Source organism: Prunus mume, linkage group LG4, assembly GCF_029339155.1.
Source record: "Prunus mume cultivar Tortuosa linkage group LG4, ASM2933915v1, whole genome shotgun sequence".
NCBI lineage: Eukaryota > Viridiplantae > Streptophyta > Magnoliopsida > Rosales > Rosaceae > Prunus > Prunus mume.
The window spans coordinates 25,063,316-25,201,219 of record NC_142701.1 but is presented as its reverse complement, the minus strand read 5'-3'; the positions used below and the strand labels follow the sequence as shown (position 1 = coordinate 25,201,219).

At 36.5% G+C, this 137,904-nt stretch overlaps 18 protein-coding genes and 2 long non-coding RNA genes across 36 annotated transcripts; 8 read left to right on the top strand and 12 right to left on the bottom strand.

Moving 5' to 3' along the window:
* Positions 1 to 12,443: 12,443 nt before the first annotated feature.
* On the bottom strand, positions 12,444 to 13,889 carry LOC148918277 (uncharacterized). The gene has a single exon (XM_089050529.1). It carries the CDS (start codon positions 13,887 to 13,889, stop codon positions 12,444 to 12,446), a length of 1,446 nt encoding a protein of 481 aa, XP_088906655.1.
* Positions 13,890 to 15,371: 1,482 nt separating this feature from the next.
* On the top strand, positions 15,372 to 16,230 carry LOC148918276 (uncharacterized). The gene is made up of 3 exons (XR_016126154.1): positions 15,372 to 15,459; positions 15,967 to 16,068; positions 16,182 to 16,230. It is a non-coding gene; the product is annotated as an uncharacterized LOC148918276 (long non-coding RNA).
* Positions 16,231 to 31,911: 15,681 nt separating this feature from the next.
* On the bottom strand, positions 31,912 to 37,893 carry LOC148918275 (disease resistance RPP13-like protein 4). 2 transcript variants are annotated; one of them, XR_016126153.1, is made up of 3 exons: positions 36,002 to 37,893; positions 35,670 to 35,777; positions 31,912 to 32,526 (listed from the first exon to the last, which is right to left on the bottom strand). XR_016126153.1 is itself a non-coding variant. In XM_089050614.1 (2 exons), exons 1-2 carry the CDS (start codon positions 37,891 to 37,893, stop codon positions 35,771 to 35,773), a joined length of 1,899 nt encoding a protein of 632 aa, XP_088906740.1. In that variant the 3' UTR covers positions 35,634 to 35,770. The 2 variants fall into 2 exon arrangements, 1 of the variants encoding a protein (XP_088906740.1); XM_089050614.1 differs by lacking the exon at positions 31,912 to 32,526 and having other exon boundaries at positions 35,634 to 35,777.
* Positions 37,894 to 38,432: 539 nt separating this feature from the next.
* LOC103329045 (uncharacterized) lies at positions 38,433 to 46,550 on the top strand. Of its 10 annotated transcripts, none has more exons than XR_016126149.1 (12): positions 38,433 to 39,682; positions 39,794 to 39,944; positions 40,105 to 40,248; positions 40,370 to 40,513; positions 41,051 to 41,127; positions 41,490 to 41,589; positions 42,296 to 42,344; positions 42,983 to 43,031; positions 44,439 to 44,515; positions 45,178 to 45,266; positions 45,451 to 45,855; positions 45,969 to 46,041. XR_016126149.1 is itself a non-coding variant. In XM_089050610.1 (12 exons), exons 1-12 carry the CDS (start codon positions 38,433 to 38,435, stop codon positions 46,185 to 46,187), a joined length of 2,376 nt encoding a protein of 791 aa, XP_088906736.1. In that variant the 3' UTR covers positions 46,188 to 46,550. The 10 variants fall into 10 exon arrangements, 6 of the variants coding, with proteins under 6 accessions (XP_088906736.1, XP_088906734.1, XP_088906737.1 ...); XM_089050610.1 differs by having other exon boundaries at positions 45,228 to 45,266; positions 45,779 to 45,855; positions 45,969 to 46,550; XM_089050608.1 differs by having other exon boundaries at positions 45,779 to 45,855; positions 45,969 to 46,550.
* A 246-nt stretch (positions 46,551 to 46,796) lies between these two features.
* On the bottom strand, positions 46,797 to 49,171 carry LOC103328918 (GDSL esterase/lipase At4g10955-like). Its single transcript, XM_089050615.1, has 2 exons — positions 48,826 to 49,171; positions 46,797 to 47,933 (listed from the first exon to the last, which is right to left on the bottom strand). Exons 1-2 carry the CDS (start codon positions 49,041 to 49,043, stop codon positions 46,913 to 46,915), a joined length of 1,239 nt encoding a protein of 412 aa, XP_088906741.1. The 5' UTR covers positions 49,044 to 49,171; the 3' UTR covers positions 46,797 to 46,912.
* Positions 49,172 to 50,863: 1,692 nt separating this feature from the next.
* Positions 50,864 to 52,081, top strand: LOC103328919 (myosin-G heavy chain-like protein). Its single transcript, XM_008231340.3, has 3 exons — positions 50,864 to 51,151; positions 51,569 to 51,643; positions 51,742 to 52,081. Exons 1-3 carry the CDS (start codon positions 50,950 to 50,952, stop codon positions 52,035 to 52,037), a joined length of 573 nt encoding a protein of 190 aa, XP_008229562.2. The 5' UTR covers positions 50,864 to 50,949; the 3' UTR covers positions 52,038 to 52,081.
* A 637-nt stretch (positions 52,082 to 52,718) lies between these two features.
* On the bottom strand, positions 52,719 to 55,215 carry LOC103328921 (cytochrome b561 domain-containing protein At2g30890). Of its 3 annotated transcripts, none has more exons than XM_008231342.3 (4): positions 54,493 to 55,181; positions 54,253 to 54,414; positions 53,541 to 53,689; positions 52,719 to 53,264 (listed from the first exon to the last, which is right to left on the bottom strand). In XM_008231342.3, exons 1-4 carry the CDS (start codon positions 54,625 to 54,627, stop codon positions 52,952 to 52,954), a joined length of 759 nt encoding a protein of 252 aa, XP_008229564.2. In that variant the 5' UTR covers positions 54,628 to 55,181; the 3' UTR covers positions 52,719 to 52,951. The 3 variants fall into 3 exon arrangements, with proteins under 3 accessions (XP_008229564.2, XP_008229563.2, XP_088907230.1); XM_008231341.2 differs by having other exon boundaries at positions 54,253 to 54,417; positions 54,493 to 55,170; XM_089051104.1 differs by having other exon boundaries at positions 52,911 to 53,346; positions 54,253 to 54,417; positions 54,493 to 55,215.
* A 2,317-nt stretch (positions 55,216 to 57,532) lies between these two features.
* VCL1 (vacuoleless1 (VCL1)) lies at positions 57,533 to 63,973 on the top strand. Of its 2 annotated transcripts, XM_089050605.1 has the most exons (15): positions 57,540 to 58,446; positions 58,685 to 58,975; positions 59,192 to 59,331; positions 60,085 to 60,190; positions 60,281 to 60,373; positions 60,692 to 60,781; positions 60,883 to 60,996; positions 61,164 to 61,271; positions 61,377 to 61,450; positions 61,583 to 61,637; positions 62,229 to 62,410; positions 62,727 to 62,856; positions 63,069 to 63,171; positions 63,343 to 63,440; positions 63,531 to 63,973. In XM_089050605.1, exons 1-15 carry the CDS (start codon positions 57,661 to 57,663, stop codon positions 63,693 to 63,695), a joined length of 2,535 nt encoding a protein of 844 aa, XP_088906731.1. In that variant the 5' UTR covers positions 57,540 to 57,660; the 3' UTR covers positions 63,696 to 63,973. The 2 variants fall into 2 exon arrangements, with proteins under 2 accessions (XP_088906732.1, XP_088906731.1); XM_089050606.1 differs by lacking the exons at positions 63,343 to 63,440; positions 63,531 to 63,973 and having other exon boundaries at positions 57,533 to 58,446; positions 63,032 to 63,171.
* A 269-nt stretch (positions 63,974 to 64,242) lies between these two features.
* LOC103328923 (ATP-dependent caseinolytic (Clp) protease/crotonase family protein) lies at positions 64,243 to 67,824 on the bottom strand. 2 transcript variants are annotated; one of them, XM_008231344.3, is made up of 16 exons: positions 67,681 to 67,824; positions 67,396 to 67,464; positions 67,206 to 67,289; positions 67,047 to 67,115; positions 66,838 to 66,901; positions 66,684 to 66,757; positions 66,472 to 66,555; positions 66,265 to 66,349; positions 66,102 to 66,187; positions 65,772 to 65,893; positions 65,603 to 65,663; positions 65,387 to 65,485; positions 65,068 to 65,169; positions 64,908 to 64,949; positions 64,658 to 64,764; positions 64,243 to 64,568 (listed from the first exon to the last, which is right to left on the bottom strand). In XM_008231344.3, the coding sequence occupies exons 2-16, from the start codon at positions 67,423 to 67,425 to the stop codon at positions 64,514 to 64,516; spliced, it is 1,164 nt and encodes a 387-aa protein (XP_008229566.2). In that variant the 5' UTR covers positions 67,426 to 67,464; positions 67,681 to 67,824; the 3' UTR covers positions 64,243 to 64,513. The 2 variants fall into 2 exon arrangements, with proteins under 2 accessions (XP_008229566.2, XP_088906733.1); XM_089050607.1 differs by having other exon boundaries at positions 67,564 to 67,697.
* Positions 67,825 to 72,695: 4,871 nt separating this feature from the next.
* On the bottom strand, positions 72,696 to 74,728 carry LOC103329046 (large ribosomal subunit protein eL20y). Its single transcript, XM_008231482.3, has 4 exons — positions 74,594 to 74,728; positions 74,267 to 74,382; positions 73,759 to 73,822; positions 72,696 to 73,238 (listed from the first exon to the last, which is right to left on the bottom strand). The coding sequence occupies exons 1-4, from the start codon at positions 74,606 to 74,608 to the stop codon at positions 72,897 to 72,899; spliced, it is 537 nt and encodes a 178-aa protein (XP_008229704.2). The 5' UTR covers positions 74,609 to 74,728; the 3' UTR covers positions 72,696 to 72,896.
* Positions 74,729 to 77,810: 3,082 nt separating this feature from the next.
* LOC148918274 (aspartyl protease family protein 2-like) lies at positions 77,811 to 80,566 on the bottom strand. The gene is made up of 2 exons (XM_089050191.1): positions 80,422 to 80,566; positions 77,811 to 79,795 (listed from the first exon to the last, which is right to left on the bottom strand). Exons 1-2 carry the CDS (start codon positions 80,466 to 80,468, stop codon positions 78,067 to 78,069), a joined length of 1,776 nt encoding a protein of 591 aa, XP_088906317.1. The 5' UTR covers positions 80,469 to 80,566; the 3' UTR covers positions 77,811 to 78,066.
* A 4,844-nt stretch (positions 80,567 to 85,410) lies between these two features.
* LOC103328924 (persulfide dioxygenase ETHE1 homolog, mitochondrial-like) lies at positions 85,411 to 88,815 on the bottom strand. The gene is given in 10 exon segments (XM_008231345.3): positions 85,411 to 85,830; positions 85,960 to 85,984; positions 86,456 to 86,509; positions 86,591 to 86,650; positions 86,756 to 86,797; positions 86,998 to 87,132; positions 87,938 to 88,045; positions 88,228 to 88,356; positions 88,438 to 88,533; positions 88,535 to 88,815. Coding segments are annotated over 10 exon segments (903 nt in total). The 5' UTR covers positions 88,682 to 88,815; the 3' UTR covers positions 85,411 to 85,723.
* Positions 88,816 to 95,590: 6,775 nt separating this feature from the next.
* Positions 95,591 to 100,566, top strand: LOC103328925 (NOL1/NOP2/sun family protein). Of its 3 annotated transcripts, XM_089050286.1 has the most exons (13): positions 95,591 to 95,865; positions 95,984 to 96,242; positions 96,336 to 96,483; positions 96,801 to 96,938; positions 97,398 to 97,460; positions 97,773 to 97,894; positions 98,185 to 98,425; positions 99,020 to 99,231; positions 99,422 to 99,522; positions 99,621 to 99,702; positions 99,830 to 99,891; positions 99,962 to 100,026; positions 100,168 to 100,307. In XM_089050286.1, exons 1-12 carry the CDS (start codon positions 95,678 to 95,680, stop codon positions 100,005 to 100,007), a joined length of 1,662 nt encoding a protein of 553 aa, XP_088906412.1. In that variant the 5' UTR covers positions 95,591 to 95,677; the 3' UTR covers positions 100,008 to 100,026; positions 100,168 to 100,307. The 3 variants fall into 3 exon arrangements, with proteins under 3 accessions (XP_088906412.1, XP_088906411.1, XP_008229568.2); XM_089050285.1 differs by lacking the exon at positions 99,962 to 100,026 and having other exon boundaries at positions 95,592 to 95,865; positions 98,185 to 98,429; positions 99,072 to 99,231; positions 100,168 to 100,566; XM_008231346.3 differs by lacking the exon at positions 99,962 to 100,026 and having other exon boundaries at positions 95,593 to 95,865; positions 100,168 to 100,566.
* Positions 100,567 to 101,328: 762 nt separating this feature from the next.
* Positions 101,329 to 102,024, bottom strand: LOC103328926 (uncharacterized). Its single transcript, XM_008231347.2, has one exon. The coding sequence runs from the start codon at positions 101,934 to 101,936 to the stop codon at positions 101,511 to 101,513; it is 426 nt and encodes a 141-aa protein (XP_008229569.2). The 5' UTR covers positions 101,937 to 102,024; the 3' UTR covers positions 101,329 to 101,510.
* A 6,520-nt stretch (positions 102,025 to 108,544) lies between these two features.
* Positions 108,545 to 110,455, top strand: LOC103328927 (GDSL-like Lipase/Acylhydrolase superfamily protein). The gene is made up of 3 exons (XM_008231348.3): positions 108,545 to 109,207; positions 109,330 to 109,819; positions 110,200 to 110,455. Exons 1-3 carry the CDS (start codon positions 108,842 to 108,844, stop codon positions 110,391 to 110,393), a joined length of 1,050 nt encoding a protein of 349 aa, XP_008229570.2. The 5' UTR covers positions 108,545 to 108,841; the 3' UTR covers positions 110,394 to 110,455.
* Positions 110,456 to 111,206: 751 nt separating this feature from the next.
* Positions 111,207 to 113,365, bottom strand: PDS1 (4-hydroxyphenylpyruvate dioxygenase). Its single transcript, XM_008231349.3, has 2 exons — positions 111,855 to 113,365; positions 111,207 to 111,675 (listed from the first exon to the last, which is right to left on the bottom strand). The coding sequence occupies exons 1-2, from the start codon at positions 113,195 to 113,197 to the stop codon at positions 111,489 to 111,491; spliced, it is 1,530 nt and encodes a 509-aa protein (XP_008229571.2). The 5' UTR covers positions 113,198 to 113,365; the 3' UTR covers positions 111,207 to 111,488.
* Positions 113,366 to 114,044: 679 nt separating this feature from the next.
* Positions 114,045 to 115,969, top strand: LOC148918273 (uncharacterized). The gene is made up of 2 exons (XR_016126066.1): positions 114,045 to 114,174; positions 114,879 to 115,969. It is a non-coding gene; the product is annotated as an uncharacterized LOC148918273 (long non-coding RNA).
* Positions 115,970 to 116,473: 504 nt separating this feature from the next.
* Positions 116,474 to 124,520, bottom strand: LOC103328929 (anaphase-promoting complex subunit). Its single transcript, XM_008231350.2, has 20 exons — positions 124,106 to 124,520; positions 123,859 to 124,018; positions 123,644 to 123,765; positions 123,223 to 123,472; positions 122,479 to 122,656; positions 122,306 to 122,384; positions 122,121 to 122,206; positions 121,592 to 121,721; positions 121,444 to 121,476; positions 120,993 to 121,241; positions 120,696 to 120,773; positions 120,322 to 120,581; positions 119,543 to 119,602; positions 119,350 to 119,417; positions 118,406 to 118,511; positions 118,178 to 118,319; positions 117,974 to 118,072; positions 117,265 to 117,529; positions 116,993 to 117,060; positions 116,474 to 116,856 (listed from the first exon to the last, which is right to left on the bottom strand). The coding sequence occupies exons 1-20, from the start codon at positions 124,274 to 124,276 to the stop codon at positions 116,695 to 116,697; spliced, it is 2,766 nt and encodes a 921-aa protein (XP_008229572.2). The 5' UTR covers positions 124,277 to 124,520; the 3' UTR covers positions 116,474 to 116,694.
* Positions 124,521 to 128,049: 3,529 nt separating this feature from the next.
* On the top strand, positions 128,050 to 132,188 carry SWAP70 (Pleckstrin homology (PH) domain-containing protein). Its single transcript, XM_008231351.2, has 10 exons — positions 128,050 to 128,334; positions 128,430 to 128,534; positions 128,902 to 128,963; positions 129,043 to 129,126; positions 129,232 to 129,263; positions 129,392 to 129,473; positions 130,214 to 130,442; positions 130,784 to 131,011; positions 131,185 to 131,477; positions 131,592 to 132,188. The coding sequence occupies exons 1-10, from the start codon at positions 128,311 to 128,313 to the stop codon at positions 131,938 to 131,940; spliced, it is 1,488 nt and encodes a 495-aa protein (XP_008229573.1). The 5' UTR covers positions 128,050 to 128,310; the 3' UTR covers positions 131,941 to 132,188.
* Positions 132,189 to 134,855: 2,667 nt separating this feature from the next.
* LOC103328932 (transcription factor JUNGBRUNNEN 1) lies at positions 134,856 to 137,447 on the bottom strand. The gene is given in 4 exon segments (XM_008231352.3): positions 134,856 to 135,429; positions 136,160 to 136,425; positions 136,428 to 136,466; positions 137,196 to 137,447. Coding segments are annotated over 4 exon segments (915 nt in total). The 5' UTR covers positions 137,404 to 137,447; the 3' UTR covers positions 134,856 to 135,027.
* Positions 137,448 to 137,904: the final 457 nt, after the last annotated feature.

Below are 137,904 nucleotides of genomic sequence, written 5' to 3'. Positions count from 1 at the left end.
ATGAAAGATCCTAAGAGAGTAAGGGGAGCAAAGGAAAAGGCAATGAAGCGAGGGATTAGACACTGTCGGGAGTGTGGACACATTGGTCATGATAGAAGACAATGCCCAAGAAATTTGAACACATCGTAAGATGTTAAAACTATTTATAATAACACCTAAAATTTGAATAGGTAAATTTTTTATGTGCTTGTGTTTGATGTTTATGTAGGACATCACTGTCGAACAATGACGAATCAACTCCAATAGATCTTATTGACCTATTATTTGACGAATTTAACAGGATGCACGGACCAATTGAATGATTTATATTTCTATTATACGAAGCCCGGTTGTTATGAAGACTAATGATCAGGTGAAGTTTTCTAGATGCAGTTTTATTATTATTATTTTTTTGTTCATGTGCAACGATGAGCTCTTATTATGTCCACTGATAATTGAAATAAAAATTTGCTTGGTTTCATTCTTGCATGAAATTTGGACACACGTTAATTTTACATCTTCTCTCTATTTAGAAATTTTCATAGACATTTGATAAAGTATCAAATTTTGAGTTATGTGAAGAAGCAATGACTTTTACCATGTAAATTGGGTAGTTTATGGTGAATTATGTTTTAACAGAGATTCATTGAGTATATCACAGGCTAATGCAGCATTTTCAGCAGCCAGATGTTGTTTCCATTACCAATAATGATTTCCAGTAGCACTCATCATTTCCAGCAGCACCCATTTTTTCCGAATGTTATGTTCTAGTGTTTTACTGGTTAATAAGATCTAAGCTCGACTGGTTATTAGGAGCACGATTTTGTAAACATTCATAACTGAATGATACTTGAAGCACTTTGTTGGAACAGAAGGATTAGAAAGCAACGTGTAATCCAAGAAAGAAATCAAGCAGATGTTGAGGCCCAAAAAAGTCCATGGTTGGGCCCAAATAAGTTTTCGGTCCAATATGATACTGTATCAAGAAAAGTCACATGTCCGAGTACACGAAGGCTCGTCATATACAAGTCATAGTCCACGTGCCATGCTAAATAAATAATTTGCCATGCCAAGGATTGAGATAATATTATAAAATACAAGCCCATGCTAAACTAAGCACCGTGTCCCTCTTCAAGGACGATAAAATTGAAGCACGCCAAGCGACATGCCGTGCCAAGCAATGAATTATTATTCCACACCCGATCAGGCCACAAGCTGAAGTGAGCCCCAAGCCACTTAAATACCCGGGGCTTACTTAAGTGGGTTGTGGTATGGATGGTAATAAATCAACTTGAGGCCCAATATCCCAATTAAAATAGCATATTGACTCAACCAAAAAGCCCAACGTTTAATAAAAATAGCTCATTTACTTAATGAACCACCTTGGCCCATGCAATTGACACAAATGAGCCACAAAGGCCCCAGCACCTAGCTGGAAGAACAAAAGCCATGAAGAGGAGGTCCGAAGGTTCATTGAACAAAACTGCTGGGAGATTCCAGCACATGGGGGGAGCAAGTTTCAAAGCAAAAAACATTCGAGGAACCAAGGGATATTAGCACGTAAGCTGCTAGGAGGAGGAGCACCCTTCAAACCAGCATGTACACACATTTGCTTTCCTTCATTAGATTTGGCCAGGGAATGAGGAAGGAAAGAAGAAGAAAAATAGCTAAGAATGGAGTCTCCCACTGAACAACTGCGGGAAATGGGGCCTTGAGCTCCCAAAATTCCTGATTTTGTGCAAATAGATAGAGGAAATTTCACCAAGATAGAAAAAGTCAGGGGAGGAGAGGAGAGAGGAATGAAAGCTTGGCTAAGTTGGGAAGAAACCATTAGGGTTTCTTGGGAAGAGATGGTTTCCAGTGGCTATAAAATGAGGCCTCTTCTACCCAACAGGACCAACCCACATCCAGAGAGCAAGCTTCCTCTCTAACTTGGAAAACCCAGCAATTTCATGCACTATTCACCCTTCTTTCTTATTTTTCCTCTTCTGGCAGACCATTTTCACATCTGACAAAATTTCTGTCAAGCTGCCGAAAGAACATTGTTCTTTCTTTTTCTCTTCTCAACCAAATCTTCTTGCAAACCTTTTCTTTCTTACCTTAACACTCCCCTTTTTCCCCAAGAAATCATAATTTCCTCTTCAGTGCTAAACTCATGTTGATTTTGCTTCCATGCCACAAGCCTCTCATGCCAAGCTAGAAAATTTATCTGTAAGCATTAAGAAATCATCTGTAAGTTGTTGTTGTTTCAGTTGGTGAAGATAACCAAGATGCTTTCTAAGGCTCTACTGCCTTTTCGAAGCATTTTTGGGGCTTGATTTTCAAACTCAGGCACAAGGGACAATTTCATCAATATACCCTTTACGGCCCCCATTTACACCACCAAGAAAAAGTCCCTATAGCAGATTATGGCAGAAAAAATCGAAGCAGAAGATCCGGATTCTAGTTATTAAACCTCGAGGCACGATTGCAAACAAGAAAAATGAATGAAAGCATGTTCAAGAATAGATAGTGTCTACATAACATAAAATATAGCACAAGGCTCAAGATTTTCCATGAAGTCAGTACTGTATCTATTGCAATGATGTTGCTCATCGCTTAGCTAAAGTTTCTCTTTCTGTTGATGGTTTGGTTGACTGGAATGAGTGGCCCCATGCTATCATCAGGATGCCCTCTTAAATTATTGTAATTTGCTGCAATTTCTTTAATGAATTTCGTTCTTTTCAAAAAAACTAAAATAAAAAATACCTTCACTTTATGAAAAAAGACCATGACAATTCGGTAACACAACACAGAACCAACTATTATTCAATACAAGTCCCCAGAGCACACGAGGATCGGAGGTTTTCAACTTGAAATCTCTGGAAATGCCAACTTGATCGGATATTATATTAAGGAAAATGCTAGTAACTTTCTCTCGAAAAAGAATGGTGATTAAAGAATTATTATTTTTTAATAACTACATCACATTACCACGGCTAGGGGCGGAGCCACAGAGGCGCAAGGAGGTGCAGGTGCACCTCCTCTCGTAGGAAAATGCGTCGGAGATGCAGGAATTTGCCCCTTTGCTTGTGCCCTCCAAGTGTTCGATTAAAAGCCTCAAAGATGCTGTTTTGTTGCTGCTGTGTGAGACCCTGAATATTTACCTTAGATTGTTGAGCTTGATCTCACGATCACATAGGAGAAAACGGTTCATCAATTGGACCTCCACAACCAAAGTTATAGATTTTAGAAGATTTTGAAAATTTTTCACTTAAGTTGCAGACACAACCAGCCGAAGAAGAAGATGACTTGTGTTTGTAGTTAGAATCCTGTGCTTCTCAACTTGCATTCCTTTTTAATGTGGTCCACTATCAGGGCGCCATGTGTCAAATTTTAATTAGACCAAATTTAGAAATTCATTAAAAATTCATATGTTCTCCAAAAAATTCACCGAAAAATACCCCAAACTCATAATCACATCTACTTTTATCTTGTGACCTCCAAATCACATGTACTTTGGGTTAGATTAATTGGTATTGATTTTGGTTAGATTAATGGATGATTTCATATGAATTTTGATAGACTAATTGTGTAATTGACATGCATTTTGTTCATATTTGATATTAATTTTGGTAAATAATTGTGTAACATGAATTTTGTGCATTTAATTTATATAGAAAATAGATTATAGTCAATTAGGCTTAGACGTAAAAGTCTTATTTATTTTAATTATGGATAATATTAGTGTTGTTTAAATTGTAAGGCTATTTGGTTATTATTATTATTTTTTCGGATGTTTTAGCCTTTTAACATTGCCCCTTCCCTGAAAAATTCATAGATCCGCCACTGACCACGGCACTAATTGTGATTAGAGAATTAATTCGTCACTATTAAACAAGAACCGAACAAACGAATACAAAGTATTTGAAGCCAGCTGAATGTGTGTTTCTTGGTCCCCAGCAAGGCACAGTTGGATTGCTTTTATTGTGATGCCAAATCATTGCACCTTGACTAAGCCCTGCTACATTTATCAGCAGCTGTAAAGAGAGGGGGATTAGTAAAACTTTTGCTTAAATTTCACAATGAAAATAAAATCCGCATATAAATTTAATTATTTAAGAAAAGGAGTGGGGTTGGAAAACTCCTCTGTTCTTGCATATTGCAGAGGGATTGATGTATGCATACAATAACAATAGGGCAAGGGCTTTGGATTGTAACCAATGTCTTAAATATCGATAGTTTCGGAAATATCGGTGGTTCAAAAACACGGAAATATCGATGGAAATATCGGAAAAATATCGATATCGATAAAAATTGGATAAAAACCACGGAAATTGTGATAAATACATAGAAATTTTTAAAGAAACTTTAGAAGAAGTTTATTTAGTCAATCATCTATTATTTTGACACAAAAAATTGGAAGAAAATGCATTGCATAGTGGGTTTGAGTGATTTCAGTTGATTTGAAATGATCTGAGATCTAAGATGCAGAGTGAGAACAACTCTGCTATCTTCTCTGTTTCAAAGGTAGTTTCCTTTTATATTCTACACCAACCAATCAAAATCAAAATTAATCCTTTATATATAAAATTCCAAGGGTCAGTTTCCAAATATTCAAATTCTGAACTTCTGATAATGTTTTCGAGCAACAATTCAACACATTTAGAATTTCTTAAAAGCAGAGAAACCTCCTCTGCCACTAAATCCTGTAAAAAAAAGGAAATTCTCTAAAGAGCAGTGTTTTTTAACATATTGGCCATTCAAAGTAATCCAAGAACAGAAGACAGTGGGAGCTTACAAAAATCATAAAAGAAATTAAATGTGTACTGACCAACTAGAGTTTTTACTTGAGATGAAACTTATCAATCATCATGGACGAGTAGTTGCACTAGTATAGGGGTGTTTGGTATCCTATTTAAATAGGGAACTCAAAAACTTTGATTTTTCTTAAAAACAATGAGTTCTTAAATCTATTTTTAAGATTCAAAAACTTGTTTGGTATGCAACTTGAACACTATTTTCAAATTTTAAAACTTTGAAAACTTGTGGGTTGTTAGAAAAAAAACTGAAAAAGCGAATATTTTTTGTTTGGGCTAATCGTTTTATTAGTCCCTGAATTTAGACTCGATTTGCATTTGAGTACCTCAATTTTCAAAATAGTTCCTGTAGTTCTTTAACTTTAGTTTCATTAGGACAAATGGTCATGCCGTCAATTTTGTTAACTTTTCTGTTAAGTGCAGAGGCAAAATGATATTTTTGTATCAAACTTGATTAAAATATGAATAAAAATTTAAAAATATTGAACTCTCTCTCTCCGCCTTTATCTTATTTCTACTACCCCAAAACTTGATTTTTTTTTTTTTGGTTTTTTATTTGATTTTCTTTTATTGTTATTTTAATGATATCATTTTTTATTCATTTTTTTGGTTTTAATATAAAAGTACCATTTTGCCCTAGCATTTAACAGAAAAAGTTATCAAAATTGAAGGAATGACCATTTGTCCAAACGAAACTAAAGTTAAAGGACTGCGGGAACCATTTTGGAAATTGAGGTACTCAAATGCAAATCGGGTCAAAGTTCAGGGACTAATAAAACGATTAACCCTTTTTGTTTTTAATAATTGGTTTTTGTTTTTTTTGTTTTTTTTGTTCAGAATTACATATTATCCTCCACCAAAACATCATACACAACAACAGGGGGATCCTAAAACCAAGATGATGTTTCTAGTAAGGTGATAGCCAAACGAGCTAAGCGATGTGCTACCCGATTAGTCTCTCTAAAGACAAAATTAATGGAAGTATCTTCTAGCTGGGAAAGTAAAAATCTACAATATGAGAACAAGAAACTTAGAGGGGATCTGTCCTCCTGCTCAGCTTGGACAGTCTGCATCACACCTTTGGATTACTCATCCTCCAATGACTAATGACTAAGAAAGTGTATCAAAATGTGTGGGTTTATTTGTGTCCCATGATCTTAACCCATATAAGTATGGGCAACTGAAAATTTTTGTGGAGCTGGGAAGGATATATAAGGATTTCAGCTGCTTGCTAATGAGCTTACTGCTATGTGCTTAAATCATAATCAATCGAGCACATTCGATACGAATTTACCCTTGGGGTAGGGGTATTTTGGTCATTTTCTTATCTAGAAAGATTTTGGGGTAGTGACTGGTATTTTTGGGTAGGTGGTACTGAGACGAGTTCGTAGACACGCGGTAGGCTTGAATCGGAGTTGTAACGAAGATTTGGCGACCAAAAGTAATTCAATGGCGCTACCGTAAATATTTCAAAAGAGTTAGAGTAAAAATTTGATTTTCACTTTCTATCTCTCTCTCTCTCCTCATGCGGGCACACAACTCTCACTCTCTCTCCTCTATTTCTCTCTCCCGACCCGATCACTTTCTCTCTCGATTCTCCCAAAGACCAGCCACGGTGTAAGTGAGACCGGTCTCGATCGACTCTCTCGAAGCCCCGAACTTGAACCACCAATATTCCCAATGGAAACTTCGAATCCCGCGGCAATATTATGGTTTGAACCAGTTTTCGTCCGTCGTTGCGCCGCCGCCCGATTCTCGTGAAAAGGTGAGGGTTATTCTCCTTTTACATTCTAGCCGGGTCGCTGCATAGGATTGGAACAATTTTGAAGTTTTGGAAGTTAATTTTCGACCTCGTTTTGGCGGATTTCAAAGTGAAATTCTAGCCGGTTTCCGTATCCTTGCCTCGAGAAGTATACGGGATAGGAAGGGTGAGCGGTGGTGTGGAGTTTTTCCGCTGCAGAAATTACTCGCACACCCATGCCGGCGCTTGTGGCGCCTCGTGGGCAAGGCGGTGAGGTCATATTCCTATCCGATTGTAATCCTTGTGTTGTCACGAGTGCGTAGGTGTGCTCGGATTACGATTCGGATGTTGTTTGACTATCTATCGGATTTCGCATATTATGCGTTATCCGGGTTCGATAGGTTCTGACCATTGGATCGTTTCCAAATTAGAATAGATTGATCAAGGCACTCTTAGAATAATGTAGGAATTCGCGGATCGTGAATCGGAGCCCCGGATGTTCCGATTCAATAATGCAAAGTTTGTGCATTAGCGATAACCGTCCAATGGTTAGTGATAACCGTTCCTTTCGGATCACACTTGCAAGACGTATTTCCTAGATCTATGGTCATACCTTAGGATATCTCATTCTACTTACTCGCACCGGGAACTTGGGGATTTAAGTATTTAATTTGTGATTTCCGATTCGAAGTGATTCTATATTAATTAATGGTTTGTATCTCGAAATAGGTCCTCCGATCGATCGTACTCAGCAGGTAGGACCTTCTTAGGGTTGAGCAGCTTGGGATTATCTATGAGTGGACTTTGTTTTGAATCATACGCATGGTTTTATTGATGAAAGATTTATGCATTTGTTTTAAATGGTTTATGGGATATATATATATATATATTCAGTTATTGAACTTGATGATTCTTATTAGGTTTGGCAATATATTTTGGGTTTTGATATGGTTGAGTATTTTGAGTATGTTTATATGGATTTTGGGAAATTCTAGCTATATTGTCTATATGTGGGGTACTTGGATTGTTGAGGTGAGATTGTGGAAGTTTTTGAGTATGAGGGGTTGTTGAGAGATGTATGATTACACTATGTAAGTACCATCCCCAATTACTAGGCTTCCCACACGTGGCGTTGGAATTTCCGGCGTGTGGGAAGAACATGTTATTATTAGTCTCACACATGGCGTTGGAATTTCCAGCGTGTGAGACACTTCCCATACGTGGCGTTGGAATTTCTGGCGTATGAGAAGAGTATGTATATTGCTTGGGATCATCACACATGGCGTTGGAATTTCCTGTGTTATGATATAGTATGCACGCGTAGGACTTAGTATTGGAGCTACACATGGCGTTGGATGTTCTGGTGTGTGAGCTATGGAGTTTCGTCCCCCGGTTGGACCGCTCATCCCTAGACACAGGATAACACTTGGAAATCCTGCGGACTAGCCAAACAATCTCCCGGTTGGATTGCTTCCTCGGTACCTAGGTAGTGTGAGAAGTATATGGTCTAGTTATATTTATATATTTATATAGGCGTGAGTGTAAAGTAATTAGAGTATATGTAGCAGGTTGGTAAGAGCAGTATAATTGTTGGGGATAAAGTTTATGGTTTGAGTGACTTTTGGGTTCTATGGGTTTTAGAGAATAATGTTTTTGAGCATTTGATTATGAAGTATGAAGCTGCATGTCTTGAGCATTATTTTTACACGGTGGAGTTATTATGTTGTTTTGACAGCAAACTTTATTTTTGTCCACTCACATGTTTTTTGTTTTGTGCCCCCCCAGACAGTAGTCGTTCCAAGAAGGTTGCAAGCGGTGTTCGAGGGCCGAACCGTGCATCCGTAGATTAGGATTTGAGTAATTTCTTTCTACTCAACTGTTGTTGTAAACTAAATTTGTTATATGCTCTGTTATTGCCCGTATTAGGTTTTACTTAAGGCCGGAGGGCATTTAGTATGTTTTGTTGTATGTTGAAAGCATGTTGCTAGTTGGGATTATATTGTATATTATGCAGGTTGATTCTTGTTGGGTTTGCTCAATCTACAGGGGAGATTCTGCCAAAATTTTGGTAGAATGTCTCGGGTTTTTAGTAAGTGGGCCTAGTATCGGGGTGATGTCGGTAACAAGACTGGATCCGTCCCGGTTTCCGAGGAATTCGGGTGAGTCTTTTCAAGTGCAGTGGTGCATAAACAGCACACCGACTACAAGGAAAAAAACTTTCAGGCAATCCTTAAAACACTGATTTGCCGAAGCTCCTTATTATAGAACTTAAAGCTTTGGACACGTGTCACTATCGTAGTGATTTGCACAAAGTCTCATATCGAAACTTTGTGCAAACTCCCACTTTCAATTCTGTATAAAAGAGGAATAGTGCCCAAGTGAAAAGAGTAACTACTTCTCACCTTTACTACGGTAGGTACAACACTTGCTTACTTAAGCGTCAGAGAGCTTTTAGTAGGTAACATACTGGTACTTGAAGCTTGACGATTCCTTCTTCCATCTTTCTTCTATCGGATTGCTCTGTGGCCAAAAGCCCCTCCTTATCGAAGGTGCACAACCCCTTGTCCTGCTTAAGACTCCACATTTCTTCTATCTAAGTTTATACTCGATTTTGGGCATCAACACTATGAATAGCCAGTTGAAGTTCCAAATCATCATACCATCATTGCTTTAACCCCGTGAGGTTCCAAAAACTTCTGGTTTCCCTTTGACATCACAAATAGCTTTGTTGCCACTTGACCAAAGAAAATAACAGTGATACCTATCCTGTTCTTATACTGAGCATGATGGAACATAAGGAAACAATGCTGACTAGGAGAATTGGATACTTTGATATTTTTCCATCAATTTAACTTAACCTAACACTATTATGGCATGTTTATTTACAAATAATAGGAATAAAAAAGGGGAATGAAGTAAACAAAAAATCTGGTGTCATGGGGTCCAGATTAATTTTTTTCTTAAATATATATTTGGGCCAACTGAAATTTTTTGTTGGCCCTTAAATTTTGGGTCCTGTGCTATTGTGATATGCCTGCATCGGGCCAGAGCTAGCCTTGTTTTAGGAATTAAACTTGGAGGCACAATTGCAAACAAGAAAAATCAAAACATCTTCAAAAAACCGAATCAAGCAAAGTGATACCATTTAAAAAAAAACAAAGAAAAAAAAGAAAAAAAAAAGGAAAGAAGAAGCTTAATTCATCATAGAATCAAGCAAAGTGACATGACTTTCTTACAAAATAAGGTCCCACGAGGCGCGGTTAGAATATTGCTTTTATTGCAATGCCAAATCATTGCAGCTTGAGACGACTAAAGAATAGAGATAGTTCTTTCTTACTTTTTCCACTTTACGTATACTTGGCATACGTGGGTTAGACTAATTGGAAAAGGTAGTAAGCTCGCTTCCTTGTACCTAAGTTCAAATCATCTTCTTCATAGATTAGATTGATTTAATGTAGATTATCGCTTGTATAAAAACAAAAAACAAAAAGAAACATTTTTCAGCAGATTCCTAATCAAAGTCATTCACCCATATTTTCATTTTCTTCTTCAATATACCTTAGATTTAGTGAGATATTAAATCAAATCCAATACTAGTCACCAAACATGGCCGTAAAGCATGTTCAAGAGTGTACTAACACAAGGCTCAAGCTTTTCCATGAAGTCAATAGTCAATCTACTGATAATTAATCATTTGAAGGTAATATTTTCCATATTACTTTGGCATAACTTGAGTCTTCAACCTTATAATAAAAAGCATAAAGCAGTTAAGCTTTACTTCATTTTGTTTAATCAATTATCAGATTTTGAAAGAGTATCCATGTTCACATTTCCCAACACAAACCAACTAATTCAATATAGGAGGAGCCCCAAGAGCATACTTGGATTGGGGGTTTCCAATCTAGCCGACAATTAGATTCTGATGCCGTATTAATAAAAAAGCTTCACTTTGTAATAGAATCAAGCAAAGTGACATGTTACAAAATAAGGTCCCGCAAGGCACAATTGGATTGCTTTAATTGTGATGCCAAACCATTGCACTTTGAGAGACAACTGAAGAATATAATAAATAAAGCTTGAGAAGGACCCACGTGGGCATGAATTGCCAAATAATTATAAAATAATATGATCATATGATCACATAATATATCTTGTACATGTGTTATAATATAAATGGACAATATAGTTTATCTTATATATGTGTTATAATATAGGTGGACAACATAACTATACTACCATACTCTTCTATAATCATTTCTGCTTTTGTAAACATGACGAGAATGAAAAGTATACATAAAATGATAAGCACCATTTTAACTTGATGAGATATATCGAATAAAACGATTAACCCTATTTATTTTCACTAAAAACTAGGGAAATACCCACCAACCACCGTAGACGTTTCTGCAAATTGCAAAAGCCAGGCATTCTCTTCCATCTTGCTAAATTCAACACAAAATTCATAAAACCCATAAATCATGAAATCCCATCAGGGAATTTTGAGAAGAAAAAACCAGAAGCAAAGTAAATCTGAGAAAAAACAACGATGACAACATCAGTTTCGCTTCATATTGTATTTATTCACCAATGCACTTTGTATTGATCTATGAGTAGGGAGGCTAGGTTTTGCAAGATGCACTGCCCAATATTTTGTGGTTTATATTTACTTATTTATTTGGTAAAAAAAAAAAATTACCAGAGTTAAGTTTATGTTATGTGGGTGGACACGTGTTAGACAAATATGAGATGCTCTTGAAAAACTAAGTTTAACAGTTTTAAGTTTCTTGTGATTCAATCAGGGCTATTTTTTTCTTTTAAAATGATGAGGAAATTGTTTTATGATTTAAAGACGATACGTCAACTTAAAGTCCATTAAATTAAATTTTAATGGAATGGCATATTCAAGAAAGAAATCAAGCTGATTTTGGCAGATAAAATCCAAACAGAGGATCTGGATTCTACCTGGAGGCACGATTGCAAAAAAGAAAAATGAATGAAAGCATGTTCAACTTTCAAGAATAGATAGTATCTACAGAACATAAAATATAGCACAAGGCTCAAGATTTCCCATGAAGTCAGTACTGTATCTACTGCAATGACGTTGCTCATCGCTTTGCTAAAGTTTCTCTTTCTGTTGATGGTTTGGTTGACTGGAATGAGTGGCCCCATGCAATCATCAGGATTCCCTCTTAAATGATTGTAATTTGCTCTAGTTTCTTTAATGAATTTCGTTCTTTTAAAATAAAAATAAAAATAAAAAATACCTTCACTTTATGAAAAAAGACCATGACAATTCGGTAACACAACACAAAACCAACTATTATTCAATACAAGACAAGTCCCCAAAGCACACGAGGATCAGAGGTTTTCAACTTGAAATCTCTGAAAATGACAAGTTGATCGGATGGATACTATATTAAGTAGAATGCTAGCAACTTTCTCTCGAAAAAGAATGATGATTAGAGAATTATTATTTTTAATTACTACATCACATTACCACGACACTAATTGTTGTTAGAGAATTAATTCTTCACTATTAAACAAGAACCGAACAAACGAATACAATTAACGTATTTGAAGCCAGCTGAATGTGTGTTTCTTGGTCCCCGGCAAGGCACAGTTGGATTGCTTTTATTGTGATGCCAAATCATTGCACCTTGACTAAGCTCTGCTATATTTATCAGCAGCTGTAAAAAGAGGGGGATTAGTAAAACTTTTGTTTGCTTAAATTTCACAATAAAAATAAAATTCGCATATAAATTTAATTATTTAAGAAAAGGAGTGGGGTTGGAAAACTCCCCTGTTCTTGCATATTGCAGAGGGATTGATGTATGCATACAGTAACAATAGGGCATGCAGTTAATTATAACACGCTGCAGACATGAACTAGATACAGAGGCGTTAACTCTGGAGAAACCACTGCCTCATTCCTTTAAAGTTTCAAACTCGTTGGCATGCATTACGGCCTCATTCCCTATGTATATACTTAGCCGCCTTAGTTTCTTCAACTTGGCAAGGTCACCGAGTCTTGAGGGAGTATTTATCAAATTGGCTATGAGAAAACCTTTAAGTACTTGGAGGGAAGAGAGTTTGCCAATCCCTTTCGGCGTGCCTCCTAGGAAGTAACACTCTGATATATCCAAATGAGTGAGCTTCCTCAACGATGAGATATCTGAAGGCAATGTCTCTAAATTGTGGCATGCTCTCAGATCCAGAATTTCAAGGCTGATGATGTTAAAGATACAAGAAGGAATCCCTGTTATTCCTGATATTCCTCGGAGACTAAGATACTTGAAGCTCAAGTAGTGCTGGGCCCCAATACCTTTCAAAAATAATCCTTCATCATCCACTTCAATGTGATGCGTGGGTGAGCTCTGCCACCGTCCCAGCTGAAGAACAACAACTTTCTTCAACTTGCTAAGCCATTCACGTTTGAAGCTAAGATAGTTGCTGTTCACATTGACTACTGTAAATAAATCTTCCTCACCCGGAGAAGTTGGGTTCTGATCAAAAACTAAGCACGCGCGCCTGCACAATGATACTTGACATGATGGCATCCAAGGCCTGTCTGAATCAAAGTGGAAGAGCAGAGCGTCCCTGGCCAAGTCTATCAGCATACAACGAATCCAAGGGTGCAGCGTGCAACGAGTGGATAAATTAACATTTCCATGTGGTTGAATCAAGCGCTGTTTCATGAGTTTGCCAAAGATTTCTTCTCCTACCTCTTCGGCTGTCTTATCTTGGGTGGCCGTGATGAAGCCCTCCCCAATCCACCAGTAAATTAGAGGCCTTTTCATTATCACCGACTCCTCAGGAAAGATTGAGAAAGAGAGGAAGCAGAGCCTCCACTCGGTGCCCCCAAGATGTTCGTAACTCCTCCTCAGATTAGCCATGGCACGGCTTTCGTAAATTCCTTTCTCCAAGCCCATTTGTGACAACTTTTTTGATAGCTTCTTAGCTGCTGTTAGACCCCACTCGGGCTGAGACCGATGCGTAAACTCTAAACTGCGTTCAGGGTAACTCGGTAACTCCACTAAAGAGATTGAGGCTTTTATTTGGTCTGTGATTGCCTCCAGGCTGTTGAAAGGATTGCTCTCATCATCTCCCAAGAACAACTTGTAAACTAGACGTTCTAAGACAGTGAATTGGCTGAACAGAGTGTGCTCCCAGAGCGTAACTCTAGGTAGCAACTTTAAGTCTTCCATTTGTTGAAGCTCATCTTCAATCTTTTTGAAGCGACTCAGAACCACCTCCTGATCATCACCTGGCTTTATGCGTGCAATGGCCTTGGCTTTGGCTTTTCCCAGACGATCCAATAACTTGGGCAGGAACTTCTCTGCATTTCTTGAGGTTGAGGTGACATTTCTCATTTCAGATGCAATTGCACTGAAAAGGGGGTAGCCTGTTGCAGATAGATTGAGGGTAGCTGTGGAACTCAAGAGATTGATGCAATCAGACCTATCATGTCTGCCTCTATTATTCAAGTGATATCTGTTTACCTCAACAACAACAATAAGTATATCACATGAATTTATTATACAAACTCATTCTCTATTTGTTGCAGATTAGTGAGTCCTCTAGAACTAATAAGATAATAGAATTAACCGGTTAAAGCATTTAAAACAACAATGACTCTCAGCTAAAAATCAGAGCTCAAAAAAGTAACACTAAATAAAATAAGAAAAAGAGAAAGGAAAAGAAGCTCATTATACTCTTTAGTAGTCCTAGAAGCAAAGAACAATGGCAAAAAAAATAATATATTATTCCACACTTAATCTTTTGTTTGGAGGAGGAACTCCTCCTCGGTTTTAAGGAGGCAAGCCTCTTCCAACGTAGTGTTGATTCGTAATCTGGTGAAACAACATGGTAAACCCAAACCTGCAAATTTTGGTAAATGATCGTGTAGCTTCAGAAATTGCTACCTATATTGGAATTTCCAAAATTAATTAATAAAAAGAAACAAATTTTTTTTACTATTACTCTTGGAGATGCTCTTAGTTGACAATCACAGTTCAAAAGGCAAATAAAAGAAATAAAAAAAAAGAAAAGGTCAAAAGAAAAAGCTCATTATACTCCTTGGTAGTCCTGGAAGCAAAGAACAACGTAACCTCAGTTGCAATAGTAAAGGTGTTGAATCATCTTGGTCAGTGGGAAATGCTTCACATTCCTGAAAGGTACATAATGATCGTGGAATTTACACTCAACTTCTTTTATTGCTCCCTTATAGATGATATCATTTTTCTGTTGTGTGTTTTTATTTCTTTGTAAGTTTTCATAAAAACTTGATTCTGTCAGTGTCAAATGCACCAAAAGGGCAATCCTCTCTGTACATCAGGAATTTATGTTGTTATCAAGTCATCACTTCTTATAATAATAATAATTTTTTTTTTATATAAACGAAGCGACAATGTGAAGGTGCCATAAAAATTTGAACATGAGACCTCCACTAGTATGCAAGTTAAACTTCTTTTTTTTTTTTGGTTTCCTTAGTACAAGTGACATTGATGTTTTTCATATTTCTAGCAGAAAAAAGAAGAAGAGATAATGATCATCACTTTTGATTTTAGGTTTGATTATTTTTTTTAGTACAACCTATTGGGGAGGAGATTTACATGTATTCGTTGGGTGCTTGAGAGTTTTGAACTTCTACCCATATGAGTAGAAATGAAAGAGCAAAACCACCTGAGTTATACCCTTCATTGGCTATGTTTTGATTACTTTGCATTTAAGCATACATATATATATATATATATATATATATATATATACACACACACACCATTCAGACACACATGCACGCGCGTAGACTTACGCGTACTCTAATTTTATGTCTCCTTGGTATACATGTACAAAATCTATTCAATTTGTTGTCTTAACTTGCCTATCTTTGATCCAAGAAATGATCGTTGGGTGCCAAAAAATACGATGGAAGATGGAAAAGTGAGGTTCCTTTTTCTTCGTTTACACATGTTTTTGTTTTTGTGAGATATGCATGCATTGGTTAATGTTTCTGCGATTGGCATTTGCAATTAGGTTTAATGTTATTTGCACCATATTTATTCACCAGATCACCTCTTTAATAGTGATCCAGACCATTTATATTAATTTTCTATGTTAGGATCAGCTTTGATTTTCCTTTACAATGTTTTTTCAAATCAGTGGACGTGGATCCCTGTAATAGAGGTGACTCCACCAGTGTATGTTGGACCTATCATATTAGAGAAGTTGTCAGCAATGTGATCAATAAATATGGTCCAAATAACAAGATTCTTCATTTGTACCACCACATTGCTGATCATCTCTTTAAAAGAGGATCCACCACCGGATGTGTGATCCATCCATATTACAGAGGTAGTGAGTAATAATGTTGTCTAAATAGCAACACCCAATACATATATACCCATTAATTACTTCAAATTTTCTATGTTAAAATTGAGTTAATTACAGACGCCCACGAACCTATCTTTCATAGACGATGGACGCCTCGAAGTTATCGGTTCCACATATGGATTTTGGGACCGGAGCAGAGGCTGGACTCTCCTTGATCAGGTCATACATCATCTTGAATTGATATTTGTTCAGATTCCAGCATCCATTTCAAAGAGAGGATTGCTAAACTTATATCTACTTTTTTTTTTCACTTACCGCTATTTTTAATTAAGGTACGAGGAATTCGCTTCGAGTTTAAAGAAGGTGCAACAGAGGTTGTGCACTTAGGAATTGATGAAGTAATGTCGATTCCTATCCGTACTGATGAATTGGTTTTTTTTTTTTTTTTTTTGGGTCTGAATAAGATCTTCATTAACAAAACGCCAAAATAGCGCCAACAAAACACAACAAACAAGACAGAGGCTAAACTAAGCTCCAAACAGAGAGCCGAGACAAATAGCCTAAGTCACAAAAGAGCAAAATTAAAGCAACAATAATTTATGAAAACCTCCCCGGAGGACAAATTGAAATCTCTTACCACGGTCAAGTCAACATTCTTGCCCTTCCCGATTGCGCAGCAAAAAGTATCCATCTCTCCACACAATCCAGTGTTTCCCAGGCTAACGCTAAGAAATTTAATGCAACAGCAGCACGTCTAGGCTTGAGTTTGCTTGATTGATTGATGCTCGCTGCTTTAACTCATCAGTTTGAGATTATTCAGTTTTCAGCGCACACTTTGAAAATCCCCTGTAATTGTAAATATTACACTGAAGCAAGCACTCCCTATCATACAACTAGCTCCTACATATCTTTCTTTATATTTTAGTTTCTCCAACTCTCCTTGAAGTTGTGGATGTGAAGAAACAGACTAGTGCAGTATTTACGTTGTGTTGTAACTTTGGCATATATGATATATCCTGCCAACCTTAGCCAAGTAGAGCACAACATGAATATATTGTATTCATTTATTTTACACCTCATTCATGCTCATGTCACATTGTGATGGAAAAATTGCGCAGCAAAAAGTATCCATCATTCCAAATTGAGATGGAAATAGGCCAATTTAGAGGACTGGAACAAATGAAACAAATGTTACAGTGAAACTTTATTGATATTTTTCAACGACTGGTGTATTTTTTATTTATTTATTGTTTTTGTTTTTGTTTTTGTTTTGTTTTTGTGTGTGTGTGGTGTGGTCTGAATTTCAACAACAGATGTTGTCTTCGCATGCCAACCTTTGTTTTACCTTCATTTTTATCCTTGCAAAATACATGGATCATGTTTCTGTTCCGTGATTGTAATATATGCAATATTATACACCCTTCGATTAAAGTTTTCTTTGTTGAAATCGACTTACAGACAACCCTGGCACCATCTTTCATAGATGATGGACGCCATGAAATTATTGGCTTCAAACATGTTTTTCTTCAGAGTGAACGTTGCAGTCGCCTTGATCAGGTCATATCTCTTCAACATATGTTTAAACTGCCCTTTGCTTCTTCAGACTCATTACATGAATGTTGTTAAGTGCCCTCCAAATGTTCTACCAAGGAATAATTTTTACATCTTCTCTTACATTTGTATCAAAAGATGATTAATTTTGCTTTTTCCCCTTGAATTTAAGTTGTGGATGTGAAGAAACAGACTAGTGAAGTATTTCACCAAAGTTACCTGCAGTGACCAGTGACCGTGAATTTGAACTGACTATAATGGAACTATCCTTCCATAAGTAATCCATATCATCATAGAATAATAACCTTCCATATCGAAGACTAGTAGAATGGAATGAGATCAGCCCCCCAAAATTTATAAATCTTAGAAGGGAAGTCCCACCAAAATGCAGCAAATCCTAGTTGAAATGATCTGAGATTTAAGATGCAGAGTGAGAAAAACTCTGCTATCTTCTCTGTTTCAAAGGTAGCTTCCTTTTATATTCTACACCAAACAATCAAAATCAAAATTAATCCTTTATATATAAAACTTCCAAGGTATTCAAATTTGTAATAAAAACCATTCTGAATTTCTGATAATGTTTTCGAGCAACAATTCAACATATTTTGCAGAATTTCTTGAAGGCAGAGAAACCTCCTCTGCCACTAAATACTGTAAACAAAGTAAATTCTCTAAAGAGCAATGTTTTTTAACATATTGGCCATTCACAAAAATCATAAAAGAAATGAAATGTGTACTTGAGATGAAACTTATCAATCATTATGGACGAGTAGTTGCACTAGCATAGGGGCGTTTGGTATTCTATTCAAATAGGGAACTCAAAAACTTTGATTTTTCTTAAAAACAAGGAGTTTTTAAATCTATTTTTAAGATTCAAAAACTTGTTTGGTATGCAACTTGAACACTGTTTTCAAATCTTAAAATTTTGAGAACTTGTGGGTTGTTAGAAAAAAAACTGAAAAAGCGAATATTTTTTGTTTGGGTTAATCTTTTTATTAGACATTGAATTTAAAAATCGAGGGTTAGATTAGAGGGTGACATAATGTACGGCACCACCACGATACAGTAAATCTGCAAAAACTGTTGGGTTTGAAAGAAGTGGAACACCAGTAATGAAATTATAAAACAATTGGGTTTAAACACGCATTAACATAGCAAGACTTTTCTAGAAATTATAAAACTAGTAATGAAATTTTCAAAATTAATCTCAACAATTAATCTCAACCTCCCCCTTAATTTTGAAAATCATGAGCCGCTGTGCTTTTCTTTCTTGCTGAAATTACTTGCCACAAATTCATCTTATCACGAGCTTGAGCAAAATTTTATGAGGAGACAGCCTTTGTGAACATGTCACCAAGTTGTTCATTGGTGTTGATAAGCTCCTTTGCCACAATTGCATGGATTTGATTAAAGTTTGTTGTAAATATAATATTGTATTGTTTTCCTTTATTTTCTAGGTTTTTGGTGTACTACTGGAAGAAGCAGAGACATATAATAATTCTGAGATGGTGCTAAAGGATGTTCGAAAGAATATGAGAATTATAGTTAGTAAAATGTTAAATTAATATGTATTGTCTACAATTTTTTAAATATCTTTTTTAAATTTGACATTATATATATTTCTTCTATTGGGCCCATTCAATTCCAGTAAACGACACAAGGGCTTAGTTTAAATACTAAGCCCATTTCTCGTTATCTATTTCCCCTATGCTAGTGCCGAAATAGATAGAAGCGCGAAACCAGGAAACGCTCTGTTTAACTCAAAGAAGAGACATTGGGGGAACTTCCAAACATGCCATCACCCAAACATAAGCGCGTAGACTCAAACAAAGGACCAGATGGCAACTTCGGCAACTCGAAAACTTAAGATGATCAAGCAACCGCATTAAATGTGATTTGGACTGCAAAGCCGCCCAACAGCCACCATAAAGCCGTCCCCGAGTAACCCAAGGATTGAAGCACTCGAGGCCCTATTTTCTTCCCTTGCATTTCATTAACCAGCAGGTCCTTATCAAAACTCATTTGATCCCGTGCCGGTTAGAAGACCCAAGAAGCCTATAAATAGAAGGAGAAATCATCAGTTGCAGAACTCTCTCTCCAAATTCAGATGCAACATCTCTAAAATACTTGAATGACCTTCGAGATTTTAAAAAGCCTTCTTGCCTCCAAGATAACCAGTTGACAAATCTTGCGATTATCTTTTATTGCTCTGTCATTGTCTTGGTATGATTTTGTTAAAACTTAGGCTAGCTCCCTGTCAAATAGTTAAAACAATTGTAACAAACTGGATAGAGAAATCTCGAGACTTCTTTGTTATTTCGATATGTTCATTAACGGCTAAATTTAGAAATCTTTAGTCATTTTGTTTAAATATTCGTATCATATCCAGTTTAGATAGAGAAATCTCTAGTCTTGAGAGTTTTATTTTAATGTCATTTACATTTCAATACTCTACTTTATTTGCAATTTACTTTACAAGTATTATAACTGTTTATTGCTGGATAGGCTCGAATAGGGTTTTTAGGTCCGATCTAGGGCATTTTGGCCCCAAAAACAGGGTGTTTACTTGGGCCCGATTGGGTTCCTAAAGGCCCGAATCATAATCTTAGGCCTGATTTCATTAAATATGAACCCACTCTATCTTGGGCCTAATTTAGGTTTTTGAGCCCAATCAAGGGAGTGCTACTAACCATAACATTGGTTTTTCTAGTTTGGCTAAGGTACCATTCGTATCTTCCAAGCCACAAATGCACGATTGAAAGAATAGTAAAGTTCTCTTAACTGAGGCATATAAAAGAACCTATCTGACCTAGTACACTCCTCGAAGCACAATGGCTTGATAAGAAGTCAAGAGCCGTGCAAAGCCATACCACAAGGTATTCTACACCACATACATCAATTCAATTGGGCTAGTCTCAATTCCAATAATGGCACACCTACACAAACAACCAGTTGGGTTAAGTAATCTCACGGGAGTCAATCCTCTTTCGTCTGTCAACCAAGCCCAACTCAACTTTCAATTGAACCCACAGTTGAACAGTTCCCTCGTCGCCAGAGATCGAGCAGTGCCATCATCACACATCCCAGGCATTGGTGTTGAACAGTTTTCGCTTTCGCTTCCTGTGCCACAACCAATAAAAACGTAGAGTTCTAACAAAATAAGGTCCCGCAAGGCGCATTTGGATTGCTCTTATGGTGATGCCAAGATCACATCCCTTTAAATAATTGCAGCTTTAAAGCTTGAGAAAGACCCGACGCATATACAATTATATACAATTATATCATTAGATTTTGAGGAGATAATATTAAAAAATAGAGCTCTCCCATTCCTGCAAGATGAACAATTATTTGCATGTCGAATAAAGCAAGGAAAACACAAAAGTAGAAGCAAAAGTTCTTTTTTTGGTCATAAAAAAGAAAAAGAAGAAAGACAGTTCTTACTTTTTCCTCTTTACACTTCTTAAAGAAACATATAGTTTACACTTTTTTTTTAAAGTTAAACACTATCTATTTTCTAAACAAATAAAAAATATTTTGACAAAAACAAAAACAAAAAACTTTAGAATTTATCTTCAAGAACAGAGCACTAAGGAGATAGTATCCTATTGGGAATTGTGGACTTGAAAATCAGCATGCGAGACTATACAATATAGCATAATTAAGGCTAAAGCTTTTCCATGCATATCAAGTGACAGTTAGAGAATTCAAACTCACGATCTCCGGAACCATAACTCTCCTACTAATACTATGTTAGGTAATATTGCTACATGCAGGATATGTACGATGGTATATTTTTATGTCATATAATATGTTTTGTCTTAGCAGAATATGAAAAACATTGCCTCTCGGTTTGTTCAAGATTTCATTGATGCCAATGTTATAGTTCCTCCACTTGGGGAATAATTCTTCATGCTTTCTTTCAATCATCAACAAGGCATATATACTCAACCCTAATGGTATAATTACACGAAGATAAATAAGGCAAGCTAGAATGTGTCCTAATTTTCTACTAATTACATAATTATCGCAACAATCCCCCTCAAATTGGTGCATAGATGTCACATATGCCTAAATTGTCAATAAATTTGGAAAACATAACTCATATATTCTCCCCCATTATCCCCACGAAGGACTTAAACATGTGCTTTGCATTGAGTAAGAATCATTGCATGTAATTTATGAAATAGAAAGTTCACTTCTCCTTTGGAATTCATCAAGCATACCCAAGTCATCCTGGTACAGTCATCAATAAATGTAACAAACCAACGTGCTCCATCCAATGTAGGAACTAGAGAGGGATCCGAAACAGCAAAATGAATGATCATAAAAGGAACTGAACTTTTTCCGACACTTGATGGAAAAGAAGTACAATGACTTTCAATGAGTTCACAAACCTCACAACGAAAACTGGGAATATCAATTCTGGAAAACAATGAAAGAAATGGTTTTCTGCAGGTAGTCAAAGGAAGTATGCCCCTAACGTCGATGTGTTTGTCTGTCGCGAATCTCACGGCCTGGTGCTCCGGTCGAGGATGCGCCAACACGTGACGTCCTTCTTTTGGATGCGTATGCAGTTGTGCGGCGGCCACGGTCTCACCGGCGTCGAGATGATGATGAGGTTCGGTAGAAGATGGTTTAAATGTTGCGCCTGTTTTGCGTTCGACTTCTAATCAAACGATTGTGGTAGAGATGAACTGATCTCGGCCGTCAGGTTCACGGCCTGAGCTACAAGGTCGTTTAGTGGTGGTGTTGGTGGCGGGTTTTAGGCGGTACTCCGCGTTGCTCAGAGAGTGACGGTCGTATGATATATGGGGTGAGTGAGGCGATAACAAGGATGGTGCTCCGGCACCTTGAAAATCAAGGGTCGTATGATATATTGATGAATGAATTTTCCTTACAATCTACCACTACTCCTAAGACAACAAAGAAAGGTATTGAAAGTGCATTACAGGAAAATATAATTTGCTATGTGGGAGGCTTTTGGTTTGATGTTTGAACCATTTGAATGTAGTCCTGAGCTTAGTATTTATAAGAGTCCTAGAGGGACATTCGAGGCTAACAAGACCTGCGTGGTGGAGTCTGACCGGGGCAAGTGGGTAGTCAAATCGGCATTTGGGATCGTGAAGTATGGCGGTTTGGGGTTGAGAAGCATGGTGGTGTGACCTCCATAAATCTCAGTAAATATCGCCACCGCCCTGATCGTGGGTTCGCCCCCTTGGCCGTGGGAACACATTTAATGCCCTGGTCTAGTGGTTGGTGATCCGACCCTAAGTCGTAAGATTACTTGTGAGAATGTCTGCGTCTAACCATCCTGATTTCCATCACCAAATCTTGACTTTAGTCACTTCCCTTGTGCATTTAATGCTTCTTGTGACTAGTGGGTTTGCTGCGAAGTCAGAGGCATTACTTCATTAAATGAAGCGTGGGGCCTTGAGGCCACGTGGTGATTCAACCACAGCCTTTTTAAGCCGTGTCTTTTACGGCCTTCAATAGTGGCCGCGAGGCCGAAAGGATTCTGCCTTTGCAGCTCTTCTTTTGTTTTTAGGAAGGCAAAATGCTTGACGAAACGGTAGGCGCCAGGGCCGAAAGGAAGTCCCTTCAATTAGTTCATGACCGTGATTTATTAAGCACAAACACGATGCCATAGCTATATATCATACTTCCTCTTCTCCCCCCCTTAGAACCGTACACAGTCAAAACCTGATGCAACTTATTTGAACTCTTTGACACCAAATATACAACTTCCTTTGCCTAACACCACAACCAATCATTTGTCCCATTTGGATGTCCTTAAACACATAAAAGTTTGGTCAAAAAATCACAATAGAGTATAAATCAGTAGTTATTTGAGCAACTGATAAGAGATTAAAATTCAAAGATGGGAGAACCAATACAAAATCTAATTTCAAATCAATAAGAGACATAGATCCCTGTCCAACAACTGGGGCTGAAGTACCATTGGGTAGTGGCGGATCTAGGATTCTCGGGCCAAGGGGTCACACGTAAAAGTTTCGAAATTTTTTTAGAAGAAAATAACACTAGAAAAACAGAAAAATAGTACTTTCCATCCAAACTTCAATTGTCCATGACGAATTTTTTTTTAAAAACATTGCATTGTAGCTTCATAAATCATTTATTTTTTTAATAATTTTAGGCACTTTTGTTAATGTCTCATCTAAAAGAGAATATCATTTTTTTATAAAGAATAAAATTATAATGTATAGAGACTACACTTATCTTTATAAAAAAAAAATGAAACAAGCCCAACCCCCTACTTTGAAAAAGAAAATTAAAAAACAAAAAACAAAAAACAATACCTCCCAATTTCTTTTTCACAGTTTCACTCTCTGCAACATCCACCACAATCCTCTCTTCCGTACCTTCTCAACTTTTATAAAATAAAAAAATACTACATATAATATAACATGTTTGCTGTTGTTGGCGTGCCTACATTCCTCTTCCCATTCCCTGCCACTTAAGCTTTTGTTACTTTTAATACTTCTAATATTATATTTTTACGTTGTTTTCAACTACTCATTTAATGCAACATAATTTCCTCCAAAAGCCAAACCAAAACCAGAACTTGCTTCCCCATTTACTACATGGGTCCCACATGGAAATTTTACCAATCTCAGCAGTTTACAACACAAATTCCCTTTGATCTGCTCTGTCTTGCCTTTCCTTTTCTCTATCTCTGTCCAAAATTAAAACTCACCCACCCATTACCATAGCTGTAACCCACCCATTACCATCTGCTCTGTCTTGCATTTTCTTTTCTCTATCTCTGTACAAAATTAAAACTCACCCACCCATTATCATCGCTGTAGCCCACCCATTACCTTTCCTTTTCTCAATCTTTGTCCAAAATTAAAACTCACCCACCCATTACCATCGATGTAACCCACCCACGACCTTTCCTTTTCTCTATCTCTATCCAAAATTAAAATTCACCCACCTATGACCATCGTTGTAACCCACCAACCAACCTCGCTCTCTCTCTCTCTCTCTCTCTCTCTCTTTGGGGACTTTCATCAAGCACATTCAGTGCACCTAAGGGGTCAACAAGTTGTTGGTCCAAGGGCTCGCCTGAGACCTCGACACCAAATGCCGGCATCCCAGGGGTCAATTGACCCCTTCTGTCCCTTGGTGCGTCCACCCCTGCCATTGGGAGTGTGTTGTATTGATGACGGCATAAAATTAATTCACTAACTATCTAATTAAAAATATTCGCAAGTGTACGAATCTATTGGAGTATGGGTTTGTAAATACGAAATCATTCCCTCGAGGACTTGATAGTTTATATGCAAATCTAGTTTGAATATGTTAAGAGCACTTAATTTAACACAATCTTAATGATATTATATAAACTGGACAAGGAATGAAAGAAGAAAAATGAAAAGAAATGACAAGGCGGGGGGAAAGCGACCGTCTTTTATAACTAGGCGACCGGTTTTTTTTCACAGTGAGCTTAAGTCTCGGAAGAAAACCAAAGTGACCGGTTGTTTCTAACCAGGCCACCGGTCGTTTTATAAACGAAAGAATTCAAAATTTAAATTCTTGAAATTAAATTACAAGGAAATAATGCATTTACCTCAAAGGGTAAAATCGACACAACAGAAAAAGTAATAAATGTCAAAGGACTTACATCTAAAACAAAAAACGCGTGGACTAAACCCAATGACAACTAATCATTTTGGACATAGATCTAAGAAGCCCAATTTTTTATTATTTATATTTTGTGAGAGGTCCCCTCACACATGAAATCCTGGCTCCACCACTGCAACACAGCAATTCCAAACTGGTTCTTAAGCTTATTAGGATTATAGCATGAATGAACATGATACTATATTAGGTAAGATAATCACTAAACCTAAAAACACTTAAGCTTATTATGTTAGGTATATGATGCTAATGACAGGAGTTTCTCACATAATAAGGTTCCTCAAGAAAGTGGATTGCTTTCATTTTGATGCAAAGATCACTACCTTCCATGTTTCAATTGATTGCAGCTTAACACAACTAAAGATTAATGAAACATGATAAAGCTTGATAAAAGACCGGATAAAAAGTAAAGTAGGCATGACCTTTAAAACTTCTGTATACTTGCCACAAGAAAAGGCATAAATTCAAGCACCACTTTAAATTTATTTATCAGACTTTACTTTCAAGTGGGGTATAACGATAGACAAGAAAATCAATTGTGGACGACAGGACATGAGAGGAAAATAGACAAATTGCAAGAAGAATCAAGAAATGGGACCAACCTGCAACATCAATCTTTCAATTTTCCCAACATCCACTGATAAAAGCTCCACCAGTCCTGCCCTGCATGCTCATCAACAATGTGCTTCTCGTGGTCTCAACTCAAGTGGTAGCAGGGGATCGGAAAAATGGAACAATTATTGAGGCAAATGGCCCATCATGCTTATTTGCACGTCAAATACAACAAGGGAATCTTATTTCAGTTCTTTCTGTAATTTTCTACTTTGCACTTTTCAATTATAAAGAAAAATGTGTATCTATCTATTTTTATTATTATTGTTATTTTTTTTAGTACAAGTTATAGTCTAAATTATGGGGGAGAGTCGACCAAAAAAAAAACTATAGGGGAGAGGGTTTCTCACACACACAAAACTAAGATGCCATGGTGTTCGAACATGAGACCTCTTATCTGCAAATCAAGGTCATTTTTCACGGCTAGACTCCATTAACATCTATTCTTATTATTTAAGAGAATCCTAATTGTCAACTAAAGAAGATAAAACGTCCTTTATATGTCCCTTTTAAAGCAAAATAACTCAAAATATTATATTTAAGATGAAAGGATAATATGGTAACTAAATTTTTCTTTTACTAAAGTTTTTCTCTCTTTCTTTTCTATGAGCAACTTCCCTTACTTATGCATGTGCGGTTGTTTCTAGTTTGTATGAAAATAATGTATAATACGCACTTTTTTCAAAAGTAAATTTGGAGTTTCCCCTTAAAATTATATTTCTCTTATATACAATCCATCACTTGTTATAAAACTAGAGGGAGAAAATATAGAGAGAAGTGATATGCTAAAGATAAAGTTTCACCATGTTTATTCCTCATCTTAATCTTTGGTAGAACCATCTATTTATAGGCTTACAAGATAGGAGATTGAATACCATCATTTACAATATACCTATAGGTTACAAGCACTAATTACAAATACTTAGTGCATATGTTACATAAAATCTAACAGTGGAATACTAAGAGGTATGGTGGTCATCCACCAACTCACGCATTTACAACACTCCCCCTTGGATGTCCACCATACAATGACATAGTTCCCTCATTAAAAACCTTGCTTGGAAAACCCAGTGGGACAAAACCAAAGCGAAGGAAAAAAGACTGAAACTTTCTTTTGGATCATTGATATGGTGTTGGATACGCTTATGTTGCCTCGTTAAAACCTTACTAGGAAAAACCCAATGGGACAAAAACCTAGTCGAAGGGAAAAATAGTACAACGCGCATATGTCCTGTATGTAGTAGAATTGGGATGCTCCCCCTGATTGATATCTCCCCCTGATTAATATCTCCCCTTCTCTTATTTGAGCAATACAAGCAACATTGTCTTCATACATGATCGTCTATCACACTATTCGACCTGCTTTTCACTTTTCAAATGATTGAAATCTTTAGGAGCATCAACAACTAATTTAATAGTTAGAATATGTTACAACAATATCAAATTTGAATTCAAAATACTCAAACTCTTAGTGTTAACTCTTAATTAAGGATATTGTGGAACTTTATATCCTTCAAAGGGTCACTTCATCCGATATATCTCAAATATTTCATAAGCTTTAAGGATTTCCATGTACCATACAGTCTTAATAAATATGCATTTAACACATGCTATAAGTTTAGCGTTAAAATAACAACTACACTTATAGAAATGTGGATGCATCTATGATGAGATGGGAGACTAAAACCATGTCTCTACCAGGAAACCTTATGTCATATTAGTGATCTTATTTCACTTCACAAACACCAATTTGTAACCTTCATACTTAACATTTGTAATTCGGTGTTTGAGCTATAGGTTCAATATCCCACACTTCATATTTAGTGATAAATGGAATTGCCTATTTCCATTTTGGCCAATCACTTAACTTGTTGACATTCATAAGGCGATTTAATATAATCATAGCCCTTGATGATTGTAGTAGCTACTAATAAACCAAATGTATCATCAATTCGTGATCCCACAATTCTCATGTGCATGCGCATGCATAATTTGTAAGCATCTCATTGCTTTGGGGTACCATGCCTCTTCAGGGGATGATGTTGTCACTTATGGGATAAACATCTCTTTTACGATGAATTAATTAGAGTATGTGGATCATAACCTCATATAGAGCGTTATTTTTTATAGGGCTTGAATTTTTCAAATAATCTCCACTTCTAGGGAGTTAAGTTTTTAGAACCTATATTTTTATCATACTCATAGTCACTTATGGTCATGTTAATGGATTGTGATACATGAATATCAATCCATGCTTGCATATGCATTATCTTGATGAGACAAAAGCGGACCGATTCAACACTATTTCAATCGTTCTTCAGGAACTGTCATTTCTCCCCCTAACGAGGGGAAAATTGTCTCAAAATGTAGGAAAATAAACTCACCATCATTATCAATTCAAATTGACTGGATTGGATAATGTGGGAGTTGTGCTCGTAAGCATCTTGACAAGAGACAAATATGTGACCATTTTAGTAAGCCTATTCAATAAAACTGGTGAAGTGATCTATAATTAAATGTTGTATAAGCTCACAAATATCCCCTTGAATTATTTCAGGAAAGAGGGCTCAAAGTCAATTTTTGACTGAAATGATCTTATGACAGCTTTTATTTGTGATCATTCTTTGTAATGATATTTGTTGGACAAGACAATATTTTGAGTCTTTAAACGATGTCCTTACAAATTTATAAAAATCTTATGTATCATTGTGGAACATGGATTGCCAAGATAGTCATGCCACAACATACAAGTTATCCGGTCAATGAACTTCTGATTCATGATATTATAATCTTCAACTAATTTAATAGTTATGTAATATTGAGGCATCATGAACTTTTGGTTCATGACATCATAAATTTCAACTACTTTAATAGTTGTGTAATATTGGGGCCTCATGAACTTTTGGTTCATGACATTGGAAACTTCCTACCCACAAAAGAAAGTAGGAAGTTTCTCCAATAAACGCCTCTAGCTGTCAATATTTGGGCGGTAATACAAAACATTACCATTGTAAAACGAAATTAACTAATAACCCAACATAAATAAAATAAAATAAAATAAAATGAGTAAAGTGGTATAAATAAGGAATAAAATAAATAAATTAAAACTATGAAATTCCAAAATAATCCAATATTAATGTGGATTCAATATGTAGATAAAACTACAAATTGGATTTCCAACCAATTCAGGTTCATATAGGCACAAATAAGTAATGAACTTCAGGTTCATATATGGTATTAATATCCATGAAAAACTATGAACTTCAGGTTCATATCAATATATATTCGAAACTTCAGGTTTGAATACGTAGATCTAAATAATTGAATTAATAGTTGTGCTTTGAACTTAATACTCAAATCGATGTATATGCACTCAAAACTTCTGGTTCGGGTTCTTGACATATGTAGGTCTCATGGAATTCTGATTGATTTTGATTAATACAAAATCGAGGAGTTTCATGTCCTTATGTGCTCTTTAAATTCGCGGAACTTCACTCCCTCAATTATTTGGAATAAAAAAACTTTAGGTTTTGATTCAATCAAAAAACTCTAGGTCCTAATCTAGTTATATGATGAGGATCGAGGAACTTCGGGCCCTGATCTTTTGTATAGTACAAACTCATCATAATAATTAAGATCATACTTAAAATTAAATAAACAAACAAATAAAAACAAAAACATGGCATTATATTCATGTGTAATAAGAATAAGAATTTTTTTTTCTTAAACAAGCATGATGAAGTCTGATGGTGAGTACAAAGAAACTCTATATCATGTGATGACTCTAGCTCATATAAGAAGAATGAAAATTCAGAGAAAGAAAACATATCAAGAGCAATGTCGTGTTGATAACGTGTTATAAAACTAGAGGGAGAAAATATAGAGAGAAGTGATATGCTAAAGATAAAGTTTCACCATGTTTATTCCTCATCTTAATCTTTGGTAGAACCACCTATTTATAGGCTTACAAGATAAGAGATTGAATACCATCATTTACAATATACCTATAGGTTACAAGCACTAATTACAAATACTTAGTGCATAGGTTACATAAAATCTAACAGTGGAATACTAAGAGGTATGGTGGTCATCTACCAACTCACGCATTTACAACATCACTTTATTTTTCTATGAGTAAAATTCAATTTTTATAAGTAAAATTCAACGATTAGCATCCAACTGAGCAACTTACCTAATCAAACTTAAAATATTATTTAATATAAATTTAGATTCCAAAAGTACCCCTAATCAACCCTTTAGAAGTGGTAAAGGCTCAATTGATTTTCTTTCAACTTTCCTTATATTGTCTATTTTTATTTATTTTTTTTTTTAAAAGGATTTTTTTTTTTTTTTGGTGGCTGAAGAGAAAAGGATTCTTTTTTGTTGGTGAAATAAGAAAAAGGATTCTTTTTAGCTGAAGACAAGAACATTACAACAAAAGACTCCCCTTCCCCTAAACTTTTGCTCATTACAAAAGGTCCTCATATAAAACGTGTTGGATGAGCACAGAGGTTCCTGCACCCATGAAGTCATATTACTAAAGATATAGCTAGGCTAGCCAACCTATGTTGTCGGGTTTCAAACCTCAATTGAAGAGATAATGTACCTATTATTTTTAATGATCTTCACTTTTGATTTTACGTTTGATTATTTTTTTAAGTTCAACCTATTGGGGAGGAGATTTACACGTGTTCATTGGGTGGCTAAGAGTTTTGAACTTCTATCCATATGAGTAGAAATGAAAGAGCAAAACCACCTGAGTTATACCCTTCACTGGCTATGTTTAGATTACTTTATATTTAAGCATATATATATATATATACACCATTCACACACACATGCACGCCGCAGACTTACGCGTACTCTAATTTTATGTCTCCTTGGTATACATGTACATAATCAATTCAATTTATTGTCTTAACTTGCCTATCTTTGGTCGAAGAATTGATCGTTGGACGGCAAAAAATATGATGGAAGATGGAAAAGTAAGGTTCCTTTTTCTTCGTTTACACATGTTTTTGTTTTCATGAGATATGCATGCATTGATTAATGTTTCTGCGATTGGTATTTGCAATCAGGTTTAATATTATTTGTACCATATTTATTCACCAGATCACCTCTTTAATAGGGATTCGGACCCTCATATTAATTTTCTCTATTAGATCAGCTTTGAGAGGTCCCAATTTTTTATTATTTATATTTTGTGAGAGGTCCCCTCACACATGAAATCTGGCTCCACCACTGCAACACAGCAATGTCAAGCTGGCCTTTAAGCTTATTAAGATTATAAAATTAACGAACACGATACTATGTTAGGTAAGATAATCACTAAACCTAAAAAAAACTTAAGCTTATCATAAAATGAACCAACACGAGGTATATGATTCTAATGACAGGAGTTTCTCACATAATAAGGTTCCTCAAGAAAGTGGATTGCTTTCATTTTGATGCAAAGATCACTACCTTCCATGTTTCAATTGATTGCAGCTTGACACAACTAAAGATTAAAGAAGGTAAAAAGTCATTTTAGGTCCATGTGGTTTACCACTTACCACTAAGGTCCTTGTGGTTTCAATTTCGTCACTTTTGTCCTTGTGGTTTCAATTTGAACCAATTTAAGGACAATTCCCAATTTCTGATACTTATTGAGGGACATTTCGGTCCAAACTTGCAGCACCTCCTCAACCACCCTACAGCCACCCAGCAGCCCCTCCAAAAACTTATCTCTGTTGTAAACCAGCAACAAAAAATGCTCCATTTGAATTTTTGTTGATAAAAATTATGGCCATCTATACATAAACATCAACTAACAAAATCATAATCAAGCGGGTCTTGGGATTACACAAGGAAGATACATTTCTTTATTTTTTTCTGAACCCAAAGAAAAACTCACAATTATAATCATAATCCATCTCATTTCTTCATAAGGGATGAAGGTAATCTCCAAAAAAAGAAAAACACGGTAGCCAGAGCAAGTCTACTTCGGTCTTTTGTAAGCTTTATAAAAATAGCCTAGGATTACAGCAGCATCATCATCAATTGCACCTCTTACTACACTTTGTGCCAGTGTCACAAGCTTTAATAGTTTCTTATTATGTAATTCAACATAATCTCTAAAAAAAACTATTAATGAATGTTGTATAATGGTACCTCGCTTTGTACATCTCCAAGGAGCATTGTTTGTTGTTGGTTTAGACAGTGAGATTGTCAATGTCTACAACAGGGAGGAGTTTTGGAGGTCTAGTGCCGATGGAGGTGGTTAGGGAGGGGCTGCAAGTTTGGACTGAAATGCCCCTCAATAAGTATCATAAATTTGAAATTGTCCTTAAATTGCATCAAATTGAAACCACATGGACAAAAGTGACGAAATTGAAACCACAGGAACCTTAGTGGTAAAAGTGGTAAACCACAGGAATCAAAAGTGACATTTTCCCATTAAAGAAACATGATAAAGCTTGAGTATGACCTTTAAAACTTTTTTTTTTTTTTTTTATGTGTGATAATGACCTTTAAAACTTCTGTATACTTGCCACAAGAAAAAGCATAAATTCAAGCACCACTTTAACTTTATTTATCGGACTTTACTTTCAAGTGGGGTATAACGGTAGACAAGAAAATCAATTGTGGACGACAGGACATGAGAGGAAAATAGACAAATTGCAAGAAGAACCAAGAAATGGGACCAACCTGCAACATCAATCTTTCAATTTTCCAACATCCACTGATAAAAGCTCCACCAGTCCTGCCCCTGCATGATCATCAACAATGTGCTTCTCGTGGTCTCAACTCAAGTGGTAGCAGGGGATCGGAAAAATGGAACAATTATTGAGGCAAATGGCCCATCATGCTTATCTGCACGTCAAATACAGCAAGGGAATCTTATTTCAGTTCTTTCTGTAATTTTCTACTTTGCACTTTTCAATTATAAAGAAAAATGTGTATCTATCTATTTTTATTATTATTGTTATTTTTTTTAGTACAAGCTATAGTCTAAATTATGGGGGAGAGTCGTCCAAAAAAAAATATAGGGGGAGGGTTTCTCACACACACACAAAACTAAGATGCTATGGTGTTCGAACATGAGACCTCTTATCTGCAAATCAAGGCCATTTTTCATGGCTAGACTCATTAACATCTATTCTTATTATTTAAGAGAACCCTAATTGTCAACTAAAGAAGATAAAACGTCCTTTAAATGTCCCGCAAAATAACTCAAAATATTATATTTAAGATGAAAGGAAAATATGGTAACTAAAATTTTCTTTTACTTAAGTTTTTCTCTCCCACAACCTATTTTTTCTCTCTTTCTTTTCTATGAACAACTTCCCTTACTTATGCATGTGCGGTGGTTTCTAGTTTGTATGGAGTTTCCCCTTAAAATTATATTTCTCTTATATACAATCCATCACTTTATTTTTTTATGAGTAAAATTCAATTTTTATAAGTAAAATTCAACGATTAGGATTCAACTGAGCAACTTACCTAATCAAACTTAAAATATTATTTATTATAGATTTAGATTCCAAAAGTACCCCTAATCAACCCTTTAGAAGTGGTAAAGGCTCAATTGATTTTCTTTCAACTTTCCTTATATTGTTGATTTTTTATTTTTTATTTTTGAAAAAAGGAAAATATATATATTTTTTTGGCTGAAGAGAAAATGATTCTTTTTTGTTGATGAAATAAGAAAAAGGATTCTTTTTTGCTGAAGACAAGAACATTACAACAAAAGACTCCCCTTCCCCCAAACTTTTGCTCATTAAAAAGAAAAATAAAAAAAAAGAGCACATTACAAAAGGTCCTTATATAAAACGTGTTGGATGAGCACAGAGGTTCCTGCACCCATGAAGTCATATTAGCTAAAGATATAGCTAGGCTAGCCAACCTATGTTGTCGGGTTTCAAACCTCCATTGGAGAGATAATGTACCTATTATTTTTAATAGATAATGTTCCTATCTTTCTAATAAATAATGTTCCTTTTTTTTCATATATAAATGATGTACCTATTTTTATATATATAAATAATGTACCTACTTCGGATCTAATTAGACTATTGTGAATATAATTTACCTATGTCCCGTATAAAAAGGGATAGGTAAATTATTTTCATTTGAGATGAAAATATTTCGTAGAAATACTACAGAAATTTTTTTAGATGAAAAGTACAGGAGCATTTTTGTTCACTATTTTAATTCAAGGTGTATGCTCATTACTCTTCTCAACACTTGATACATGTCTATAAGCATAACTATGATTACATAAATCAAAGTAAAAAGTTAACCATAGTTATGCCTATAAACATAGGTCAAGTATTAAGAAAGGTGGTGAGCATATACCTTGAGTTAAAATGGTAAGCAAAAATATTTTCAAAAGTACCACCCCATGTATATTTCCCTATAAATGCATTAATGTATATATATGGATTGAGATTGTAGATGTGGCAATGAAAAAGAGTTATATACATTAAAACTCCTTCAGGTTTTTTGTGTTTTTACAGAACTCCATCGGGTCTCAAAAATTACATGAACACCCATTGATATTTCAGTTTGTTTTCACAAAACTCCTTTTCGTTGATTGTTCTTCCAAATTCCGATGATTTCATTGGAAAAAAAATTATGCAAATGACAAAATTAACGTCAATGAATGTATATGCAATCTAATTTTAATGGCAAACTTTGTCATTTGTAGAATTTTTTTTGTATAAAATCATCAATCTTTGGACGAAAAAATCAATGAACAAGGGTTTTGTGAAAATAATTTAAAACCTCATTGAGTGTATGTGTAATTTCTGAAACTTTAAGATATTTTGTGAAAAAGTCAAAAACTTCAGGGGATGTTAGTGTAAATAACCCCACTGAAATTTTAGACACAGTTGACTCAAATACACGGTTTGACAAATTTTGAATGCTAAAGGAAATATGAGGAATATTCCAGCAAAGGAAAAAAAAACTGAAACCATATTAAATGCCCAGAAAATGAGGTTGTAAATTAATGATAATAGATGGATAACAGTAAATTAATGAAAAGTTGGTGGGTTATTGTGTAGAGTTTCAATTATAAAAAGAGAAACTGGTCGTTCGAAATTATGGTTTTCTCACCGATTGAGAAAGCTCAAAGGAACCTGAAAAGAAAGGCCAGAACCGAAGAGGGTAAACTAATACCACACTCGCAAGACCAGCATAACAGAAGGTGAACTCTTTGGTGTGACAGTCTAACCACGTAATGTTATTAATCAAAGTTTTATAATATGATTAAATTACATGACTGATATAACTTAAGGATATAGAAAATACTTACATGTGATGGTCACATCGAAGAATTTCTTTTACATGTGATGGAAATAAAATCCTTAGGCCAAAAGAAAATCGTGAAATGGATGGTTATCACTAGAACAATCTGCATAACTAATAATTCGACTTAACGAAGCAGCACCACTTTAATCTATGAATTATCAGATTCTGAAAGAGCATCCATGTTCACATTCCCAAGCCTAAGACAATTTGGGGGAGTTAAAAAAAACCAAATTATTAAATAAAGGACAACTCCCCGGAGCACATGAGGATCGGAGGTTTCGAACTTAAAATCTCTGAAAATTACAACTTTGATACCATTAAACAAGAAACGAATAAAAAGCTTAATTTCTGTCTTAGAATCAACCAAACCAATACAATATGCATTATCTATCTATATATATAAAGCAAAAGGCAGATAATGGTAAAACATTCAAAATACTAGAAAATGCACTTGGTTAATGCAAACATTAATTGAAATTATTAACTAAATGAGGATAATATGGTAAATTCACACTTTTCACATTAAAAAAAATTAAAATTAAAAGAAAAATCAGATAATGGATCCTATTTTTATGAAACACAACTACCCATTATCTTTTTTAATTCTAAAATAAATATTTTTTTTTATTTTTAAAAAAACCTCTTACAGACAAGGCGGTAGAGGCTAGCGTATATGAAGCAAAATGACATGAGTTTCTTACAAAATAAGGTCCCCCAAGGCAATGTTGGATTGCTTTTATTGTGATGCCAAATCACTGCAGCTTGACACTGCTAAAGAAAATGATAAGCCCTGCTACACTTATCAACAGCTGTAAAAAGAGGAGGATTAGTAAAACTTTTGTTTGTTTAAATTTCACAATAGAAATTTAATTATTTAAGAAAAGAAGTGGGGTTGGAAAACTTCTCTCTGTTCTTGCATATTGCAGAGGGATTGATGCGTGCATACAATTACAATAGGGCATGCAGTTAATTATAACATGCTGCAGACACGAACTAGATACAGAGGACTAACTTTATCGGGGCGTTAACTTACTTGCTTAATTTCTGACCTTGAGATTTGCTCCAAAATATGCCTTCCTCATTTATGTCCTTTTTAATCTCCAAGTACAACAGATGAGGAAACTGATCCTCGACCTTTAGAAGTTCTATTTTCATATTACTCAAGTACTTGAGACGCAAGATTTCCACCCTCCACTTACACTCAGTGACGGTCTCCTCCCCTGCATGGTCCAGGCTACAAAGTTCCCCGCCTCTTATATAGAGCTTCTTTAAATTTTTCAGTTGCCTCGGGTTCAGCCATGATGGTACTTCTTTCAGAGGGATGCCTTGAAGATCCAATTTTTCTAAATCCGGTGGGAATGAGAAATCCCGGGACTGGAGGGAAATCTTTTCTTTCAACTCTGAAGAAACCACTGCCCATGATATTTTGAGGCGGCGAAGAGATGAAATTTCCTTCAAAGTTTCAAACTCGTTGTCATGCATTACGGCCTCATTCCCTATGTATATACTTAGCCGCCTTAGTTTCTTCAACTTGGCAAGGTCACCGAGTCTTGAGGGAGTATTTATCAAATTGGCTATGAGAAAACCTTTAAGTACTTGGAGGGAAGAGAGTTTGCTGATCCCTTTCGGCATGCCTTCGAGAAAGTAACACTCTGATATATCCAAATGAGTGAGCTTCCTCAACGATGAGATATCCGAAGGCAATGTCTCTAAATTGTGGCATGCTCTCAGATCCAGAATTTCAAGGCTGATGATGTTAAAGATACAAGAAGGAATCCCTGTTATTCCTGATATTCCTCGGAGACTAAGATACCTGAAGCTCAAGTAGTGCTGAGCCCCAATACCTTTCAAAAATAATCCTTCATCATCCACTTCAATGTGATGCGTGGGTGAGCTCTGCCACCGTCCCAGCTGAAGAACAACAACTTTCTTCAACTTGCTAAGCCATTCACGTTTGAAGCTAAGATAGTTGCTGTTCACATTGAATACTGTAAACAGATCTTCCTCACCCGGAGTAGTCGGGTTCTGATCAAAAACTAAGCACGCGCGCCTGCAAATTGACGCTTTAGAAGAGGGCATCCACAGCCAGTCTGAATCAAAGTTGAAGAGTTGGGCGTCTCTGGCCAAGCCTATCAGCATACAACGAATCCAAGGGTGCAGCGTGCAACTAGTGGATAAATTAACATTTCCATGTGGTTGAATCAAGCCCTGTTTCATGAGTTTGCCAAAGATTTCTTCTCCTACCTCTTCAGCTGTCTTATCTTGGGTGGCCGTGATGAAGCCCTCCCCAATCCACCAGTAAATTAGAGGCCTTTTCTTTATCACCGACTCCTCAGGGAAGATTGAGAAAGAGAGGAAGCAGAGCCTCAACTCGGTGCTCTCAAGATGTTCGTAACTCCTCCTCAGATTAGCCATGGCACGGCTTTCGTAAATTCCTTTCTCGAAGCCCATTTGTGACAACTCTTTTGATAACTTCTTAGCTGCTGTTAGACCCGACTCTGGCTGAGACCGATGCGTAACCTCTAAACTGGGCGCAGGGTAACTCGGCATTAACTCCACTACAGGAATTGAGGCTTTTATTTGGTCGACATTTTTAATCATGCTAGTCAGGAAGCTGGTGATTGCCTCTAGGCCGATGAAAGCATTGCTCTCATCATCTCCCAAGAAAAACTTGTCAACTCGACGTTCTAAGACAGTGAATTGGTTGAACAGAGTGTGCTCCCAGAGCGTAACTCTAGGTAGCAATTGTAATTTTTCCATTTGTCGAAGCCCATCTTCAATCTCTTGAAAGCGAGTCAGAACCACTTCCTGATCATGACCTGGATTTATGTTGGCAATGACCTTGGCTTTGGCTTTTCCCAGACGATCCAATAACTTGGGCAGGAACTTCTCTGCATTTCTTGAGGTTGAGGTGACATTTCTCATTTCAGATGCAATTACACTGAAAAGGAGGTAGCCTGTTGCAGATAGATTGAGGCAACCACGTGTCTGCCTCTTTATTATTCAAGTTTACCTCAACAACAACACGTGAACTAACTTACCATTCAATTTTCTTTTAAAAAAACAAATAAGATAATAGAATTAACCGTAAGATCATCTTTTTTAAAGAAATACAATAATGACTCTTGGCACAATTCGCGCTTCTACTAGAGACACAAACTTTTTGTACCAACTAATATAAGTCTGATAATACACAAGCTTCGTCATCTTCGTATAATTATAATACTAGTTGTAGCTTCACAAAGTGCTACTAGAGACACAAACTTTTTATACCAACTAATATAAGTCTGCTAAAAATATGAAAATGATCGAACTAGAGACATAACCTTTTCTTCCAATAACAGATCCAGGTCCTTTGATCAAAGCGCAAAGGCCAAGGTGTGGTTACGTGCTCTTCATATTACTCCCCCCAGTTTCTGATTAAAATTGCAGTAGATACATAAATATAGTGTTGAAGGGGAAGAATGGCAGGGGATGTTGCTCAATTTCTCCGGAATAAGTTCCTGGCAGCTCTTAGCGAGACAGAGTCTGAATTATCAGGTGCTGTTCTCATTTCTGATTTGGGAGCAATCAAAGATATTGTAATAGCTATAGATACTCGAAGACTTACGGGAGATTACTACTGTCGCTTTATCTCTGTGCTCCTGGACCTCACCGACGCTTTGACCAAGTGCCAGGTCTTCTCACATGAGTGGAAGAAGCGTAGTCATCACAATACTCATTTTGTAGTCTTCAACCATTTGAGTTTGAGGAAGATTTGTTTCGTGCGGAAGATGAAGAAGCGGCTGGCTGCAATAAAACGCAAGGCTGAGTTTATGAAAAAGGAAGAAAGAATTTATAACTTGAGGGAATCATCAAGTCGTCCTGATCCTGAAGAGAATTCAGAGATCGAACTACCTGTAGTGGAGGCTGAAGTCGTGGGATTTCATGAGCAATTACAGAAGATTGGGAACTTTCTTTTAAAATCATGGCCGTCATCAGGTGCTGGATTTGCGGCAGTTGGGATAGTGGGCATGGCAGGCGTGGGTAAGACCACTCTGGTGCGCGAGGTTTTGAGTTGGTGGATGGTGCTAGGTAAATTTTCTCCTATAATTTGGTTATGCTTGTCGAATATAATCAAAGAAAATAAACAAGTAGAAGAAGAAATTGAGGTCAGCATTGTGAAATGTATGCTTAGTAAGTTGGACCATGATGCCGTTGCCGATGGAGATGGCATCATCCAGGAGGAGGAGAAGATAAGTAGTAATAATTCTGGTCATCTCCTTGCTGCGCTCTTGGAAAGGCTCAACCAACATTTATCAGGTAAAAGTTATTTGATTGTGTTGGATGATGTGTGGCACATGAACGATTTCTACTCGGATTTAGGACAAGTACTTGAGGTTCAGGAAGGTGATAAGAAAGTTGGGGATCGCTTGTCGCACGGATTGCCTAAGGGTAGTGGTGGTACCGTCATCGTCACTAGTAGGATACCGGAAGTGGTTGAAGCTATGGTGGTACCGGCGAAGTGGTCAGATAAACATTATAAGAGCTTGATTATTTCTCTTGAGCCTTTGGACAGAGAAAGCTGCTGGAATATATATAAGGCCACCACTGCTTTTGGTTATCAACAACATTTGGAAAAGGTTGAGAATGAAATTAAGGATCTATGTTATGGTCTACCATTGGCCGCTAGGACACTCGCAGAAATCATGTCCCAAAACTCCCAAAATTTTGAGTATTATTCTCAACTTATTAATTATACATACAGTACTTTACTTACTCCCTTATTTTGTTATCGTCTGTCTTTCGAATTATTTACGCACCAATATGAATGTCCCACATGCAGGAGGACTTCTCCGCCCTACCACAAATCTGAGGACTTACCTGATTCCTTCCATATAAAAAAATCCCCAGTGTTGGTGTTTATTGATATGTACGATAGACAACAAGGAGAAGAACTCATTGGGAAATTTTGCGACCTCCTTACTAAAGAGCAGGTATTTTTCTCATTGAACAACACATGCACTTTGATCATATATTATGTGAAATGAAATTTTAACATAGTTTATGTATAATTCAAGCTCTAATTAACATGCATGGATTTGATTAAAGTTTGTTGTAAATATAATATTGTATTTTTTTTCCTTTATTTTCTAGGTTTTTGGTGTACTACTAGGAGAAACAAAGGCATATGATAATCCTGAGACAGTGCTAAAGGATGTTTATGGTACTCTAGAAAAGCTTAAGCAAAAAGGCTGTTATGGTTTTGCTTCTGAAATTCAAAGGAAGATGAGAATTATAGTGAGTAACATGTTAAATTAATACGGTTTGCTAAAGCGTAGTCTACACTTTTCTAAATAACATTTGTAATATGTTTTTTTAAATTGACATTATGTGTATATATATATTTCTTCTATCTCAGGTTGTTGGCCGGGATGCTATTGTAAACTTGATTTTGGGAGTCATCTGTGATCTTAAATTGCCAGAGTCACCCTCCATTGCTCCGGTACCACGACCGATTTTAGAAAGCGTAGACCAACACAAAATCGCTGCTTCGTTTGGATGGGTGGGACGTTTAGCATTTATATTTAATTTTTTTAATTGGCAACTATTTAATATTGAAAAGTTTTGTTAAAAATAAATCAATGAATACATAAATAACAATGTAACACAAACCATACACGAATAAAAATATTAAACAATGATAATATATACCTAAAACAATATTGATTAGGCAATTGTATATTGGAAAATTATGGTGTTACATGCAAAATATAATTTACCTACATATCTAATACAAGATAGGCAAATAGATAAATACATACTTCTGTTTAAAAAATAGGTTACAATAATTTACCTACATAATAGATAGATAATTCGAAGAATTTATAAATTTGTATTGGGTACATTATTCTATTATTTCATAATAGGTACAATTTTCATAAATTTATAAAAAAAAAAAAAAAGAAGGATGATAATTAGATAATAAATAAATAAATTTATTTAAGGCACATAGGAATTTTTGTATGGTGTACTCGTAATATATAGGCACTAACGTTTAATACTTTATTTCATTTATGCATGTTGCCTTGACTACTTCCAGAAGGACATTTCAAATATATCATCGCTGCGATTGTTCCTTGTTGACGTAGCACTGGCAAAATCGATGAAAACTGATAGGTATTCGATCAAGATGTTGTATGGCTAACTCTTATCTATATGTATTTTGTTTTAAATATAAGCAATAATATAAAAAAAATTTATAGAAAAAAAAAGGTTTCTCTTACACGCATTACTAATTATGTACCATGAGAGTTTGAACCTAAGACCATTTATATGAAAATGAATGTCATTTTTCCACTAGACCTCATTGACAATTATATATATGTACTTAATTATATATGTTCATATTATTTCTTTTTAGTTTACATTGAAGTTAACTTTTAATAGTAAGATAACAAGAATTAATGGGTAAATTAATCTGCATTAATTTAATGTAGTTGTAAATTGTAATCTTATTTATTCTTTTATTGGATTTTCAGCTGGCATTGTCTGATTAGGATGAAACAACAAAAACCATTTCTTTCTTTTATGGACGGATTACCACATTCTTTGCATGAGGTTGGAGATGTGGGAAAAGCGGTAAGAATTGCTCCTTTTTTTCTTTTTTCTTTTTGTTTTATAATCTCCAAACTCCATTTTCAATGGACCTATCACTTCACTTTTATGATACGAGAAGAATAAGTGTAACATGTACATCACGTGATGGTGTTGCTTGGATAAAAGTTAATCGTATGCAATACCAGTTAACCCATGATTTCAACACGCGTGAGATTCTAGATTGGGTAGTCAAACTCCCACTCAAACTATTTGATTGACTTGTAAATTGTGCCGACTAGAAAATCTGTGTGATTCATGTAAGCAAATGAAGTGTCGTAGCATTTTTTTCTCTCTGTCTTCCTTTTTGTCATCATTTCTAATCAAAAGCTCCACAGTGTATGAATGAGGATTGATATAAGGTCCTCCATGTCAAAAAATTTGGCTAAGAAGAGTTGCCAAATTTGTTTGTGCAGAGAATTCAAAATGTCAACTTCAGAAGTTAAAACATACAAACAAGGATTTGTTTTGTAGTCTAAATTCTGGCAGGCAGCCTTTCTCATTCATTAGGAAGAAGAGGGTGCCGTGCAGGTTGATGCGCACATAATTGAAAATGGATTGCTCCTCAGACTTATATAACTAGAGTCCACTTCTTGCAATTAGTGCATTCATTCATTCTCATCTCTCCTTCCTTATTACCACTTCTTATCTTAAGATAATATTAATTCCTCAATTCTTATACATTTCTTAGGATAATCCAACATTTTACGGACGATTTTGGTTCTACTTCATGTTTAGAGGTAAAGAATTTCATCCTTGTTTAATTTCTTTTCTTCGTTACGTGCCCAAAATCAATTGAATTTTTTTTTATACGTCATTTCATTTCCATATTTTTCATGTATTAATTAATGAGCCAGGATCAAATGGACACATTTTTTAAACACTTTTCAACACAACACAATAGAATGTTGGATTTTAGCACTTTGGATGGCTCAAATTTCATCTCACTCACATCTAGTTTTATAAACATGACTCAAAGTTTCATTCCAAGTTTCATAATTCTCTAACAATTTCTATTGTTTTTATTCATATTTTTGTCGGAATTTCTACATTTGGGGACTACTAATATTTCCGAAATGGCCAATATTTAAGTCCAAGATTGGAATTCAAGGTATTTATTAGCAGAGCTTCATGATTATTCATCATGTTGTTATAAATAACCCTGTATGCATATGAAATTACTAATTATTGGTATCCAATCCTGGTAATTTGATATTAAATTATATAGGTTTATTTTCACAAAAGGTCTTTGAGGTTCACGAAATTATCATCTTTGGTCTTTTATGTTTTTTGTGACATGGTTAGTCCTTAAGGTTACTCGCATACATAGAGAAGAAAATAACAATCCTCCTGTAATACAAGAATTTTGTTGTTACAGAAGTTCCTTATGCGATGGAGATCCTACTTTTTAGGGATTTCTGGAACTGGTATGTTATTTTTCCTTATTAGCAAAATAACAATACAAATTTATAAATAAACTCAATCCTAGACATATATTTATAAAAAAACCCAAACACTATTTAAACATAGAAACACACCCAAAATCAACTCAAAAGTCAACTTTTTGGGTGTGTTTATAAATGGGTTTTGAGTGTGTGTAATGATGGGTTTTTGGTGTGTTTATAAAGTGTTTTCGGTGTTGGGTTTTTTTATAATTTCAACTTCCATTTTGGGTGTTTTAGTGAAACTCCCAAATAACAATGTGTATCTGACCCACCAGCTGTTTTATATTTAGTTAATTTTAGCTAGATTGATTGCGAAAAAAAAAAAACCAAAAACCCTCTACTTTTAAAAGGTATGTTTTTGTTTTGCGATAAAAAGAAGAAAACGTGCCTAGAATTGATGACCTTTTTCACCAGCAGATGAAAAAGTGGAAATCCTCTGCTTTTATGAATTGACAACAAAATTAGATTGCCATGTATTGTTTGTTTGTACTAATCGAAATCCTAATCTTGTAGAACACAAAAACAGAAATACAAGAAAATACGAGGAGAGAGAGTTCTAGTTAAATGCTTGAATTAATAATTAAAGGGTATTTTAGAAATAATGGTGGGTGGAATGTATACCACATTCTCATACCACCTTATGTGACAGATGAGGTGGACAACCACATCAATTAAAATTAATTTAACATTTTCTTTTCTTTTATGATTTATTGACACTTTTTAATTGATGTGATTGTCCACTTCATATGCAAGATAAAGTGGTATGAGAATGTGGTATACAAACCATAAAATTATTAAATTCTGAAACAGAGGATCAAGAACTATAGAAAGCAAAAACACATTCTTTCCCTTTGAACAAATTAATTTCAAACCATAAAATTATTAAATTCTGAAATTTTGATGTAAATAGAAGGAATTATCTTACCATTATCAATTCGAAATTTAAAACAATAAATGATCAAGTACTCATATTTGAAAACATTCCAACAAGTACTAACGAGTATATCTCAAAACATGTCATTAAGTTTTTTTTTTTTTAAAGGAAAAAAAAAGGCAGACTCATAAATGATTAAAAAATTTAAAAACTGACAAAAAAAATCCCAAATCTATGTTTTATTGAATTTTTATTTTTTAAATATTTTCAAAATATTTTTTATTTAGATCCACATGGCATGCTATTATTAGACACATGGCTCCACATACATGCCATATAATCAATTTAACAAAAATTTTATGGAATCTCACAATAGGGACCAATTTTATATACGCGCGGTAATTTAGTGAAGTATCAAATGTGATAATTTCGTAAACCTCATAGAACATTTGTGAAAATATAAGGTAACTACATATTCTTCTTCTAGTACTTTATACTTTTGTTTTCCCTAACAGCGACAACCTAACCTCAGTTGCAAAAGTAAAGGTGTTGAATCATCTTGGTCAGTGGGAAATGCTTCACATTCCTGAAAAGGTACATAATTATCGTGGAATTTACACTCAACTTCTTTTATTGCTCCCTTATAGATGATATCATTTTTCTGTTGTGAGTTTTTATTTCTTTATAATTTTTCATAAAAACTTGATTCTGTCAGTGTCAAATGCACCAAAAGGGTAATCCTCTCTGTACATCGGGAATTTATGTTGTTATCAAGTCATCACTTCTTATAATAATTTATATATATATATATATATATATATATATGCGAAGCGACAATGTGAAGGTGCCATAAAAATTTGAACATGAGACCTCCACTAGTATGCAAGTTAAACTTCTTCTTTTTTGTTTACTTAGTTCAAGTGACATTGATGTTTTTCATATTTCTAGCAGAAAAAAGAAGAAGAGATAATGATCATCACTTTTGATTTTAGGTTTGATTATTTTTTTTAGTACAACCTATTGGGGAGGAGATTTACATGTATTTATTGGGTGCCTGAGAGTTTTGAACTTCTATCCATATGAGTAGAAATGAAAGAGCAAAACCACCTGAGTTATACCCTTCACTGGCTATGTTTTGATTGCTTTACATTTAAGCATATATATATATATATATATACACCATTCACACACAAATGCATGTGCGTGCAGACTTAAGCGTACTCTAATTTTATGTCTCCTTGGTATACATGTACAGAATGGATTCAATTTGTTGTCTTAACTTGCCTATCTTTGGTCCAAAAATAGATCGTTGGGTGGCAAAAAATACGATGGAAGATGGAAAAGTGAGGTTCCTTTTTCTTTGTTTACACATGTTTTTGTTTTCATGAGATGTGCATGCATTGGTTAATGTTTCTGCGATTGGCATTTGCAATCAGGTTTAATATTATTTGTACCATATTTATTCACCTGATCACCTCTTTAAAGGGGATTCGGATCCTTTATATTAATTTTCTGTATTATGATCAGGGTTTAGGGTTTTCTTTACAAATGTTTTTCAAATCAGTGGATGCTGATCCTTGTAATAGAAGTGACCCCACCAATGTATGTGGGACCTATCATATTAGAGAGGTTGTCAGCAATGTGATCAATAAATGTGGTCCATATAACAAGACCTTGCATTTGTACGATCACATTAATGATCATCTCTTTAAAAGAGGATTTACCATATTACAGAGGTAGTGAGTAATAATGTTGTCTAAATAGCAACACCGATACATATATACCCATTAATTACTTCAAATTTTCTATGTTAAAATTGAGTTAATTACAGACGCCACGAACCTATCTTTCATAGACGATGGACGCCTCGAAGTTATCGGTTGCAGATATGGATTTTGGTACGCGAGCAGAGACTGGACTCTCCTTGATCAGGTCATACATCATCTTGAATTGATATTTGTTCAGATTGCAGCATCCATTTCAAAGAGAGGATTGCTAAACTTATATCTACTTTTTTTTTTCACTTACCGCTATTTTTAATTAAGGTACGAGGAATTCGCTTCGAGTTTAAAGAAGGTGCAAAAGAGGTTGTGCACTTCAGAATTGATGAAGGATTGTCGTTTCGTATCCCTACTGATGAATTGGTTGAGATTGAAATCTCTTACCACCGTCAAGTCAACATTCTTGCCCTTCCCGATTGCGCAGCAAAAAGTATCCATCTCTCCACACAATCCAGTGTTTCCCAAGCTAACTCTAAGGATTAGTCTGAAAGACGTAAGAAATTTAATGCAACAGCAGCAAGTCTAGGCTTGAGTTTGCTTGATTGATTGATGCTCGCTGCTTTAACTCATCAGTTTGAGATTATTCAGTTTTTAGCGCACACTTTGAAAATCCCCTGTGATTGTAAATATTACACTGAAGCAAGCACTCCCTATCATACAACTAGCTCCTGCATATATTTCTTTATATTTTAGTTTCCCCAACTCTCCTTGAAGTTGTGGATGTGAAGAAACAGACTAGTGAAGTATTTAAGTTGTGTTGTGACTTTGGCATATTTGATTTATCCTGCCAAGCTTAGCCAAGCAGAGCATAACATGAATATATTTTTTTATTTATTTTACACCTCATTCATGCTCATGTCACATATATGATGCAATTGTGCCCGAACACTATTAAGATGAACACAGCATGAGCAGGACTTTGTCATATCCTGCCAAGCAGAGCACAACATGATTTATTCTACACCTACTCATGCTTATTTCACATTGAGGTACTGTAGGAGGAAAAATTGTAAAGCTTTTTCAGATATCTTAGGAAAATTTAGAGAACTTGAACAAATGAAAATGACAATAAACACAGGTGACAAACAACGATGAGCAAAGGCAATAGCCATTATGAACAGATGGACAAAGTATAAAAACATGACAGTATGGAATGCCCGAGTCGAAAACGAGTTATTTAAGAAAGAAAGAAAACAAGAGGGCCTTTGTTATCTAGCAAGTGTTTGTTGTGGAGCTGGAAGGCTATACAAGGATTTCAGCTGCCTGCTAATGAGCTTACTGTTATGCATAGCCAGTTGAAGTTCCAAATCATCAGACCACCATTGCTCTAAACCGTGAGCCTCCGAAAACTTCTGGTTTCCCTTTGACATCACAAACAGCTTTGCTGCTACTTGACCATTTGTTGGACGCACATTCTCCTTGTTAGCATTGTTTACTTCTGCTCCATCATGCTCAGTATAAGAACAGCAGATGTAGTCACTGTTATTTACATACAAATGTGGAACCCATTTTCCCAAACCCATACCAGGATTCTTCAAACCCGAAAAATTTGGCATCCAATTCTTCAATCCAAAACCAGAAGTCCTATCCCCTTCTTCACTGCTGACCTGAGCTCCACTTCTCAAAGGGAGCATTGACTTAAATCTCTTCCAAGCAAATCCTGCTTTCTCTCCGATATTTCTGAAGCTCATTGCTAGCGAAACAGAAGGCGGATTGAACAAATGAGTTTCCACATACATCCCTTCTTTGGCTAATGCCTTTCCCACTTGGAGAGCAAATCCAGCCCCCAATGAGTGTCCCGCAATACAAACATTACTACTTCCATACCTTTCAGCAACTGATTTCAAAGCCTCCATAGCTGCTTTGAACCTAACAGAACCCTTTAAGCTCTCCCAAGCAAGAAAACGAAGGTCGTCTTCAATATCCCTTCGCATAGTTGGGCCTTTGAGCAATGTTCCTCTAAGCGCTAAAACCGCCTTTGGTGCACCACTTGGTCTGATAAGTACAAAGTCAGCAAGTGCTGCAGACCGATCCCATTCCAAAATTGCCCCAAATATGGATCCATCTCTTTCATCGATTAAGGTTTGCGATAGTTTATACTTAAAAGGTATCCACCACTTAGGAGCTAGAGCATTTGTTTCATCTCTATTCTCTTGTCTATCGAGTTCAAGCAAATATATTGCTTGTATGAAGCATGCAATCACAGTTCGTTTATAATTCCCGTCCTTCCTGCATGAAAAGAAAGAATTTACTAATATTAGTGGGATATGTTTTTTCATCCCCTATATTCCATGAAAGTTGTGCCATTGTCATATTGGGGAGACAAACATGAAACAAGCATAAGAAGCTTAACCCAGAACCAGTTCTGCCTAAATTTGAAACAAAGCTAGCATTTGATTCAATGATTCTAAATCCAGATCACTAAATTTACAATGTCAAAAGCATTCTTTGTATAATTCTAGATAGAATGGTATGCCAAAACAACCAAGCAAACACAATAAGATACAAATTAGAGACTTATATGACCCAAAAAATAATAATAATAGAGGCTTAACTATAATTGGAATTTGAGCTTACTAAAATGGAACTAACTTTTCATAAGTAATCCATATCATCATAGAATAATAACCTTCCATATCAAAGACTAGTAGAATGGAATGAGATCACCCCCCAAAATTCATAAATCTAGGAGCCCATAATTTAAGGAAAGTCCCACAAAAATGCAGCGAAATTTGATACCAAGTTTCTCGGCTGATCCTAGTTGAAATGATCTGAGATCTAAGATGCATTTCCCTAATTTATTAACTCTTTAATAAAAGCTCAAAACATAGACTGACAAAAACTCTCAGACAAAAAATAAAAATAAAAATCCAAGCATGGCTTTCCAAATTTTCAAATATTTAATATGAAACCCATTCTGATAATGTTTTTTAAGCAACAATTAAACACATTTCACAGAATTTCTTAAAGACAGAGAAACCTCCTCTGCCACTAGGCCCTTCAAAAATGTGAAACTCTCTAAAGGGCAGAGCTTTGTAACATATTGGCCATTCACTGTAATCCAAGAACGAAGACAATTAAACGTTACAAAAATTATAAAAGAAATGAAATGGGTACTGACCAACTAGAGTTTATAAGGTCCCTCCAATTCGGAGCAGTCAAATTTCGAGGTCCAGATACATGAAAAGCGTACGGATGAGGAGCGTCCTCTGCTGCCACAATCTCCTTGGCTATCTCCTCTGCACCACCTTGGGCCATTAATAATGCACCGACACCACCAGCACCGCCACCGCCTCTTTCTTCAGTTTCTTCCTCCCTTTGTTTTGGGTTTCTTTCCATGAGAGAGAGAGAGAGAGAGGGCTGAGTGGGGTTATGGAAAAGGAAAGGTTTTGGGTTTTCAACTTGTGAAGTCTTCTGCTTTGGTATCTGATTCGCTCAAGTCCTTGAGATATCTCTCCTTCTCCTTTTAATTTAATTTAATTTAATGCTTCGAAACGCCTGGTTTTTTGTAGGGCTCCAACGGTCATATTACTGGCCATGTTGACGGGCTCAGTCTGAAATGACCATAACACCCCTGCTCAAATTATTTTTTGCTAACATTTGTTTTCAATTTCAAAGAAAAAGTTCAAACTATTGCTGATGACATTTCTCAAATGGAGAACGAAACAAACATACATCATGGCCATTATTTTAATTTTAAGAACTTTATATAATTTAGATACAAGTAAAACACCAAATTAATTATTGGCGTGAATCTAAAAAAGCATTTCTTAGAGGGCAATGAATCCTGAGGTTATTTTGGTAATTTAGTGAGATTTAGCATCAGAATGCAAATTGGATTATGTTATGTTGGTGGGGACCGTGGGATTAACGAAAGTCAGAGGTTATACAGTAGGATATCCTTAGTTAGGATCATTCTTTAACGGTGATCCTTTGTTAGATAATGGGGCCCATGTACTGTTTGTGGGGGCCACGGAGATATTATTGGTTTGCTTAATCTGGAAGTTCAAACTTCAAATATTCAGGATGTAACAACAAACATTGACCTGAGTTTGGTTTAATTGGAAATTCAAATAATCAGTAGAATCCAAATTTATGTGATTCAATTAAATTTATAGAAATTGATTTAATTTAATCTCCTTTTCAATTAGTTAGGGGTGGGAAAAAATAATTGAAAAAGCAATTCAAATTCGGTAGTCACAATTTACGATTAAAATTTGTTGGGTTTTTTTACACTAAAAAAGGTATAATCTTATACCGAACTAACGAAATTGCAATTTACGGTCCAGCCTCCGCTAATTGGTTTAGTCTCTTTACATAAACTAAGAGCATCTAGCCGACTTGCTATACCCAGCTCCTTATCCATTTTGGCGACAAGAAGGGAAAATCGCAACTACAGTAAGTTCACTAGTTGGCTTTTCGTTGAAAAAACACACTTTTAGGAAATAGAGAACATTGTAAGAGGAACAATTTTTAAGTAGTTTGATGTAATAGCTTTTTTGCTTTTTTAGCTCAAATTTGGCTAAATTTTAGAGACAATCTTGGAAATACTCTCAAGTTTGTTTTTGTTTTTGTTTTTTTTATCAAAGGTAGTCGTTGTTTGTTATTATATATATATCATCCCACACCTATAACATCCCTTTAATACAACAAACTAAAATTCATTACTCACTCTAATTCAAGGATGCAGTCTTTCTCTACTTGTCTCCTTTTCTAGCATTAAGTTCCCCAAACTATTTTGTGATTTGCATCATATAAATCCCTTTGATAGCCATGGGAGTTTCACTAAAACACCCAAAATGGGAGTTGAAATTATAAAAAAACCCAAGCACTATTTAAACATATAAACACACCCAAAACCCATCATTACACACACTCAAAACCCATTTATAAACACACCCAAAAAGTTGACTTTGGGGTTGATTTTGGGTGTGTTTATATGTTTAAATAGTGCTTGGGTTTTTTTATAAATACATGTTTAGGATTGAGGTTTATTTATAAATTTGTATTTTATTTTTCAATATGTAAAAGCATGTTTTTTTCCCCTTAGGAGAAAAAGAAAAAGCAAAAAAACAGAGGCATGTTTAAGTGCAATATATGTGGAGGAGCTTTTTCCCGCATTTCTTTTGGCCCACATAAGTTGAGGTCGGCGTAATGCAACAGAAATTCGAAGGCCAACTGAATTATAGCCTCAAAGAAAGGCCATGGAAAAGGAACCTTCTAAACTCACAAATTTCATAAAAATATGGCCCTGAATGTAACTGCTGCTTCTCTCTACCCGAACCCTTCTCCATTTCCTTCTCCTTCTTCAATTCCTCCTCCTCCTCCATTTCTAAACCCAAAACGCAAACCCCACATCAGGTCCAATACTACTTCTAGAACTTCTGCTCAGTCAGACAGAGTTGAGAGTTGGGTTAAAGACGAAGAACCTCCTGCTTCTCTCTCCGGTCAGTATAGTATGAATGTTCTTTTACCCTTTTGTTATAATCAGTAGACCTGATTGAGTGTCCAATTTAATCAGTTTAGTTAGCTTAAAGGGATAAGATTAACTACCTCTGAGGCCCTTCTAAACAATCTAATCTAAGCTTTTTCACTGTCTGCTATATAACGATGCGATTCGACATTAGCAAGCAATTAGAGGAAAAGCAAGGACTTTAGAGTGACACTAAGACTCTTTGCAGTGCTTTTTATGTCACGGTCTTAACCATCTTTCGTAGTTCTGGTTTCCATGACCTTTTGTTCTGTTCCCTTTTGAAAAGCAGTAGATTTTATTTTGGATTTGGTTTGATGCAAGAAGCTCAGCTTAAATATAAGAGTATATTGGCTTCACTTTAAACACTTGTCATATGCATTTTTCTTTACAGGATCTTCGTCATCTGCTCGCACACAGCTGAATCTTCTGGAGCAACTTACCTCTACAAGCTCATCAGTTGATGGTGGTATGTGATTTCTGTCCACATTTTGAAACAGACATATCGTATGTTGCTCACAGAAAATGAAGAAAGAGAATGCTAAGAATTACATGTTTGATTGCTAGGTTATGAGAGTGATGGTAGCTCCCGGAAACTTACAATCCGTGACCAGCTAGCGCAGTTGGTTGGGGACAGAGACGGTGATTTCAGCATTCCACTTGGCAAAAAATTTAAAAAGGTGTTTGCCAAAGAATTAACCGTCTCGCAGAAGAGAAACATCAAAAGACAGGCTTACTTAAACGAAGTATCTAAGAGGAATGATTCAGTTTTCTTTGCCACCATTGGAGCATTTGTACTTGTTCCACCTCTTGTAATATTAGGAATTGCTATATTAACAGGTTATGTACAGCTTTTCCCTTGACATTTATAATACTAAAATAGAACACAGAAATTAAGTTATATGAATTTGGAGATGCAGTGCTTCAAATACTTCATTTTTTTCTTTTTGTTTAATTTTCATAAATTTTGTGAAGATTAAGTATTTTCTGCATCAGTCTGCCAATCTCATGCTTTTTACTTGATATTAAGGTGTCTTGACCCCTTGATATAATTGGAAATATCCGTAATGCATCCTTTTTTTTATACAAGCTATATTGGGGGAGGGGAAATCGAACCTAGGATCTCAGGTGCAAGGGTAAATATTCTTAGCCACTTGAGCTACAAACCTCTTGTAGTAAGGCATCCTTTTTAAGAGCTCAGAATGTCATCTGCTATAGTCATTGCATCTACAGATTGTACTTCAGCAACTGCCCCTGAAAACGAAACCCATTTTGACATTCAAACAGGCTTGAGGCAGACTTTATACTTGGGTTGGGTGTGAAAGCTATTTAGAGATTTCTTAATTAAGGCTTAAGTTTCTTAATGAATAGGTAAACAATTGTCCTGCAGTTTAAGAAATGACACCAACTTCTTGAAATTGCATTCTTCACTCACTTTGTAAACATATACAATCTGCTTAATTGTTACTCATACAATCTGCTTAATTGTAAACACTTACAAACTTCAAACGACAATTTGTGTTTCAAAATAACTTAGAAATATATTACCAAAAACCATCACTATTTTATTAGAAGAAATCCACATCCCAACATTCAATGCTTCACCAGCTATAAACACCAACTGTTCCTAGTGAAAAAGTTTAAGAAGAAAAAGCTTAAAACCAAAGCTTTTGGTGATTTTCCATATAGTAAAGGAGAAAAAGAAAAAAAAGAACAAAGAAAAGAGGAATTCCATGTTAGTTAAAACTTAAAACCAGCCATTTGGTGATTTGCCTTCTTAACAAGAATCTGTCACTAATTCCTTTTGCTTTTCTGGTGGCAAAACCACTTGATCTATTGTGGGCCTTACTGGCTCACTACCCAAAATCACTCCTTGCTTTCGTATATACACCCATTTGTCTTGGAATAGGTAGAAGAAGGCAATGAAACAGAACTCAGCAGTGAAAATTATGGTCCAAAGCCTTATGCCTTTTGATGTCTTCTCATGGTAGGCTTGTAAACCTGTATATACGTTGAGGATCCCAAGCAGGGAAACTGCAGTTCCAAGTATCCAATGCACAGAAAACCATATGCTTCTTCCCTTGGATCCCCTGCAGAGCATTAAAAAAAGATGTAGTCTGCTCATAATTGAAATCATTTTCACCTTTTCTTCTCCACCCTAAACCCTCTACCCTACAAAAGTTCAATAAAAAGAAACATATTGAAAGAGAAAACAATACAAGTATTGAACCATTCTATATAATATCTTAACTTAGGCTTCATTTACAGTAAAATATTCTGTACTTTTGCTCTTTTAAACAACCACCAGTTCATACTGAAAAAAAAAACAAAAAACATTGATTTGGTGAAGACTTTTAGTAGTTTACCTCTGTGGCCTCACAAACCCAATCAGGGCTTGCAACCATATTAGACCATACAGGCCTACCCCAACCCTTTGGTGTTTATTGTTGAAGGAGTTGTTGAAGTTTCTGAAGGACATTACTGCTCCTGCTGTTGCAAGAAGTACGGAGAGCAGCTGTTGAACATAATAAACTAATCAGACATGAAACTCATGTGGTAATTAATTGAATCAAAATCCAGTACATATATTTAGTTTGTGTTGTGTGTATGATGTGATTTGAGATTAGGTAAATGCAGCACCTAACACTATAATTATGTTCCACACACACACATGTGCCAAGTCTCAAATAAAATAATCAGAAAGCTATGAATCTCCATGGACCAGAAATCTATGATCATACTCATCTCTTGCCCTCTAAGCATTAATGATAATCTTCTTTAAAAGAAAAGGAAAATTTTGATTGGTTATCAGGAAACTGTGTGCTACTTAAACAATTTGCCAATCAGAAATCATTTTGCTTTAATTTCCCTTCACCATCTTTGGAAGTAAGAGTGGGGCATCTGATCCTTATAAACAAACTTTATAACATAAACAATGTTTTTTTTTTAATAAACACTGTAGTTAGTCTTTTTTCCAGTGATGGAAATTCAAAACCATGAAGAAAAAAAATACATCTCTCTTTGTTAATCTAGATTATGGAAGAGCATGATAATATAACAGAACATAGAAGAACTTGCCTCTGATAAGCCATGAACATAGAAGAGAATTCTGAGCCTTCTTCCACATTCCACTCTGTGTGACATTCTAATGGCAAGTATTCCTAGAGGCATCAAGAACCCCATTGAAGCCCAAAGAAGAAACCCATGGAGTGTGATTTCAAACAATAGTTTGTGGCTTATCTGCTGTAAAATCATGCACCAAAATCTAGTTAGCACTTAGCATCATCAATATAATACAGAAAGTTTTGAACGAAATACCTCATGAATATTGTTGTCCTTGTGACTGCTTACACCTTTTGTGTGTTCTTGAGATGAGCTGACGAGTGGTGAAACAAGAAGAAGAAGAACACTTGCATGAATGCAGAAGAAACCCAATTTCTGAAGAAAATGCATCTTGCTTTCTTTATGAAAATGAAGCACAAACCAACTTAATGAGATGTTGAAAAGCTTTGTATGCTGGTGAAGCCTCAGTTGCAGACAATAAGGTTTAGTGCATCACAGCACTTGATTGCCTTGCCACCCTCTCCTCCCCACACACACTACAGAATTGGCAGCTTATGCACTCTCTCTCTCTCTGCCACAGACAAATTACCCCACTTCAAAAAAAAAAAACCTGATATGTGAAGATGGAAGGGAGCAAGTTGAAGAAAGAAGCTTAAAAGCTGTAAGATAAATTCCTCCCTTCTGTTTCTTTCGGTTTAAAGAAGGCAAAGTGGGATTCTTTAATGTATTAAGGATGGGAATTGCATGGATGTTGATGGTCTCAGTGAGAAAACATGAGTAAGAAAAGAAAGTGGAGGATAATTGGCATGAAGTGATATTTCAACCTTGTGGGGTTCACTTTGACAGGCTTTTTGGTTGATGGAAAAGAAGAATGTGGAATTTCAGAGCAAAAAGAATGTCAGGTTTTCAATGTTCAAAGAAAATTGCATTGTGGGTTTACTACTTAAACATTATCTTCTGCTTCCCACTAACCATTGTGCAGTATTGTATGCTTGAACAGAAAATATTGCACCAACCCATTGTAGAAAAACCCACAATCTTACAAATAAAACATTAAAAAGTTTGAATTTCTGTTGTTTTAGGATTAATATAACCTTGATTTACAATAGAAATCTCAAGGAAGAGAGAGAGTCTTGGAACAAGAGAGAATTTTATTTTGACCATCCTCTTTGTGGGGTTTTTTTTCCTGTAATATCACCACTCCAGACCAATCCAAGCTGTTAAAATTATACATGGCACAATGGGTCATATCTCATCTCAGTATAGCTGGTGGACCAAAGACAGAGTAGCTCATGCAACCTTTTTGTTGTTGTGGGAAATCTAATCTTGATTGCATAAAAAAAGCTGAATGTGGTCCTCTCCTTTTCAAATACTGCACTTGATTGATTCCTTTGAATTCATCATTAACATTTGTAACTTATACTTGTTGTTGCATGTTTGACAAAGAGAGCTTATCTTTTCTTCTTTTTTTTTTTTTTTTTTTTAACCACTAATTTTCGGTGCAAAAAGAGAAAGAACCTTAATCTGTTCTGCTTGTGATCCACACACCTAATTAGAATCACTCTAAACCAGAAAAGAGTTTCTGCTTTATGTTTCCGTGGGCTGGAAACTACAGTATAATATAAATTATATTATTATTTATCTTTTTAGAACTCCTATACAGTTCTGGATGAAGCTGATGATAGCATGACAATAGTAGAAACTTGTCTTATGATATTAGGCTCTCCTAGTGGTCAAATATGCTAGTAATAGCAACTAAAACTATCTGTAATTATAAGAAACTTTGGGCTTTATCAAGCCAAGAGCTTTGTTTATGAATGACTTTTGGATAAAAGAATTTCTAGTTGGATGATTCATCATATGATTATTATGTACACCCCCAATGAGTAAATCAATGAAGAGACTAGAAGAGGTTAAGTTCTATATTATAAAATTAGCTCATGCGATGGCTAGTTGTAAGAAGTGAAGTAGCGACCGTCCTTTAAGAAATTTGTGGATTTAAGATATTGAGACTAAATATGATATTACCCGTTGTCGAATTTAGTCTGATAATAAAGTTAACAATAGCGCTACAGGCACCAACTACAATTCATAGGCTCTGGATTAAGGTTGTCATGCGATAGACTTCTTAATGAGTTGAACTCTGTCAAATTACCATCTATAAATGACAGGTCCCATTGAAAGACCTTGAGTAAAGTCGTCTAGAGTAGAACATCTAACCCGTGACTTTCTTGGTTAGTTATTTTGTTTACGTATGTATAGCATCTTAAGAGTATGTATGTTTCTTCACGGTTCAGTTTACACATCACACTCTAGAATTTATTGCATAACTGGATCTTTTATTGCTAGGATGTCAAAACCCTTAAACAGGCTTATCGGTAAGAAGCACCATGATGAGAAATATGCTGTTCTATTATTACCCACATACTGAAAGAAGTCTTATGTCTTCTGGATTCATCACAATGTCACATGAACCACTCATAAAAGTTCCATATGTTGTTGACATGTCACATTTGATTTTAACAACCTTGTCATCTTACAATCATGTCATGACCTTGAAAGAGAGAATGCTAATTAATGTTTTAAGCAATAATTAATAGCTTATTTAGTTAAAAAGTAGCATCAAAGATGAGACCCCCTTGGAATCTATATGAGGAATGTGCCAAAGATCATTAATGAAATGGATATACCAATCCATTCTCAGCTAAGCATTGTGTTTGAAGCATAATCGAGTAGTCTCTTAAGAAGCTACCCAAAAAATAATAATAATAATAAAATAGTCGCTTAGGAAGATTCCTTGATTGGAGCTCTTAACAACCTCCAACTTAGTAAATTTTGAACGTGATCGTAGCACTGTTGTATGGCATTACTAATTTATATGATATAATATGGACCGATGACATATTATTTTAATATTAAATTGATAAAAGATATGTTATAATATAAGTAGATTTCTAACATCACGTGATAGTGTTATGATCATACCGAAATACCACCAATTTTCAGTTTTTATTTTTATTTTTTTGGTGAATAAAAGTTTAGGAGGAAATTGACTACTGTCATCATCAGGGCCAGGGTAGACCCACAACCTCGAGCCGGAAGACGGAACTCGAACACTCAATGCAAAGACCTTACCAACTGAACCAACCCTTGTAATCACCAATTTTCGGTTTTTGAATCATGAGTTCGTGTTTTTTGGGCTGTGGAGATACGGCCCATTAGAGTAACTAACTTGTTACCTCCAAATTCATTGGGCTTTTCAGTGTTTTTGTCGGTCGAATTTTTTTAATTTATCATATTTCGCTCAATTTCCAGTCCCGCTTGTCAATTTCACAGATTGAGTTCGGGAACTCATCTCAGACGAGAATCTAGTGATTATATGCTCATAAGTGAGCAAAGATTGTAACTTTTGATTAATCAGAAATGGCCAACGTCTCGGTTGCCGCGGAGTGGCAGCTCCTCTACAACCGGTACTACCGGAAGCCCGAAATCTACCGAATGAGCTGGAAGCACGTGGAGCTCAACCGCAACAAGGTCGCCTGCGCTCCCTTCGGCGGCCCCATCGCCGTCATCCGAGACGATTCAAAGATCGTCCAACTCGGCGGTGAATCGGCGCAACGCAAGCTCCGAATCTTCAGTTCCTCGGGCCATCTCCTCGGCGAGACCATCTGGAAACACCCGGGCGGCCGATTAATCGGCATGGCCTGGACCGACGACCAAACCTTAGTCTGCCTCGTCCAGGACGGCACCGTTTTCCGCTACACCATCCACGCCGAGCTCCTCGAGCCGAGCATCTCCATGGGCCAAGAGTGCTTCGAGCGAAACGTCGTGGACTGCGTCTTCTGGGGAAACGGCCTCGTTTGCATCACCGAAACGAATCAGCTGTTTTGCATTTCCGATTTCAAGAACCCGAACCCGGTTAAATTGGCCGACCCGGAGATCGAGGACCCTCCGCTTTGTATGGCGGTGATCGAGCCTCAGTACACGATGTCCGGGAATGTGGAGGTTCTGCTTGGGATTGGAGACGCTTGCGTCTTGGCTGTGGAAGAAGATGGCGTTCAGCAGCTAGGGCTTGAGGTGTTGCGTGGACCAATTCAAAAGATGGCGGTTTCGAGAGATGGACAGTGGCTTGCTTCGTTCACGCACGATGGTCGATTGTTGGTCATGACTTCGAATTTGAACGAAATCCTAATTGAGCAGGAATGTGAGGTCAGATTATTCAGTTTTCAATTAGCTTCTATGTGTGATTTTAATTGGTTGTATGTCTTATTCAATTTGAATTTCACGGCATGAATTTGATGTGTGTCATTAAGAATGAACAACTCGCATTTTGAAGCACCCTTATAGTTTATGTATGTTTCTCAATAAAGATTGCTTATTTATTTTTATGTCCGTTATGGCACTACATCATATTGTAATGTGCATATTTGTATTGTGTGTGTCACAGTCAGCTCTTCCTCCGGAACAGTTAGCGTGGTGTGGAATGGACACAGTGTTGCTCTATTGGGATGATATTCTTTTGATGATGGGTCCTAGAGGAGATCCCGTTCGCTACTTTTATGATGAACCGATAATTCTTATTCCTGAGTGCGACGGAGTAAGGATACTATCTAACTCAAGCATGGAGTTTCTACAACGGGTGCCTGATTCCACTGAATCCATCTTCAAGATTGGAAGTACGTCACCTGCGGCATTGTTGTATGATGCTTTGGATCATTTTGACAGACAAAGTGCCAAGGTAGGTTACTCTTTTTTTGTTTCTTAATCAAACAGAAATAGATAACCTCCACTAGATTATCGAAACGAAGTGCAAACTTGAATTACCTATGGGCATCTGTAGTAATCCCTGCGACATAACAAAAGAAAGTCAAGAAGAAATTATTGAAACACCCCAGCTTTTTATACCTGCAAAACTCATGAGTTAAACGACAAAGTTAATTTCATGTTTCACCAGGCAGATGAGAATTTGCGACTAATACGCCCATCCTTGCCGGAGGCTGTTGAAGCATGTATTGATGCTGCTGGCCATGAATTTGATGTTCTACGTCAACGGACGCTCCTAAGAGCTGCAAGCTATGGCCAAGCCTTTTGCAGGTTTGTCTGGCTTAATATTGCTGTAGAATTTGAACTCACCAGTGTTAAGTTGTTAGCATTTTTCGTTATCAATTCTTTAACCTCTTTAACCTTCCTTTATCTGCCCCCGCCAGGAGTGGTTTGGGGAAAGTAGGGTTTCCAAGTTTGAGTCAGGCGACGGTGCTGATATTTTAGTTAGCATTCCATGCCTGAATAATGTTGAGCTCTTGCTGATAATTGCTTTGTTGTGGATATTGTGCTTCCTTGTTATCTGGTTGTATTAAAACCTGAAACCTAGTTACAATAACTGAAAGGGACTTTTGCTACCGTTTTGTATCCTGGTGCATATGAAAATGCATACAATTGGGGAGATCGAACTTTTATGTGAATATGAGTGGAGAAACATATATAAGTTATTCCTACATTTTCCCTTTTGTATTCCAGAGTATTACAAGTAGTTTGGATTTATGGCTTTGTTGAGTTTGTGTTTGTTAAATATGAAGCCCATTTGGCACAAGAAGATTTCTATAATCTTCTTTTCCCCATACTTCAATCTCATTTGATGTCCCCAGAGGATAAGAGTTGTTAACCATTTCGAACATTTCATCGACTGGACTTTGATATATATTTTTGTTGCAGTATCTTTAATTCCTATTAATTGTCCAAATTCTTGTTCATTGCATACTAACTACATAGTTCTTAGTTTCCATGGTCTTGAAAGAACATTCTTTCTGATTTCTGCTCTCGGTAATGATATCCAGTTGGCTTTGGCAGCAATTTTCAACGGGATCATATTCAAGAGATGTGTAAAACTTTGCGAGTTTTGAATGCTGTGCGGCATCCTGACGTTGGAATGCCTCTTAGTATTCAACAATACAAGGTTTTTGAAGCTGACTTTTCTCATTTTCCAACTTGCTAAATATGCATGCTATTTTCGTTACATAATATTGAATAAGGTTATTGCTTTCAGTTGCTTACGCCATCTGTTCTGATTGGTCGTTTGATCAATTCCTACAAGCACTTTCTTGCACTACGGGTATCAGAGTACCTTGGAATGAATCAAGTAAGTCTATTTATTGCTAGTGTTTACATCATTGGTGATTGTTTTGCTCCTTTTTCACTGGGTTCTTGCTACTGTGCCTTTGATCCACAAATCAGACTACCTTAACTGAATTTGATAGGAGGATGCCGTTAAGGCGGGAAGCGGGAAAAATTATTTTTTTTTTAAAGTGATACTATTTGTACTATGCATGCTAGTTCTTAGACTAAATACTAGCTTACTTAAGAAGATCTATATACTTTCTGCTTTCCATTTTGAATGTAGAATTAATCCACTTATATGATATCTGAACTTATCTCTTCTCTTATTGGCTTTGTGTAGGAGATGGTGATTATGCACTGGGCATGTTCGAAGATTTCAGCTTCCTTAGCAATTTCTGATGCCACTCTTCTTGAGATCTTACTTGATAAGGTTGATTGGTTATCTTCATTTGTTACTGTGTTGTGTTTTCTCATTCTATTTCGTGCAACCAACCCATCTTTTAGGATTTTTCTTTTTTTATATATTTTCAGTTGAAACTATGCAAAGGAATATCCTATGCAGCAGTTGCTGCACATGCAGATAAGAATGGCCGCCGGAAGTTAGCTGCTATGCTTGTTGAACATGAACCACGCTCCTCCAAACAGGTTCTTTTTTATAAAATTGTAAAATAAAGAAGAATACAAAGATATTATTAGCTTTTTTCCTTATCTTTTAGCCACACAAAAAAAAAAAATAAATAGATAAAAATGACGTCACATTATGAAAAAGCAAAATAAGTCCATTATATTTCATACTGATTCTTTTACTTCAGGTTCCTCTCTTGTTGAGCATAGGAGAAGAAGATACAGCTTTAATGAAGGCAATTGAAAGTGGTGATACAGACCTTGTTTATCTTGTTCTCTTTCATATCTGGCAAAAGGTAATACATCTAGAAAACTCAACATGTATTCCAGTGTGTCTGTTACAAGTTTCCTTATAGCTATAATATTCATCTTTAACAATCAAAAATCTCCATTTGATGCAGAGACAACCATTGGAGTTCTTTGGAATGATACAAGCTAGAGCACTGGCACGTGATTTGTTTATAATTTATGCACGGTAGGCATAGACACACTAATCTGAAATATTTTCATCTTTTCATTTCATGAGGTGGGCATCCTGAGGAAAGTAAGCCACAGGAAAGTGATCTATATATTGCATGCATAACAAGCAGTTTGGTGTCTGTTTCAGGTGCTATAAGCATGAATTCTTGAAGGACTTTTTCCTATCAACTGGACAACTTCAAGTAGGTTTCAGTTGGCTTTTGGTTGTACATGTATACATATGATATAGACAATAGACATGCATTTTTCTAGAGGAAGACAAAAGACATACATAATGCACATTAGATACATACTTACTTTGAAACTTACATAGTGTGCTTTATAAAGAAAGAAACCATAAGTTGGTCACATACATTCCATTATCTAGACGTAGAAAATTTTAGTCTTCATAAGTAAAGCTTTAAGTATCAGATTTGCGCCAGTCATCCCATGATAAAATTTTAAAGTATGGAGAGGAGTGTAAGGTCAAGTCAAGTCTTTTGGTCCTTGGAGCAACCATTCCCTTGTGCTTCCTCTCTTATGTCATGACTTTTGTTTCACACTAGTGTTGAGCTAATAGAAATGCCTGTTCTTTTAAATCTTCCAGAAATTTGGAGGGACAAGTAATTTGGTATTCAAATTCTTTTACTATCAAGGTGTAATCCCATGTTCGAGTTGCTACCCTTTGAACAAAATGTGTTGTAACCAATTGTCCAATGTCTGATGTAACACTTCATGAATATTAACATCTCTTATGGAGCATTCACTATAAATATAAAATTTGTATTTTGTAGGAGGTGGCTTTCCTTTTGTGGAAAGAATCTTGGGAGCTTGGAAAAAATCCAATGGCAAGCAGAGGATCTCCCCTTCATGGTCCACGCATAAAAATAATTGAGAAGGCCCAAAATCTTTTCTTAGAAACGAAGGAATATACCTTTGAGGCGAAGGCTGCTGAAGAGCATGCGAAGTTGTTGAGGTTGGATTTGAGTTTATCTGCGGTATTAGTGAACTATTGAATTTCTAGTGCATGCCATTCATTGCATTAACTAGGCTGCAAGGGATAGCATGTTATTGTAGTTTACACAAGTATATTGTAATAATTAACTCCAAGTTACAACTACCTATTAATGGTAGATTAGTGTTTGACGCTATTGTATATGCAAGACTAGATGTTTTCTTTTTTCTTTAGTCATTGATTTGTGTGTATAAGATGTAAAATCTCATAACTTGATTTTTGTTTTATTTTGTTTTTTAAAATGTACTGTTTTTCTGATTACATTGTGTTTCGACAGAATGCAGCATGACTTAGAAGTGTCAACAAAGCAGGCCATTTTTGTTGATTCCAGTATCAGTGATACAATTCGAACATGTATTGTTCTGGGAAATCATCGAGCTGCAATGAAAGTGAAAACAGAATTCAAGGTTTGTGAGACTGAAGCTTGTGCCGCCTTCCAAGTCTTTTTCCTCGTCCCTCATTCCTTTTCTGATTTTATCGAAGTAAAAGCTTTGAGTTATTTTTCATGTTTGATGCAAAATAAAACAGTTGGCATGTTCTTTGATTGTTTACAAGCTCTTATTTTTTTCGCATTGACTGCAGTATAGACCTTGACTGCTTCATTGTGAAATCGTCTCAGGTTTCTGAGAAGAGATGGTATTGGCTAAAAGTTTTTGCTTTGGCTACAATCAGAGATTGGGATGTCTTGGAGAAGTTCTCAAAGGAAAAGAGACCACCAATTGGTAAGGCGTTCATTTAATTAAAGCAATCACATTTTTGTTGCTGAGAGAAGGGAGGAGGGATAATAAGCAACATTCAAAATCTACTTTTGCCTTATTTTCCTCCCTTTTTGGGGACATTCCATAGAAGGCTGCCAGCCATGCTAAGTTACCCTTTTATCTTTCGTATGATAGGTTACAGACCATTTGTGGAGGCATGTGTCGAAGCAGATGAAAAAGGAGAAGCGTTGAAATATATCCCAAAACTCACAGATCCTCGAGAAAGAGCAGAGGTAATGTAAAACCTTAGCCCTGCAATTTAGCGTTCGCTTTCATACTGTGCTACATCTCTTTGATTAAGCCCATCTTTAATATTTGGACAGTCCTACGCTCGGATTGGCATGGCCAAGGAAGCTGCTGATGCTGCCTCCCAGGCAAAGGATGGTGAATTGCTTGGTCGACTAAAATTGACTTTTTCACAAAATGCTGCGGCTTCATCAATTTTTGATACTCTTAGGGACCGGTTATCTTTTCAAGGCGTTTCATAGTTTTCCTGCCTCCATCCTATCCTTTTTTCCTTTAAATCTTTTTTTTCAACTGTGCGTATCATGTTCATTTTTCTTTACATTGTACATGGCAGGATGAATGTAAAGGCAGATGAGTTTTTTTTTTTCATATTTGATGTATTGTGAGCATTGTTGAAGTTCATGTATGCATGAGCATAGTTTAGTTTGCTGCTGTGTAAATCATTCTGCAAAACGAAGGTATCTTGGTGGTTGCTGCGTAAATTATTCTGAAAAATAAGAATAATGCTTGTGATTTTGTACTTGTTTGGGCAAAAGCACCATGCCACTGCTCATCTGAAATTTTTTTTTTTTTGTGGGTGTGTATGTGGGTCTTTTTGGTCGTTTCTGCCGATATTTCCCCCACTATTTGTGGTCTCTCAGGACACACATAATTTGTGACCAAATTGAATGAAATTCAAACAGTTAGCTAACCATTGTGAGTACTTTCAATTAGCAAATAGTTAAGCTTTTGTACGTTTAGGCTCCACTTAGATGGAAGGAAGTGAAATAAAGGATTTAGATGGAACCATTAAGCTAAATTTGGTACAAAACTAGAAAACAATAACCCACTAGTTTGTTACACCAGTATGTTTTCACAATGACACATGAACATGATCTTAAAAAACAAGGCAGTACTCTGCAAATAATTGCATACAATGAGAACCGAAACTCTGATTTAAGTTACAAGCTTATTCATCGAACCGAATAACTAACGAATATCGGCTTGGAGAGATACAGCATAGGAGAACAATACTTTACTTCAAGGAACAAGCCCACAGCTGACCAGAAATGCATCTTGTTTAGTCAGTCACCTTGAAAGATGCATAAGGTGAATTCTCATATTTGCCATCCCACCTGCAATTTTGATTAAACAAAAAGCATGTCCATGATTCTATCGTGAGCCATAACATTGCCCAGATTATAAATTATGAAGCCACACTTACCTGTGTTCTTCCTTTTCAGGAATCTGGAGCTCCAAATCTTCTTCAAACAGCTGAAACACTTGGTCTATCTTCTCATCACCCACATGGTCAAGAGATGGTGGGTTCCACTACAATCAACAACAGGTGTTCCTTAGATTTGCTTATCTTTAGAGATGACTGTAATCTTTAGAGATATGTACTGAAACTAATTTGATCGTAAATCGTAAGACGTAGAATTGGAAACATTTTAATAGAAAGAGGAGATTGGTACCTTAGGGGCGTTATCCTTGTCAATAGTGAGAGCTCTAATACCCTTTATATCAAAATAGAAGATTAGTACACCTCAAAAGCAGGGAGCAAGAGGGAGTTTCCAACATGGGATTGTTTATTCTTATATGTTCTCGTTAGTAATATTGGTATACAACAATTACCTCATATACATCCTCAGATATTATGGCTCTTAGTATATTGATTGTGAGTCTAAATTCCTTCTTCAGACTTTCAGGCAATGTTTGCTTTCTGCCTTCGCGAATCTGGAGAATACAAGGTCAGAGGCAGTTAAGCACGAAAAGGGCAGAAGGAATTATCTACGGGTTGCATTTCCATAGATGTTCAAATCAGAGAGACACAGACCAAAAAAGATGATGGCATATTTACTAACAAGCAATACCATGGCTACTGTCTTTTGAAAAGGTATTCAATAGGACTTAAAACCTAATGTGCAACTGATCAAACTGCGAGAAACCATACCGATCTTAGTGTTATTCTCAATCCTGTAGGGGATGATCTTTTTAAGCCCTTAAGAACTGGACTTATCCAGCCATTCCCTTCTTTGGTTGCCTCTACTTCCTGAAAATCAAACACACATTTGTAGAATTTATGCCTGAGCAAATACCTGAATCTCCATTTTTACGAAGAAATTGTTCATTATTCTGTTACATCAGAAATGAGCAAAAGGTAACTTACAAATGATTTTATAATCTCAGCCACTGTATCTTTGGAGAAGCACTCATCAATTATTGACTGCCTGAAAGGTAAGGAAAGATTATTGAGATCGAGATATGGAGCTTTGCATGTTAATGTTAAGGATTGAAGTGGAATTAACAATTAAACACCAGCAACTAAGATTTATTACTTGTTTAAAACACTTTCTTCATCAGGCTGGACTTCCACTGCAAATTCTTCAATCACAGCTTTGACTGCATTCTCATCTCCAGAGTTTAAGCTTATCAAATGCTTCTCTAGATCAGATAATTTCTGATGAACAAAAACAGTTCAATAGCAAATTTTAGTTTGACATAGTAACTATGAAGAAGAATTATATCAAAGAATCCAATAATGATGGATGTGTATAATGCAGTCTCTTAGCTTTTCAGATCACTTAGAGGGGCAAATCTTGTGAGCTAATACTTCCGAGACTTGGTTTCAGAGGAAGAAAATTATAGTGAAGGAATGAGAAAATCACCTCAAGAGGGACAAAATGGGTTGCCAATCCAGCTGCAACCAATTCCTTACCATTCAGTCTTGTTCCTGTTAAGGCAAAGAACTCCCCTGCGTTCCCCACACGATAACAATCAATTTCAGTAAAATCCAGGAAAAACTATTTTCCTCTATATTTGCATGCTTACCGAGATGCCCAGGAAGATGGGATAGTATATATGAGAAACCACAATCAGTATGAAAGCCAATACTAGCTTCCGGAGTGGCAAATACCTATCATGAAATATGCCACAGAAAATTTTGATGTCACTACACAGAAATAGATATCAAGCCAGTAAACACTAAAGATAGACATGTTTCTATAAACATCTCACTAGGATCATATTCATACTCACAGTTTTTTCTGTGACTACCGAGAACTTCATTGGGACCATTAAAGATGCGCCTCCACCCATTGAAATTCCATGGACCAGAGCCACCTATTGATAACATGAATTCTTCAGTGATACCCTTAAATAGTGGCATAAACTTGGAATCATACAGTCTACAGGGAACCCATTTTCGAATGGAAACGCAGGCGATAGGATTACTTTATTTCAAGCATTACCTGGGTTTTCTTATAAGTATGAATGTGATAGCCGAGCCAATACATTCTGTAAGCCACTTCAAGGCAGGAATCCTCTGCCAAAGAAGGTTCATGAGCAACTTCACTTTCTGTATATATTAGGAACTTAAATATTTTCACAAGAGAAAGCATTTACTTGAGTTCCTGCCATCATAGAACATCTTCAAGTCCCCACCGGCTGAAAAAGCTCGACCCGATCCCTATACAAGAACACCAAAGCATATCAAGTGGCTAATATCTAAATGGCTCTATATGGAATTGAAAACATCATCAAAGTTGTGCATAGATCTATTAAACCACGACCACCAATGCTAGTTCAAGATTTCAGGAAAAATTGGAAGTAACCTTGATAATTACAAGCTCAGCTTTATCATCTTTTTCCCACTTTTCCAAGTATTCTGCTAGCAAAGAAACCTGATTGCAGTGAAAAAAAAATGAATTACGAACCCCCAAAAAAAAAAAAACCAAGAACTTAAACAAAACTTGTTGACTTTGTGAGCATACCACTTTTGATGAGATGACATTCAAATGACGAGGCCTGTTCAAGGTGATCAACCTCACATGGTCTATTTCTTCTCCAAGAACAACCTAAAAGATTACATAAACACCCATATGGACTATTTGCAAGAAGAAAACTAAAAATAGAACCATCAAAAGAAAGGTTGGTGCAATTATAAATGCACAAGGAGATTACCTCATCTGAATTTACAACTTCTTGTGCCATTTAAATGATCAATTAACTAGTGGATTAGAAGCCAACACGCTGCACAAACAAATTAACAACAAGGGGCAATGAGGAAAACATGAATTTTTTTAGCAGTGAACTAATCCCAGATAATTAGTTCCAGAATTAGGGGCCAACCGTCAAGAAATTTGCTCATTTCATTCCAATCTTTCAAAATAGAATTACAAGCATTGCAGTTCAAGTTTTTTGAGCTGACTCGACAGCAAATCGATCAAATAAGCAATGAGAACTTACATGAACCGCGGAGCTTGTACAAAAAATGCAGCGAGCAAAGTGAGTTGGTGAAGAGGGTGATGATGGTGCAGTATTTAACGTTGGCTATTGACTGTTTGATAGTACTTAAGTAGGCCAGCTACTTCTCTAAGTCTTGCAGTGTATGTCTAACTACCAACCATCTCCAACTACACCCTGGGTTTGATCCATTGAGGTTAGCGACGGGATCCGCTGTCCCCATTTTCCATGTCCCTCCGTGTCCCTTGTATAATTTTTTGACATGTGTCCAACAACTTAACCTAACATAACACTGTTAACTAATAAATTAGAAAAATAAAAACTAAACATTAAAAGAATAAATATAGCCAAACAGCCACCAGTTTGAGCGCCGACCGCCTCACCCGCCACTACCCCTTGTCCTCCTCACTGCAGACGAGCCCTCTTCCCTTAGCCTTCACACCAACAAAAGCTTGCCATACCTGCAATGGAAAGATTTAGAAAACATTGCACTTCCTGTCGAACAAGTTATTTTGGTAAAACCAATCAAGTTGAGGGTAAGGGCTTTACCTCTCCCCTCAGATCCGTTGGCACTCCCCCATGAACTAGAGACTCCAGTTCTAGTTTCCAAGGAAAGAAAGGCTCTGGAGGGACCCCATTAGCCACAGCTTCCTCTGTCCCAATACTTTGCACACTGTTAGGGACACCACCATCCATAGCCTCTACTTCCCCAGCAACTTTCACACTGTCAGAGAACCTATCACTTACAGAATTTTCTGCAGTGAAGGCATCCGGACTGTCGTTCAAAGCATCGCAGTGAGGTTGCCATAGATAGGAGATTGAGAGAGACTAAGGGGAGAGGGCTCGTCTGCAGTGAGGAGGACAAGGGGTTGTGGCGGGTGAGGTGGTCGGCGCTCAAACTGGTGGCTGTTTGGTTACATTTGTTCTTTTTTAATGTTTAGTTTTTATTTTTCTAATTTATTAATTAACAATGTTATGTTAGGGTTAAGTTGTTGGACACATGTCAAAAAATTATACAAGGGACACGAAGGGACATGGAAAATGGGGACAATGCGGATCCCATCCCACCGCACGTTGTGAGAATGGAGAAATTATAGAATTGCAGTATCACCACGTATACTTCCATTTAAAATTTGCCACGTGTATTTTTTAAAAGAAAATTTATACTTTTTTTTCAACTAGACATTAGATTCCAATTTTACCCTTCACAAAAATTAAAAGAGAAAAAAACTGCCTCTGTCCAGTTCGCAGCCCCCTTCGTCGCGTCACCCCTCCCACCTCCGTCCAGTTCAGTCTCCCTCTGCAGCGCCCTCCCTCCCTGTTTGTATTCCTTTCCCCAATCCGTCAATCTCCTCATCTAGGTTGCCTTCATCTCCCTTAAAAACTCCAAATTCAAGTTCTCTTTATCCAACTTTGCTCTCAATCTCACATGGCCTTGACAAGAGATGATCCAATAAACGCCAACTATTATATATATATATATATATATATATAGAGAGAGAGAGAGAGAGAGAGAGAGAGAGAGAGATGAAGGAAAAGAAGGGGAGGGGCAAAGGGGTATAGGATCGCAGATCGTCTGGTTTTTTTAGTTTAGTTCTAAAAGGTAAAACTGATACTTAATGTCTAGCTGGAAAATAATTTAATTAGTAGAGGGTTAAAAAGACACATGTCAATATATGAGGGAAGTATCACCACGTGCACTATTCTATAATTTTTCGTGAGAATGTGAGTTGGAAAACCTTGCAAGGCCTTATAAGAGCACCTCCACCGCAGCACCGGGCAAAAGGCCCCCGGATGGCCCAAAACGCCACTTCCGGCCGGACAAGCTGGTCCCACCAGCAAGCCCAAGGGCAGTTTCCACTGGGCTTTAGCCCGAGTTCAATGACGCTGTGACATCATCGTGTTGTAATGTGCCACGTGTCGCAACCCGACTCTCCGATCCTTTTTTCCAAAGAATCACGGTCCTCGCTTTTTGGCTAAAAATTGCAAAAAAATTGAAAAATTCTGATTTTTTTTAAAAAAAATACCAAAAATTTCTGTATTTTTTCCCTATAAATACATAACCATTTTATTTTTTCCCTCACATTTTTCTACTACTTTCCATTTGTATTTTTAAAAAAAAAAAAACAAATGGCATAAAAAATTGCAAAAAAATTCAAATTTTTAAAAAAAAAAATACCAAAAAATTCTGGATTTTTTCCCTATAAATACCTAACAATTTTATTTACTTTCCCCACCAAATCTTCATACAAACTCATCTCCTTCCAATATTTTTCACTTTTCACACCAAATTTTATATTACAAAATTTCATTTGTGCAAAAATACAAATGTCATCTTTCATTGAAGTCGAAGGGTCGTGGACAAATGTTCAAAGATGTCAAAATTTTATAATAAATATGGACATGTGGCAACCGAAAATTTTATCTGAAAATTTTATTTGAAAATCTTATCCGAAAAATGTTATCTTAAATTTTAAGTGAAAATTTTATAATAAATAGTGACACGCGACATCCGAAAATATAATCTAAAAAGCTTATCAAAATTAATGGTTTAAAGTATTTTTTTTTAAAAGGAAATAAAGTACAATGAATAGTAATTGCCTTAGACTTGCCCTAGACTTTGCCCTCATGGGTGGAACCACAAATACAAAGGTGATACTATTGTGGCAGCCCTTGCCTTAGACTTAACCCTTGTGGATGGAAGTGCTCTAAGGAGTTAAGCTACTTCCCCATTGCCAATTAGTTTTGGAGTGGAACCTCAACTTCCTTTATGGTATCAGAGCAAGTTAGCTCACGTGTGAAAGCTCAACGACCACATGTGCTTCATATCACCTGTTGAGACCCAAAAAATCCATGGTTAGGCCCGAATAAATTATCGGCCCAAAACGACACTTTATTAAGAAAATACGCAAAGTGGAGTACACGAAGACCTGCCACATGTGAGTTGTAGTTCACATGCCATACTAAATAAATAATTTGTCATGCCATAAATTAAGATAAAATATATCAGCTCTACAAGCCCATATTGAAATTAAACATCGCAGCCCTTCCCAAGGACGATAAAAATAAAACATGTCAAGCGACATGCCATGCCAAGTACGAAATCGTTATTTCGCAACCAAACACGCTACGAGCCTAAGTGGGCCCAAGTCACTCAAATGCCAGGGCTTGCTTGAGTGAGTTGTTGTATGGATGGTAATAAATCGATATAAAGCCTATTGATGGGCCAAGAAATGGAAGTCTCGGGTTGCTTGGGAGTCTCGGGACTCAAGCCTATTTCTTATGCCCAAATATATGGTTGAGCACAATAGGGAAAATAACCCAACCAAAATAACTCAACCAAAAAACCCAACATTTAATATAAAATAGCTCACTTACTTAAAGAACCACCTTGGCCCATACAATTACCATAATAAGCTACAAAGGTCCAAACACCTAGCTGAAAGAACAAAAGCCACGAAGGGCAGGTTTGAAGGTTCATTGAACAAAGCTGCTGGGAGATTCCAGCACATGGGTAGAGTAAGTTCCAAGCAAAAACATTCAAGGAACCAAAGGATATTATCACTCAAGCTGCTAGAAGCACCATTTGAACCAGGATGTATATCCATTGTTTTCCTTCATCAGATCTAGCCATGAAAGGAGGAAAGAAAGAAAAAGAAAAATAGATGAGAATGGAAGTTTCCCAAAAACATGGGGAAAAGGGCCTTGAGCTCCCCAAAATTCCTGATTTTATGCAAGTAGGCAGAGAAAATTTCACCAAAATAGGAAAAGCCAATGGAGGAGATGAGAAAGGAAGGGAAAAGCTTGGCCAAAATTGGGTAGAAACCATTAGGGTTTCTTAGGAAGAGATGGTTTCCAGCGGCTATAAAATGAGGCCTTTTCTACCCAACAAAACCAACCCACATTTCAGAGAGCAAGCTTCATCTCTCACCTGCAAAACTCAGCAATCTCGTGCACTATTTACCCTTCTTCTCCATTTTCCTCTTCTGGCTGACCACTCTCATAGCTTGACAAAAATCTCTGTCAAGCTAAGAACATTGTTCTTTCTTCCTCTTTTCCCAGCCAAATCCTCTTGCAAAACCTTTCCTCTCTGACCTCAACACTCCCTCTTTTCCTAAGAAATCATAATTTTCTCTTCAGTGCTAAACTCATGTTGATTTTGCTTCCATGCCACAAGCTTCTCATGCAAAGCTAGATAATTTATCTGTAAGCATTACAAAATCATTTGTAAGTTGCTGTTGTTTTAGTTGGTGAAGGTAACCAAGATGCTTCCTAAGGCTCTATCGCCCTTTCGAAGCATTTTTGGGGCTTGATTTTCGAACTCAGACACAAGGGGACAAAACCATCAATCGCCCTTTACTGGCACCCATTTACACTACGGAGGAAAAAGCCCTACATCACCCAATATGTGTTGTCCATGTGCTAGGCTCGAAAATTCGTCACATGTGCAGGGGCGTGTGAGAATGTGAAGGTAAAGAGTTCCACATTATAATATTATATCATTGAAATATTATCAAAGATATTTTTAAAAATATACCAATTTATCTGAAGAAAAATAATAATAATTTCGTGCCAAACTTGTATATTTAGATTTTCTTCAAAAATATAGGCAAAGAAAGATTCAAGTATCCATGCTACACATGACAAATTTTGAATGAAAGTATACTACCAGCTGATATGGTGATACCGTACTATTCTATAATTTCTCTATTAATTGGTATTATACATTAATGGCATAATACATTAATTGCTGTTTTTTTTAATTGGCATGTGAGTCCCATAATTAGCCTATTGTGATTCAATAGAAGGTTCATCACAATTGCACCCTCTACTGCAATAGTTGCCACTTCTCTCACCAGATACAAAATATAGATTTTTATAACCTGTAGAAAGTCACTTCATTAATTTAATTCCTCCACCGTTGCCTGAAAGCCCTGCAGTAGTTCTCTGTTAAAACTTGACTCCCACAGATGGAATGGAGGACACAATCTTCATAATCAAAAGGTTTAGGAAAAGCATAAAACAAAGTACCAAGCTCATTATAGACTTATAAGGCCACAATCTTCAAAACTGAAACACTCTGGATAGCAGAAAAAGGATGTTCATACTCGAAAGAAACCAAAATTCAGTAAAACTTTCATCACCATTCCTAGGTTCAACTAGTTTAGCTAATTAAAGTGCAAAGCTTTCAGATGAAAGGAAACCGCGAGGCAACAAAATTACACAAAGATGTTGGGCCTGGTTGCCTTGTATGTCGTCTTGAGCTTCCTAGTTGGGGGCCTAACCTTTTTGAACACCAATGGGAATTTGATCTTGGAGTTATGGAACTGCTTGGTGCTCTCCCTCTTGCAAAGTTTTGCAGGGATAGTGGCTGTCTTAATGATTTGGATGCATGGAGACCTCACCCTGTGACGAGATGCCATCTCAGTGTACATGTCTTCAACAGCACCATTAAGAGTAGTGTCCCGGTATTCCTTGTACATGTTGTGATAACCGGTTCGGCTCTGATATCGCAGCCAAATTCCGTAGTTCTTGATCGTTGTTGGACTTTTCTCAAATATCTGCAATAAGAAAATATCATATTCTTCTTCTCAACCCAAAAACTGTGAATTCTATAGTCAGAAAAAAAACACTAGCAAACAACTCTTGCCAGTAAGACTGGAAAGAGAAAAAGAAAAAAGTTTTTGTCAGTGACTATGTGTTCACCTGATACTGTATAAACTACAATGGAAAATTCACATAATCTAATCTATACATAAAAATCTAAAATCATACATGAAAGAGAACCTTAAATCTAAAATGTAAAATCTACCCCAGAAGCTGCTTCCACCTATAAGTGCCAATCTTTCAGGAACAGAAAACCTCAAACATTTATCATAAGAATATAAGTAAACATTATTACAAAGTGGGTAAACATTCAATTTAGCTCTTGGTTAAGCATGAACAATCAAACTAGACCTTGTTTTAATTTGAATCAGGGACAGCTTAAGAAGCCAATCCACAATTGGTAAAAGAACACATTAGCAGCTCATGTTGGTTCATAGTGGAAGAGAGACGTTAACAGACGAGTAAGATGCCTACCTCATTAATGGCCAAAACTTGTCCATTGCTTTTCTTCACTTTCTTCAACTTCCTCAAAAAGTACCTAATTTAAAATAATAATAAAAAGAAGTTCAAATGAATGGAGGAAAACATCTGAACGAGACCCCGAAAACAGAACAAATGAATGGACAAAAACATCTGAACGAAGAACCCGAAAACATAACAACAGAAATTTAAGAATTCTTAACCAATGAAAACCATTAAAGGTCCATAAAAATCAAACAAAAGTTAATTTCTTTCTTTCGTGGAACCTAAACTCTATACTTGTTTAACTTTTATTGGCACCATCCGAAAATCAAAGAAGATTCTAAGCATATGAATTTGTTACATTGGTACGCACAGTCAAGTGTGGGCTTATTTTATCTGAGGTCCTAACTCCTAAATGACCAAGAATCTAAGATTAAAAATTCATTCTTTTCGTATCCCCTATATTTTTCAGGAACCAAATAAAAGAAATATAGCAAATAGTACATGGAAAAGTGCTCACCAGAACTTGGATTTGGCACGGACCTCATTGGTGGCCCAGAGCTTCATACGGTAGATCTTGGGATGCTCATCTTTTTCAGATGGGAGGGCTCTTCCCACCACCTGGTACTGATGAAACTGTTTACACAAAGTAAAACCCATCATTCTATGTTCCCTAAATCCATGTTCGCAGAAAACATGAAGCTAAACACTGATTGAAAACAAAATAAAATCACAAAACATGCATAGAGAAACGAAATGAAAGCATACAAAAGTTTCCCATGGAAACAAAAACCAACAACCGATAATGGGTTGTGGTAGCTAGATCAAGAGTATCACGGAGACTCACCCTGAAGGTAACCATTTGGGATGTGGGAGAGAGGCCGCTGCTGACTGCTGGCTGCTCTGTCTCCAAAAACAGGTTCTCTTCCAATGCTCTAACAAGTGAAGGTTAAAAACCCTACTTCTTCTACTTTCTGTATGGGCCCTCAAAAGTCCAACTAAAGCCCAAAATTTTATGGGCCAAAATAATACAACTCAAAAACAAATTTGGATTTTTTAATTTTTATATTTTATATATATATATTTTTTAAGTTTTAAAGAAGTCCAAAATAAAAACGAAATAAGGGCGATAGATACGAATTCTGGAAGCTGCTGATAATTATATCATGGATTTGATTTCTTTTTCAATTTTCAGAAGGTGGTCTGGGCTAGAATTTGTTCAACTTATATGCCATTCAAGCAGCCCAATAAAACTCAAACAGCAACAGAGCATAGTGTTTGGCCCATGAATAACTTTTTAAGGCTTTAAGCTGGTGGGCACAGTCCAATTTGATTCGGTTTAGAGCTAAACTGCACAATCCAATGTTACAGAGAGGCTACAGTGAGAGGTTATAATGAGGGCATTGTAACCCCACAACATAGCCCATTATATAAACATCTTAATTTGAATTTGTTTGGTTTAAGCTTCAAATGTGTAACGCCGTTGCCAACGGAGTCTAATCTAGTGAAAGAGGTATTGACTTGCAGACTTCGAACCTCATGGCATATTGATAACGTGTGTGAGAGAAATCTCCTCCTTATAATTTAGACTATCGTTTAAAATAAAAATAATAAAAAACCATTTCATTTTGTGACCAGTTTCCCTTCATAAGTTATCTTCCTAGTTCCCTTTCTTGACTTCTCATCGGATGGGAAAAAACGTTCCTACAAGAAACCCAACTTGACCACGTGGGTCGTGACCATAAGCACACAAGCAGGTCTAACTTGTGATTTTGTGCACACAAAAACCTTGACTGCAGGTCAACACATTGAAATAGTTAGAAGAAATTAGAATGGTGACGAAAAAAAATTGTATTTCCATTCCGGTAGTCTTCCACTGAACCACGGTTCTCTCGGACGCAGATAGGTATTTGTCTGCTTGGCAAATTGCAATTAATAGTGAGAAAATTCAAGTCCTACCTATTATGAGAGAGAGACATGCGAACCTCCTATCATGTAATCAACTTTAACCAGATTCATTAGAAAGACTTGATAGTTCATTTGGTTCATGGGAAATGAGACTTGGGGATGGAAATTTAATTGTTTTCCCATGTTTGGTAAGTACAAGCATGAGAAATCGTTGTCTGGCTCATGGAAAAGTAGAGAAGAAAGTGAAGCCATCCTCCCAACTTGGGTTTTGTTTTCCCTCATCATAGGAAAGTTTGGAAAAATGAGTCAATATTAAATAAATATTTTTCATGACCATTTTGTCTCCATTAACAATTTAGACAATTAAGTAAATTTAGGTTTTAGCCCAAAAAAAATTTTCACTTTTGGAAAAAGCCAAAGCTTTTTAGAAAAAGACATTAAATCAAATATATGCAAATGTAAAGGATTCTTTTACAATATATCATTAAATGCATTCTTTTTTTATTTGATTTAATATGGGTATAATTGAAAATTTGTACAAACTTTGTTTTCCATTTCTACTCAAAATAATCATGGGAAAGGAAATAAAGTGATATCTCCTGGTTACTTTCCTAGCATTACCAAATGTAGAAAAGGAATTTTCAATTTCCCATCCCTTGGGAAATGACATGAAAATGATTTCCTCTCAAATTCGTTCACCAAACGGGGCCTAAGAGACATCTAAATCAGCTCATTTACTGGAGTTTATTGCTAGACATTGAAGTTTGTTCATCCATATTTATCACCCCTTGAAGCAAAACATTTTTCCTAATATAAAGACTTGTCGAACTTTATGATCGGTTAAGTTCGAGATACTATCGGTGCAACTTACGGGAAGACACTTAGAGCTACTTCTTGGAAGCACCGAAAAAATGCCACGACTCGCAAGTTGTGCATTAAATGGGGTGGATGAATGAATGAGAATAATTGAATTGGGAACAGATGAGTCTTGGTTTCAGATATTCTGCAATAAGCCACCTTGCAAGGCAGGATGTTGGAAATTTCTTTCTACAAAGTTGGCTCTTATGGTGAGAGCCATCTATGGCGCCTCTAGATGTGGAATCTGGTCATTTCTTCCATCATGTAGAAGAAATTTCAAAGCATCAAGACTATGGTTGTCTCGAGATTTTATGCTGTTCATTTCTGTCAGAAATATAATTCATGACCACAACAAAACATATCCACTTTAAATGCTTTGTCCCAAACTCCAAATTAACCATATACATATATACATTCATTGTGTATAAATGTTTACATTACACAGAAACGAAATTACTCAAACTTATCCAAATTAACCATAAACTTATATATGCAGCTTGTGAAGCAGAGTTGAGATATGAAATAGCTTAGAGTATCTCTAAGGCTAATGACCAACGGGGTCAGTCAAGTGGAAAATGACATTGACATGCAGACTAGATATTTTAAGTTCAAACCTTCATGGCATTTTAGTTGTGTGTGTATGTGAAAATCATCATCGTTTGTACTAAAAAAAATATATAAAAAGTGAAGGCTAATGATTTTAACAAATTTGTTTTGTTACATCCAGAGCAAGCATATTCTTAGGGGGCTAATCTGGGGCCACCTTTGAATTGAGTAACCTTATCATCAACTGTATATCTAGAGAATGAAATAAAAAGTAGCTGTGGCAGCCCAAAGGGTTGACTTGTTCTTTGTTTATATACACACACTATATGTTTAAGTTTCTTGCACCTAAAAATTGACCAGTCTTTTTGTTTTATAATCTATATTCAATATCAGGAACCACCGACCTGCATACAAAATAACATTTATAGTCCAAAGAGTGATAAGGAATTAGGATAAACAAAAACAAATGGAGAAAAGAGGGCAACAAAGATTTATAAATTCATGTGCAAACTCACACACAGTTGGGCCTTCCAAAATGAAGAATCTGTGAGCAATAAACAAAGGTCTCAAGACTCTGAAACCAGCCGTTTGGGTAAACTCTCAAGTCTTAAACAATGAAATTAGATTAGGTCATAGAATATCAGCCTCCCTCCAAATCCCCTATTTGCATAAAGACAATCATAAAGTGATCATGAATGAATGATTCACTCAATTAAACTAACAGATCAGAAGGCAACAAGAACACCAGGAAATATAAAATTTGAAAAAATGCATTGATAAGATTGCTTGTTTGATCAGTACAGATTATGACCCGGTCTAGCTATCAATATGTAAACACTTGAACTTCAGAAAAATATAAAATGAAAAAACAATGAATCTAATTTCTGTGCGTTACCTCAGATCCTTGTCGAGAGGAAAAAACTAAAAAATAAAAAAAACAAAAAAAAGAGAGAAAAAAAAAATTGTTTACAGTTTTTCACCTCCCCCTGATCTTCCAACAAAATATTGTTAAACATCAGCACATTTCATTGGTACATATCCTAGCCTAGACTTCTTTGTGTCATAGAGGATGTGAAAATTCTGCTGCTGATAGTTACCAATGATTGAGAGACCAGATTTTGGAGTTCCTAGCACTGCCAAGCAAACAACCTCTTGCGGATCGATCTGGATGAAGTAATTCTCAACTGGGAAATCCCAAACTGCTCCATCAGCAAACAGAATTGTAAATTCTGGAAGCTCTATCTTCTCAACACCAGACACATTGTAACAAGGATCTAAAAATGGGAAGTCTTTTACAACTGGATAGCCTTTAACCTTCTTCGAAAATGCCTCCTTGATAATCTGGTATGCAGGATCTGCAAAATAACTCAGTGTGGTGCCAGAATCAATGATTGTGCCTCCAGCACCTTCTGGTGTCAAATTCCAAGTCTCCTCTGGTATGTCAACCACTTCCCCTCCAACCATGATGGATTTTATCTGGACATAGTAAAATGTATCAGCAGGGTTTTCTTTGCCTCCAACCAATGAGGTGTAGCTCAACTTTGGGTGGCTCAAGAGCTCCTTGTCCTCCCCAAAAATTAACTTGCTGCTAACATTGGTGTCACTATTTCTATCTACCAGACAGTATGAGAATGAATGGCCATAAAGTGATTGAAGCTGAGAGGCAAAGGAGAGAGGCCCTCTCCCAAGTCCTAACAATCCTGCAGCCCCATGAAACAGGCCTCTATTCCAATGGCCACATCCAAACATCACATTCTCCACTCTTTTAAAGTCTGCCTTCCCAGTATCTGATGTGAGATTAACAGTAAAGGTTTCAAGGGAAAAATCCCCAGTTGTATTGGAACTGTCCCCATACCAGTAGAAATAGGGACATGTTTGGTTCTCAGCCTTGCAAGGCTGAGGAGGATCCGGGGACGAAACCAATCGACACCGCGGATCCTGGCAACTTATGTCCCGAAAAGAGGTGGAATCTTTAGGATCATAATGTGGTCCATCTTGCTCAAAACAAGCATAGCAAGGTGCACATTGAACCCAATTAAGATCACTACCAGTATCAAGTATCAAAGAGAAGTGTTTAGGAGGTGTACCAATAAAAACATCCATGAAGTACTCTCCAGAACCGAGACTGACCCCGGACTTCAAAGTCGCCTGAAGCTGACCGGAAAGCTCGCTTGTATAAGACTCCGGCGAGGCTGCCGGAGCAACAACTGGCTTGAATTCGTGGACCTTCTTGTCTTTCTGTAGCCTTGAAATGGTATTTTGATTCTTTTTCTCAACAATCCTTGTGTGGAGGGTCTGAATTCTGACCAAGTCTCTGACTGTGGACTCAATCACAGAACTCTTACGCTCGGATTCTCTGTTCAGTGACCTGTGCCTCAGGTGGAGCTTCACAGATTGTTTATGGGGTCTTATTTTTGTCATAGAATCATCAACTACTTCATCATCCTCGTCGTCAGATTCTTCATTATCGGACACTGCTTTTTCCATGGTTGAATCTGATTGCTTGGTTTTCTTTGAGCTGCTGAGGCTACATCCAGTGTGGGATGAGGAGGAGACAGCATTGAAGCTCATATGCTCTGGCAATTCCATGCCAGCGAGAGTGGAGCCATTAGGAGTTTGATTGTTGTGGTCGTGAATTCCAACAATCGCTACTAGAGTGTAGGAGAAGATTACAAGGAGAACCAGTATGAGAGAAGCCTTAACAACCATTATGATCGTCTCTTCTTGTTTGAAAATCCTACATGAAGAAAACTTCAGAAGAAGAAAAAACTGGAAACAAACCCAGAAAGCTTGAAACTTTACTGAAATTTCAAGGCTTTATGTGAAAAAAAATAAGAACTCAGAATTCCCAAGTGGTTGTGACAAGAAAAACCCAGAAACAGAACAATTAGAAAGGACTTGAATTCCAACCACAAGGAAAACAAATTGGAAAATAAATGAAAACGAAAGCAGGGGGGTTTATAAGCACAGGAGACAAAAACCCAGAACCCAGAAACAGAAACTTCAATTAAAGCTTAAAAAAACAGAGACAGCTTCTAGGAAACGGAAAGAAATTGAAAGACTAGAGAGTTATGCAGGTGAAAATGTGTATATTGGGGAGATGGGAACATATTTATTGAAGAGAGAAGACTCGGTTAAAGCAAAGAAAGGAAGAGGCAAGTGTTGGGTTGTGCGGAGAGTCTCTGTGTCTTTCTCAGCTTAGAATAAATGTCAAAGAGTTTGAATCTGTTTTTTGTTTTGAAAAGGGCTGGAGTTGAAAACGCGGTTTGGATATAAAAGAAAGAACAGAGAGGCTGTGAATTGCGTTTTAATATAAAATTATATTAAAATGTTGTGTGTATGGTCTGTTCTGTAAGTGCTTACCGAGTCTTCATCTTGTTCTGCTTCTTCCTCTCTCTTTCCTGCTTCATTGGCTTACGGCACCGTGACTGCCATATATACCGTTATACTTTTACACTAAGCGGCTTACATGAACATCAGCCTGCCTCTCTCTCTCTCTCTCTCTCTCTCTCTCTCTCTCTCTCTAAAACTACTCTTTGGTCTTGGTTTGGACTTTGGTTTACTTTTCTTATAGTTTAGGAAATAACTGGTTTACAATATTGTTTTATATTACCAAATCATTATTTTAGTAAAAGCCATATAAATTATGGGAAGTTTGGAAAAGTAAATACCGAATACGAAGTATTTTATTTGTCAACTTTAAAGAAATAACGACATATTTTTTTGTTTGCAAGAAAAATAATGGCATGTTTACTTGCAATGAATGTGAGAATTCATGAATCGAAAAACTTAATAATAAAGGAAAGTAAACGCATGGAAAGTAAGGAATTGAAATCATTCCAATACCCATGTGTTAGTAAGAGACACAACAAGAGAAGAAGAAATTGGAATAATTTTTTATACCTATGCCCTATCACATTAACATAGATTTTTTTAATTATCAAAAATTAACTTAGACTAATTTTATATAAGCAATATTTAGGAATGAGGAATGCAACACAATACACCGAGTAAAGGTTTATTGGATGATTTTCGTGTTCGCCCCAATCATTCCGATACCCAAGTGTAAAGATTTATGTTAGGTGACCTTTATATTTTTTTTGGTTATAGTTTCATATTTCATTAGGAACAAAAGACAAAGAGAGAATCATTTTATTATGCGTGAAGTTCTTCAAAGTCAATGCACACTTTAGATGGCGGAAAACTTTTCCTATTGTTATTTTAAATTCACTCATCCTTGTCAGATGTATAGTGAAGTCAAAACTTGTTTTCTTTTTCTTCTGCTCGGCTTACCCTAAAATATTGTTCAGAAGGCACGTATACGTAGCAGGCATCACCATTTCGATCAGATATGGTCATGCAATGCTCAAGACCCTTTTTCAAGCAGCCTAAGTAATCAATTAATACTGTTTGGGACATTTTGGAAAAAGCAAAAGGAGAGAGAAAAATTTTAAAAGAAGCAAAAATGGACAAAAATACCCTTATTTATTTTTAGATTTCCTAAGGAATCCAATACATTTGCATGTCTTTGATTTGAAAGTTGAGTGGTTTTTTTGTCTTTTTGAATTTGGCTTTTTCCAAAAGTGAAAAAAAATTTATGTCTAAAACCTAAAAAACCTTTATTTTTTCTAATTAAGCACGCTTAACTTTGATCTGACTGACTAAAGGTATATGAATATTTATTTATTTTTTTCTTTTGCCATTTGGATTTTGGCCCGGTGACCATAGCAAGGACATGGTAAAAGCTGTTGAAGAATGTAATATCCCATATTGGATACTTCACTAAATATATGACAACATATAGGTGGTTAAATTGAGGACAAATTCGGTGTTAGTGGAGTGAACTTTTTCTCTGTTTGACCGTTTTATTTAGTTTATTTTGTCAAATTTGAACATTTTCTTGATTAAATCCTTTTAATTTGGTCATATGCTGACGAGTTGCTTTGGGTCTTTTAGAAAAGAAGTCACCAAGCAAGAGGGGGCATAAACAGGGGTATGAATCAATTAGATTATGATGTAGGTATCTAAACAAATATATTAGACAGGAAATGAAAGCCTTGACCTATTACCTAACCAGCTCTTAGCCAAATAGTTCATGTCAAAGAGTAAAAGCAGGTTTCTAGGATAATACCATTTACGTGGTTGGAGTCTTGTGGTTTATGTTATGGTCTTCCAATTTGCACAAGGCAAATTAATTTAACGATAACTTAATCTGAAAGTGATTCAAGATGAATTAGTTGTAGTATGTGACGGTGTTTTGATACCGTTGAATATTCTTTTCTCATGAAAGTTGCTTCAAATTATTCGTACTACTATTGCTCGGATAGAAAATACATATGTATAGAGTGTGACATTTATATGGGGATTTTTTTATTTTTTATTTTTAATACAAAGGAGGAAAATAGATAGGGTCTGTATTCAAAGTTCAAACAAATTTGTCAAAAATGGATGTATATAATGTTTCTTTTCTTTTTTCTTTTAAAAAAAAATCTGGCATGAATATTCATACTATCCATGCTATCTCGAGTTACAAATCCCCACTTTGATGTTTACATACCAAGAATGGAGGAAGCCATGAATCGAAAAATTTAGATAAGGGAATCAAGGTATTGGAATCAGATCATCTACTCCCCCTAGTCGATTCCATTCCCATTTTTTAGGGTATTCGATTAAGGATTTTAAAGTGAAATTCACATAATTTTTTATTTTTTATATGTTAGTAAATACGGGGAAGTCTTCTAAAAAACGCGGGGAGGTCATGAATTTGAATCATTCCAATACCCATGTATTAGTAAACACATGAGAAGCAGGAATTAGAATCATTCAAATACTTATTTCTTATGAGTAAACATGCATGTGTATTACTCTAATTCTTTTCCATATATGACTCCCATTTTGTAATAGTTCTCGTTTCTTTTATTTACAAAAAATAAATAAAAATATTGACAAAACTTTGAAGCTTGGTTAATGATAAAAGAGAATTAAGCAAGTAGCTAAGCTAGCTTAATTTCCGCACCATGTCTACCATTAATTTCTACATGGAATGTTCAACAAGACACCGCCCCACCATGACCACCTTGAAATATGAACACGCAGAAACACAAAACAGAGAAAAACGGGGGTAGCTGGTAGAATTTGGAGCAGACAAACATGCCGTATTGCCGCCATATATATTAAATATATTTTGATAAGAAAATAGCATTTGGACCCTTTGGATTTTGAAGTATTATTGTTGACTCCAAAAAATAACATTATTAAATTCAGGGGCTTTCAAAGTGGAAAATTGGTGTGCGATGTCGTGTTCCTGTATAATTCGTCTGTGCTCCCACGTGGTGCTGACTTTGAAATACGTAATTTATATATAAAACATAACTAGGAGTCTAGGACACATTTCAATTCCTTATCTGGCAAAACATATTTACCTTTTCTTTGCAATATTATTTATGTTCTTGGTCTTGAGTCTTGATTGATAAGTCATGTATTCTTCCGTTCATTATTTTGGTGCTAATCGATTTCATCTTAGTTTGATCAAACATATGAATTAGAGTGCAAGTACAGATGTTTCGTAACGTTTACTAGACCGATTTTGTGCGATGTAAACGCCCTTTTTTTTAAAACACCTAGAATAGAGACAAGAAAAATGAAATTTAAGTATATATATATATATATATATATATTCAAGTAAGCAGTCATGACCCATGCACTAAACGGTTTCCACAAAGTGGGAGAGAGTCTTTGTCAGGAAATTATGGCGTTATATTCTTCTTCTTGTCTCGTGGAAACAAGATTTTCTAAGTCCGCTATATATATGGAATTAGTTAGGTGAAGTGAAGGCAGGTCAAACTCAAGCTTGCAATAATATAGGGGAATGTTGTAGTTTCAACAATCAACAATCACTGCCATACTCGAATCAAAGCTCATCGTCTAAAATGTGTTCAACACAAGAAAAACGTTTACTGATTGGACAATATAGTTGTGCATATATATACTGCAGAGCCATGCTCATGAAGCCATGTTACTAATTAAATATTCCATGTGTTCATCTTCATGACAATACAACAATACAAAAGTACAATCCTCGCGATTATTGAAAATTGGCAACATCATGTCTAAATGTGGAGAAGAACTTGCATGTTGAGATAACACTGTTGATTGATTCTGTAATGTGAATAAGTTATTATGCGTGACCGAACGTGATTGGTTATTAAAAATACCACAACGGACAAATGATATACAAGTTTATTTTTTTATTTTCATTCCCCTAGAAATAGTGGTCATGTATCTGTTTTTTGATGAGCGATAGTGGTCATGTATCTTAAACTAAGGAAAAGGTGGAATGTGGAGAAGAGTTTTGGTTTGACACACAAAAGTAGGTGGTGTTAGGTTTTCCTCAAGATCAAGAGAGTTTATCAACAAAAAATAACCAAAGTTGAGAAGGCAAGCCAGTAACAAGTGCTTGTTTCTTGGAGGAAGCAAAAGATCTTGAAGGTTGGGAAATTTAATGAGAATTTCCACTACAAAATCTGTCTCTAGCATTTGGATGTGAATTAAAAAAAAAAATGCCACCACATTCGTTCTAAAATTCTATTCTCCAATTCTCCGCATGTGAAACTTTACTTGGACTTTTAATTGTTTTTTTCGTCCTCTTTTCCTTGGAGGTATTCCTTAGACTCATTCTTATTTTGAACTATTTTATCCCTATCTGAAAAGGTGAGTTACGTAATTGAGTAAGTCTTTTAATCCCTCAAGAATCCGTCCTCATTAGGGTCCAAGTCGAAAACTTTGAAGAGACTTGCATGTCACTAAATAAACCCTATCTTCAACTTTAGTCTTCTAACTTAATTCACATTAGAATGCTACGTTTACCTGAAAGCATCAAGCAGCTTACATGATCAACTAATCTCTTTTTTTTTTTTTTTAAATTATTATTATTATTTATTATATTTATAATTTTTATAAATAGATTAGGTCAAAGAGATCATTTTGATGATATAAGCTTAATTAGTTTTATTATTGGGGGTTAGTTGGATTGGCCGAGGATTCAAGCTATTCATGTGTCTGAATTTTCCCCCTCTTCTTTTTTTAACTTTGGCGAAAAAAAGAATTTATCATTTGGCTAAAATATTTGGAGGGATGGAAATGGGCCGTGCGATCAAAAGCCCAAATGAGGCCCAAATGAGAGAAAATGGAAGGAGGTTTCTTTCTCAAATTCTCAGAGATCAAATGTTCCGTTTCTGTTGAGCCAAAAAAGTTATGTTTCTAAGAAAGAACATGGCAAGGAAATCCAGAAAGCCAGAACTTCTACAAGAATTTTACACAAGTGTGGACAGTGCAGAAGATGGTGCACGATGCTTTCAATCTGGAAAATAGTAAATTGGAGGTTTTATTTTATGTAGTCAATTCTAATACAATAGCCACAGCCAGCTCAGTCATCCAGAGATTTATTTATTTATTTTTATTTACTGTACAACAAAAGAGCTAATACAAGTCATCTCTTGAAATGAAGAGGAGAGAGATGTCATAGGATATAGAGCTGCTTTCGTGGCATTATCAGTATACTTTCAAGGTCTTAGTACAGTCAAATTGTAGCCAATTGATTCATGTGGTTAAGCCGGCTCCCTTTCGATGTTCTCGTCTGAAATGCAAATCGTAGCAGCAAATATGTCTAGTTTGACACAGACTCAACAGGCCTTTCAGACAAATCTTGCAATCCACAAACCATATTCGCAGGTACAGCTATGTCAATCATTTTCGGATATGAGAGTTTTAGATCTGTCAAGAAACATCATTTTTCTTAACTCAAACCTAAAATGGTTGGATATATCATATAATCAATGAAATGACAGTTAAAACTGGACATGGTTACTTCTAAAAAATTGGATGCTAGATAGTTTTACTTACTTTCCATGATATTTTGAAATGTTTCCTGTCCAAAAGAGTTCAAAATCAAACTAGTTAGATACATATTGGGAAGAAGTGTTAAAATACCCATATGATAAATGAAAAATAAAACTGCATCTATGCAGTGCATGTGGTCAAGACTCTTTACAGTGACTGCTAATTTATTCAGCCAGTTATCCCACATAAAAGAAAAATCCATTTCTGACTACTTTCCCTTAAAATTCAACATTCTTTTACAACATCTGTGCAACACCAGTATTAACTATTCTTGGTAAATTAGGTGAGTGCTTTTTAGGCAGAGGCTCCTTCACATTAATATCGCCCCAGGTCAAAATAACATTTGTTGACCCAAGATATGTAGATATACAAAATCTTGACAAGAAAAGGAAAATCATCATCCAATCGTCAACCAGATAGTGTCAGTGTCATCTTTCTGAAAAACATTACATTTAGCAACTACAGTTGGTTAACACTTTTGGAACAACGAAATATATACCTCATCTTTTGTGAGTCGAGGATTATAAAGCATCTCCTCCCCAACGGTGCTAACCTGCATCTCAAGCAAATGTGGCATAAGAAGCTGCCTAGGTATACAGGGTGCAGAAGAAATAGACAATAGTGAGTTCCATACACTGAATCCCTTGTAATCATGAGCAGGATAGATCAACGTATTCTTTGGCAATGTGAAAATCTGGATTTGTAAGCACAAAACAATAAGTGGGCTTTTAACAAAGTCATGTTTGAACTCATTTCTTTCCTATGGTATCAAAGGTATGCTAGCTCAGTATGTTCTTACCTGTGAATGAACTGACTTGTACAGTTGATGTGAACTGCCACCCTGCAAACAGATTAGATAAATCAAACACAGGAACTTGGTAAATCCCCTTAACAGTCGTGTTTTAAGAACAAGCCAACTCTTCTAATGGCAAACTGTTGCTAGTTTTTCAATTTTTGCTTTCCTTGTCTTTTGATTGAAGCAGCAGAATTTGTCACAAAAAGGTAAATTATAAAGAGTTTCAAAAGTTGAAGGTACTATACCTGAAAATCAGTTCTCCCACAACCCCGTATGAGTAAAGCATCTCCAGTGAAAGCCATCCTTGGTTGTGGCTGATTAGGCCCATCTCCTGTAACATAGGTAACACAACCTAATGTATGCCCTGGAGTAGCTCGAACCTGCAACACAAATGCACACAGGAGATACATATATACAAAGGCACATACATACACACACCCGACACAGAGAACCACAGCTCTAACTAGTCCAAAACCAGTAAGATACATACATAACTTCTTTCAGTATGTTGTTTCTTTAGGCCAATTTGTCACAACATATGCACATAAGATACATGTAGAAAACGTACATGAACACATACAAACACACACACACACAGCACACCCCTTTGTGTACACACATAAAACTACCTAGTTGAAAATCAGCAAGGACCAGACAAGTTTTGTTACAGTAAATTATTTCTTTTGGTCACTTTTATATATTTCACAGGAAGAGGAACTCGGTAGATCACAGCCTATACCAGTTAAGCTTTGTATTCATTCTACTTTATCGGCCCAAAAGCAATTAATTCAACAAAAGCCGACTCCTTAGTATTCAAAACCTCAATCTGAGCTTTAACACTATTGGCAGATTTGGGCTAAACACTCCAGTTTAATCAACCCAGTAAGTTTTATACCTTCACCTAGGAGAAAAAATTACCACAAAGTCTGGTATATGAAATATCTGTGATGATCACTGGGAAGCACATAACACATTTCCAAGGCTGGCCTAACAAGCATTACAATGATTCTCCCACTTACACCTCAAATCATACTCGATTTCTTCAATAATTTTAAAAGAGGGAATATAAAGGTAAGCTTGTGTACACATTTAGTCCTCTAGAAGCCACTAAAACCTTCAAATTTCCATGCAACACAGTGCAACAAGCTTAAACATATAAAACAAAAACCTCAGTGCTAACCAAACCTCCAAAAACAGATCGCCGAAATGTATTTTTTCACCGGCTTCAATCAGACGGTCTGCTTTTGAGTTGCTCGCCTTCGAAATGATAGATTTGACACCAGGAAGCTTAGTCTGCCACAAAAGAAAAAAATGTATACTCATCAAATAACTCAGTTGTTGTTACAAAGCACACAACTTTTTTCCCAAATAGCATGAATGCAGAGGCATTGATCACTCATGAATAATCCAAAAGCACCAACATTATCAAAAGAAGTCAAGAAAAAGATGAGAGGAAGAAGGTGGAAAGCCCAAACCTTGATGAGGCCAGTGCCAGTGATATGATCAGCATGAACATGAGTGTTCATGGCATAAATTAGCTTCAAACCCAACTCTTTGACAAGGGAGATATCCCTATCCACCATCTTGTCCACCGGGTCAATCAACTGCAAATTAAAATTCATCAAAATCCTAATCCTAATTATAAAGTTATAATTTTTATTCAAAATATTTAAAGGCTAGCTAACCAGCGCGGGTTTGTCGGGGTGAGCGACGTCGGCGAGCAAGTAAGTGTACGTGGAGGACTCCTTCTCGAAGAGCTGGCGGAAGAGGAGCTTCGCAGGAGGAGGCGGAGTCAGACGATGTCGTGTAAGCAGAGGTGGCCATGTTTTGGGAATGGGAATGAGGAGAAATGGGATTGAAGAAAAGGGAAGAAGAAGAAGAGGAGCGAGAAGGAAGAGAGAGAAATCTGAGGAGACTGATTCGAAGCATTTGCCCTGTCTGTAATGTTGTTGGTGGACACAGCGATGAAATCGATCAGCCGATTTGGTTTTGGTGGGAGAAGATGCTTATTATGTTCTGTTCTGTATTATTTTATTATTTATCATTATTTAAGGTGGTGGTGGTGGTGGTGTTGTCCATTATTATTGTTGTTGTGCTTTTCGAGTTGTGTTGTGTAGTGTGACATCGGCAACAAGAAGGATTGCGATTGGTTTGCAGGCGCCAAATCCGATGAGGGAATGAAGAGAGCGACAGCCAACGAGTCTTGGCCGAGTTATGTTGTGTCCTAAGCGGATTAAGAATAAAGGGTCACATTATTTGAGAATTGCACGCATTCAATTCAATGACACAACATATGATGTAACATTCACCCCCTACGAATCAAGGATGGTGAGTAGCCTTATTCTCATTCATATTCTGCTCGTATTCAACTTTAATCCGGTGGAAGGGAGTGCTAGTTGAGTTATGTTGTTATTTAGTTATCGTCATTTTGAATCTACGCTTAGAGGTAATTGACTTTGATTTTATCTATATATAAAGCTGTTGACTTTTGTATATAATTAGGTTTCTTCGTTATAGGCGTAAAAGCTGTATTTAGTTATTCCTCCTTTAAATGGGATTGGTTTTCTTGTAGGGATTGTACTCTTTGTATAAATATCCTCTAAGGGCCTTTCCATCCATGAGCCTAACCCAAGGCTAGGGGGAAAAAAAAAAATTGTGTTCAGTGAGCGGCCAGGCCCGGGAGGTGTGGGACCCACCAACTCGGTGGCGGCGGCTTCGGCCAGGGTCCAAAACTCGACGGCGCTGATACATATCGCTACTGATCTTATTCTGATTTGATTTTTTCCTGTTGCCACGTGGCGTCATCTGGGCTCTCCGATCGATTTTTCCTCCAATCCAACGGCCAATTTTTGCAATAAAATCTGGAAAAATTGAAATTTTTTAAAAAATCCAAAAATTAATGAATTTTTTTCTATAAATACCAGCCAATTTTTTTTTAATTTATTTGAAATTTGAAATTGAAAATTTTATCCAATTATGAGATATGAATAGTATTGACATGTAGGAACCCTAAAATCTAATCCTAAAATATTATCCAAATTAATTATTGAGGTGAAAAAAATTATGAATAAAACAAAAAAATGAATAGTAACTGCCCTTAGCAAGGGCAACGGGTGGAAACACAAAATTTTGATTTGTAAGGGCAACCACTATTCACGTGAATAGTAGCTGCCCTACCTCCCCCCTTTGCCATGGCTAAGGGCAAATGGGTGGAGTTGCTCTAAAGAGAAGAATAATATAGTTTTCCAGTTCTCTCTATTTCAACTTGGCATCAGAGCCACGTTAAACCAGGAAGAAAAATAAGCCACATAGCCTCCTTGTGCTATCGGCCTCGACCGAACTCGATCACGAACTAGGCAGCGCCGCTTGCCTTGATATATGCACCTACTCTCAACTATCACAGATAACGTGCAGCAAGATCTTGATATCCCTCACTGTTTTTTTCCTATTTCCACCATGGGCGATCAAACGAAGGAAGATAAACCTACACCAGTTGTTGTTCAATCCGACAACTCTAATTTTAATATTGGAGTGTTGTTGGATGAGACAAACTATGATTTATGGGCACTTCTGATTGAGATGCATATTGCAGGACGTCGAAAGATGGGATATCTTCGAGGTTCGACTAAGGCACCTTCTGAAGATGATCCCAAATATGAATATTGGGAAGCGATGACCGAGGGTCAAGAGTCGGCTTCCTCTATGAAGCCGGACACTGATGAGACGATATATCCGCTGACGACGGCATCGCAATCGGAAGGCTTTAAAACGGCTTTCCTTGATAAGCGAATGAAGTCTGTGTGTATACTTTGAGCCGAAGGCGTCTCGCCTTCGTCAAAATGGGAGGCCAGTATCCACCTACTTTCGTGAACTCTCTGAAATTTTTCAGGAGTTGGATCACTACAATAAGGTGGCTATGCATTGTGATAAAGATATCAAAGTCTATCAGGAGTCGCTTGAATGACAACGCGTTTATCTTTTCTTGGGAGGCCTTGATGATGAGTTCGAGCAAGTTCGAGGAGAAGTTCTGCGCAAAGAACCACCTCTCGGGCTCCAGGGATCATATGCTTATGTTCGTAGAGAATCTGATCGGAAGGAGGCTATGAAGCAAGAAGGCGAGTAGGTAGAGGCCATGGTGGTCCGCAACAGGTCCTCCCACAACCGATCTAGTCCATCAGGTTCAACTAGCCGGCCTTCCACTGTGAACTCTTCCTCGCACCGGCCTAATGCCGGATCCACTCATGCTCGGCTTGAGATTAATCGCTCCAAATTGGTGTGTACTCACTGTGGACTTGGGGGTCATTCGAAAGCTAGGTGTTTTGAATTGATTGGGTATCCTAAAGGATGAGATAAGACTCGTGATCCCTGTTACAACAAACAATGAGCTACCATAGCTGGCACAAAAGATAAACCCGACCTTGTTGCTAATCAGGCCTCTGCATTAGTTACTACTACCGGTAATGAGGGTAAGGTTTTGCAAATTTCTAATTTTGTTAAGAATACTACTTGCATAATTGACTCTGGTGCTACGGCACATATGACATTTGATTCTAAATTGGTCCACACTGTTAACCCCTCCATTCAGTCTTGTGTCACCACTACGGATGGCAGTGCCGCTCCTATTATTGGGGAGGGCCTTGTCGCTCTCACTGATACTTTGAACCTTGATACTGTACTTGTTGTTCCATCCCTTGATTACAACCTACTTTCTGTTGCTCAACTAACCATTGCTTTGAATTGTGTTGTTGTTTTTTGGCCTCACTATTGTGTGTTTAAGGACATCCAGACTCGGCGGATGATTGGTTATGGCATTAGGAAGGGGAAGTTGTACTACATGGATTTGACATTAGACAATACTTCTTGCATGACTTAAGCTCTGTCGGTGGACACCTCACATGGGGAGCCGAAAGCTAGAGCTGATATTTGGTTTTGGCATCGTCGCTTAGGACATGCTTCATTTGGTTATTTATAGAAACTTTTTCCATGTTTGTTTGTTAAGTGTGATGTTTCGAGTTTCAAATGTGATGTTTATGAACTGGCTCATAGCCATCGTGTCTCTTTTCCACCTAGTTTACATAAAAGTTCAGTGCCTTTTATGATTGTTCATTCTGATATTTGGGGTCCATCTAAAATTGTAACTTTGGGTGGTGCCCGGTGGTTTGTTACTTTTCTTGATGACTGTACTCGAATGACATGGGTAGTTTTGTTGAAAAATAAAAGTGATGTATGTTCTGCCTTTTAGAAGTTTCATAGAATGGTTCTCACACATTATAACAAACAGATACAGGTACTTCGGAGTGATAATGGCAAAGAATATGTGAATGTTGATTTGCAAACCTTTTTAACTGCCCATGGTATTATTCATCAGACAACGTGTCCGTATACTCCACAACAGAATGGTGTTGCCGAAAGGAAGAACCGGCATCTCCTGAATGTGGTTCGTGCTTTGTTACTTGAAGCACATACCCCTCTCTCTTATTGGGGTGAAACTCTTGTGTCCGCTGCTTATCTGATTAATAGAGTACCTTCTCGTACTGTGGAGTTCCAGACACCGCACCACCTCCTGACCTCATTGATTTCTGCCCCATCTTCTCCAAATCTCCTACCCCATGTTTTCGGTTGTGTGGCTTATGTACATCTTCATAAGCATTAACGGAGTAAGTTGGCACCTCGAGCTATGCAATGTGTCTTTGTTGGATATGCGTCACAACAGAAAGGCTATCGGTGTTATCATCCCTCGACATAGAAGATGATTGTCACTATGGATGTGACGTTTCATGAGTTGACCATGTATTATTCCTCACCTGAGTCTTCACTTCAGGGGAGAGAAGACAAGAAGTGCAGACTCTGGATTATACGGTCATACCATATCATGTTGTTGTGGATAATTTGGATGAAAGTGGTGACAATTCCTTGGATGAAAGTGGTGAAAATCCACTAATGACCGAACCGGACACAGCATCAGTGCCGGTGTTGCAGGCATGCACCAACTGAACAGATGACACTTGAACTAGATGTACAACACCAATCCGATTCGATAACTGAACCGAATGAACCTATGTTGCTCGAGCCTAATGCCACCAGTGATAACCAATCTCCACCAATGACGGATGTCCATCCAACACGTCTTCCACCAAGAAGTAATCGAGGTATTCCAAAACCCACCTATGAACATGATCCTACAAGTAAAGTAAAATATCTCATGAGTAATTATGTGACCACTACTCATCTATCAGAATTAAATAAGTCATTTGTGTGTCAATTATCTTCTATACGTATTCCTAACAGTATGCAGGAAACCTTATCAGATCAGAATCGGCAAGCCGCAATGGAGGAGGAGTTGAGGTCATTAAAGAAGAACGACACATGGAAAATAGTTGATTTACCGGTTAGGAAGAAACCTGTGGGGTGCAGATGGATTTTTACAGTGAAGTATCTGGCATACGGAACAATTGATCCCACAAGGCTAGATTAGTTGCAAAAGGGTACTCACAAAAATATGGGATTGATTATACAAAGACATTCGCACCAGTAGCAAAGATAAATACAGTTCGTGTCTTATTGTCCCTGGCGGCGAACTTAGATTGGCCTTTGCATTAGTTTGACGTAAAGAATGCATTTCTGCATGGAGAACTGACAGAATAAGTTTATATGGACCTTCCACCTGGATATAGTGTTTCGGGTTCTAGTAGGAAGCAAGTGTGCCGATTGCAGAAGTCCTTATATGGTCTCAAGCAGTCACCCAGAGCTTGGTTTGAGAGATTTACACAGGCTATGAGACGATTTGGTTATAAGCAGAGTAATTCAGATAATACTTTGTTTATAAAGCAAACAGATGGTAAAATTACAGCACTTATAGTTTATGTTGATGATATGATGGTTACAGGAGATGATGAGAAAGAGCGCTTAGCACTTCAGAAATATTTGTCAGCAGAATTTGAGATGAAAGATCTAGGTGATTTGAAGTATTTTTTGGGAATTGAAGTATCTCGCTGCAAATCAGGGAGCTTCCGGTCTCAAATGAAGTATACCTTGGATTTGTTGCAGGAAACAGGTATGTCGGCCTGCCAACCTGTTGAGACGCCATTAGAAGAAGGCTTGAAGCTTGGGATTGATTTGAATCAAGTTCCAGCAGATAAGGGACGATATCAGAGATTAGTTGGCCGACTGATGTACTTGGCACACACCCGGCTGACTTAGCCCACGTCTTGGGAGTAGTTAGTCAGTTTATGCATAGTCCTGGAGAGCAGCACATGAATGCTGTAATAAGAATATTGCGGTATTTGAAAGGAAATCCAGGTAAAGGCATATTGTTCAAGAAGAACAATCATCTTAGAGTTGAAGGGTATACATGTGCAGATTGGGCAGGATCGATTAATGATAGACGTTCTAGATCAGGTTATTTCGCATTTGTGGGAGGTAACTTGGTTACCTGGAGAAGCAAGAAGCAGAATGTAGTTGCACGGTCTAGTGCAGAAGCAGAATATCGCGGCATGGCATTGGGAATATGTGAGATACTTTGGATTCAGAATCTATTGAAGGACTTAGGCCACCTAAGTCCTTCACCTATGAAGTTGTTTTGTGATAATCAAGCCGCACGTGATATTGCACATAATCCAGTACAACACGACAGAACCAAACATGTTGAGGTGGATCCGTTCTTTATTAAAGAAAAAATAGAAGGGAAGATTATTGAGGTACCACCAATCCGGACAGAAGATTAGCTAGCAGATATACTAACAAAGGCTATTGCAAGTCACGTGTTTTCTAGGTTCCTGTCCAAGTTGGGCATGTGTGACATCTATGCACCAACGTGAGGGGGAGTGTTGACTTTTGTATATAATTAGGTTTCTTAGTTATAGGCGTAAAAGCTGTATTTAGTTATTCCTCCTTTAACCGGGATTGGTTTCCTTGTAGGGATTGTACTCTTTGTGTAAATATCCTCTAAAGAGAAGAATAATATAGTTTTCCAGTTCTCTCTATTTCAACTAAAGCAAAAAGTAGAAAATAATAAAACATTCAAAATACCATAAAATACATTTGGTTAATACAAACATTAAGAATTGAAATTATTAATTAAATGAGGATAATATGGTAAATTCACAAGTTTTCATATTAAAAAAATTAAAATTAAAAGAAAAATCAGATAATGGATCATATTTTTATGGAACACAACTACCCACTATCTTTTTTAATTCTAAAATAAATTTAAATCTTTTTTAAAAAAAGTCCCTCGCAGGCACGGAAACGCTTGCGAAGAGGCTAGTTACAATGAATGTTAAATGAGTTATTTGTCGTAAACCGTTCACGTGATTTCAAATTTAATATTTTATTGTTTAATAAGATAGAATGCTAATGACAATAGTACACACATGTGCAAGTCACTAAACCAATGACTGAAACCATTAACCGTACCAGGTTTAGAATAAACTGTTTGTAGTAAAATATATTAAATTAATTGTGTCAACAGATTGCAACTTCCTCACCAAAACAAAAGAAACAAAAAATTTGTAACTTTGTGCTCTTTGCCTCTACAAATGCAAAAAAATTAAAAATAAATAAATAAATTGTGTAATGAGGATAATACTGTTTTTCTATTTCCGACCAATAACACAATGATATTTAAAAAAATTAGCTTACATATCATAGTGTTATTGATCGGAATAACAAAAAATGCTATTGTAAAAGAGTGTTTCTTCTACAAATGGTGCCTTTGCGTATACAAATTGTGTCATCCTCACAAACCTTCCTTTTGTCGCCAAATAGGCCCCCCAAACAACTCGAAGCCCAAAACTTGCACTTAGCAAAAGGTTTATCCCGGCCCAGTTTGCCACCAAAAACCCCAAGCCCGATTGCCCGAATCTCTGGAGCTGCTGCAAGCAAGCAAGCACAATGGTGTTTGCTACTTCCCTTCCGCCCCTTTGAATGAAGAAGAAAGCTTGGGGCTTGTCCAAAACCATCGGCAGCTTCTTCACCAATCAGCACAAACTCATGGAAGATTTCCCAGAGCGTTACTCTTACAACCCAACTCTGCGTTGGAACGCTGAGCTCGAAAGCTACTTCTCCAATGCCTATGGACCCCAGAATTTCTCTCGCATCTCCAAAGCCCTGACGTACTTCTCTCTCTCTCTCTCCCTATTAATCCATTCAGTGGTGCATTTCATTTTTTCTCATGAGCTTTGTTTAAATATTTTTTTTTTTTTTTTTCTGTTTTGTTTTTGGGTTGCTTAGGCGCCCGTCTTGCTACTCCTGTATACGGGTGAACACACTCAAGACCACGCCCAATGCCGTCATTGACAAGTTGACGGCGGTTCTGAAAGAAAACAGAGCTGACATTTCCAAGTGTGAAGTCGTAGGGCTGGACAACGTTGTGTTTGTGAGGGGCTCAGGCCCTCACGCCATTAATTATGGTTATGCTGCAGATGGGAAGCCTCCAAAGGAGGTTCTTGTGAGCCGGAAATGTGCCGAGGCAGTTCTTCGAGGTGCCCAGGTTAGCCTTTTCTGTGTTCTTTTGATTCCTCTGCTTTGCTTTGCTCACTCAGTGGTAGCTGGGATGAATTTGCTTTTGTCTTTTGACATGTAGGTGTACGTTCCTGGTGTATTGGCTTGCAGTGCTCATGTTGAGAAAGGGGAATTGGTTGCGGTTTCAGTCTCGGTTGAGCAGCCTGGTGTTGATGGTGGATGGGGCGTTGGGATCACTCGAGGGACTGTGCTGCAAGGTTCACAGACAGGTAACACTAGTGTATTTATTCATGTACCACTATCGGAGAGTCAACTTATCACTAATGAAGGAGGGTGGTAGGATTTAAGAATGGCAAATGGGTGGTAATGTGGGATAAAAGAATATGGTAAGGAGCACATCATGTAAATTTTATGGATGCTTGAAATTTTATTATTTGGTTTTGTACATTTTTCATATGATGATTATATTGATCTTAAGCACATTTATTTATTTTTCTCATATTCTTTTTTGTGTTGTAAATACAAAGATTGTGGCTTTGCTTTAGCGACCATGGTTTTATACATGTTCCTTTAAATGATGTTTTAGATCCTTATCATCTTGAACGAAATGGGCTGTATATTGGCCAAGGAAGAGCAATGATGTCAAGGTCCGGGATGTTCCGTGTTACAGAAGGGCTTGCTGTGGATATGAGTGACAGAGTATTTCATCTGCCTTCCTTTCGTGGTATGATTCATTACTTGTCCACAAATTATAGTGAAGACTTTATTGGAAATAGATAGTACAAAAGCACATACTCCTATTTCTCTTTTAATGAATTTCATGTCGTCTGAAGATGTTGCATGGCTCCTCCTCTAGCTTATCAAGTGTTTTACATGGGTTTTAGTTCATTCTTTGTTGCATATAAATATTACATGGATTGTTTAATGCAGATTTTTATTCCATACTGTGAAAGATAATCTCTTTAGTAGCTGACATGGGTCTTAAATTGGGGAACTTTTGATTTTCTTTATTTATGGTATATCTTTTGTTTGTTGCTAATTGATGAGTAGGTGCTTGCACTTTCATGGTTTGCTTTCTGTTTTGATCGCTACTCTTTTTTTTTTCTGGGTTGGTGTGTGTTTATGGTTTTGCATTATGTAAAAAGTTTCTATAACTCCAATGTTCTTTTGTCTTGGCTTCCAGACGTGCTTGAGGGGGAAATATTTCTTCAAAATCTGCCAAGCATTGTCGCTGCTCGTGCACTAGGTAACTCTTACAGTGTTGTGATTAACTAAAGGAATTTACATGTGTTGTTGTTTCCTAATAATCATTGACTCTGAATGCTTCTGTTTCACAAAAACTACATCATTTTATAGGTGTTCTGCAAAGTAGTGATCTGTATCATGGTTTTTCTTTAATGGTGTCATTAATATTTCTATGATCGATCATAGTTGTGAAGGATGGTTCCTTCCATAGGAATTAGCTAGCTGTTACTTACTTCGCTCATCTTAGAATATTTGATGATAATATTTTTTTACTTATTTAGTTATTGTTATTGTTTTTCTTTTTATGTCTTAGATCCTCAAAAAGGTGAGCGCATACTAGACATGTGTGCTGCACCGGGTGGGAAAACAACTGCAATAGCAATTCTTATGAAGGATGAAGGAGAAATCGTTGCTGTTGATAGATCTCACAATAAGGTAAACTTCCTAACAGGAGATGTGATTAAAAAAAGTCTCCTTTATGATTCCGGAATCCTATTTAAGTCATATTGTGCATTACAGTTCCTTGTGTAAGGCGTCTCCATCTGGTCTCCTGCAGTTCTTATAGGTGGTTAGAGTCTATGTTCCTTATTTACATCATATCGTGGCAAGATAAAATTAAGTCCATTGATCTGGGATTTTCAATGTCATGATGAACATTCCCCCTTCTTGGTTTGTTTGCAGGCTTCGGGTTTCATGTGTTATTTATGCCCTACTATATTTTGCAGGTGCAGGGTATTCACAAATTGGCTGCTGAAATGGGCCTGAGTTGTATAACCCCATATAAACTTGATGCTCTAAAAGCTGTTTGTGTAAGGAACGAATCTGAAGATTTGTCTGATCCATCTTGTGCTAAGGATAATCATGGTGGACACATTCAAGATTCCAACTTCATGAAGTCAGAAGTAGAGAAAATTGAATCAATTACTTTTGAAAGGTTGAATGCTGAGAATGATTTTAAGAAAGCTGGTAGGTAAATTCTCCTCATATGGGTACATGAGACCAATGTTCATAGTTGTGCACTGTATTCTGGTTCTGATAGTTTGGAACTGGAACTTGTTGGAATCAGTATAGCATTTTATAATGATATTAATTTGTGAACAAGGTCATTAAATGAACTTTCAGTATTTTGTGACTTTATGCATTCTAAAAGCTTAACGTGGTGTTTTCGATGATCAAATATATTAAAAGTTGAAATATATTCTATATCCCTGAACCCTTACTTGAGGTTGACTTATAGTTTTCATTTTATCGGAATACAGGAGGTTAATTGGCCTCTCATTTTGTGGATTGAAATGATTCCATCCTACATAGCCTCCTCCCCCACCTTTCATTGGGCTTAAGGGTATGCTTAGTTTTTAATTCTTCAGGAGTTTCACTGTAGCTGATAACCTCCTTAAACTAGTGGAATGGTATAAAAATCTTTATTAGAATATGTCTTCAATATGTAATTTTCTTTTCCCTATCAATGCTACAGTAGTCACCCTTTCGGTTGTGTTATATGCATGACAAATGCTTCTTTGTGAAATTAGAAATTCAGTTCTAATAAACTCAATGTTTTAGTTAGCAATGAAAAAGCGAATGAGAGTTCTTACATTAGCAAAGCTGACATCAGGAAGGAAATGCGAAGAAAACGGAATGGTCCAGGAAGAAATCAGTGCTTGGGTGGTAAGGTTGAGAAGTCAAAAGGCTTTGCTCCCAGCAGCTTTGATCGAGTTCTTCTTGATGCACCTTGTTCTGCCCTTGGTTTAAGACCTCGACTATTTATTGGAGAGGTACTATAACCAATACATATTTACTGTAGTTTTCTTTGTTTGTTCTTTTCTTTGGTTGTTCTTTTTTACTTTCAATGCTTCATTGTCTTGTTAATGTATTATGTTTGTATGCATATACAAGGTATTTTAGTTACAAGTAAGAGTAGTTAACATTCTATAAGTGTTTGATAAAGTTAGTTGCTTATTCCAGGAAACAATCGAATCCTTGAGAAAGCATGCGATATATCAAAGGAGAATGTTTGATCAGGCTGTTCAGTTAGTTCGCCCGGGTGGAGTTATTGTGTACTCAACGTTAGTAGATATGCCTAACATGGAAGTTATTGAACTTTATTCTTGTATGTCTATTTTCTACTATTGAACTGAACTTTCTGTATCTTTTTTGTCTCTAGATGTACAATAAATCCTGGAGAGAATGAAGCTTTGGTTCGATATGCTTTGGATACATATAAATTCCTCTCCTTGGCACCACAGGTTCGATTAGTTTAGGGGAGGTCTATGTAATTTAGTTTCTTGAATTTGTCAATTTTTTTTCCTAACAATGAGGAAGTATCAGTATCTCGTTTCTGATTTTGCAATTGCTATTGACTTTGATTTTCAGCACCCAAGAATCGGGGGACCTGGTCTTGTTGGGCGCTTTGAATTTCCTGATGGATATACTGAGTAAGCTCATTCATTTCCATGTCATATGCAGTTGTTTACATCATTCTTAGTACGCTTCTCTTTATTGTAGATTGAAGTTGGGAAACACGCAATTAGAAGAATTTTCTTACGTTTGAAAGAAAAAGTCATTATTGAGTTAGTAATGTTTGTCGCTTTAAATCATCATCTGCTCTTCATTATGATTGATGACCTCACAGTCCAATAGCAAGTCTTTATTGTTGACCAAAGAAAAGAAAAATCAAATCAAATAACCATTTTACATGCTTGACGTGACAGGGAGTGGCTAAGACCTGGTGAGGAAGAACTTGTTCAGAGGTTTGATCCGTCGTCCCCGCTTGACACAATCGGGTTTTTCATAGCCAAGTTTGTGGTTGGATCAAATGAGGCTGACTTACAAAACCCTTCATCTTGACAAGATCAGAACTTCTCCCCATGAATACGACGTGTAGACTAACTCAAATTCAGAACTTCTCCACACCTGGAATATCATTCAAGGTGGTCTTTCATTTTAGGTTCAATAATTCATACACTAGAGAATACCAATGGATTAAGAATACATCTTCTATAAATTTCTGTATTAAAGAAAAGTTCTTGACAAAGTATAAATGACAGTTATGAATGAATGAGTTGTGTCGAATACTACAAGGAAGCTGCGTGCGTTATTTGTCTTTTAAATTGAAGTTAGTGTGCGTTATCTACTTTGCTGATATGATGAATAATATTTTGAAGTGGGTTTTCTAGCGCCGTATGGTGCAAGGCACCGCCTTTGTAAATTGGCTTAATACGTACCTTAGCTATCATGAGAGTAATGTTACCCACATTATTGGAGAAATTCTAAGGTCTAATCATGACATCGTGATGTGGTGATACCAATTCATATGTTATAACATGGTGGATGATATAATTGATATGTCACGGTGCATGACACTGTTCTTGTACCTTGACTTAATGCGCACCTTAGCTATCATCAGAGTAATGTTACCCACAAGATTGGATAAGGTCTAATCGTGACATCGTTATGCAGGGATATCAATTCTAATGTTATAACATGAGTGGACGACATAATTGATATGTTCTGAACTTAGGATATAATTTTAATACTAGCCAATTGGTTTTTTATTTTATTTTTTATTTTATTTTTAGAATTAAGAAAATATAACATGGGTAATTATATTTCATAAAAGTATGACCTATTATCTGATTTTGTTTTTAATTTTAATTTTTTAATATGAAAAAAGTAAATTTACCATATTATCCTCATTTAATTAATAATTTCAATTCTTAATGTTTAAATTAACCAAAAGCATTTTCTGGTATTTTGAATGTTTCACCTTTCTTTGTTTTTTGCTTTATATATATATATATAGATATAAATATATGTATTGTAATATGATTGTATTAGCAATATCACGTGAAAATATGACTATCACACAAAAATTTAAGTGAAATTGTGTCAGTACTTATTTAAATAAGATGGCAGTAAATTAAATATTCTAGTGACTGGTGACATGCATATATTATATTACATGCGCAGGTAAAGGTGGTCCATGGATCATGCTTCTTTTACATTTATAATTATTCTTCCCTACACATCCAGAAGCACACACTTTTCCTTATAATCAACTATCTCCCCACAAGCAATTGTAAGTTATTCCATTGCAGGAGGCTCCAATGTGAACACCATTATGCAACTGTGGAAAATCTCCAACACCACAACCAAAATCCACCATCCCCACCATGTCATCTGCAAACCAAGCTTCCATTTCATATGATGATGGGTTTGTCTCCACCATGTCTACATCTCCACACTTTAAGTCAGCGGTGCAAATCTCATCATGCTGCTCCACTGAAACCTGCTCATCTATCATGCTATTAGCATCATCAATATCCCCTATTTTCTCATCCTTCTTCTCCTCCTCCTCATTCTCCAACTCTTCAAGCAAGTCCCAGAGAAGGGCACCATCAACTTCTGTGACCTCGAAGTCTTCAAACTCATCTTTACCAAGAACAAGCTGCATGCTTTCTGATACATCATCAGAGGCCATGTATGACAGAAAATAAATCTGTTAAGAAAGTGCACAAAATGAAGAAACAATTTTCAAAGGAAAAGAAGAATAGTTTTTTAAGAGAACTTGGGTAAAAACCGGAGAATACAATATTGATTTATATAGTGATAAGGTAGGGCCCAAGTAGGCATATCGATTTGCCATGTCAAGGGCACAGATTACTGGCATCATGGGTCATCTTGAAAATAACATGTACCTAATATTGCTAGAATTGGTTCTTACACATATGGGGGACCAAGAAAGATGGAAAAAAGCCAAATAATGAACAAGGATTTGGAAAAGTCTTCTACCTTGGACATCACATATGGCTCCTAAAAAGACACATATTGCACAAAAACCATATCTTCGATGAAAACCCAATCTTCTAAGCTCTAAAAGGAAAAAGGCTACAATTTTATTGGTATTTGGTGTGTACCTCTCATGCACTTTTGCCAAATTCAGATGAACCATTGAGTGTGCTTTTTTGGTCTCATTCAATTCTTTTGCTCATTGGCAGATGGAAAAAAAAGGGCATTAGAGAAGGGGATGAGCAGCATGTTCAATGGTTGCTGGTCATTGTCATTGTGTTTAGGGCATGTGAATTCTGCACATGTTTTCATCTTGTTTTTAGGTCTCTTTTTGGTGTCATTTTAGGCTTTTAGCTATCACGAGAGTACATGTACTTGTCGATCCTGCACCATGTAAAGTTTCATTTCAATTCTTTTCTTTTTCTTTGGTTTGGTTTTAACTGGCTAGCACAATAATTGTGAGTGGAATTCAATACTATTACCCTTTATTCTAAAATGTTTATTTCGATTTGATTATTAAATGAATTTTTGTGCCAATATTGGAAAGATTGCTCGATATTCAAGAACTAGTCATGGCATTTTGGCAGTGTGTGTTTCCCCATATCTCTTATAGTTTAGACTATCATTGTATTATTTATATATATAGCGATTGAGGGATCCTCATATTTAAGGGACACCCTTGTAGGACCCATCATACATATATCAATGATCCTAGCCATCTAGTTTTTAGATATTACATCAAAGATCATCTCTGAAAAAAATTACTTGAATCCAAAATCATTTGATCACTCAATTAAATGGTTGTTATTATAGTCTTTTCTTGAACTGTGTTCATTTATTTTATTTTAGTCCCAACTATTTAAACATAGATGTCAACTTTTTGGGTGTGTTTATAAATGGGTTTTGAGTGTGTGTAATGATCATTTATAAAGTGATAATTTCCTCCATAGTGAAACTCTCTTTATTTTATTAGTCCCAACTAGATTTAATGATTTTCAATTTGCTTGATTTTTTGCAAGAATGATCTATGAATGAAGACTTGAAAAGTAGATGATTTGGACCGTTGAAAAAAAAAATTATAAGAGACCCTAAGAGCATGTCCACTACTGCACCAAACTAGGCAAAAGGCCCCCCTAGCAGCCCATTCCAGCTCCAGCGCGCAACAATGAGCTAGGGCAAATGGTGGGTCCCACCATCCTGGCAAGCCCACGAGTTCTTGGCGTCGTGACGTCATCTTGACTACGCTAATTTTCAATTTTTTTCGCTGTTGGCGCATGTAAAAAAATTTGAAAATCAGCCACTAAAGTCAGCGCTGACCCACCAACCCACATAGCCCAATAGTTATAAGCCACGTGGCTTCTCCAAACCTCTGATCAAAAAATTTTGCCCAATCCAACTGTCAATTTTAGCTTAAAAAAATTGAATAAAATATCAAAAAAATTGAATAAAATATCAAAAAACTATGGAATTTTTTCTATAAATACCTACAATATTATTCACTTTTCACACCAAATTTTCATACAAATTCATCTCATTCCAATATTTTTCACTTTTCACACCAAATTTTCTACTACAAAATTCCATTTGTGCAAAAATACAAATGGCTTCTTTCATCGAAGCTAGAAGGTCATGGACAAACGTTTGAAGAGGTCAAAATCTTGGCGACGAGGTAAATTTTTTTTTTGCCGTTTTATTCAATTTAATGTCATTTTTTTAAATATATATTTCTTGCATTTCCAATTTCTTTTTTTTTAAAAAAAAATTGATTATTCAAGGGAAAACAAAAAAGAGGAAAACCATTACACATGGCTCCTCAAGTGAACAATGCTCGATCGGTTCCAGTGCGTTAAAGTGTCGAAATAATGGCACTATTACGTTCTCCGAAGGAAAATACTCATCCACGTCGTGATCCGGTGGAACCGCCTCCGCCAATGATGGAGTTGTCCTTGTATTCCATTGTGTTGGACTATGAGGACCAAGAATATTTCAATTGTATGATGAGTAAGTAGGTATTTCAATTGTATGATGAGTGAAAAGTGAATTTTATAATAAATATGGACACATGACAACCGAAAATTTTATCCGAAAATTTATTTGAAAATTTTATCCAAAAAATGTTATCTTAAATTTTAAGTGAGAATTTTATAATAAATAGTAACACGTGACAACCGAAAATATAATCTAAAAAGCTTATCAAAATTAATGGTTTAAGTATAAAAAAAATATAAAATAAAGTAAAATGAATAGTATTTGCCTTAGACTTGCCCCAGACTTAGCTCTCATGGGTGGAAACCACAAATGACAAGTGACACTATTCACGTGAATAATGGCAGCCCTTGCTTGACCTTGCCCTAGACTTAGCCCTTATGGTGGAGATGCTCTAAAGGGTGTCCCTGAAATAAAATTATTTGAGGGATCTCTCAATAGAATATGACTATATATATTCACGAACTAATGGTTGGTAAAAAAAAACCCGCTAAACCAAAAAACACCGCTCGATTTAGTTCAGATTTTGACCAAAAATAAAATTAACAATTCAAAACCGAAGTATGAACATAAGAACAAGGCCAAGAGGAAGCAATAACATAAGAAATATGATCTAATAAACATTTACATTTTCCCAACAAATGCTAAAAGAAATTATTTTCTACAACGATGTAGTTTTAATACACACTAATCTTTATTTATATAAACTATACTAGCCAAAAAAAGAAGAATGGATTTTTGTTATGGCAAATAATTGAAAAAACATGCCTCGTTCTGTGTTCTACCAGAAATATAGGTATGACATTTGATTGGTTGCCAAACTAATGAGATCTGTATCCAATCTTTAGAATGTGAAACACATTTTATTTCCTCTCATAGAAAGATCACATTTTATGAAACATCGGGGCAGAGGATACCAGAATTTCCTTCTATAGAAAGATCACATTTTATAAAAGATTGGGGCAGAGGATACATCAGATAGGGATATTGTCGTGACACGGACTTATGTACATAGATTTGTCACTGTCCATCCTGCTTTCTAAAACATTTTATAAATCCGGAAATCAGGACGGAATACGTTTTGCTATTGATATGACATGATATGAACACCTTACCAATATCATATCGACAATCAGTACTTAAATAAAGAACAGACGTTGAGAGAAACTCTAGCGCTTATTTTAGGGCATTACCCAATTTGAGGCTTTCAGTTTTAGCTCAAGTACTACTAATCCTGTGCTGGACCATTTCATGATTTGAAATTTGAATATCAATAAACCAATGCTCCTTATTGCATCGTGCCAAACAATTTGTATGGCATGTTTCTGGCCAAATCTGAACTGATTTTGATTAGTGGGATAAAGCCAGACCACCAGTTATTTTAGTTTTCATAGATTTCAAAGTCAAGATTTTTATTTTTATTTTTCTAAGGAGACTTTTATTTATTTATTTTTGAAGAAATATACTTCTTTAAACAAAGTCATGCTGCATGCATGCAGATCTAGATGAGCTCATTTCATAGATCATAGATTACAAAACTTTGAAAATCCAAAAGTTGTCGTTTGGATGTTGATCTTTCTATTATTATAATTATTCTTTTGCACGTGAATTAAAGGGAGCTGTTATTAGCACTCTAAAAAGATAATTTTACACTACTGAAGTACTATTTCTTCAGCTTTCTTTTCACAATCAATTATGTATATACAAATGTTAATTAAATTTTACCCTTGTCAAGGAAGTACACAATGTCATCATAGCTTCATTCCTTCGATGCCGTTGGAAACAATATATTGGAGTATCTAACCAAAACCAATTAGTACGTAATCGTGACTAAGATATTAATGAGATGTGAAAGGTTAAAATGTTGGAAACAATATAGTGGAGCATTTAATCAAAACAAGATATTAATGAGATGTGAAGGTTAAAATGTCGAGAAAATTCCCAACAATAAAAGGAGCCAGGAGAGAGATTCCACAAGATGGAGCTAGAATAGTGATCATTAATTACATAGAAATGTTCATTTTACTTACATATATTTGTTTTGATTTTGATAATATGCTCTTTATCATACCTTTAAAAAGATGAACATCATGTTTAATCTTAAGCAAGCCTTGTTGTTGAAACCCAAATTCATGGGCTGACCTTCTGAGAAGTGCAACAGTTCTTGGATGGCTGAGGAGCTTGATGGGTATCCATAGCTTCTCCATGTCTCCCATTTCTTTCCCCACCAGAATTGGGACATAACCTTTTCTAACCCTGTCTCTCTCCATTGTCTCACTGCAGCTTAAGCTCACATAGGCTGATGAGCAGCAGCAGCTTCCCATTTCAATTAATTTCCAACCCTTCTTTGAGTTTTGAGCTTTTTGCATTGCACTTGATACATGGTTTTTATAGCATGAAAAAATTATAATAAAAGTAGAATAATAATCCGAAATTCGAAAAATTTTGATTGGTCAAATTTTTATAATGCATGATTCTTTGAAAAATTTAGTTTCAATTATATATATTAGTTATTTGGTCAGTCCAACTAAACTATTTTATAAAAATTTCATATTGTGAAGGCATGGATAGTCCTTTCTTTGATGGGGATGTTTGGATTAATCTTGAGATTTCCTGTTCATGTTTCATGCTTGCCTGGAAATTCAACCAACTGTACTAATTAATTCATGATTAGTTGAAGTATTTAGAGCACAGCTCACACAAGAAATATCTTTGTGAATATTTTTCTAAATTAAACCTAGTTGTTTATTACTAAACAAAGGAAGTTCTGCAAAAGGATTACCTGCTTATCAAAATGTAGTGACTCATGAAATGGATGTATTTGTTTTATGTTGACCCCTCCCATCAATTCACAACTAGCCATGAATTTAAGTTCACTCATTTGAGGGCCAGAGAGTTGTAAACTGGGCTGGGTTCAGTCCGAATTTTTACGGGTCAGGATCAGTTCAACTCAAGCCTAAATCTCTTTTCGAGATGCCATATTCCATTGCAGAGTCTACCTCACAAAAAAATATAACTATGTATCTATCGCTCTCATCATGAGGTGAGACTAGTTGAATAATGATTTCACACTCATTGGTACTGGTGTGTGCTAAGTGAGGCGATACAAATTTTTTTTATGGTCCCCCCCAAAAAAGTCTTCCGTTAGAACGTTTCTTGTCATCCCTTGGTCATTTTAAAACAGTGTTGGGTCCATGTTTTATACGATATGGTAGATCAAGGAGCTGGTGTCTGATAGAAGGGCATGAAGCTTGAAGCTTGAAGCTTCTCTATCATTTATCAAGTTTCTGCAATTTCATGACACTATAAGTTGATGAGCAACAAAGATAGCTATATGGTTCCTTAATCTTTTCCTTTTTTGTTGGAATTTTTAGCTACAAACAAAGATCATCAACTTCAGCATCATCTCTGATGAAAGAAAGGAGAAAGTGCTGCAACAATGTTGAATCTAACCGACACATGTGACTCATATAAATCATAATTTTGAGGCCCCAGCTATTAAACCTAATCTTTCGGGTCATTAGAGCAACTGTGTCCTTCAAGGGGCAAGATCAGCATTCCTCATAAATAAGCACCAACCAGAGCAGTTTCTCTGTTAGGAAGCTTTTAATGTGTCTTTAACACCTCTTAATTATGGGTCACATCCAGTGCTCAATCTTCATTCTCCCAATAATATGCAAGATAAACTTCTCAAAGAAACAATATGCAAGATAAAAGTTTTGTTGATAGATCTCTTTGCTTTGGAGACATAAGTTAGGTCAGTTGGCCAGAGCAGTGAACTCGCCCTACTTGCACTCGATTTCGAATTCCCCTTCTTGTAGATTAGATTAATTGAAATCAAAAGATAGAGCACTGTTTCTTCTCAAATCCATAACTATGTTTCCCAGATCAGAAGTTGTAATCCATAACTATGTCTTCTCAAACATCATTTTGTGTCCCTAAATTTTGGAAGTTTTGAGTTTTCATTATGTTTGACAGAAAAGGTTGTAAGTATTTGTACCTTACTTGGTGCACTGCTAGATCATGTTGTCTTTACTTTATCAGGCTTGCAGGACTTTTTTTTTTTTCACCTTTTGATTTTTTGGTAACAAGGACTGCAGGAAGACTTTTCTCAGGAAATGGAATGGAGAAACTCCATAAAGAATTGAATGCAAGTTGCAGTATTGCAGATTATCTGACAAACTCCATCTACTACATTTATGGCATTATCAATACTAACAATCACACAAGCAACTCAACTGATTGACAAACTTTTCAACCATTTTTGGTGCCAATAAAGACTTGCCTTTTTAATGGTTTCATTCACTATTTACTCATTCCTTTTCATCAAAATTCTATGATTGCAGAAACCCAGGAACTCACTGAATTTACTGCAGCTCTGTGTTTAACCCCATGTTGGTTAAGCTTCTAGCCCATAATGCTGGTACATGCTAAGCTTCCTACTGCCATTAAACGCAGAACCCCCCACCAAACTTTCTCAATTATATATCCACATTTTCCATTATTCCAATAAATAAATCTGAAACTAGTATTTAGATTCCTTCTCCCACCAATCTATCATTTCCATCCAGTTGTGAGCTTGCTAGAACCCTATACCAGACACAAAACAATATGGCAAACTTGTATATTCCTTGGATTTTCTTAGTTCAAACACTAACACTATTTGCCAAATGCAGAGGTAATGTTCCAGCAGTCATAGTGTTCGGAGATTCTTCCGTTGACTCAGGTAACAACAACTTCATTCCAACAATTGCCAGGAGCAACTTTCAGCCTTATGGTCAAGATTTTCCGGGAGGCCAAGCCACGGGCCGGTTCTGCAACGGCCGAATTCCTTCTGACCTCATCTCTGATGGTCTAGGCCTTAAGCCAACCATACCTGCCTACTTGGATCCAATGTATAACATATCAGATTTTGCTACTGGTGTTTGCTTTGCTTCTGCAGGAACCGGCTATGATAATAAAACTTCTGATGTTGCTGTAAGTAACCAATCAACTTGTATTTTCTAAAGTCTACATCAATTAAACAAGTTGAAGCTATATATCTCATCAAATTCTTTATGCTACAAAAATGTTTACAATTATATCCTTATTAATTTCAGCGTGTGATTCCACTGTGGAAGGAAGTAGAATACTACGAGGAATACCAGAAGAAATTAAAAGCCTATCTTGGAAATAAGAAGGCAAAAACATTACTAAGTGAGGCTTTATATTTGATTAGCATAGGAACAAATGACTTCCTTGAAAACTACTATATATTACCGGACCGACAATCCCAGTTCACCGTGAAGCAGTACGAGAACTTCCTGATCAATCTTGCAGCAAATTTTGTGAAGAAACTATATGCTCTTGGGGCTCGGAGGATTTCCCTAGCAGGGCTTCCTCCAATGGGGTGTTTGCCATTGGAAAGGACCACAAATATCATGGGACTGCATGCATGTGTGGAGGAACGCAACAATGTGGCTTTGGAGTTTAATCGGAAGTTGAAGGGGATGGTGGCAAAGCTAAACAAGCAGCTTCCAGGGCTTGAGGCCGTATATGGAGATGTTTATTACATTTTCTTGCAAATCATAACAAGGCCTTCTCTTTTTGGTAACTTCTTAGCATTTGATGATTGGTTGGTTCTATGACTTTAAAGTTCTAATTCTGAGGTTCCCTCAAAGACAAGAAAGTCGAATTTCAAAACGTCAAAATTTTTAGTTTTAGTTTTTTAGCACAAGCGATATTGTAAACTACATAAAAATGGGGGTTTCACACGCACACACAACTAAGATGCCATGGGGATTCAAAACTAAGACCTTTGATTTGCAAGTCAATGCCCTTTTCTACTGGGCTAGACCCCGTTGACAGAATTTTTTCGGTTCTAGGTTGCTTTAACTGATTTGAATTTGATTTCTCTATGTTTTTCCATGTTCTTTAAGCTTGTCCAAATAACATTTTGGGTTTAAAAATGGTTCTCTTTTCGATGACAGGATTGGAGGAAGCAAGAGTGGGATGCTGTGGCACGGGGAGATTTGAGATGAGTTTCCTATGTAATCCACATAATCCCTTTACATGCCAAGACGCAAATAAGTATGTATTTTGGGATGCCTTCCATCCTTCAGAGAAAACCAATCAAATCATCTCAGATAATGCGCTTAAAACTTATTTAGCAAAGTTTCTTTGATGATGTCGTAATGTGTAATGCGTAACATTGAAGCAAATACAACGGGATCTCCCTTTGCTAATGAAATTTCAAAGACGACCAAACATCGATGTTTGAAGGTTCCCCTTCATCTCTCTATTTCTTAGTCATCTACACTTGGGAACTCAGAGGATGTTACATAGGTTTGGAAGATCTTGGCACTTTCCAAATTATTTGGAGTGAACAATGAACATATAGAATGAACGACGAACAGACATAAAGCTATTGCAGACTCGAAGCAAAACATTTACCAAAAAGAAGCAAAAATAATCAACCCCGGCTCTGCATCCTAGCTTTGGGAGTTTCAATCCTTCTATGCAGTTAGTTCCCCATCTCTACACCAATCTCATTTCCACGAGTCAAAAAGACTAATCGGTTAAAGTTGCCCCGTTGCTGCTGTAACCCGTTGCAGCTTCGCTACAGCAGCGAAAGCTGTACCTGGAAATTTGAGGCTCATATTTACATCTGAGATATAGAAGGTTCAGAATCTTCCTTACCCCTGACTTCTTGTCTTCTCCTCTCTGAATGCTGATGCTCCGACCATTCAACCCCTCCCCCTCCTGATAATTCACATATGATCCAAACCACTCATACATCCAAAGCTACCTCCTGCCGGTTTCACCATAACTTAAAACTTCCACCATTTCGTCACTAAAAACAAACTGCAATCCTCCATTAGTTAACAAGGAAGGATCAACAGTAGCTACCAGCATCTATTTGGATTTAGCTAATTCCCTTTTGCAATTATTTGAAACCAAACTTACCAAGCTTTTACAAGATCCAACAAACAAAAAATATCAATAACAAAAGACACTAATATTTCGATCTCTATTCCTCCTTGAAGTTGCTTATTACAAACATGTCCAGAGTGCAACAGGTTGATGATGGATTACACTTGACATATATAATTAGAACTAACATTGAAGTCATTGTGCATAGATCAAAAACACCAACAGCGACAACCATACAGCCTGTTATACACAATAAGACACTTGCTTACCAGCCCTAAAATGAGTACAAGGAACGAACCCGGCTTCAGCAACTATCTTATTTCACAGTATCATGAACAAAGGCGAATCAAGCAGCCGCTGGCTCTGCAATTTGTCTGGCTTCGAGAGTCTTTTCGTATTCCTCGATGGATTTGAAGAGCTCGGAGAAGTTACCTTTCCCAAACCCACCACATCCACCCTTCTGGTGAACCTTCCCTTCCTCATCCTTGAGCATGCACCCTACTCTCTGAATGATCTCTACGAATATGGTTGGCCTGCCCATTTCAATACAAGAAACAATTAACCCAATGTCATAAGATCAAGCAGGAAATTCTTTTAAGCATAAAGCTATCATTTTTCAAAAGCCCCAATTGCCTCATAATTAAAGACCATATCTTTGACACAAAATTAACAACTTTAACAAAGAAAGAGCAGAGCAACCGTGATCAATTACCTATCTCCAACAGGCTTTGTGAAAATCTGAAGCAGAGTGCCCTGGTCGTCCCTGTCCACCAAAATCCCCAACTCCTCACACTCCTTGATCTGATTGTCCGTCAACACGTCCCCAGCCCTCTTCTTCAAGTTCCTGTAATACGTCGGCGGCGGCGACGGCATGAATTGGAACCCTCCGATGCCGCTCCGGCTCCTCATCTCCCTCAGCGTCTTGAATATGTCTTCGCTGACCAGAGCCAGGTGCTGAACTCCAGCACCTTCGTTGTGTTCCAAGTAGGTCTGAATCTGACTCTTCCTCTTCGTCCCGTATACCGGCTCGTTCATCGGAAACAGAACCATCTCTTCGTTGTTCGCCAAAACGACGGAGTTTAGTCCGCTCTCGCTCGTCCCGACGTCCTCCGCCGTGAACTCGGCGAACTCGTGAAACCCGGTGAAGCCTTTCACGTACGACACCGCCGATTTGAGATCCTCCACGTTGCCTACAGCGTGGTCTAGACGGCGGAGCCCGAAGTCGAGAGGAAACGACGACGTCATGGCTTCAAATCCGGGGAGGAACCAGAGGTCCGGGTTCGAGTCGGACACGTCGCTAGAGTTCGAGTAGCTCACGTAGCGCAGAACAACATCGCCGTAGAGCTGGACCTCGGCGATTGTGACGCGGTTGTCGAGGAGGATCGGCGGGGCGGAGGGTTTGGCGCCGTGGGCGACGCTGGTGGTGAAGGCAGAAACGGCGTTATCGACTTGGATGCCGACGGCGCGGACGCCGAGGCCGTGGCGGGAGGAGAAGTCCCTGGAGGCGGAGTGGTCGAAGGTGGGGATGGAGGCGGTGGAGTTGTTGGGCCGGGTCGGATCATCGGTCCGGGTCAGGGTGGGGGAGTACGGGGCGGTGAAGAGGAAGTTGAGGTCGCCGGAGCGGAGGAGGTAGGAGGCGTGGCTTTGATTGCCTGTGGAGAGGTCTGATTTGGCTACCATGGGCATGCCGAGGCCCCACGAGAATCGGAGGGCGGAGTTGGTGGCGTCGGTGCACCAGAACTCGACGTGGTGGAACCGGTGGACCTTGAACCGGTCGGACCGGGGATTGGACCGAACGAAGTTGGAGAAGCCCACGAGGTTCAATTGGCTGTCGTTTTCCTGGCCCATGATGCTGCTTGCTGTCGTAGTGGCTGTAGCAGTGGTGGTGGTGGGGGGTGAAGATGGGTTCATATAGCAGTGACTGACAGTGGACTTGGAGAGGAAGGTGAGCTGACACGCGGCATGGGTGGAGTTATCTGATTGTCTTGACACGTGGGTGGATATGGGTGGTTGTATAGGGTGATGGTGGAACAGACGTGTGAGACTGGCCTTCATCCAGACAGTGATCAGTTCTGAGTCTGTCACTGAGAAAGGTTGTTCAGTGACGCAACTTGGGACCTGGAAAGGAAGTTCGTAGACGCGAGTTGTGGCGGAGAAACTATGACTCTCAAAAAGTTTTAACGGTCAGAATATCCCCTCTTGCAAAACCTGTAATAACGGTGAACTCTGGCTGGCACACTACACTATAGTTTAAAATATCGATAATATTAACAAAATATTGAGGATATTATCGTTTTTTTAGATTGTGGATATTTTGAAATGTATCCATACACATATCATATAAATATCGAGAATATCGACGATAATATCGGAAAATATTGATGTCAATAATTTCGCTCACACTTCAGCAATATTTTGTCAAAATATTGCTATAATATCAAAAATATCGATGTAATAAAAAAACAAACACAAAACACACACGCAAAGGGGATTCGAACCCCTTCATATCCCATTCCTTTTGAGATGGAATCGAACAGCTCATGAAAAGAATTCAAGACTCAATCTTCAAATGATTTTGCTTATGGACAACTATTTTGGGGATTTATCATTTGATAGCTACTCTTCACAATATACTTAGGGGTGTATTCAATTAGGATTATAAAGCGGTTAAAAAGATTTTAAAAATCCGGGTGTATTCAATTTGGATTTATACAAACTTTAAAAGAGGTTTTACAAGTCTGAATGTATTTAATTCCAACTTGTATGAACTTTTAAAAAGTCCATTTAAATATGGGTGTATTCAATTAGGATTATAAAAAAAGTTGAATTAAATCTAGGTATATTCAAAAGGTCATATATTTGGAAGGATTTCATTAAGTGATAAATTTTTGTAGGTTTTAAGGGGAGAGCTATAAATAATAAAGACCATAACAAATCCAACATCCACCCCAAGTATTCCATCAGTTTTTCTCTCGCCCTACCTTTTCTCTCTGCAACAGAAGACGAACAAATTCCTTCCTCCATCTGTGAAGGTATGCTCCCTATTTTTTCTTTGATCAATACCTCGTTGGGTTTTTTTTTTCCATGATTTTTCTTCATCGTGTTTTTTGTGTTATTTGGGTCTAGTTTGGGGTTAGGGTTTATGCTTGTTTTTCTTCTAAAATATCTATATACGACTTTATAAGAATTGTTCATTGAATCATTGGATAGGAAATTGAAATATAGTAATTGACAACCTTTCTATAATCGAACAAAAAAATTGAGACAAATATAGATAAACAGTATAAAATAAAAAATAAAATAAAAAGCCGAAAATTAACTACAACTTTTAAATGCTGTTTTGTAAGCCCAAAATCCACCATATGTCACGGGCAACCGTGAGTTTGACTCGTGGCATCATTTCTTTTTCAGAAAAGTATCATACACCCCAATCAGAGTTTGGACATCAAATCTATAATACATTTGTCACTATATTTTTATGAATTTTGCTTTTTGTTAAACATAATTTTATTTTATGTTGTGAAGGAAAAGATGTTATGAATTTGGCTTTTTATTTCATGTTGGTACAAATCAAGTATCAGAACATCTCTTGAAATTGGATCACCATTAGATACATTGACAACAACGGGTGGGTTTACATTCTCTGTCATCTTCTCTGGTCAAGTTATAAGTAAAAATCTTTTCATATGTAGCTTATTCTGATAGAAAGCTAACTTGTTACGTGTATTATTAACAGAGACATTGATAGGGAGGAGTTAATAAAGTCATGGCTTTGATGAGATCTCAAAGCAAACAAAACAAGGATGGCCACATGCTCAAAGTTTTTGTAGAAGACGGAGGCCTACTTGAGCAGGTCTTTTTCTTTTTTCTTTTTCCAGGGCCTTGTCATTTTATCATACTTCATTTTTTTCCTCTGGCAGTCAGCTGATTTGGAGTTTTCTCATTACGACTACAAAGAACAAGAACCATATTAGCTAAAGAAATTATAAAAGTCTGGAATAAAAGCCATACAAATCTTAAGAAAGTTTATTAAAAAATTATATAGAAGTCTTCTGAAAATCTATCAAGTTCTATACAAATTCTAAAGTTCCATCAAGTTCTATGAAAGTTGGCACTTAAACAAAATCTTTTTAAACGCTCTAGAATCCTAATTGAATACACCTTTTTTACTCTATACATAGAGATGATGAAGATAGTGAAAATTTGAACTTCATAGGAATCGTACTAAGTTACTCATGTATCTTACCATGCAATGTATAAAGTGTAAAATATTGTAGTAAATTATTATATATAAATGATTATGATGGGTTTAATATTCTTTCATTAATTATTACATATTATATACACTCACGCAGTGTTTGTTAGCTCACTATATAATAAACTTAGATAAGTTAAACCCATCATGCAATGCATTTTCTTTCAATTTTTTGTGATAAACTAATAGATAATTGACTAAATAAACAACCTCCAAAGTCTCAATAAAAATTTCCAAGTTTTTCTTACAATTTCTATAGTTTTTATTCAATTTTTATCGATATTAATAAGGGAGTTTCACTAAAACACCCAAAATGGAGGTTGAAATTATAAAAAAAACCCAAGCACTATTTAAATATATAAACACACCCAAAACCCATCATTACACACACTCAAAACTCATTTATAAACACACTCAAAAAGTTGACTTTGAAGTTGATTTTGGGTGTGTTTCTATGTTTAAATAGTGCTTGGATTTTTTTATAAATACATGTCTAGAATTGGGTTTATTTATAAATTTGTATATTAATAATATCCCGATATTTCCATTGAAATTTCCGTATTTTTGGACTACTGATATTTTTGATACCATCGATATTTTAAACCTTGCTTGACACCTAATTAAAGTGTAGTGCTAGGTGTAGGGCCACAGGATATAACTAATCTACGTGTTCACATGATATAAGAGCATCCACAATAGGGGTGTATATAGGGGTGTATGTTAAATATACACTCCGAGTCACCGGAATGGTCTCCAATGAGGAGATGTAAATGGATGTAAATATACATCACCACTATGGGAATGTAAAATAAAATGTATATTTACATCTATTTTTATATCCCTTGTTGGCGGGACCTACTCGAGAAAAGAGAAGAAAAATGAAAAAAAGTCAACATAAAGGTTGGAACCATTACACCCCAAATTTACACCCAGAGATGTAAAGGGGATATAAAAGTGACTTTACACCCCCATTGTGGATGCTCTAACACGTCTATATATCCACATGCTATAACCGGTCTATGTGGCTGTGGATGGATATCATTGACTCGTACTTTAACAGTGGACGGATTATACCATGCATGAATATTGCAGTATTATACAATAATTTCTGAGCTTAAAAAACCTGCTTTTCGCCGGAGTCGGTTTTTTTTCCTTCCTTGAGAAAGTTACATGTTCAGTAGGAGGATAAAAGCATATTGGGTAAATAAATCTATACACAGCTGTGGCCTATACGGAGCATAAATCATTTGAAATGGCTTGTTTTACATGTTCAATATACGACAACTATTCATTTCCTTCAAAATATGTTGGCGAGAGGATCTTCCTCATCTTGCGGATTCTCAAGAGCCAGAATGTGTTTCTTAAATGAAGCTGCAGCGTCTTCTCTGTCCTCTAGTCTTCCAAGTTTGTCAAAGACCATCGCCGTTAAATAGAACGCTTCCGCCGCCAATTCATGATACTGCACACCAGAAGGATATTCAACCCATAAACAATGCGATATCAAGGCACTTCCAAGACGCACAAAGCAGACACAAGTAGACTTTAATATTTTATACAGTCCTTGTACCAGGGTTGAAGCTCAGAAGTAGATTTACCTCCAGCAATTGAAGCTCATCTGAAGCTTGTCTCAGAGGATCCAGCACAACATCAGAATCTTCAAAAACTGGCAAGTCAAATTCACGACAGCAATGCGAAAAATAATTAGGACTTCAAATGAAATAAAGCCAAATATAATTAGATGATAGCAACACAGAAAAGATTAACCGACAATGAAACATGTTAAGAGGGAATGGGTATATGCATGATAGCTAAAGAAGATGGGGCAAAATTTGGAGTTTGTTGACAAAATTGCTTATGGTTGACTTACCGGAAAAGCTTGGATCAGATAGATAGCATTTTGCTTCTACAATGAAGGCCCGAGAACGGAGCTCCAAACCCCCTTGACCAAGAATCATAGGAAAGGCCCCATGCACAAGGCTTAAGGCCCTTTTTGCATGATTTGATCCAAGTGATAGCCACAACTCGGCTAGCGTGAGTGTGGCCGATGCTTTAAGAAGGTCCAAGTTAAATGACTGGCAAAATGAGAGGCTTGCCAATGCGTACGGAAGACCTAAAACAGCATTGCCTGATTTCTGACAAAAATAAATAAAACAACTTTTACCTTTGCAGAATTTGTAGAAGGCTAAATATACAAATAGAGAAACAGACATGTATACGTAGCAAAGAAGACAGGGTGCCAAGAAACTTCAAATTCAAACAACTAAAGTGGAAAATGTGTCATTTCTTCATCATTGGATTATACAGATATACAATCTAGAAGATACTAAAATATAAGAAACAACTTATACCAGCACATCAGATTTCCTGGACATATTAATATGGACCATGGTTGCCTCCCCCCAACCCCTTCTATATCTTCTTTTTCCTTTTCCTTTTTGGTAAGTGCAAGGGGGGCTGGCACGTTCAGCCATAAATAAGAACTTTCTTCCACAATTTCTAAAAAGCTGACCATTGGGAAATGAATTTCTAGTATATCTGACCCTCCAACCACATTGTGCATAAAATGTAAATTGTACCTTGTGGATTTCAGCTAGCAATAGAAGAACACTGGCATTTTCAACTTGCATATTGAATTTGTAACACATGCAAAAGAGTGAGTGTGCTACAGCTGCTGCCTGCAATGAAATATGTCAAAATAGCTAAGGAAAAAGCATGCCACACAATTAGAAGATGGAGTCTAGTCCCAGGGTAGGAAGTTCAATGTATTGAAAATATCAAACCTCACTGAACTGATTTGCCGCAAGCAAAGTCCGAGCATTTCGAAGGCTTGCTTCCGTCTTCAATTCCATATCCACACCAGTGACAGATGATGCCAGGACTCCAAGCTCATCACATACTTGTTGGGCAAGCTTCAAATGTCCTCTAAATAATATTTGGCAAGGTCATGACATAAAATGTACTGTATATGAATCAAGATATTCACGAAATATTGTACCTGGTAAACTTACCTATGTAGAGCACGCTCATGGAGGAGCTGAAGTTTTAGTAACAAGATTCGTGATTTTGAGACAGATAAAAACTTCTCTGCAGCTATTTTAAGAGCAGCAAATGCCTCTAAACAAAGAGAAAAAAAAAAAAAACAAGTCATCAAGGATGAACAGCATTCGTGCATGTGTTTATGTGCGTGAGAGAGAGAGAGAGAGTACTCATACCATAAAAGAAAATGGCAACTAGAAAAAATATAATTCTTTTTGTTTACAAGAGTTCTTTAAATAGTAAACGCAATATAGTGCTTCTACCAAAGAAAAAGTAAAGGGAATATAGGTCTTACATATAAATGACACATTTATTAACAATATGACTTACAGAAAAAGACTTTGAAGTCCAATAACAAGGACCACAAACTATAAAATGGTTCCTTTTCTCCGCACAAACTAAACACCCCTACCTAAACAGATTGATTCAAAATGTTAACAAGAATACCAAAGAGTTTTATGTTCAGAAGCAAAATGGCTGCTTGGAGAATCAAGAACACCAAGCATTTTCCAGGGTGTTAATCTTTTGCCTCATTTTGTCTACAAGTATAACCCCAACTATGTAAAATACAATTTTCCAGGAACCAAAAGATTTTATTAAGGCGAAAAAGATGGATAAGAGGTCCATCAGTGGATGCCTTTTTTTTTGGCATTATATTTTATATAGTTCCCCAAATGCTATTGTGTGCAAGCGTGAAACTCTATGTGATGTTATAGATGCATCACTCTTTTTATGATAGTTGAACTTTTCTTGATATAGGGCACTATTTGATATGGACCAAGACTATGAAATATATATATATATATATATATAACATACAATTTTAGGTCAAGAACATGTGATTAGCTGAACACTATCACAATCACTAAATTTTAAATAAAGACTACTGGAAAGGTACTCAAGTATTTCATCTAACCTTTGTACCCTTTAAAAACTGCTAGATGTTGGATAAGCTTCAAATATGCTAATGCTGTGTCAGATGAACTGAAGACATCCAAGAAGTAGTCAGGTTCAAGTTATATAACATTTAAATGGAAAGAAGGTTATATTATAGGAAAGGAATAGAAACAAGATATGCAAATCTTGAGATACTTTCAGCTAGAAATTACCTTGAAACATCAGGAAAACAAGTTGCATGAACAAGTGCATTAAATCTAGCAAGAGAGGAACTGATGACATGCAAAAAGAAAAAGGTATTAAAACAAGCAAGGCATCATAGTCCAAGTAGTATGAATTAAAAGTATATAAAACTAGTCTTTAGAATGAAATCAAGAATTCTAGAATACTGAAAAGATAAATCTATTCATGTCGTAGCTACTTTTTTCTCAGCAGGGAATCTATACGACACTTATTATTTATGTTAAATGTTGGTGGTTACCACTATTCCCTGAAAGCTTAAGCTACTAGGATGTTGAATAAAAATTATCTTATTCTCTAAGTCTCTCCCTCACTTGTGGACCACCACCCCCAAAGCACAAGAGAGCCCAACATAGGAAATTCCGTATAAATTGTGAGGTTGTAGATGCAAGGATTTGAATTCAGGGTCTCTTTGGTATTATGTTAAATTTTGTTTGTTTACGACTATTCCTAAAACCTTACGTTGTTAGGAAGTGTCATAACTGTTATTTAATACTCTTAACAAATTTGCAGTTTTCATTTTGATTAGAAAAGAAATAAAAATAAAAGAATGAAAGGCGCATCACACTCAATCAACTTCACAATCTCAGATGACAAGGTAACTCGAAATGTAGTCACTATAAGGCTTGAAGAACACTATTCCAATAGGATATAGTGATACGGTCAACTGTAGAAGTTAAATCAGCATTAAAAAAGAAAAGAAAAGAAAAGAAACAAAAGTAAACTAATACAGGTCTTTACTAAAGATCACCTGCCATATATTTCCCATGCAGTGGCACGAAGTAAGTATGAAGAGCCTACTAATTGCAACACAGATGCAGGAACAGAACTTGGTTGTGCACAGAACTGGAAAGCATTATTGCTTCCTGATCCACTTTCTTGTGACAAGACTTGTGAATCCATTGGCTTCTGTAAATTCTTAAGCCATGCAGTACTAAAAGCACCATCAGTTGTCATTGAAGAAGTTTCGGACCCAAACTCACTAATCAATTGAGAACTCAATCTAAGTTCCTGCAAGAATTATATGTAATAGAGGGGGACAGGGGAGAAATGTTAGGAAATTGAACAATTTAACATGTTAGATAATCGAAGACCATTGGAATATCTTCAAAGAGTCCACATTACCTTGCAAACATTAATTGGACTTGTTCTAAGCTTTATTGAAGCCTTGGGACCAAATGAAACTAGAGGCCTTTGCACATGCTGCAAATGATGATACAAAATTACAATTTGCTTCTTTCTTTTTTTAAATGAAAAGATGAAATTTTATTTCACAAAAGAAACTGTACTGCAACAAGGATAGCAATCCACCATGAATATATAAGAGAAAACAATAATTCATGCCACATCTAGTTTAGCAAACCAAAACATATTCATGACACTACAGGTTTCCATAAAAATACATCGCAATGCCATGCTCACCGTTAAATCAAATTTAGCCATCGCAAGATGATTGGACGCCACTAAACGCTTTAACTTCAAATTTTCTGCCCTCTTCAGAGACCCTCTCAAGAGAACAAATAGTTGTTGCTGGACAGACAGTGAAATGCCTATTCTGGTCAAAGGTGAATATGACGAGCCCAGTATTCCAGTTGTACTAGATATACCAGTTTCGGACAACAAATTGCAGATAGCTGCTAAGGTGTAAGCAAGACATGTGTCATTACTTTGCTGCACAAGTTGAAAATCATAAGGCCCTCGTAGACAACATATCCGTGAAGGAAGAATAATATCATGCTGCTTTTTAAACTGAGATGCATGTATATAATCCAAATGGCTATAGAAAACCCAAAGTCAGACACAATATAACTACTGACATGATGACATACGAGTGATTTAAGATAAGAATGACTACATAAACTAAGAAAATTACCAGTTGAGAAAAATGTACTGCTTCAGTCAAAACCTGAAGATTGTAATAAGCAGAAAATTATTAAACACAGGGAAATATAATGACAGAATGCTTCATAACTAAAGGAGAGTAGGAAAATGAGTTCTTTAGGCCCCCTCCTCGTGCTCACCTCCAAAGCTTGTTTCGGGTGCCCAAAATGGAAATGCATCATTCCCAAACAAAGCAAGGCAATTTCATATCTTCCAAAGGTATTGCAACCAGATGCAGGAGGAACAAAATCAAATCCTTCAATCCCTGCACTTTTGTGCCAATGTTTATTGGATTAGTTCATTTGTTTTTAATACATTTAAAAGAGACCAAATGGTGGACACAAATGGTGACCAACTAACATAAAGTTGCAGCTTGAAAGCCATCATTTAAAGGCTTAACCTAAGCCAACAAATAATGTCAAACTTAACTTTCATTGAGACAACCAAGACTAGGAGCATGCCATTGGACATGCATGAAAAGCCATGAAGATAAGTGATAGATCCAGTCATAATAATTATCTCCTTTAATAGGAGCATCACCAAGAACAGCAATGGCTCACCATTTCCAATTTACATTCAATGTATTAGGTTACCAAATGAAAGAAACATCTGCAACAGCACTTGATCAAGTAATTATCAAACTAGATACAGAGCTAAGTTCTGACATACCTGTAATCAAAATAGCGGTGAACATTCTCCAAAGCAGCAATACAATCATCATGATACAAACCATTCAAGTAACGCAAGAAGTGAACCTGCATCAAAATTCAGCAAAAATGACAAAAGAAACATACTCTAAGTGCAACTACAACACAAATTACCAAACAGGAAAAAAATTCATGCGAGTTACTAACGCGATGTAGCTCAGGTGCCAGTTTTTGAAGCTGCCTTAGCATAAGTTCAAAATCATTTAAAGAGAAAGAGCTCCCCTGTCTTCCAAACGAATATTAATTAAGATTCAGTACAACCTAATGAACATAAAACAAATAGGAAAACCAAAATTTTCACAGATATATGCATCACTTACTTTTCAAGTGCATCAGCTTGCTCCTGCAGAAATCCTTGTATCTGCCAGTTAGTTCGTAGGAATATGCCACCACTGGGATCAAGATCTCTTAATGTATTGCTTGTAGGATGTGCATAATGACAAGCTTCTCTAAGTTTGCCACCATGTTTGAATTCTGGGTCACCAGGGACCTCAATATCTGCATGTTTAGTTTATATTATGCATGATTATGATTGACATTGCATTGAAATTTGAACACACAATATTTTAGAGCAAACCCATCAATGAAGGAATACAAAAATAGTGAGCATAACAAATGAAATTCTTTGTCTTTATCCCTTGCATGCCAGGTTTTGTTTCAAAACCACAGATATTTGGACGTTTGAATCAGATAGAGTAAAAGAAATAATTTATATAAATATAATGATCATGATGTTGCCTGAATTTAAAGTGCTCTAGATGGCTTTTGAACTTATTTGTTGACTCCAGAATGCCAGTGACAATGAAATCAAGATTGTGTTAGATTTTAGTACGGAATGTTGACTGATCTGGAGTTTAAGTAATACTATTGACAAACTTCACAAGTTTCAATGAAGATATCAAGTGGCTTCAACTATTCATAACTCTATCCCATATCAGGAGTGTCCTATTTGATTCAGAAATAACTTTATGCAGTAGGTTTTGAAGACCATTGTTGTCAAGCACAAAGACCTCTATGATGTCATAGCATCTCTACATGCTTCACGAGAATGATGCTTTGTATACCTTCAACCAATCCAACAAGTGCTTGGGGTGCATGAAGATGAAAAGAAACTCTTCCACCAGCTCTTTCCCTTGCTTCGATTTCTTCAGTGACTTTCTCGAAAACAAGATTCTCCAGTTCCATGTTTTCATATTCCGGAGGTGTTTCTAAATCATTACTAGAATCATCTAAGTGAGGTGCCTCATACGGAGGACAACTTGAGATAGCTTCTTTACAGTACATCCCTATACTTGTCAAAAGATGGCATGCACCCTGCATTAATATTAAAATTATATGAAACACTAGTTCCCTGTAAAAGCTTTCATTACCATAAAAACTAACAATAACAAACACAACACAACACTCATTTCCCCATGGAATATAGATGGAACTGAAAAACAAATTAAATGGATTTTTAGAAAGGAAAAAAAAAACTAACAATACCTCAAAGGATAAAAGATTAAACGCAAGTATGCAACGACGAAGAAACATCCCCAGGTGACTATTTGGATCCAAAATGACTTGGTCATCTTCCAGAACACCTGCTTCGGGACCGCCAAGGATTCCTAAAGAAAAATATCAAAACGGATTTAGTATCAGCAAGCAAGTACAACACCACATCAGCAACAACAAAAAATGGTAATTTAAGATGAACTGACCTCGCATATCACTAAAGAAGTTAAACAAATCATCCGGCGAAGACAGAGCCAACAGCTTACTGGTTAAATGGTCGGTTAACCAATAGTTCAATAAGCCCCCAATCCCCCTCAATTGATGTATAAGCTCATCCAATTTGGGCTCAAAAATATCATCATAAGACTGCCAAAAGCAAATAGCAACTGAATTACATGGGTTGTCCAAAGATTGAAGCTTTAATTAGGGAGAAGAGGGAAAACTTGAAAGTACCTTAGTGAGAGACAACAAGAAGAGGCCAAGGCGGTTGTGCTGATTGACGGTGGAGAAAGGGAAGGGGACTGAGATTTGAGCGGGCGGCGCGTAGACCTGAAGCAATATGCAGACTGAGACTTTGTGTGGCGTCACTGCGAAAGCCCCCGGCGGTTTCACTATCCCGGCCATTCGAAATGACTCGCCTCCCGCAGTTTCACTCTCACTCTGTCTTCTACTTTTCTGGTTGTGGATTGAGGATCGTAGCCAGAGCTCTTACCTCAGAGTCGAAGTGAGAGTGTTTCTAGGGATTGAGGTTTTGCAGGGGTTTTTGGAGACGAAAATGGGTATTTTAAAAAAGAACCGGGAAGTTTTGGTGTTCTTTTCTGCTCTCCTCTCTAGAGGAAGAGAACCATTTTTATCTCTTTATTGATTTGTGTGATTTGATAAAAAAAAAAATTATATTTATTTATGTGGCAAAATGGAAAGAAGTTAAAGGAAAATGGGAGCATTTTTTCTCATCACTTTAATGCAAAGTGTATCATAATTATGGATCCCGAGTCTCTACATTTATGGCATGTTTACTAATTTGTAATTGGATTATGAAAATTGAATTGATGATGAATTGAATTGAGGAGGAGTTGGATTGAGGAGAATTAAATTCTGAAATCCAATTGAAATTGTTTACTAAATCATATGGATTGAGGGGGCCACTCTTTCGTTCATACGAGGAGAGCCTTGACGGCTAGGGTTAGAGTTCCTCCAGTTTTCTTTACTCATTTTCTACGTCGTTTCTCTTAGTCTTCTTTGATTGTCTCTTTTGGTTCTTTTTGGTGTATTGGGTACTACCATTTTTATTTTATTTTGCTCTTTTGTTCTCTGTGGGGTAGCCGTGTCGACTTCCTTTCTGGGTTCCCAAAGAGCCAGTCACTAGTGAGGGTCTCCATCTTAACGCTATGGAGGTGACCACTGCCTCTTATGCTAAAAGGGATGACAAGTATGTGGCACCAAACGGGAATCAGATGCTTTCGAAAAACTGGTGTTGGGCATTTAATTGTTAGTGGCATGGATTTTTCTAGTAAGCGTAGTTTTCGTATTGAGGATTTTGTTGATAAGGCAGAGGAGACTAGCCTCGAGGGGTCTCTTAGGTCTCCCTAATAATTCTCCTATGGAATGTTCGTGGCCTTGGCAACCGATAAACGTTCCTATTATGAAGATCTTTCTTCATAATTTTCTTCAGTCTAAGAGGCCAATCTTGGTCTCCCTTTCTTGTCAGTTGGGGCTCTAGATCAAGAAAATTGGAGGTGGCGGTTGGTGTTTGGTTGGATCTGTTATGATGCTCACAATACATTTTTGACTCTGTACGAAGAACTATGATACTTTCTTTAGATTATAGAAGACTTTCTTTGACAGTACTTGCGTAGTGATAGGATCTGTTTCAATTGTTTTGTGGTTGGGGTGATTGGTTGGATCTATTCTGATACCCATAGTATGTTTTTGACTCTTTACGAAGAACTATGATGCTTTTTCTATATCATAAAAGGACTTCTTTGATAGTACCTAAATAGTTATGGGATGTTGTTTTAAGGTTTTGTGGTTGGGGTTTAAGTTGATTTGTTTCATATAAGTTGTTTTAACTCTTCTGTTTAGTCAATAGCATTGGTGGTCCTTTTTCCTACCCCAGAGTTTTGTTTTTTTGGGGAAGGTTTTAACAAGGCCGCCTTTAACATGCTAGTTCTTACCATGTAATGTTCCTTTCGGTTGAATGAAATACCATCTTTTCTCAACAACAAAAAAAACCTTATGGATTGAGAAGAGTTCGATCTCAAATTCCTATTGAAATTGTTTACTTAAAACATATGGAATTGGGTAGGAGTGGTACTAGTTACTGAAATGTCTTCGTTGCTGGGTTAAAGTAGATGGAAAATTTATAATTTTGAAAATTGTGTGAGGATATAATGGGTAAAAAAGGTGAATTCTTAATAGGTTAGTTCTCCAGGAATTTGAATACCACCTCCCACTCAAGAATTGAATTCTTCCAAAATCAGGAATTTAATTTCTATTTTTGTGTGGGCCCCACATACTTTTTAATTCCTTGATGTGAAATAAACGCAGGAATCTTACATAGGTGGAATTCAATTCATGATGGGAATTCCAATTCATGATTAGTAAACACACCATTAGAGGTTGTGCATTTACCCGCATTTCGCAACATCTGAACTATTTTATTAATCTATTTGTTTAAAACATGGCACATCAATAAGAAGTTTGTTTGTTTGTTTTTTTTTTTCATGAAAAGAAGTGTTTAAAGTTAACAAGTCTTTTAATGTTTAAATAAAAAATAAAGTAAAAATCCACAAAAGTTACCCATAACCTTCCAAGTACATGAAAAAGTGTTATATGGAAGATCAAAATGGAATATCCTTTGAATAAACATCTTCACTCATCACCCCTTCTCAATATAATCAATTTACCAAAAAAATATATCCCTACATTCAACAATTTGAAGAATTAGTTTGATTTGTATTTTGCATTTGTATTGACACCTGCTTATTTCATGGTTGTAGGGGTAGATTTGTGGTAGAGACAGAGAAATTGTGGCTTGTATGGTGGCCTAGGTGGCGAGGATAATAAGGGTGGGAAGGGGGAGTTGCCTTTCTGATTTTGTTTTTTTAATCTTAGATTTTGTGATTTTTTTTACTTTTTAATTTTAAATTGAATTAAGTTATTAGATTATTTTATTGGGGGTTTCATTAAAACACCCAAAATGAGGGCTGAAATTATAAAAAAACCCAACACCCAAAACACTTTATAAACACACCAAAAATCCATCATTACACACTCAAAACCCATTTATAAACACACTAAAAAAATATACAATTGTTGATTTTGGGTTGCTTTTGGGTGTGTTTCTATGTTTAAATAGTATTTTGGTTTTTTTATAAATACATGTCTAGAATTGGGTTTATTTATAAATTTGTATATTTTATTTTATTTTTCAAAGTTTCCTTTTGTGCCATGTGTTATGTCTTAAACGGTTAGATTATTATGATGGTCTAGATGTTGCGAAATGTTGGTAAATGCACAACACCTAAATGTAGAGGCTCGGGATCCCATAATTATCACCTTTCTCAACACTTCACATGTTCATGGGCATAATCATGATTCTATAATACAAAGCAAAGAGTTAACTATGGACTTATGGTTATGCTTATGGATACGTGTTAAATGTTGAGAAAGGTGGTGAGGTATACACTAGGTTAAAGTGGTGAGCCAATATATTTCCAATAGAAAATATTTCCTCCTCCCTATAAGTATGAACTCCTACATTCCATGACATGTGAGTAGAAAAATTTTCTTCTTATATTTTTAATAAATTATTTTTGTACATGTGTCAAACTTAAACTGTGATTTTGCACACGTGTACAGACATAAATACTCAAAATAATATAAATATATTTTTATTTGATCAAGGGAGGAACTATCAACTTACCTTTGAACTGTTTGGTCCCTTTCTTTTTTGACCTGATGGGGCCTGTGTGTCCTCGGGGTTTTTGTTTGTTGTGTTTTATTTCTCCTATAAATAAATAAAAAACTTGAATCTCTTCAAATGTTGAGAAAAAATATGTCATTAAATTAAATGCTAGTTGTTGTTGTTTTTTTTGTTTTTGTTTTTTTTGTGTGATAATGTGATCAAATTACATACTTCAAAACTCGTTTATCTCTTTTTATTTTATTAGTACAAGTGATTGGAGTAGGATGATTTACATAAGTATTTACCCGTATCTACGAGTTTCAAATCTAAGACCACATGGATAAAAGTAAAAGAACTCAACCATCTGTATACATTCCATCACCTATATATGGTTTTTATTTATTTATTTTTGGTAATGAAAAGACAAATCTAAAAACGCATCATGCTTAGCGGGACCTATCCACGCTTGTAAGCCAGAACGGGTATATCTAAGCCAAAAAATCTCAAGAAACAAGTAGCTAGCTCACAGGAAAAGAGTCAATAAAAGGAAAAAATTCTCACTTTTTTTTTTCCTTTTTTATTTTTTGTTTAATGCGTGTTAGAAGCTTAGAAAGCAACATCATCATCATCTTCACCTGCTAGTCCATGAAATGAAACAAACCTAACAGCCTTCTTCAACCTCACCGATAACCAAAGGGCCTCTAATTTACCAAAAGTTTCAGGCTTTCGATCCTCTCGATCTACCAATACTATGGCCACCAATGTTGCCCCTCCGGTCAGTCCCTTTGCCTATATTTACTTGTTTTTTGTATGTATTTGTAAAGGTTTTGATATTCATGGTGGGCAATTGTGAATTTTCTGTTCGAGCAGAGAGCTGCGGACGCAGAGAATAGCTTGGAGAAGATCAAGCGTCATCTGGCTTCGGGTTCTGGCCGGAACTTGTTGCAGGGCCCACTTCTCAAGCGATCCGAGACGGTACGATCCCAGAGCCTCCCATTTGTCTTTCTTTTACTTCCTTTTTTTGTGGTTTCAAATTATTTTTCAGGATTAGATTTTGGTTCTTGCGAAAGTTCAGTTTTTTTTTTCTGTTGGGTCAATTCCTAATTTAGATTCTGTTGGCTTTTCATTGAACCGCTTGTATTGCGAATTAGAAAAATGATAAGTAACATTTTTTAAGCTCCCGTTGATATTATTGAAGTTCAGTCATTTCAAAACTGAAGTCTTTATAAATCATGCTTGAAAGAGTTCTAAATGTAATTTGGACACTGGGATGGTTTGGCGAGCTTTCCTTTGTAGTGCTTTTTGTTCTGGAAATTATTGAACTGCTGTTTTCTTTTAACAGCTGAGAAAATGGAACGAGCGGTGGGTGATCTTAGACCCGACAACAGGGAGAATGGAATACAAGTTAGTTGTGCAAGACATTCTTACTTCAATTTATGCCTTATAGATGCATTGACCAACACCGTACTTTTTTATGATTTAGGATTAGGAGAAATGAGCCGACTGTCAAGGGAACCATTCTCTTTGATGCAAATAGCACAATCACCCTTTCTCCAGTGAACTTCCAGTAAGATTCATTTTGCATAATATCTGTTTTATATAACAGTCATCTTTGCAGGTTGTAATTTCAATGATGTGTTACATGATTTCTTTTTCTGTTTTGTGTTTTCAGTGGGATGCAAAAGTATGATGGCTGCTGTTTCTGTATCCTCATTTATTTTCTCTAGTATTTTCGTAATGTAGAGGCATATCTTTTAACTTCTATAGAAAACATTCTTGTAAATCTGGATAGGAATTTCTGAACTTGCATGCTTCTTAACTTCATTCTTTAGATATTGGGACCCCACAGAAAAAAGACTACTTCCTTTGTGCAGAGACTCCTGGTGCAGCTAGAGCATGGGTATCAACACTACAGTAAGTTCTTTCCCTTTACATTATGCTGTAGTGATTATGTAGATGTTATTATATATTGTACTGTTTCGTCTTTATGCGCATGTTATAAATACTTTATAACCTCTAGGGCAGAGTTATATGCTGCTGATTCAAATGAGAAATTAGTTAACACATGTAATGGAGATTATTGCTGTGGGTTGAGGAAAAAACAATGGTTTTAGAATTTGTTTTCCTATTCTTACTATTTAATTTGAACTTTCCCAATGTAATTTGAGTTCTCTTTTAGACCGCCCATTGCATATGGTTGGGCATTGTGATGTTCGCTTGTAGTTTACAGGCTCAAATGTAATGGCTTATCCAAAAATTTCCTCATCTTCAAGTAATACATTAGCAAGTTACTTCTCTAAAAATGTGACTTATCAGGGGAAAAAGGACTCTTAGTTTGTTATGTTACTTCAGTCAAAGATATTATTCATGCATCATATGGTTGATGTAAATTTTTTGTATGATGTCAATAGAAGCCTGTGGTCCATTGGGGATGAATTGGAATAGGGTGCATTTTCAAGACTAAAAGACTTAATTTTCTGTTGTCATAGTGAAAGAGGCAATGCTTATCTGACAAAAATTCCACCTTTCCTTTATTTCCCGTGTGGAATTTGACGAATCATTCCCATAAAGACCGGATTAGCAGTTTCCATTACTACATGTTTCATCTAATCTTGTCTTTTGCTCTTTTTTCCTTTTTTTGCCCTCTGACGCAGAGCAACACAATTGGTTTTAAAGGCCCATAAAGAAGCTGTGAATTCCTTGAGTGGCAATGGTTCTGCGAAACTGGGAACGGTTGCAGCAGTAGTTGCTGCTGCCAATTCGACTGCTTTGGAGAGTTCTAAGGATATTGAAGCAGCAATGCATATTTCTTTGAGGAATGCTTTGGGAGTGATAACGAATAAGCCAACTGATGGTCCAATGGATGATTTTGCAATTATGAAGGTACTGCTTATGATCTAGTTATTTACACTGCCCTACATTCATTTTGAAATGGCTTTTACAGTATAGTTTGTTAATGAAAGGGCCCTGGTTTCAATTGTACTTTATCAGTTCTGTGTCATGAGAAACAGTTTTAGTAGGTAACTGAGACCCTATAGTGTTTAAAACATTCATTTGTGCACAACAGAGATAGAAACATGCTACATCATTGAATTTCTTCCAAACTTGTGAGAAGCAAACATGAGGAATGTTGACTCCTCTGCAGTCCTTCAAATCCAATTGCTCTTTGTGATCATTTAGTTCACTTAGACTCTGTTTTCTGATTGTGTATCTCTGCTCTGTAGGAGACATTACGGGTCAAAGATGACGAACTACAAAATTTGGCTAGGGACCTTCGTGCACGTGACTCAACAATTAAAGAAATAGCAGAAAAATTAACTGAGACTGCTGAAGCTGCTGAGGCTGCAGCCTCTGCAGCTCATACAATTGATGAACAAAGGAGAATTGTTTGTGCAGAAATTGAGCGCTTAAAAAAAGATTCAGAGAAACAGCTGGAATCTTCCATGTTAAAGGTATTGATAAGCTCTTCTATGTTAATTTTGTTGTGTCTTTGGATAAGTGATCTCCTTTTCCCCTCCACTACTATAAATTATTAATTTGGAAAAAGAAAAAAAAGCTGATCTTTTTGTTCTGAGAGCACTTTTGATTGTTCAACTTTTTTTGTGGCTTTTGTTTATATTTGTAGCTAAAAGATTCTGAAGAAAAGGCTATGGCCTTAAGCAAAGAAAGAGACCAATTGATCAGGCAGAGAGATTCTGCTCTTCAGGAGGCACACATGTGGCGTTCTGAGCTTGCAAAAGCTAGAGAGCGTGTTGTGATATTAGAAGCAGCTGTCGTGAGAGCAGAGGAGAAGGTTAGGGTTGCAGAGGCAGATGCTGAAGCTAGAATAAAGGAGGCTGTGCAGAAAGAATCAGCTGCGCTGAAGGACAAGCAAGAGCTCCTGGTCTATGTGAATAAGTTGCAAGCACAGCTTCAAAGGTTTAGTACCTTCTGCCTTTTACCCAATATATAAGTGGCTTGGGGATTATAATCCTTTAGTCCCTTATTAAGTTATCTTCAATATTTTATTAATCAACCATTTCATGTTGACAGACATCACATTGATACGAAGCAAGTGTTCGAGGAGAAGTCCGAGTCTGGCAATACACCCCTGACTAAACATGTAGACTTGTCTGAAGAAAATGTTGATAAAGCATGCCTCAGTGTTTCTAGAACAGTCCCAGTACCAGGGGAGAGTGTAGTTCACATGGCTGGGGATCAGGTCAACCACCGGCCAGCTGGAGATGGTGAATGGAGTGACATTCAGGCTCAAGATGCAAGGATAGCTGATGTAAGAGAAATTGCCCCCGAGTCAGAAGCAAGTAGCTTGGATATTCCTGTTGTTAGCCAACCAGTTGGTAACCAACATGAACAAGGAGGGAACTCTTTTCATCAGCCTTGAAAATGAAGTGACGCATTTGTAGAGCAGAAAACTTGAAATTGTAGGGCGTGCGGCGGACTATATAGAAGTCAGTTATAGGAGAAATGTGAACTTGGTGTTCTTTTTATACCCTTTCATTTATCAAATTGAGGTCTTGGCAGCCTGATTCTGCATGGATCAGATATCGGCTGGCTAGGCGTCTGTATGCGCCACATTGTGTCGAATATTCACAGATAAAGAAAACATGTGCTAGGCCCGTCTTTGTATAATGCGTTCCATGTGATCCCGCTGGCCACGTGCAAAAATTTATCCTCATTGTGTTCATATTGTGCTATTAACAGAGGGTTTATACTTATGTGGAAGAAGTATCTTTGGAGCTTCTCCCTAAACTATTTATCATGTTTCTGAAAAGAACCTAAGTGGAATTTTCTGGGCAACAATCTGAACATTTCGTTTTATTAATCTATTTCCTAGACATATTACCCATATTCATGTGAGTTGTTTATAAATGGGCTCCTTTCTGCGAGCAGTGTGAGAAGTTCTATGATATTGAATATTGATGGTGGGTTTTGCTTTTTGGGTATGGTGTGGTCATCTACACCCATAAAAGCAAACCCCACAAGAACTGTTTCTCAAAAGACAAAGAATATCCAAAATTTTGGAATCTAACTTATATGGTTAAACCTCATTAAGTGGAGAGAATCCGCATTGTAATTGGGTGTATGCACCCACATATCTCTATGGAAATATTTTTGCTCACTATTGTTGAGGCCTAAAACGTCACAAGAAGTCCAAGAATATTTAAAGTCCAATATAACATATAATGTTGGTCATGCGTTCATCCAAGCTGTATTTTGGGAATTTATCCATTAAATAAATATAGAAATAGTGTACTTGTCATGCCAAGCAAATAATACATTTTCCTATACTAAATCACCCGACAAACTTAAGTGGACCCAAGCCACATACATGCATGGGGCTTGCTGAAAGGGTTGTGATGTGAATGGTTACAAGGAGGCCCATCAAAAGGTTCAACAAATGGAGGTTTTTGGGCTGCTTGGGAGCACCAAAACCCAAGTCCATTTGTATTGAGCCTATTGAGTGGATAAGCAGAGTCTTCTCCCAACATTTATTACCCGATCCCCAATTTTCTACCTTACAACACCAAAACCACTGCCAGTCTTGCTTTAGTGACTACTACCCAACCCCCAACTACCCCGCACTAAAGCCTCAGTCATACTTACTATGTCACCAACTTAAGCCACTCATTCTTCACATGCTTAAGCTTCAGCGGCTATAAAAGGAAGCACCCAAAAGGAAAGAAGGAGAACGAACAAAGAACGTCAGCAATAGAGCAAGCTATAATCTCACTGCTAGAAACACTCAAGCCTAACCTCAGAAACCATCTCTCTCTCTCTCTCTCTCTCTCTCTCTCTCTCTCTCTCTCTCTCTTTTTGAATCTCCAGAAACCATCATCTTCTTCTGCCAGCAACCATCCTCTTATCCAGAAGCCATCTTCTACCTTTTTTCTAGAAACCAGAAGCCATTCCAAGCTCTAAAATATTCTTTTTCCAAAACACTGTTTCAAGTCAGGCAGACGCTCTTGCTAAACTCATGGAGACTCAGCTCCCATGCCACAAGCCACTCAAGCCAAGCCAAAATTTCAGTTCACAACAACCATTATAAGCTTGGTGAGAAGAAACCAGAGTATTCCCTAAGAATCAACATTCTTTCGGGTATTTTGGGGCCTAGTTATTAAACCCTGGCAAAGGGCCAACGTCACTCTCTCTTTATAGCGGCTCAAGTCAGCCTAGAGCTGCTGAAACAAAAAAGATCCCCACAACCACTTTAACCTAAAATGTACCATCATCGTCATTCTCAATACTTGACATGTGTCCATGAGCCTAACCATAATTAACTTTTTACTTTGTATTTATGGGACCATGGTTATGCTCATGGACACATGTCAAATGTTGAGAAGGTTGGTGAAGATACACCTTAGGTTAAAGTGGTGAGTGAAAATGCTCGCATATCTCTATAGCACTTATCACGTGACATGTATGTGTACACCAAGTAATTATAATGTTGTAGTACAGTAGAATGGTCACGTAGTATAATTTGTCCACATGTTATAATATAAGTGGATATTTATTGATATTATTCTGTAAAAGGAGGAAATATCAACCATGTCATCTACCCATATTATAATGAGTGTACATGCTATACCATGTAATCCGTACTATTATATAATTTCTCGTATGCACCCATGTCTTTCTAGCATCCCTCACACGACATATACTTTTTTTAAAAAATAAACCAAAGGATTATGCGAGATTAGCTCCTCAGTATCGGTCATCATATGCACAAACATCCACCACCCTCAAAGAGGAGATCAACACTCCAAAAGCCCCCTGCCCGTCCCCCTTGATCATAATTTATTAATAAGAAACAAAAAGGAGATGCAAGAACAACCGGGGGGGGGGGGGGACCAAACCAAACCCTGCAAAAGAGAAGGACAATGACAAAAATGCACAACAACATGATGACCTAAGAAACCAAAACTCTGAAAGAGTAAACAAAAGAAACTAGGAGAACTGGTAATTAGGCATGCCCAGCTAGTCCCGCTGACAAAAAGGCAAAATAAAAAAAGGTGCAGTATCCCACCAAATTAAATTAGAGCCCAAAGCACCATGATTTGACAAAGCATCAGCAGCATGATTACCCTCATGAAACACACTTATCACATGATATATCCATGTCTTTATTGCGTTCATGTGTACTTATATAGCTCATACTTAATCCAACTCCTCAATTCATTTCATCCTCATCTCATTACATATTAAAAAAACATGTTTACAACAACCTAGCATTTGACTTTGGCACACTATATGTTATAGTATATATTGATATTTTAAAATTATAGTTAAATTAGTAGGTAAATCAAGGTTTGTCACATTCTTATTTATATATATGAGTCGCTACAATTTTATTACAGTATTTACCTACCATGAGACAGAAAAAAGAAGGCTCACAGAAAAGGAAAAAAAACAAAAATAAAGGTTTGAGGTGCACACCACCCTCCAAATATGCCTAAACCAATCTATACAGTCATAAACTCGGGAAAGATGGATCAGCAGCCAGCTGCACCACTGGTCTCAGCTCATCCCAGTTTCCATTTATAAAGAAATCGTTGTCGGTTGGAATATCCCTCAAGCTTGAATAAGATGTTGCATATGGAGTCTCCCCTACAAATGTAAACCACTGATTTGTTTCATCAACTTGTTCGTCCACACGAACTGGTTTTGATGATGATCTTTCAATGCGTTGCATGACGACCGAGTCTTGAGGGCTCACGTGTGGCTCGCCGCAGTAGTTCTCAGATTCGAAACTGCATGTTTTAGAACTTGAATCAGTAGGGTTTTGTTTCGTGTTGCCTTCTTTCCAATTATCTGGTGTGTACTTTTTGTAAGATGGGATTCGTTTGAAAATTCTGCAGAGTGTCCAAACTTCCTGCAAACCCAATCACGTCATTCAAAGTTGTGATTAGCTTTCTGACTTGCAAATAATTAGACAATTAACTTAATGAGGAGATATAATCCAGCACTAAGATAACTAACTCCACGCATGCATAGGGTTCGCAATGTTCTCTTGCAACAATTAACCTAATTAATGTATTAGATTCAGGTAAATATAAGTATCTTAATTTTGTTGCGCAATATTATCTATAATATAACATTTCCTTCAGTCTGATACATATAAGCATATCATGTTGCATCAATTTGTTTTCTTGTACCGATCGAGTTTTTGACATATCATACTTGTCAATGAGATCTACATACATTTTAAACAAAATTTCACTTAGAGCTTACAAATTCACAATCTGACAACACAACTTTATCAAGAAAGTTTATACATATAAATTGTGGTCTTATCATACTTCACTTGGGGCATACGATAAATTTAACACATATATATACAAAATTTGAGTCACCTAACTAAGACTATAAGGCCATCTCCAATGTTAAGACCCCAAATTCTAGATCTGGGTCCAACCTATGTTAGGCCTTCTCCAATGCCCTAGAAACTCAAAATCCAAGTTCACTTTTACTCATGTGCATCAATTAGGGCAAAAAGAATTACAAAGCCTCTAGGCACCACCATTTTTAGACTCATATGAATTTTAGTATGAAAATTTGGGTATTACATTAGAGATGCCCTAAGAATTAGGGAAGAGACTTACAGCTTCTTGTGTAATGTCCTTAGCATTGAGGAAGTTGGTAGTTTTGCCATGGCCGTGAGGTGGAAGGCGAAACTCATTCATCATCCAATCAGTTTTGGTGCCTTTGCCAGCACTCCCACGGTAGTAGACTAATGATTTCTTGAGGCCAATGCACTCGAGGGGCTCTTTCACTGAATATATGGGCTTGTCAATGCCAGTGGCTTTCCAAAATCCGGAACCCGTCACTCTGTTTGGCCTTATGCTGTTCCTGTATTTTCTCCCCTTCTGCAAAAGAAGTAGCACTCTTTCTCCCCCACAGTGCTTACTTCTTCATTGTTACCCGAAAACAAGCAACTCATGAGAGCAAATTATAAATTATAATACATATGTATATATAGAATGGCACATGCATGCAATGAGGTTGGTCAGTTATATCTACGATGAACTCTTTGTGTTTTGTATGTCTCCATGTGTTTTGCTTAACTTAATAGGAGATATAGACTTATATGCAAATAGTTTTTGTTACTACAACTTTTAGGACCCTTAATCAGCGGAAAAGATTACATAATTCGGAGTGATGGGATAATTGTGTCTACAATACTCACCGCAGTTGTCCCATCACTCCACCGCATGTAAGTTTTTTTTTTCCTCTTAATCATTTCATATTGTCCTAGCTATCTAGCTAAATTAGGTAGCTATCTCATTTTGCTTAACTTTTTCTTTGGAAGAAATTATTTAATAGCGGACTTAAAAATTCAAATTAAAGTGATGATTACACAACTAACTAGAACCCTAATTTTCCTTCGGATGGAGATTTTAGTTTCATTTTCCTAGCACACAGTAAAAATGACTACATATGCTTTTGCTATAAGACATGCAAAACGCGCAGCCTCCTTGTATAATTCTCTCTTTCTGCCATACCAGCTGTACTGTATAGATCTATCAACGTTATATCTGAGATATTAATCCTACATAGTTTCAAGATTTTTGCATACATATTTATTCACAGATACACATATATAATCAACTGAAAAACAAAAATTATGAAGGGTCTTACTTGGAAGATCCCAAGGATCATATTTGTAGATGTCAATCTGTTTGATAAGCTCCATGCTAATGGGTTTCTTCTCCACCTTCTTCTTTAAATAAAACCCAACAAGTTCCTCATCAGTTGGATGAAATCTAAACCCTGGAAGCATCATTTCCTCATCATCATCCTTAACCTTCTGATCTGATGAATTTCTCATCACCTTTGCCACCTCCATCTCTCTCTCTCTCTCTCTCTCTCTCTCTAGACTCTACTATTCTTCTCCGCGCTATAGTATCAAAGCAGAATCTTCTTATATATATATAGAGTAAATATCTTAGTTCAGTTTCTCCCCCACGAGAATTTTTTTTAATTAATTAATTAATTAAAATATTATATATATCGATGTTTCAAGCGGTGGTGTGGTTGCCTCAGTCAAGTCACGGCATGATCGAAAAGGTCTTGGAAGAAGTCTATATCTCATATGCTGGTCCCTCTTGACTCTGTCCACATGCAGGAGAGTTCGAGTTCCAGCCTTGACCCATTTTGCCCACTTTTGGCAATCTCCCATTTTAGTGGGGTGAATTTTCAAGTCTAATACTTGAATAATATATAAGGAGTTTCACTAAAACACCCAAAATGAGGGTTGAAATTATAAAAATATCCAAGCACTATTTAAACATATAAACACACCCAAAACCCATTATTACACACACTCAAAACCCATTTATAAACACAT

What these genes read in the sequence shown, in the direction of transcription:
- LOC148918277 (XM_089050529.1), bottom strand. Translation starts at nt 13,889, where the DNA reads ATGAGAAATGTCACCTCAACCTCAAGAAATGCAGAGAAGTTCCTGCCC.
- LOC148918275 (XM_089050614.1), bottom strand. Translation starts at nt 37,893, where the DNA reads ATGAGAAATGTCACCTCAACCTCAAGAAATGCAGAGAAGTTCCTGCCC.
- LOC103329045 (XM_089050608.1), top strand. Translation starts at nt 38,433, where the DNA reads ATGGCAGGGGATGTTGCTCAATTTCTCCGGAATAAGTTCCTGGCAGCT. An exon ending in TTTAGGGATTTCTGGAACTG is followed by an intron (nt 43,032 to 44,438) that starts GTATGTTATTTT and finishes TTTCCCTAACAG; the next exon opens with CGACAACCTAACCTCAGTTG. An exon ending in AATGCTTCACATTCCTGAAA is followed by an intron (nt 44,516 to 45,177) that starts AGGTACATAATT and finishes TATACATGTACA; the next exon opens with GAATGGATTCAATTTGTTGT.
- LOC103328918 (XM_089050615.1), bottom strand. Translation starts at nt 49,043, where the DNA reads ATGGAAAGAAACCCAAAACAAAGGGAGGAAGAAACTGAAGAAAGAGGC. An exon ending in GACCTTATAAACTCTAGTTG is followed by an intron (nt 47,934 to 48,825) that starts GTCAGTACCCAT and finishes CTTTTCATGCAG; the next exon opens with GAAGGACGGGAATTATAAAC.
- LOC103328919 (XM_008231340.3), top strand. Translation starts at nt 50,950, where the DNA reads ATGGCCCTGAATGTAACTGCTGCTTCTCTCTACCCGAACCCTTCTCCA. An exon ending in ACCTCCTGCTTCTCTCTCCG is followed by an intron (nt 51,152 to 51,568) that starts GTCAGTATAGTA and finishes TTTTCTTTACAG; the next exon opens with GATCTTCGTCATCTGCTCGC. An exon ending in AAGCTCATCAGTTGATGGTG is followed by an intron (nt 51,644 to 51,741) that starts GTATGTGATTTC and finishes TTTGATTGCTAG; the next exon opens with GTTATGAGAGTGATGGTAGC.
- LOC103328921 (XM_008231341.2), bottom strand. Translation starts at nt 54,627, where the DNA reads ATGCATTTTCTTCAGAAATTGGGTTTCTTCTGCATTCATGCAAGTGTT. An exon ending in AGGACAACAATATTCATGAG is followed by an intron (nt 54,418 to 54,492) that starts GTATTTCGTTCA and finishes ATGATTTTACAG; the next exon opens with CAGATAAGCCACAAACTATT. An exon ending in GGGTTTGTGAGGCCACAGAG is followed by an intron (nt 53,265 to 53,540) that starts GTAAACTACTAA and finishes AATGCTCTGCAG; the next exon opens with GGGATCCAAGGGAAGAAGCA.
- VCL1 (XM_089050605.1), top strand. Translation starts at nt 57,661, where the DNA reads ATGGCCAACGTCTCGGTTGCCGCGGAGTGGCAGCTCCTCTACAACCGG. An exon ending in TTAGTATTCAACAATACAAG is followed by an intron (nt 60,191 to 60,280) that starts GTTTTTGAAGCT and finishes TATTGCTTTCAG; the next exon opens with TTGCTTACGCCATCTGTTCT. An exon ending in TCTTTCATATCTGGCAAAAG is followed by an intron (nt 61,272 to 61,376) that starts GTAATACATCTA and finishes CATTTGATGCAG; the next exon opens with AGACAACCATTGGAGTTCTT.
- LOC103328923 (XM_008231344.3), bottom strand. Translation starts at nt 67,425, where the DNA reads ATGGCACAAGAAGTTGTAAATTCAGATGAG. An exon ending in AAGTTGTAAATTCAGATGAG is followed by an intron (nt 67,290 to 67,395) that starts GTAATCTCCTTG and finishes GTAATCTTTTAG; the next exon opens with GTTGTTCTTGGAGAAGAAAT. An exon ending in CTGAGATTATAAAATCATTT is followed by an intron (nt 65,486 to 65,602) that starts GTAAGTTACCTT and finishes TTTGATTTTCAG; the next exon opens with GAAGTAGAGGCAACCAAAGA.
- LOC103329046 (XM_008231482.3), bottom strand. An exon ending in CGTGCCAAATCCAAGTTCTG is followed by an intron (nt 73,823 to 74,266) that starts GTGAGCACTTTT and finishes ATTTTAAATTAG; the next exon opens with GTACTTTTTGAGGAAGTTGA. An exon ending in AAGTTTTGGCCATTAATGAG is followed by an intron (nt 73,239 to 73,758) that starts GTAGGCATCTTA and finishes TTCTTATTGCAG; the next exon opens with ATATTTGAGAAAAGTCCAAC.
- LOC148918274 (XM_089050191.1), bottom strand. Translation starts at nt 80,468, where the DNA reads ATGAAGCAGGAAAGAGAGAGGAAGAAGCAGAACAAGATGAAGACTCG. An exon ending in CAGAACAAGATGAAGACTCG is followed by an intron (nt 79,796 to 80,421) that starts GTAAGCACTTAC and finishes TTCTTCATGTAG; the next exon opens with GATTTTCAAACAAGAAGAGA.
- LOC103328925 (XM_008231346.3), top strand. Translation starts at nt 95,678, where the DNA reads ATGAAGAAGAAAGCTTGGGGCTTGTCCAAAACCATCGGCAGCTTCTTC. An exon ending in TGTCGCTGCTCGTGCACTAG is followed by an intron (nt 97,461 to 97,772) that starts GTAACTCTTACA and finishes TTTATGTCTTAG; the next exon opens with ATCCTCAAAAAGGTGAGCGC. An exon ending in TCCTCTCCTTGGCACCACAG is followed by an intron (nt 99,703 to 99,829) that starts GTTCGATTAGTT and finishes TTTGATTTTCAG; the next exon opens with CACCCAAGAATCGGGGGACC.
- LOC103328926 (XM_008231347.2), bottom strand. Translation starts at nt 101,936, where the DNA reads ATGGCCTCTGATGATGTATCAGAAAGCATGCAGCTTGTTCTTGGTAAA.
- LOC103328927 (XM_008231348.3), top strand. Translation starts at nt 108,842, where the DNA reads ATGGCAAACTTGTATATTCCTTGGATTTTCTTAGTTCAAACACTAACA. An exon ending in ATAAAACTTCTGATGTTGCT is followed by an intron (nt 109,208 to 109,329) that starts GTAAGTAACCAA and finishes TATTAATTTCAG; the next exon opens with CGTGTGATTCCACTGTGGAA. An exon ending in AACAAGGCCTTCTCTTTTTG is followed by an intron (nt 109,820 to 110,199) that starts GTAACTTCTTAG and finishes TTTCGATGACAG; the next exon opens with GATTGGAGGAAGCAAGAGTG.
- PDS1 (XM_008231349.3), bottom strand. Translation starts at nt 113,197, where the DNA reads ATGAAGGCCAGTCTCACACGTCTGTTCCACCATCACCCTATACAACCA. An exon ending in ACAAAGCCTGTTGGAGATAG is followed by an intron (nt 111,676 to 111,854) that starts GTAATTGATCAC and finishes TGAAATGGGCAG; the next exon opens with GCCAACCATATTCGTAGAGA.
- LOC103328929 (XM_008231350.2), bottom strand. Translation starts at nt 124,276, where the DNA reads ATGGCCGGGATAGTGAAACCGCCGGGGGCTTTCGCAGTGACGCCACAC. An exon ending in AGTTTTTAAAGGGTACAAAG is followed by an intron (nt 118,512 to 119,349) that starts GTTAGATGAAAT and finishes CTCTTTGTTTAG; the next exon opens with AGGCATTTGCTGCTCTTAAA. An exon ending in ATGAGCTTCAATTGCTGGAG is followed by an intron (nt 116,857 to 116,992) that starts GTAAATCTACTT and finishes TCTGGTGTGCAG; the next exon opens with TATCATGAATTGGCGGCGGA.
- SWAP70 (XM_008231351.2), top strand. Translation starts at nt 128,311, where the DNA reads ATGGCCACCAATGTTGCCCCTCCG. An exon ending in TTCTCAAGCGATCCGAGACG is followed by an intron (nt 128,535 to 128,901) that starts GTACGATCCCAG and finishes TTCTTTTAACAG; the next exon opens with CTGAGAAAATGGAACGAGCG. An exon ending in TGGAATCTTCCATGTTAAAG is followed by an intron (nt 131,012 to 131,184) that starts GTATTGATAAGC and finishes TTATATTTGTAG; the next exon opens with CTAAAAGATTCTGAAGAAAA.